This window comes from Anguilla anguilla, chromosome 16, assembly GCF_013347855.1.
Source record: "Anguilla anguilla isolate fAngAng1 chromosome 16, fAngAng1.pri, whole genome shotgun sequence".
NCBI lineage: Eukaryota > Metazoa > Chordata > Actinopteri > Anguilliformes > Anguillidae > Anguilla > Anguilla anguilla.
Genome location: NC_049216.1, coordinates 31233121 through 31377299, shown reverse-complemented (window position 1 = coordinate 31377299; position 144179 = coordinate 31233121). Strand labels below are relative to the sequence as shown.

The 144179-nt window shown below is 47.6% G+C and overlaps 3 protein-coding genes across 16 annotated transcripts in view; all 3 read right to left on the bottom strand.

The window, feature by feature from the left end:
* Window positions 1–34282, bottom strand: part of LOC118215852 (chromodomain-helicase-DNA-binding protein 9-like) — an 83596-nt gene extending 49314 nt beyond the window's left edge. For 3 of the 14 annotated variants that reach the window (XM_035396875.1, XM_035396881.1, XM_035396882.1), the window contains exons 1-3: window positions 33092–33574; window positions 26477–28220; window positions 4771–5153 (exon numbers count right to left, since the gene is read on the bottom strand). In XM_035396875.1, coding sequence (XP_035252766.1) covers window positions 4771–5153; window positions 26477–28054 — 1961 coding nt within the window. In that variant the 5' untranslated portion in view covers window positions 28055–28220; window positions 33092–33574. Of the gene's footprint in view, window positions 1–4770; window positions 5154–8375; window positions 8527–21469; window positions 21608–26476; window positions 28221–32398; window positions 32673–33091; window positions 33575–33858; window positions 34110–34129 lie in introns of those variants that run through there. The other 11 variants (XM_035396874.1, XM_035396876.1, XM_035396877.1 and 8 more) reach the window with 9 other exon arrangements.
* An 826-nt stretch (window positions 34283–35108) lies between these two features.
* Window positions 35109–42740, bottom strand: LOC118215762 (AKT-interacting protein-like). Its single transcript, XM_035396745.1, has 10 exons — window positions 42550–42740; window positions 41199–41330; window positions 40506–40711; window positions 39828–39892; window positions 39637–39737; window positions 39133–39221; window positions 38299–38397; window positions 37688–37795; window positions 37082–37142; window positions 35109–36806 (listed from the first exon to the last, which is right to left on the bottom strand). Exons 2-10 carry the CDS (start codon window positions 41238–41240, stop codon window positions 36699–36701), a joined length of 879 nt encoding a protein of 292 aa, XP_035252636.1. The 5' UTR covers window positions 41241–41330; window positions 42550–42740; the 3' UTR covers window positions 35109–36698.
* Window positions 42741–60362: 17622 nt separating this feature from the next.
* On the bottom strand, window positions 60363–121020 carry rpgrip1l (RPGRIP1 like). Its single transcript, XM_035396390.1, has 26 exons — window positions 120937–121020; window positions 118753–118848; window positions 117848–117992; window positions 115774–116066; window positions 113994–114099; window positions 113470–113613; window positions 108028–108133; window positions 104907–105053; window positions 104313–104386; window positions 102398–102537; window positions 99664–99770; window positions 99161–99211; window positions 97918–98097; window positions 94084–94201; window positions 91570–92022; window positions 89392–89528; window positions 88640–89006; window positions 87218–87426; window positions 85940–86035; window positions 84869–84949; window positions 83033–83198; window positions 81735–81832; window positions 70362–70548; window positions 67140–67224; window positions 63771–63904; window positions 60363–62184 (listed from the first exon to the last, which is right to left on the bottom strand). Exons 2-26 carry the CDS (start codon window positions 118838–118840, stop codon window positions 62060–62062), a joined length of 3837 nt encoding a protein of 1278 aa, XP_035252281.1. The 5' UTR covers window positions 118841–118848; window positions 120937–121020; the 3' UTR covers window positions 60363–62059.
* Window positions 121021–144179: the final 23159 nt, after the last annotated feature.

Sequence of the window (144179 nt, the reverse complement as noted above, 5' to 3'; positions counted from 1 at the left end):
AAAAAGAAACTAAAACTAGCCGGTGCTGCCCAGGCTGCTACCCGCCATGAAGCCGCCACTGAGCGCCGCTTACTCAGGAGCTCCGCTGTGCAGGGAAACGCTGAGCTCTGCCTCGGTATTATACCGCCATCACACCACTCCCCCACCCACAGAGCCGCTCCACCCTCACAGACACACAGACAGCCCTGTATTACCCTCCTCTTTCTCTCTCTCTCATACACACACGCACACACACAGAGCCCTGTATTACCCTCTCCTTCCTCACACACACACACACACACACACACACAGAGCCCTGTATTACCCTCCCCTTTCTCTCTCTCACACACACACACACACAGCCCTGTATTACACTCCTCTTTCTCTCTCACACACACACACACACACACACACACACACACTCACACACAGCCCTGTATTACCCTCCTCTTTCTCTCTCTCTCACACACACACACACACAGCCCTGTATTACCCTCTCCTTTCTCTCTCTCTCTCTCACACACACACACACACACACACACACAGCCCTGTATTACCCTCTCCTTTCTCTCTCTCTCTCTCACACACACACACACACACAGAGCGCTGTATTACCCTCTCCTTCCTCACACACACACACACACACACACACACACACACACACACACACACACACACACACACACACACACACACACACACACACACACACACACACACACACACACACACACACACACACACACACTCACACACTCACACACTCACACACAGCCCTGTATTACCCTCCTCTTTCTCTCTCTCTCTCTCACACACACACACACACACACAGCCCTGTATTACCCTCTCCTTTCTCTCTCTCTCTCTCACACACACACACACACACACCCCTGTATTACCCTGTCCTTTCTCTCTCTCACACACACACACACACACACACACACACACACACACACACCCCCCTGTATTACCCTGTCCTTCCTCAGCGGGTTAGGAGGTGAGAAAGCGCTCTACCCCCAGCGGAGATCAGGCGCCCCGTCTCCTCTAATAGCCCCATTTCGGAGCGTTCGAACCCTGCGCTTCCGGACCGGAATGAGGAGCCTGGAAAAGGCCGATCTGGAATTACACAGCACCTGTACTTCCCCACGACTCTCCAGGGCAGGGGTGTCCAATCTCATCCAAAAAGGGCCAGTGTGGGTGCAGGCTTTTGTCACAGCCCAGCACTAACACACCTGATTCTAATTATCAAGGTCCTGATTGAAGACCATTATTAGTTAACTGATTGAATCAGGGGGTCATAGTGCTGGGCTAAAACAAAAACCTGCCCCCACACCTCTGCCCCAGGGGAACTGCCTCAGTCTCTTATTTTAGCCTTTCCAGGGACAGTGTGATAATCACAATCTTTCCAGCTTCTCACTGCACATTGTCACTGATGATCCAGTACAGTGTGATAAGAGCAGCTACACTCTTCAGAACGCTGTTACGACAGGGAATGCAAAAACAGCCAGCCCTGATATTTGTCCCGAAGAACGATGGAAAGTCGCCGCGTCACCGTGAGGTGAACCTTTGAACCTTTGAACCACTTCGCTGGGTCGGAATGTTACGGCTCGTTTGAGAGAGGCAGCCATCAACAACATATTTGCTGACCTGTTCTAAAACAGAAGACTTGCCTGGTTACCTGTTCACAGCCAAAATATATTTTAAGCGTTAGATGCACAAACCAAAATTTCAAGAGGTAACTGCTTAGAACCAGAGACACTACACGAGGGGGGGGGGAGGGTAGGACTCTTACTGACAGGGGCCCTCAAAACCTTGTGGTGCAATTGAGCAAGGATGGGGCCAGGGGCCCCATGTTACATCATTTCACGGGACCCAAAGTCCCTTGCAGTGCCCTTGCCTACAAGTAGGGCTGTGTAATAAATCAATATTAACAACTAAAAAAAAATCATAATACTAACCAAAAAACGTTTGGGCAGCGCTACCTTAAGACTAGAAATGAAAAGAACAGAAAGGGTCAGGGCAGAGCAGTGATACATCACATTACAATACAGGCATTTCCCAGACGCTCTTATCCAGGGCGACGTACAACAAAGTGTATAACCATAACCAGGAACAAGTATGACGAAACCCCTAGAGAGAAGTACCGGTCCAAGTGCAGGGAACAACCGCATAGTTCAACTTGGACCCTGTAGGTTAAACTGATTAACACCAACACAAACAAGAACAGCAACAATGCAGTCTATGGAAAAAATACAAGCAGTAGTTTAAGACACGAGTACATTAACTAAGTCAACTAAGAAAACAGCTACCTAGTTAAAACCCTAAGCTTACAGTCAATTAAGAGACTACAGGGAGGTAGGGAGGGATGGGCAGAGGTGCAGCCTGAAGAGGTGAGTCTTCAGTCGTCGCTTGGCTCACCCCCCCCCCCCCCCCAGGTCCCTACGTCCCTATGTGATAGGTCCCTGTGGGTCACACTGGGGACAGGGCAGAGCAGTGATAGGTCCCTGCGGGTCACACTGGGGACAGGGCAGAGCAGCGATAGGTCCCTGTGGGTCACACTGGGGACAGGGCAGAGCAGCGATAGGTCCCTGTGGGTCACACTGGGGACAGGGCAGAGCAGTGATAGGTCCCTGTGGGTCACACTGGGGACAGGGCAGAGCAGTGATAGGTCCCTGTGGGTCACACTGGGGACAGGGCAGAGCAGTGATAGGTCCCTGCGGGTCACACTGGGGACAGGGCAGAGCAGTGATAGGTCCCTGCGGGTCACACTGGGGACAGGGCAGTGCAGTGATAGGTCCCTGCGGGTCACACTGGGGACAGGGCAGTGCAGTGATAGGCCCCTGCGGGTCACACTGGAGACAGGGCAGGGCAGTGATAGGTCCCTGTGGGTCACACTGGGGTCACAGCAGTCCAGCGATCCTCTCGTACCCGGTCACAGCTGTCCGCAGGGACGCCGGCCTGATCCTCACCAGGGTGGTGACATCACACCCCGCTTACATTACCGCGAGGTGATGAACAGGGCTCACTCTGAGCTGGGCCAGGGGGTGGGGGGGGGAGGGGGGCTGAGGAAGGCCAGCAACCGAACAAGCCTTAAACAGCAAAGTCACCCGGCGCAGGAAGATGACCTGATAGTGCTGAGCTACACTGGCACGTAGCACTGATCCTGGAAGATGACCTGATAGTGCGGAGCTACACTAGCACGTAGCACTGATCCTGGAAGATGACCTGATAGTGCTGAGCTACACTGGCACGTAGCACTGATCCTGGAAGATGACCTGATAGTGCTGAGCTACACTGGCACGTAGCACTGATCCTGGAAGATGACCTGATAGTGCTGAGCTACACTGGCACGTAGCACTGATCCTGGAAGATGACCTGATAGTGCTGAGCTACACTAGCACGTAGCACTGATCCTGGAAGATGACCTGATAGTGCTGAGCTACACTAGCACGTAGCACTGATCCTGGAAGATGACCTGATAGTGCTGAGCTACACTAGCACGTAGCACTGATCCTGAACGGGGGGGCTCTGGTTGCACTCGTCCCTCATGAAAATAATCTTCGGCTACACGGTGAGCTATGAGGTCACGAGCTGAGGACAGCCAGCCGATTCACAGCCCCCCCAACACCCCCCCCCCCCCGGCCTGCAGCGGCAGATAGCTCATAAGCCCGGCTGGGTGTGCTTCTAGACACTCCCAACAGCCTGCAGGAGCAGCTCAGACGCTGCAGCAGATAAGAGAGGCCTCCTGCCCTCCTGCCCCCCTGCCCCCCTCCGCTCCGAGGCCTCGCACGCCACTCTCTCGCTGACAGGAATGGAGGACGACCAGCAGGAGGGGAGGGGCCAAACTCTGAGGGGGGGGGGGGGCGGGACCTCGATCTACCGCAGTCCGACGACGCCGAGCTTCCCTTTCCTGGCGTTCCACAGGAGGCCCCCGTCCTGTGGCCAACTTTCACCTCTCTCAGGCTGAAACCAGCCTCATTTACAGGAAGGGGCCGAATGTCCCAGACCTCACCCTAGCCTTGCACGCTGGGGGGTTTTTTTTGTTTTTCTGGTAAAGTGACTCAGACCTTTTACCGAAGCAGAAGCAGCGCGCACTGCCGCTGCCAGGCAGCACTCCCTCCACCCCTCGCTCGAGACGACGTTTCGACAGCGAACCGGAGGGTCAACGAGGTCGCCGCCGCGCCAGATGGGGCTGAGCGCTCGGCGGCTCTGACCCGGCGGCGCGCGGGGAAGCGTCCGCTATCTCCACGGAAGGGCGCCGGGTCCACAGCCTCAAACAGCCGCGCGCGTCGTCATCGGCGGCTAGGCTACTTAAGAGCAACGAGCCCCGGAGCGCAGCTACACGCTCAGCGCTACACGCTCAGCGCTACACGCTCAGCGCTACACGCGGGACGGAGGCTGGCTAGCCCGAGCGCCAGAACGCCAGGCTAACGGCCACAGATTCCAGGCTGATCTCTTTTCTTCCTGCGTATCCGTCTGAGAGCGCTGGAGGAGGACAGGACGCCCTATTCAGAGCTACAGCAGCGCACCTACAGGTGCGTTTAAACTGGTGGTTAAACCCAACGCACAAAGCAAGCAGGAGAGAAAGTCGGGCCTTGGCAGGACAAGCCCCACACACCCCGTCCAACACAGAGTGCGGCACACTGCAGCTTCACAATGACCAGCTAAAACAGGAAGTGCAATGACATCATCGCAAAACATTAACCGACAGCACGCAACTCTTCTGTTCACTGCAGCCGCGTGCGAACATCCGGGGAAGGGGGGGGAGGGGGCGAGAGCAGGGGCGCTTACCCGATCTTGGGCTTCTGTTTGGGCTGCTTGGAGGCCACGATCCTGGCCTTCTTGGAGGCCTTGCCCTTGCCTTGGCGGGCCTTGTTGCCGCGGCGGCCGCGGCGCTCGGAGGAGCTGGGGAAGCTCTCGGGGCTCATGACCCGCGGGATGTTCTGCTCCCCGCGCTGCCGCGCCTTGGCGATGGCCTCCGAGATGATGCGGTTGGCCTTCTCCTGCTTGTCCTCCAGCAGCGGCTCCATCAGCTGCTTCCTCTGCAGCCTCCTCTCTGAGGAGGAGGAGGAGGAGGACGAGGAGGAGGAGGACGAGGAGGAAGACGAGCTGCTCTTCATGGTAGGGCTGAGGACCCGTGGGTGGCTGCTGGAACCATTAGTGTTCTTACGGGGCTGAGAGAGAGAGAGAGAGAGAACACACAGTCAGTACGCACTACATCACTCAGGGTTTAATGTGAGTGTGTGTGTGCGTGTCTGTCTGTGTGTGTGTGTGTGAGAGAGTGGGTATATGAGTGTGGTGTGTGTGTGTGTGTGTGTGTATATGAGTGTGTGGTGTGTGTGTGAGTGGGTATATGAGTGTGGTGTGTGTGTGTGTGTATGAGTGTGTGTGGTGTGTGTGTGTGTGCGTATGTGTATATGAGCGTGTGTGTGTGTATGTGTATATGAGTGAGTGTGTGTGTGTGCGCGCGTGTGTGTGTGTGCGTGCGCGTGCGTGCGTGCGTGCGTGTCTGTCTGTGTGTGTGTGTGAGTGGGTATATGAGTGTGGTGTGTGTGTGTGAGTATATGAGTGTGTGTGGTGTGTGTGTGTGTGTATGCGTATGTGTATATGAGCGTGTGCGTGTGTGTGTGTGTGTGTATATGAGTGAGTGTGTGTGTGTGTGTGTGTGTGCGTGCGTGTCTGTGTGATTACACATTATGTATACAACTTGGTATCTCCCCAGATTTACTGAGCCTTTCCTTTTACAGCAACAGCCACATATTCATGCAATCTCAATACTTAAATTCTGCTTTCAGTTTTAGACCGTGTGCATTCTGCAAGTCACAGGTGTCCCTGGTATCTTCCAGGAAGAAGCAGAAAATGACCCTCCAACCTGGAGTTCAGGCCTTCAGCTTTCAGACAGAGACCGATCCACCCAACATACCACACACTGCACACGATTTCAGCCAAGAAAATTAGCTGAGTACACTCAATGTGGTTTCAGTTCTCATTTACGGAAAAGCATAATTAACCAAGCTAGCAGAGGAGCTGTAATGAATGAAATCACACGAGAAAATGATCTCCTCTGTCTTCTTCCGTATGACATGTATTACACAAACCGAGTCTGCACTCAGTCTGAAACCCAAGCCCAACCCATAAATCAAGCAGCTTAAAAATACACTTAAGCTGGGCAGCAGAGCCAAGATCCGAGCACAGCAAGGCAAGACCAGCCAATTACACCAGCATTCCTGTCTCAACGCATTTGTGCAATCTCGTGCAGTCAGAGCGGCTTGCAAGGGCTTCCTGATGCTCCAACGTTTCCACATTCATGTTCACTTAGAGGCGCGCTGTTCCGCCCAAACAGCTGGGGAATGCAGGACAGCTCTCTTTTCCCCCCTCCGTCTGATGTAACGGCCTACAAGTCTACAGCATTCATAATCTAGAAATCACATTAGAATTCCCATAAAATTACAAGAACCCTGTCCTTACATGCATACGATGCCTATGCACCGTTCCCTGAGTAGCTGCTTCTTTATATCTCTCACTATGTCTCTCTCTCTCTCTCTGCACATACACACACAGGCACGCACACACACGCACACACACCTCCTTTACTGTGGGTGGGTTGTATTAGCTGTAGTGAAGGTTAGGGAAAGACTGCACCGCACAGCACAGCAGGATGGGTGTGATACACACACGCTCACAGGATGAGTGTGATACCTCAGCAACACTAAAAATACAGAGCAGCCTCAAACCACCCATTGCTCTGGCTGACTGTTCATTTATTTACTTCCACAGCTTCAGAGAAGAAGTACTTTCTACACGCACACACATGCACACTCACACACACACACACACGAGCACACACAGGCACACACATGGAAACACAGGCACACACATGGGCACATGCACGTGCACACACTCACACACACACATGCCTCAACACAGACACACCCATCTAGACACAAGTCTGACTATGTACGCAATCACAGATACACAAAAGACACAAATGCAACCACACATGCACACACACCCACCCACACGTGCTTCGACACAGACACACCCACCCAGACACAAACCTGACCACGTACGCAATCACGGATGTACAAACGACACAAACGCACCCACACACGCACACAAACACACACGCACACACAGGAACTGAAAAGCGTACAGACACACACAATCGCTTCAGTCCCAGGACTCTAAGTCTGACCAACACGCTGCTCTCCTCTCAGTGTAGCACAGCAACAACACCAGAGTTCCCATCAATAACACAAGAGAACACAGTGCTAAAGAAAAAAACAAAATGGATGACAGAGGAGGGGGAAAAAGTCCCAAAAACCTTTTTAAACTGTTACATGAAAACAACCCCTCCTTAAGCTAGACTGTGCAGTGAACCTCTACACTCTCACAGACCTCCTGCAGCTAATGTTCCCCAGACGCAAAGCTTGGTGAATACACGACTACGGCGAGGCCAGTTGCTAGCCAGCCTGCTAAATAAAGAGAATTAACTATAACCACGAAAACAAAAGGGTATTGGGGGGGGGGGGGGCGGGGACGGAATAAATAACTCGTTAGGACGTTAGGGGAGGGGCCGCGTCGCACCTTTCACACGCCCGCCTCGGCTCGGCCATTAACGCGCACGCGACCGTCCAGCGCCAGAATGGCCTCATTAATCCAGCCCAGGCTCATTAACGAGAGAAACAAGCCGTAGCGCGGGAGAGAGAGACTGAGAGAGAGAGGGGGAGAGGGAGAGAGAGTGAGAGAGGGAGAGAGGGAGAGCGAGGGAGGGAGAGAGAGAGAGAGAGAAAAGACACTCAAACACACGGCGGCTTTGTGACAGGTCTATAAATAACTAAATATGACAAGCGCTGGGAGCACTGCAGCGATCTGCAGCCCGGTGACTGCAGCCGCTCGGTCCGCAGAGCCGAGGGCGCAGCGAGGTGCACTGAGCGCGCTCAGTGCGAGCCGCTCCTCCCCTCCGCCGCCGAGCCGCGAGGTGAGTAATGTTTCCAGCAGGAGAGACCCCGGAGAGAACACAACACACCCACTGCTGCAGCGCAAGGGCTGTGAAATGGAGGGAGGGAGTGAGAGAGAGAGAGAGGAGGGGAGAGAGTGAGAAGGAGAGAAGTGGGGGAAGAGAGTGGAGCGAGCGTCCGGGAGAAAGAGGGAGAGAAAGAAGAGGAGCGGGAGCGGAGGAGAGCAGAAACCCGCGGCGCGCTGAAGTCTGCCGGTGGAGGGGGAAAGCTAGCGGCAGCAAGATGGCGAAGCGGCCAGCGCGGCGTGCGCCGGGAGCAGAGGGCTTTCCGCTCCTGTCAGACCTCCAGCCCGGGCACCCCCCCCCCCCCCCCCCCCCCCCTGCCGCCCCCCCCCCCCCCCTCCCTGTCTCCGGGCGGTCCGCGCGTCTCACTTACCCTTCCTCTCGGCCTCTTCGCTGAAGACATGTTCTTCCCTTTCTCCTCCCCTCCCCCCGGCAGCCTAACAAAAGCCTTGCCCCCTTTTCTCCGGGATTTCCTTCTCTCCCTCAGTCCCTCCGTCTCTCCGTCTCTCCTTCCACCGCTTCTTCCCAACCCGCTGTGGCCCCCCTTCCTCCCCCTCTCCCTCCTCCCTCCCCCCCGCCCGCCCAGCCCCCAGCACAGTTACCGCCGGCGCCCCTTCCTCCTCCTCCTCCTCCTCGTGGGGCTCCGGGCGCTCAGCAAGCTGTGCTGGGGGGTGCGGGCTGACGGGGGCTGGGTGCGGGGCGCGGGTCTCTCATTCTGCTGCGGCTGGGCTCACACACACACCGCACGCTCTCTCTCTCTCTCTCTCGCTCTCTCTCTCTACCACGCTCTCTCTCTCTCTCTCTCTCTCGCTCTCTCTCTACCACGCTCTCTCTCTCTCTCCCTCTCTCTCTACCACGTTCTCTCACGCTCTCTCTCTACCACGCTCTCTCTCTCTCTCTCGCTCTCGCTCTCTCTCTCTCTCTCTCCCTCTCTCTCTACCACGCGCTCTCTCTCTCTCTCTCTCCCTCCCTCTCTCTCTCTCCGTCCCGCTCCACGCTCACATCCCAGGCTAAGGTAGGCTCCTTTCCACCGCACACAAAAGCCTTTTGTGCTCGCTCACTCGCTCGCTCGCTCGCCCGCCCGCCCGCTCACTCTGCTGCTTTTCTCTCCTCCACTTTTTTTCCCCTCCTCCTGCCTCTGTCTGCCCCCCCCCCCCTCTCCCGGGCCGGGGGGCGTGCTGAGAGAGAGAGAGGCGGAAGAAAATGAAAGCACAAAGCAGCCAAATGCATCAGCGTGAATATTAGAGATGTCGTTAAAATCCACACTCCTTTTCCCCCTCTCGCTCTCTCTCTCTCTCTCACTCTTTCTTTCACTCGCATGTTTTTGGGCAGGCGGTACACGCCAGCAGATGGTGCTAGCAGTTATTATTAAATTAGCTTTTACGATTTAGCTCCAAAAGCACTGGACTTACATCTACATGTGTGCATTTTCAAACTGCCACACATTCAACTTGTACTTGCACCCACATGCACACACACCCACACGTACGCACACACACACACCCACATGCACGCATGCACACACACCCATATGCACACACACCCACGCACGCATGCACACAGTTAAATTGCAAAGTTACTATTCCAGAGAAATACTTGTAAAGTTTCAGTGATAACTGATGTGCACATTTCCAATTAAAAACCCATCAGTACCATCACAGACATCAAGCGCATCCAGGTGCTGAAGCCGCAGCTCCAGAGCAAAGTGACTCTGATGGGCAGAGACTCTGGGCAGTGACTGGGCCAGTGGTCAGCCTTCCCCTGCACAGGCTGCCGAAAGCGCTGCCGGCAGCGGTGTGTTTCTGGGAGAAGGCCACGGGACACGTCCCTCTGCGAATGAACGGACGACCCAGCGGGCCTCCAGGACCCCCCCCCCACAGGGGTGTAAGGCTCCCCCGCGCTATCCACCTGCTGCTCCAGACCTGAACACACAGACGGGAGGGAGGGGAAGACCTCTGAGGCCACGGCCTGCAGCAGCAGCACAGCCCAGTTCAGGGTCATCATGCATTTTTAATCTGCGCTTTCAGCTTCTATTCCTTAGCTGCTCACCGGAGTGTGGGAGCAGAGTTTCAGCCACGGGCACGGGAGTGGGGGGGGCGGGGAGGGGGGGTCTGACAGGTGAGCCAGTGCAAACGGACACAGAGCCAATCAGAGCACAGCTCCCGCTGTGCGGCCCGTGGTTACCGCACGCGCTCAGACAGACGTGGCGGGACAGCTATTCGTACGGACGGGAGACCAACGCACGCAGGTGCGGTGGCGACTCACGCACAGATATGCCGGGGCGGCAGAGAGAGAGAGCGGGCGGGCGGGTGGGCGGAGCTTTGATTTGATTTGATTTACGCCCCCCCCCCCCCCCCCCCCACCCGCAGACATCAGGACAGCCCCCATCCCCACCCCGTCTACACCAAACCCAGCCCCCACCAGCCCCAGCCACACTCCCTACACCCTAACCCTAACCCTAACCACACTCCCCACACTCTCACCCTAACCCTACCCCACACGCACAGCACCTTTCCCATGGAAGCACATTCAGTTCGGCTGAAAAAAAAAAAAAGAAAAAGCATCGTAGGAATCAGGACTGGTGTGAACTGCTCCTACCTGAGGGGATGACATCACCCTCTCTCTGCTGAAGGGCCTGGCCCTCACTCAGGCACACAATGCCTCTAATGAGCGGCAGGCCCCTGACCACACGCTGGAGCCCAGGAGTCTCAACACTGCTGCACTTCCGCGGTTCAGGCGAACAGAAACCGAAACGCCACGCCAGACCGTTACGGTCAGCGCACAGTGCGGTTATTCCTGATACAAAACCACGCGTACGTCACACAGCCAATCAGAGCTGAGGATGAGTGGAACGTGCTAAGTGTAGGGGATTTCGCCTGATGCTTCAGGAAACCAGATACGGTGCTTATAGTCTTTTTTTTCCCATAATCCTCGGTTACTCGCTTCCTGACAGGACAGACCCGCGTGCTCCCCGGCTGTGGCAGATCCCCCCTCCCCAGCACCCCGTCCCCCACCAGGTTCGGGCTGTGCCTTTAAGGAAGGGGTGTACAACAAGGGTTGATCCATTTCAGGATTTTGTGCCAACTTCTCTTCTTAATTATTCAATTAGCTCAATCATATCTTTGATCTGAAAATTGCAAAAAAAGCACCAGCCACAGCTGCACACTGCAAGCGTATCCTAAAGAGTTCACTGTGCTCAGGTCCAGGAGTTGACCAGCCTAGTTTACAGAGCTGTCAAAAAACTAAAAGTACGGTAACTGGTTGGAACAAAAACCGGCCTGCACACCGGCCCCCCAGGACCGGAGTTGCGCACCCCTGCTTTAAGATGTCCCCCGAGCCGGGCCAGGCCAGGCCTTGGAGTTTGAACTGTTTGGAAAGCAGCTGGCCAGCACGAAGGACGTGGGCCTGAAAAATACCCAGGTGCCCCGGCGGCCAGCGCAAACAGGCAACTAATCACACTAATCTCTCTCTCTCTCTCTCTCTGCTCCGCTCTCCCGTGAAAAACAAAACACGGAAAAACAAAATGGACGGACCCACGAAGACGGCTCATTACAACAGGCCGGATATTTATTCAGTTATTGAGCAACACGGCGGTACATCACGCGCGGAACTGGAAGTGACTCTGACACGGGCAGAGTCCACTCCGCTACCTGCGCAGGGCACTTTGTCCTTTTTTATACGAGCGGCATTAAAGTGGATCTGTTTTGCAGGAGAGAGCCTCATTTCTTATTCACTGAGCCAGCTCTTTAAAAACAAAGCAGATATAGACCAATATAGGCACATGTACACACAGATACACACACACACACACTCAAGCAGGCACACAAACATACACACACACACACACACAGATACACACACACGCACAAGCAGGCACACGCACACAAACACACACACACACACACAGATACTCACAAACACACACACACACACACACACACACACACACACACAAACATACATACATACACACACACACACACACACACACACACACACACACACACACAAAATGAACACCTGCACTCACTAGCGCACAAATGCACACACAAACACACACACACACACACACACACACACACACACACACACACACACACACTCAAGCAGGCACACAAGCACACACACACACACAGACATACACAGATACACACAAACACACACACACACACACACACACACACACAGTTCTGCTTATATCATCTCTGAGGGTTGATACCTGAAAGTCAATATGTGGGTGTGGGTGGGGGTGCAGCAAACGCACGTTTGACTGGTCACATGGTGCAGGCATTTTCATACTGCAGCTCCTTGGCAACCCAGCGGTTAAAATGCAAATGCTGCCGCTGCCGCCGCCGCTGCTGCTGCTTCCCCTCAGCAGTGCGCGCAGAGACGCAGGTGGCTGGCTCTCCGCTATTCATTATTACAGCCCACCAAAGACGGATGGGCTCGCGCCCAGCAGTAATATATCCATTTCATTTCTGCCACAGCGCACAGCTGTGAGGTCTGACTCAAACGCAGAGAGAGCGGCGTGGAGACGGGGGGGGGGGGGGGGGGGCACTTCACACGCCGCCACAGAGCCCCAGGTCAGGGAGCGGGGGGCCCACACCCACTCACACCCTCCCCACCAAAACCTCAACCCCCCCTTCTCAAAAAAAAAAGAAAAGAAAAGAAACCAAACCCCAAAGCTGTGTAAAAGCTAACAGCACGCTAGCTTGAGCCACAGGTTGCACGGACGCCTCCACAGGCAGCACTGCGCCAAAAACAGCCGGGCGTTTCTCGAACTTTGACCCCTCAAAATCCGTGGCCGGCGCTCCAAGTCCGACCTCCGGCAAGTTAACCTGCCGATCAGCATTCCGTCCGTCTCCGGTCAGGTAAAGCAGGTATTATAGCGTTGGACCGGGCGACCAGGTGACCGGGTGACCAGGCGACCAGGCCACACCAGAGAGCAGGCCTGAGGTGCAGACTGGTGCCACTCAGACCCATGCAGCTCAGATAAAGGCCCAGCCGTCACTCAGACGACTGACCGTCCGCCCGTCTGTAATCACGCTCCGAGCAGCGTTTAGCTTCTCAGAAACACAGACGTTCAGCTGCCCTACGGCTGCACTCACATGCTTTTAGCGAACCTAAGTGGCTGGTATCACAGTAATACACAGTGATTACTGAGGGATACATTAAGGACTGAACTCTGAGGCGCAGTGAGAGTGAGCATCCTTCACAGATTCAACTTCTTTAGTCCTTCTGTCCTTCCATACCATCCATAAACTCAAGTTACAGGTAAAATCTCCATTAACACACACAACTATAAAACAAAGCTCAAAATTTAAATCAATATTCCCAAAAGCGCTGCATTTGTTCACTCCACTGCAACGTGTGCCTTTTGTATCAGAGAGATCTCACACTCACGCTCATTACCATTCTTCTCACTGTAAATGGAGCAGTTACAGCATAAAAACAGCCCGATTTTTAAATGAAGTCTGAATGACAGGCAGCAGCCCCGACCGGGTGACACAAGGGCTAAAAATCACGTGTGGAATGTAAATAACTCCCAGCTGAACGGGAACACCCAAACCGTGACCACTCCCAACCAAAAACAGAGTGCAGTTTACAACAGTAAAGTTTTTTTTTTTTCTTTTTTTCTGGCAATGGCACAGGCTATATTGGGATAGAACATTTTATTACCCGTTTAAGTCGTCCGTGATTTTGTTACATTAACATCGTGTTTATTGTGAGCGCTTATATAAAATGCGTTGTGAAAATGCCGTCCTCAAGAAGCAGCTCTCGCTCCCTGTAAGAGCCATTTTGAATTGTGCATTCTGTACATTATATTCCATTACAGTTCAGTTACAGGCCCAGCTGGCCCAGTGACAGCCACTTTTAATTTATTTATTTCCATACGAACGTGGAATTTTAATTACACTGTGCATCAGACGCGTGTGGAATTCCCATGTGATTAAATCTGCTTCAATGCCTCTGACGTATGCAGCCTTCCAGGAGATTAAGCAAATGCTTCATACAGCTGCTAAACCAAGAAGAGCATTCCGTCCTGGTACACAAAGACGCACGCACACAAACACACACACGCACGCACGCACGCACACAAACACACGAACACGCACGCACGCACACACACACACAAACACACACACGCACGAACACACCAGCGCACACACGCACGCACGCACACACACGCACGCGCACGCACGCACACACGAACACACACACGCACGCACACATGAAACACACCACCGCAGCGCACACATGAACACACACACACGCGCACGCACGCACACAAACACACACCCACGCACGCCCCGCACACACACGAAACACACGCACGCACGCACACACACACACACACGCACGCCCGCGCACACACGAACGCACACGCACGCACACGCACGCACACGCATGCACACGCATGCACACACACGAACACACACGCACGCACACACACACGCACAAACACGCACACACACACACAGAAAAAAAAAATCTTTTCTCCCCTTTCATTTCCTTACGCACATCGCTGTAAAATGCAACCTTGGCTGTTTCTCTCTTCAAATGAAGCTGAAGCTATGATTAGTAAAAACCTGTCCTCTTCCAATTCTGGGCGTGAATATTAAAATCATTATGCGATTAAATCTTATTTACGGTGAGAAAGTTAAAACTTCCATTTCCTCTCGAAATGTTTTACTTCACATCCTGAACCCAATCAGCGTTTTTCATTTCATTAATCATTACGCTTCTTAGCGCACAAAAAAATATATCTGTTTGGGGAGTACATGCTATAAATGATGTCCTCCTATGATTTAAAAGAGTCTTTACTGGAACAGTCCTGTGCTATAAAACAGATATTGAGGACTCAGTGAAGAAGCTCACTGAGAGAGCTGGCTGGGCCCAGAAGCCTGAACACCAGCAGGCTAAAGCTCCAGCTGCATCATCAGCCATGAGTGGGCGTGACACAGCCAGAGTTCACAGGGATCCCCAGGCACTTAGAGGAGGCCGCTGTCTGCGAGTGACGTGCCTCCCAGCCAATGGGAGCGAGCTATCCCTGCAGTACGCCTCACAGCGGGGGGAGGGAAACGGCTCCTGATTGGTGGGTGTGTGGGGGTGTGTGTACTCTGCTGTAGTGCTCAGGAGCTGGGTGCTGTGGGGGTAGCAGTCAGCAGTTATCACAGCACAATTGCCAAGTGCCAAAAAAAAAAAGGGGGGGGGGGGGATAAAAAGAGGGAGTATGAGGATTAAAATCAGACACCCTGACGTTTAACAGAGTGCAGGCCTTCAGCCCCCAGCCTCCCCAGCGTTAGAGCTAATGAAACGCTGACTGCACCTCCCAGCCAGGGGGCAGGGGGCGGGGGAGGGGGGGCGGGGGAGGGGGAGATTAAATCCACTAATTAGGCCCGGACATCTCGGCCAATTAGCGGCCACGATGGCGCCAGAGAGACGCGCGGCTGATAAACTGCGCGATGCGGTCCGATCCACAGCGATGCGAACCGCGCTGATTAAACAGAGCAACAGGCCGGAGCGAGCCTCCAATGGCAGGACAGAGGTGAGCCAGCCTAACGGTCAGCGGGCACGGGCCCGGTACGAGGACCCGTCTACGTTCAGCAGCCCTGCCAGGACGGTCAACTGGCACGGTATGAGGAACCATATCTGTACCTTGGTCAGCTGGCACGGTACAAGGAACCATATCTGTACCTTGGTCAGCTGGCACGGTAAAAAGAACCATATCTGTACGTCAGCCCTGCCAGTACGGTCAACTGGCACGGTACAAGGAACCATATCTGTACCTTGGTCAGCTGGCACGGTACAAGGAACCATATCTGTACGTCAGCCCTGCGCCAGTATGGTCAACTGGCACGGTATGAGGAACCATATCTGTACACCAGCCCTGCCAGTACGGTCTAATGGCACGGTACGAGGCACTGTATATCTCTAAACCAGCTATGCAGGCGTGGCCAACTGGCACGGTACGAAGAACCATCTCTGTGTACCAGCTCGGTGGGTGCGGTCGACTGGCACGATACGAGGAACCATCTCTGTATGCCACCCCTGCTGGCTGGGTGAACTGGCGCGGTACGATGAACCATCCACATTAAGCAGTCCTTCCGGAACGGTCGACAGGGACAGTACGAGGAACCATCTCTGTATGCCAGCCCAGAACCACACATCATCACTCTGTGCTGCAGGTCCATTTAAAGAGCATGGTGCACAGGGCTCTGAGCTGCTCCCATTTAAAGAGCATGGTGCACAGGGCTCTGAGCTGCTCATTTAAAGAGCATGGTGCACAGGGCTCTGAGCTGCTCATTTAAAGAGCATGATGCACAGAGCTCTGTGCTGCTCTCATTTAAAGAGCATGGTGCACAGGGGCTCTGAGCTGCTCTCATTTAAAGAGCATGGTGCACAGCGGCTCTGAGCTGCTCTCATTTAAAGAGCATGGTGCACAGGGCTCTGAGCTGCTCCCATTTAAAGAGCATGGTGCACAGGGCTCTGAGCTGCTCCCATTTAAAGAGCATGGTGCACAGGGCTCTGAGCTGCTCTCCATTTAAGAGCATGATGCACAGGGCTCTGAGCTGCTCCCATTTAAAGAGCATGGTGCACAGGGCTCTGAGCTGCTCATTTAAAGAGCATGATGCACAGAGCTCTGTGCTGCTCATTTAAAGAGCATGATGCACAGAGCTCTGCGTTTACTCCAGAAAATAGATGTATGCAAACGGGAAAAATAACGTAAGAGCACATCTACACATTGGGATGCAGCAGTGTGCTCCTCAACTTGTTAGTATTCGAGCCCCACTGCACCTCATTTTCTAATTGAAAAGGGCAAAGAGTTGAGCTTTAGAACAGATCTACTCAGGATCCATATAGGTCTCCTGGGTCTCATAAACACAACATTTATGTACCGTTTGTGGCAGTACCCCTGAAAGGGGTTTGGGAAAGGGTAAAGGTGGCACCAGCCCTGCATTAAACCCACTGCAACCATTCAGCTTCAGCACTTCAACAGTATAAGGGGTAAAGTAGTAAAGTTTTTGGTGTGCAGTAAACCCTCCATAGGCACACAGCACGTAGGCATGTGGGCAAGGACGCCCATTCTAAATTCAACCGCAAATGCAAGTTCCCTGAATGCACACACACACACAGTGTCACAGGAAACAGGAAATGTTCACGGTTTCATTTATTTACAGGACCCAACAGAGAACGAGGCAGAACTGTGTTCAGAGCACCCTTCCACACCTCCAAAACGCTTGTCCCCAAGACAGCAATTACAAGCTCATTAACTACTGTTAAATACTATTCTGAATGTTATTTCCATTTACTTGCATAATTTTGCATTCATTAGGCTGCGGAAGTTCAGCCTCCATAGGTTTCATGGATAAAAACTTCTGCTCATGTTAGCAAAGGACAAAATGGTTTCAAAACCGTATATAGCCTACTGTATACCCTGTAAACATTGAGATTCATACATTATAGATACACTATATACACACATAAATATATACACACCCACACATATACACAGACACCCTTATACACACACAAACTGAAGACAAAAAAAATGAAAATAAAATAAAATTCAAAAATGATGCCAAAGCAGCTAATGAATGTTGACAGCAACCGGGTTTCTAGTCCAGAAGAGCCTGGCGTGTTAATTCTTTTTCTTTTTGAATGCAGCGGTTAGCATTTCACATCATTAGCCATCATTAGCCATCATCAGACGGCTGGCCCTGAACCCACCTTTAAATAGCTCCCAGTGACTGAGGATTAAAATAGAGAGCATATCATGCTTCCTTTTGTAATCCAATTAATTCACTTATTCCTTTAATTAAATCAGGCGTCCTGCGCTATCTGGGTTTCTGACGGGGTTACAGTGACACGGAAGCGGAGTGAGAGAGCTGGAGGCCCGCTAGGCCTCACATCGGCCTGCGCTCAGCGACAGACTGGGGTCAGACTGCGGCCAGCACAAACACTGCCACCCGCAATCAACTTCAGAGAGAGAGGGGGGGGGGGGGAGAGAGAGAGAGAGAGAGAGAGAGAGAATGAGAGAGAGAGAGGAGAGAGAGAGGAGAGAGGAGGGGGGGAGAGAGAGAGAGAGAGAAAGGAGAGAGAGAGAGAGAGAGAGAGAGAGAAAGGATGAGGAGAGAGAGAGAGAGAGAGAGGGAGGGGGAGGGGGGGGAGGGAGAGAGAGAGAGGGGGGAAGAGGAGGGAGGAGGGGAGAGAGGGAGAGGGAAAGAGAGAAGAGAGGAGGGAGGAGGGGAGAGAGAGGGAGAGAAAGAGGAAAGAGAAAGCGAGAGGAGGGAGGAGGGGAGAGAGAGGGAGAGGGAAAGGGAGGGGGAGGAGGGGAGTGAGATGATGACTGACACACTGACTCAAATCCCGCAATCAAAAGGTCTCCACCGGAGCACCTGGGCCAAGTCAGCCCAAAAAGGGGTTGGCTCTTTGAAAAAAAGCATCCTTTGAAAAGCTCCACTCCCACACCAAGCTCACACCACACACAGACACACACGCACGCACACACACACTGCACTTTCAGAGGCAATCATCAGAAAACTGAAAATAGGCGAATCAGCCCAACCCACGTTAACTCATTTCAAATGAACAGCATCTCAGAAAAAGTCCAGATTCAGCTGAATCATACAATCGGCCGGTGGAAAAACGGCCAGCAACGGAGCAAACTCACTTTGTCAAAGCACAGCAGGCTAAATTTAGCAGGAAAAGTCAGATATGTCTCATAAAACCACACTGGATTAATAGTGCAATGATTACTATAAATAATACCATTAATATGATGCAGTACCCCCACCACTGACCAGACGCATATGTGTAATGGAGCATGCCCCAGCACTGCAGAGCTGTGTCAGAGGGGACAGCTGAGCATTAGCTGTCCTTGTTGTACCTGTCAGTACCCTTAGGAGAGGAGAAAGTCACCATCTGCCCTAATGACTGCATGGCACATGCCCGTATCCAGGGTGACTAGCACAGCTTACAGACGACACGTTTACACTGGATACTGACTGCAAACACTGTGCTTCTCTGAAGGGGGTAACAGCGACCCTCCTCCTTGGGACTGGAGCCCCCCCAGTGTGGCTCTGTGAGTGTGATGGCGCACCGCGGGCAGGTGGCGGGGGAGTACCCGGGGTTTCGGGTGGAGCTGACCCGGGACAGGGTGGCCTTACTGCACTGTGCTCTTGAGCACGTTATGGAACTGTGGAGGGGATTAGCCCAGTCCCACCCCTGGAGGAGGGGGTGGGGGGAGGGGGGGACCTCTGATGTCACAGATCCCAGGTCTGTACTATCGGGACAGGGAGCAGTGGGGGGGAGGGGAGAAGGGGGGCGAAAGCTTGAGAAGAGGCTTTCCTCTGTCCCATTTCTCCCTCCTGGCGGCGGGCCTGAATCAGAGCGTAAAGACGTCTCTGGGAGTAGCGGGGCGGAGCCTCCTCCCCGCCACCGTAAATCAGGCAGATTTAGGAGCTGGCACAGCGGAGCCAGAGCGTGCCTCTATTTAAAGGACAGCCCCTGCTATCAGTCACGATCGCTGTCCCAGTCCATCTGCCTGTCAGCGTGACGAGCGGGTTGGATTCAGACCAACAGGATGGGGGGGGGGGGGGGGGGGGGGTGTGTGCAGGCTGGTGACAGCACAGGAACAGGAGGCGGGACAGAACCTGTTTACTGCTGGCCCCGACGTGCAGGACAACCATGCAGGAGGGGCAGCATCCTGTTTGTCCTGCCAAAGGGTGGCGGGGGGAGGAGGAGGTGGAGGAGGAGCAAGAGGAGGAGCACGGGCCAGCCCAGGAGGACCACTGCTGCCATCGGCCCCGGGTTCCAGCGAGGTGCCCTCTCCCACTCACTCACTCCTCCTGTATTATTAAAGCTCCTCTTTGGGGGGGGGGGGGGGGCACACAGCGAGGTGTCAGGGCCCCTTAACCACATCCATTTTTTATCCCTAATTTCCACCCCACCCCACCAAGAGACAGTACCTGTGTGGGGGGACTCTGGAGTAGAGGGAGCACAGCTGAGCATTGTGGGACTGTGGAGACGGGTCGCAGGGGAGCGCTCGGGCTGGCCGTGATTCATACTGAGCTTCTATAAAACGACAGCGAGCGCATCGCTCGTCTGTTCAAAGGATGCAAACACTTCACAACCTCTTTATCACCCCAGATACGGAAAGAGACAGAGCACCCCTTCACACGCTCGCAATTAGGCCTTGTAAGATACACGTCAACAGCCCAGGCATTACCGAGGGGTAACAGCGCCTCAAACCGAAACTGCGCTTTCACTTCCAGACTGTTTCGATGAGGCCGGAGGTAGAATTCCTCATAGGAATTTCCCATACTTTAAACCTGACGGCTCGCACTGCAGAGAAGAACTACAATCCCCATCTCCCACAGGACGGCGTCCGTGCCGAAAAGCACAGACACACCTGGGCTCAGGTCTGCTACGGGCTGCGCGGGTTTACCCTCCAAATACGCACGGCATTAGGCCGACTGACAGCCACCAATCGCTGCAGACTGCAAGCTAGCCCATCTGGGTACTGCAGCCAAAGTAAAGCATTTACTCATCCAATACCTCAGAGCAAGCGCCCGCTGACCTAGCCAGGCAGGCCCTACGGACTAACAGAACGTCATTCGGGGGATGTAGCGACGCAACCGACTTTCTCAGCTTAAGGTTACATTTTTCCGTGAGACTAGCGGTGACGCAGACCGACAGATTGACGGGTTACTAGAAGTTTAGCCCAATAATCTGTTTGTTGACAATTCTGGTACAACAAACAATTAATCTGATCATGACACTGCAGTTGCTCGCACGCCGTGGTTACTTGGCAACGGCGTTGACAGGGAGACAACAGCGAAATGACCAACCGCCGCGCTGTTTTTCAGGACTGAGATACTTCACCGGTGCGGCACTCTTTCGAAACAATGAGGCATTTGATTTCTTATCTTCTTAAGTCAAATGCACACTGAGAACTGCAGAAACGCTACAATGTTAAGGTACAGACCACAATGCATTCAGCAATGCTATAGCTGGCAACCTCCAGATTTATTATTTTAATATAAAAAACAATAATTCTACAACTTTGTGATGTATAACAAACCACAAATCTGAAGTTTAAGAAGTAGCGGACTCAAAATATTTTCCATACAACAGACACCTAAAGCTTGTGTTAACCCATTATGCGTAGCTCTGCACGCAATGCTCACATAAAAACGTGAAAAAGGAGAATAATAAAAGGGTAGCGCTGAGCGCTAGGCTAGCTTCTACTGCATGCCTGGAGAAAAGCAGTGAAAACACTCTTCTGGAGACAGAGCTCACGTGATCAGCCTCGTCAGAGACGCGGAGTTTAATTCCTGACGTGCTGAGGCGAACGGGAGGCTGCACTTTACCCCCTCCGCATTCTTTACCGCAGTTACACCGCGGGACCTCGTCCCGGCTAACGCCTGAAAACGCGGCGATGCGGAGTTTTTAAAAACGTACCTGCGACCGTGAGCGACGCGGCGGCCACTGCGCAGTCTGCGCGCTACCTGCGAAACCTGTTCCTGCTCTAAACGCTCGCCTCCCCATCGACCAATGACTGACGAGCTCAGCCGCCGTCGCCATGCGGCGAGCGCAGACGCTACCAAAACAGCGCACTTCGGCTTTAAGTACGATAAAGCAGAACCTTCCGCTCCTCAAGCGCGGAGGAAGCGATTAATATGCTCTTTTAAGGGTATGAAAGAGAGGAAGCACACAGCGCAGACAGCGCAGACAGAGCAGACAGAGCAGACGGCGCAGACGGCGCAGACGGCGCAGACAGCTCCTCCCGCGTCTCCCCGGAGACGAGCCCCAGCGCTAAGCCAGCTGGCTGCGGCCCCCCGTCCGGCCGGCGAGGGGTTAAAAGGCGGCGTTTCTGGGACTCGGGGGGGGGGGGGGGGGGGGAGCTCGCGTTCCGTCCCCGCCCACGAGCCCAGCATTCCATAGGTACGGCCGCGGCCGGACGGCCCGGAGCGCCCAGCGGCGACGGCAGGGCGCAGTGATCCACCCGTACGCTACGGCAGAAACGCGAGAGGGGAAAGGGAAAAGGGGAAAGGGGTATTTAACAGACCTACTGTGCAGTTCGGACTGGCCGGGATCCCACATGCTCTTCGGTCTGAATCCAAGAACAACTTCCCACTTCCTCTATTCCACACGCCCCCCCGCCCGCCTTCCCTCCCAATGCCATTACTGCCTGCCAGTTTTACACAAAGTCTGCTTCCTGTTCACCTCTGACCCCCCACCCTCCGCCCCCCCGCTCCGCCCGTCAGCGCACAGAGCAGCTGGGAGAGGGAGCCGCAGGCAGCCTATCAGAGCCGGGCGGAGGGAAGGTTCCCAGCAGCGGGAGGCCCCGCCCCCCTCCTGTGAGTGACGCGGTGTCGGGTTTCAGTCCGGCCGGCTGCTCCACCCTGGCTCACAGTTACATAAACCCTTTTCTTTCTTTTTTTTCTTTTTCTTTCCTCCAGCCGAGTCAGGAAGTGACAAAGGCAGCGAAGCGGCCGGGGCTCCCAGCCATGTTCTCACACCAGCCCACACTCCCGCTCCACACCCGGGGGGGAACGGGGATCCACCGAATATTAATAACCCCACACAGGGAGGGGGGGTTCCAGCACAGGAACACAAAGCCTTTCCGCCCCCCCCCCCTACAGGAACTTTCCCATCCTCTGAAGCGTGGAGCACTTTCCTAATAAATCAAACGCACAAGCTTTTTTATTTATTTTCTAATGTGGTCCCTTTTTTAAAAAACTTTTTGGATAAGCTTCCGATGGCCGCGGCTAAGGCTGCGGCCTTTCTTAGGAGCGCCGGACTATTATTAGGCTGGCCGTCAGCTCATTACATCACCCTGTCTACACGCAGAAGACTCCGTCCCACTTCTCTCCGGGCCACAGTTGCCAAACCAGAGGCTTCCGGCTGTCACTCAAGCTCTCGGCCTCTGAAGCAACGCTGAGAGACTCAGCCCGTTACGAGGCACAGCTGACGGCTGGGCCCCTCACTTTCATACCGTCATTCAACTGAACACATAAATAAATACCGCTATGCCCCGGTTCACTGATTAAAATAAAACTTTTTCCTAATTTGATCTGTACTTTTATTCCGTTGTTAGGAACGCCGAACACCGCCCTGCTGCTGCAGCGTTCCTCGGTTTGTGCGAGAGGTCACGGCCCAGCCTGTAGGCCCCTCTGTGAGGCCCGCCGCCCACCGCCATTTCACAGCGCTGCAAATGGCAGGCAGGCAGGCAGACCGCACGCACCCGACTGACCAGGAGAAAGCGCTGCGCGTGTAGGCCGGGAACACCCTACCGAACGAAGCTCTCCCTCCCTGGCGGCTGTCAATCATCCCTGATCAAGCCGCACACGGTCAGGTGGGCCCTCTGACCCACAGCTCAGTAAAGAGAACAAGCTACGAGCTCTGATAATCAAACGAGTGCGGCCCGTGTGATTGGTGTACGTTTCAACTACCCCACAGGGCCTGAGCGCGTTTCTGACCGTCTTCTTTGAGCGCTAACGCCCCTAGCGCAGGCTACACTGTCCCGCTCGACCCAACACACACAAAAAGGGAAACAGAATATATGAGGATGTGGAAACGCTCAATACCAAGTGCACACCACGTCAGGTGGACAGTGCCCATGTAATAACCACACTTAACAGTGCTGTCTTTCACGACGGAACCATTTTTGTAAAACACATCAGGCTAGATGCACACAGCGGACATTAAAATAAGCTCTGGTTGAGTCAAATTAAAAGGAGAGGGCTCACATGAAGCTCGGGGTATAGGTGTTTTAAATGGAAAGGGGTCTCAAAAATTACTACAGCACATCACATTGAGCAGTTCTGAAATAACAGATTTTGGCATTCAAGGTTTCAACATTTCATGCACTATTAATCATTACACTAATAAGCTGCTAAGCATTTGCACGCGCGCGCACACACACACACACACTCAATATATATATTCCCTCGCTAAGTTGCTAAAAAGCTAACTGCAAACAACTCCAAAACATATAGGAGCTGACAGTCTGAACTTTTTCTAGGGTGTAGGGTACACCTGGGGACAAAGCCAGGTGTAGCCTACCTTTGGTGTGTGCCTATAGGCTAATACAGAATTCTGCACCCTACTGCCGCACTGGGTAGTTTACCAGCACGCCAGCCAAATATGTGCAAGGATGGGAAAAATACAGAACAGGAGTTAGGTAACTTTCCAGAAAGAACATTCAGTTCCAACAAACTACTGGCCAAAAGGAAACTACATTTGTCAATATCTTGTCAATGTTTTGGTTGCAATGCCTGTCCCACCCAATCTGAGATAGGCATCGCTCCAAGTACAACAACACTCACTTTCCATTTCTCAATTCCCTTAACTAAAAATGAGTCTTTTACACTTTCCCATTGACGTTTTTCATGCAATTTAGTGCATCTGTGAATTTATGCATCTGTACGAGTCCAACACGGCTGTCCACAGGCTGTTGCTGCACAATCCATCTCCTCATCTACCAATATCACAGGGTCACAAGGGGCCACAGCATGTTCTACCATTTAAAAGGCTATTCGCCAGAACAAGCACAGCTTTCGGCAATGACAGTGGGCGAGTGAGTGAGTGAGTGAGTGAGTGAGTGGTGGCGTGAACAGTGGAGTGAGCGGTAGAGTGAACAGTGTAGTGAGCAGTGAGGAGTAAACAGTAGAGTGAGCAGTGTAGTGAGCAGTGAGGAGTAAACAGTAGAGTGAGCAGTGTAGTGAGCGGTGAGGAGTAAACAGTAGAGTGAACAGTGTAGTGAGCGGTGAGGAGTAAACAGTAGAGTGAGCAGTGTAGTGAGCGGTGAGGAGTAAACAGTAGAGTGAGCAGTGTAGTGAGCAGTGGAGTGAGCGGTAGAGTGAGCAGTGTAGTGAGCGGTGAGGAGTAAACAGTAGAGTGAGCAGTGTAGTGAGCAGTGAGGAGTAAACAGTAGAGTGAGCAGTGTAGTGAGCAGTGAGGAGTAAACAGCAGAGCGAGCAGTGTAGTGAGCAGTGCAGCAGGCCTAAGCACTCAGGCCCTGGTCCAGTACAGTTGGCCCAGGAGCAGCACACTGGCCGGCTCTGACAATGGAGCAGATGTCTGATGCGAGCAGGGAAGATGAATGACCTGCTCTTTCCAACAGCTCACTTTGATAAGCACAAACTGGCCCTCAGCTTTGCGCCTGCTACAGGCAGCTCTGACCAAATGTCCTCAAGAGTTTCTGCCTTTCTGAGATCTGAGGGGCTAGCTGCAGCCCCGGAAGCCCCCCCTTCCACTCCCCCTCCAGCAGGGATCAGTGCTCTTCATTCCTGGCCCTGGGGGGCCGCAGGGTCCGCTGGTTTTCGCTTTCGGCTCAATACCAGCGACGGATTCAGACCCAAGAGACCAGGTGAGGTGAGTTAACTGCGACTGCTTTAATTGACCAATCAAGTGCTGAGTAACTACAGAAACCAGCAGACCCTGCAGCCCGCCAGGACCAGGAACGAAGATCTCTGTAGTGGATGTTGACTCGCCGTCTCCAGGCAACATAACCGCTGTGTGACTGGCCCAAACCGGCATGAAACTGCCTCTCTGCTGTAGGCCCTGCACAGACCCAGCGTCACCTCTGAGCTCAGTGCACCCTGTGAGGCTCAGAGAGAAGACACAGCAGCAGCACTGCACACACACACGCGCACACACACACACACACACACACACACACGCACGCACGCACTCACACAAACACACTGCACACACACACACGCACGCACACACACACACATGCACACACGCACACTTGTGCATGCACAAATACACACACACACACTCACAAGCACACGCACACACACTTGTGCATGCACACACACAATTGTGCATGCACACACACACACGCATGCACACACACACATGCATGCACGCGCGCACGCACACACACACACACACCAACTCCGCGGTCTAACAGCAGAAGTGGATGGAGACGTGGTCTGCAGCCGTACAGTGGCTCCAGCCTGCAGTGACCCACATCTCATTATAGCGTTAAGCGTGCTTACGATAAGTCCTGAAGACACCGCTGCCACTCGTAATTAGCCCGTGTGTGCTGCCTGGAGCCGGGGCAGCTGGACCAAATCATTATCATTTAGCAGAGAGCCGCGCGGCGCAGCGATCGCAGCTACGCAGCGACACGTCTGCAAGGCCCTATCGCTGCCGGTTAAACATTACACAGGTGGCCGGCCTCTGCTCCGAGATACAGCACAAGGTTCTGCGTCACCACAAGGCCCTGCGTCACCACACGACTCTCTCCACTCGGCCGAGTCTGACTCCCATTAAGCACCGACACGCCGCCCAGGAGCCCAACTCTCACCGGCCTTTCACTCAGCGAAAGAAAATTAAAAATCTTTAACGGTGTTAGCAAATCTTTCTTCTCCGGCACAAATACCGCGTACAGGACTGCGTGAAACTGAGCGGCGTTTCTGCTCACGCGGACACGTTCGCCCCAAAACGTACCTGCTGTGCCTCGTAGGTCACAGAGAAGGAGCTGTCCTCGTCCTGGTCGCCGTTGGCCCAGGAGCAGTTGGAGTCGTCCCGGTGATCCAGGGGGGTCCCCTGGCTCAGGGCGGCCTCCAGCTGAGGCAGCAGGTCGTCCCCCAGGAGGTCGGGGGCCTCCAGCTCCCCGAACGCCCCGCCGTGACCTCCCACTTGCTGCAGGAGGTTCTCGTCCAGGGCCGGGTAGCCGTTGCCGGCGGTTACCGGCGGAGCGGCGGCCGTCTGGCAGACGCCCTGCTGGGCAGAGGGGTGCTGGCTCACAGCTCCGGAGTAGCAGCCCATGTCCGGGGAGAAGATGGCGGGGCTGCTGTAGGTTCCCTGAGCTGGCCTGGGGTGGTGCAGGGCCTGGAACGGGCACTTCCCCGCCTGGCCCCCGGGCCCCTGCTGCTCCTGCGGCTGGCCCAACGCGGGGAGCAGCGAGAAGGCGTCGCCCGCCCCCGAGAAGTCCGGGATGGTGGGTGCGTGCAGGGCGGAGGCCTTGGCGGGACCGGGGGGCGCCGGGGCCGGAGTTCGGGGGTCGCCGGTGCCCATCGCCGGCTGTCCCGGGAAGGAGTACTGGGGCGGAGGGTAGGCGGCGCCGGAGGTGACGGAGCAGGAGGACAGCGCCGGGGAGCGGGAAAACGGCAAAACGGTCACGTCCTCCGCGGGACCGGGGAACTTCTGAGCCCCCTGACAGCTCAGCATCCGGCCCTGCTGCTGCTGCTGCTGCTGCTGGGAGCCACCCGGAAAGGAGGCGGTGTGGCTGTGGGCGTCCAGATAGGCCTTGGGGGGCTGGGCCATGGTGTTAGCGGCTCCACCTTGGTGGAAAGGGCTGCCATTGAGGCTCCCTCCAGCGGTCAGCGGCAGGGAACGGGGCAGGCCGTGGGGGCTGGGCTGCCGCTGCTGCTGCTGGAGCTGCTGCTTGGGCGCCAGGTTCCCCTGGTAAAAGTCAAACTCGTGGTGCTCCGGAAAGGCCTTGCTGTGCGGGTGCAGGGCCTGGGGCTGGGGGCCCACGTGCGGCGGGGGCTGCTGCTGCTGCAGGTGGTGGGGCCGGTGGTGGTGCTGGTTAAGGTGCTGATGGTGCTGGCCGGGCTGCTGCGGCGGCGGCGGCGGCAGCTGGTGAAAGGAATTGCCGTTCTGGTCCTGGTTGCCCCACATGGGGCTGCTGTCGGGGAAGAGCCCGTTGGACTGGGGCGCCTGCTGGGCAGGGGAGCTGTGGAACTGGGCATGCTGGGACAGCACGCCTCCGCCGCCGCCGCCGCCGATGGCCCCGCCCTCGGAGGCGGGGAAAGGCTGTCCGATTGGATGAGGGGTCTTCATGGCCTCGAAATGGCTGATCTGCTGCTCGAAGGTCAGGCCCTGCTGGGAGGTGGCGGGGCCCAGGCCGGGGTGTTTCGCCATGCCCAGGGGCTCCACCTGCAGGGGCTCGAACTCCGCGCTCAGGTTCAGCTCGTCCACCAGGGACACAGGGCCCGAGGCGAAGCTCTCGTCCGAGAGCGCCTCGAGCCCGCCCCCAAACAAGTTGGGGTCGTCGAAGAAGTCCATCATGGGGTCAGTCATTGCGCAAGCTCACGCAAAAAAAAAGACCTTCCCAGATCCCCCCCCCACGCCGGACTCCTGCTGGCTTCTCGCTGCTCTCGGCTGAAAGGTTCACAGGACACGGAACCACAAGTCATCCATTAAGGGAAGCTGAGAAGACAGCTCTCCAGTTCGTTACAAACAGTTCCTGTATGGTAGGAGAGGGAGAGGGAGACGGAGAGAGAGAGAGAGAGAGATGGAGAGAATTCGAAGTCAGTAAGATTGTGAAAAACCTCAAGGCTGGATGTTGACTCAATTTTTGATATATCAAACAAAAAAAATGGATAAAACTCAAGAGGATAGGAGGAATACATCAGTTTCTGTAATTATGCTGAATGTTTATTCCCCTTGTTCGAGTTTCCTACACACAAATAAAAGTTACTTTTCTGGGACAGAACAACTTCTTAAACAAAACTCATAATAATTTATTTTCACTTTTTATTTTCCAAAGAAAGCTCATGAAAACCCACAACAGAACTTCTCAAACATTTCCTACATGTAATCTGTAAATTCACCGAAAAAAACTACTTTATGGTAATGTTTACACAATTTAAAAGCGGGCCTTAGCATACAAAACGAAATGTCCCTCCACCATTTTTTCCAGCAGACACTTCCACATGATGCGATTCACACAACACAAATTCATCTCCATCGCGTCTTCGCTCCTTATACACGCAGCTCAGCCAAAGACAACGGGGGGGGGGGACGGGGACGGAATGCACCTGGCATCAGCAATTACCCCCCCGAGTAACCGCGATCCCGGAGGAATGGCAGGTGAGGTCTGGTGAACGGCAGGGAACACTGCGGCGAGACTCCTCTTCCTAAAGGAATTAGGTGTGCAGTGTCAACGGCACCTTAACGCCCCCCCCCCCCCCCCCCCCCCCCCCCCCCCGGCTCCCGCGTGGGAGACTGGATGACAGCACTCCCCCTACACACACACACACAGCGTGGCGCTGAACACACCTGACGAGGACAGACGGGCGCTGTCTGGTCACAGCCGGGCTCCTGCCACATTAATTACCCGCCTATTCCCGCCCGCTGCACCTCAGCCGTACCCTGCCTTACCCGCGGCGTCCGCGGGTTCGACACGCCAAAACCTGCCGTCAACACCACCGGCAGACGCTACATTCCTCCATTATAGGACGCACGATGCCGCGTACATATTTATACAGGCATGGCCACGACACACTCCTCCACACACAGGAGCCAAATGCCAAACATTGAAGATTTTTATTAGACCAATCACTCTTTAGCTGCACACCCGCCCCCCTCCCCCCCTCCCCCCCCCCCCCCCCCCCCCCACCCCCACCCCCACCCCCGAATCTCTTTCTATTGTGTTTTACTTTATTTTTTTTTGGCTTCAGACACCGTGCAATGTCTCCAAAAATTCTGGCAGCCGATGGGGGACACTCTACCGCGGCCTGCAGCCGGACGCATGTTCAGAGGATTAAAGTGCAGTGACTTAGCAGGCTTCCCCTGGGTGCTATCCAAAATGTCTGAGTCAACGCCACCTCCTCCCAGCACTACAGTCCAGCCAACAGTGCAGAACTCTGTGTGACACACACAAACTTAACACTTCATCAGCCCTGCTTCTGGAACATACCTGCATTAGACTACGTAAACAAGACAGGAAAGAATACACTTATTTAGATTTATTCACACATTTTTGAAGAACACGTTTATAAACGTGAAAGTCAGATTAAAGATTGACAATTCTTAAAAAGAATGGCAGTCTTTCCCACTTGAAATATGTATGCAGTATTTTACGGTACCAAAATGAAAAAGAACCCTGTTGCAACCGACGTTATCTCAACAGGTAAAATTTTCACTTCTCAGCACTCATCCACAGCTTCACCTGTGCAAATAGTTCTGCTGGATTTAAACAAAAGCAGCGCAAATTAATGCATCTCGGGGCGACATAGCTCAGGAGGTAAGACCGATTGTCTGGCAGTCGGAGGGTTGCCGGTTCAAACCCCGCCCTGGGCATGTCGAAGTGTCCTTGAGCAAGACACCTAACCCCTAACTGCTCTGGCGAATGAGAGGCATCAATTGTAAAGCGCTTTGGATAAAAGTGCTATATAAATGCAGTCCATTTACCATCTCTGTATTCCTTATTTTCAGTGTTTAAGCCCACGACATCAAATAGCAATGGCCAAAAAAAAAACAACTTCTAAATAAGAAATTTTAAAAAGTTGTGAGTGCCTATTTCAAAGCATTGCTCGACATGAGAGGATTTCTGAAGCAAGTGAACTGAAATAAACCAAACCACACCCGTGCAAACCTAACCGTGGCGTAGAAAAATCAAACGCTTTGGGTATTTTGTTCACCTGAACGGTCGCGTCCCCACTCAAAAGCCAACCGCAGTGTACATGAAGGTGAACAAACCAGACATATCACTTCCACTAAGACGTGTTTTGCATCAGTACGAAAACTTGCCACAAAATGTGCTTTGTATTTGTGTAGATGATATTGTGGAGAGGAGAACCTTTAGCTGATAATACAAAGTATTATATTTAAGTAGTTAACATGGAAAAATGCTTGATTTACTCATAATCATAATCATGATCATAATCTTGCTTACAATCATTCAGGTACCCATGCTGTAGGAACTTCAAATCTACCATCTTGGCAGTTCTCAGTGAAACTCAAAACTCCTGAAATGCAAGAAAGGATATCCTGATTTTGCATTTCATGGCTAATTTTCATATTTCCTGCATACACGCACTGCTTAATTTCACCCCAAAGAGAGGCGTGGGACAGGTTTTCATTTTCAAAAGTGGCCTGGATAACCGATTGGGATTGTCGCTTTCTAATTCGGTTTTAAAAGTTGGCGTCACTAGGGTAGCCGGGCATTTCAGTGAGCGATTAAACCCGCTGGAAGTGGACGAGACTCAAAAACGATGCAACCGCACTCTCGACGAGGCTTCAGAGTCTCTGGACGGCGCGGCAATTCAACAGTACGCTGAACCGCCACAGGTGTCGCTCAATCCCGTCAACTTCAAAACAGACCTGCCCCCGGGATTAATGGGCGCCGACCTCACGACGGATTACCACAGGCACAGGAAGCGAACTGGAGCCCGCACAGGATAAGCAGATCACCACGAAACGTTGTGAAACGCAGGGTCCCAACTGCCCCGACTGTAACATTTAATTGCCGAGTAAAACCTTTGCCAAATGCGATCCTCCCTTGTCGTAAATTGAGACTTAAGACACAGCTACTTCTGCACAGCACTGGGTTCCTTAACCCCCCCCCCCCCCCCCCCCCACACACACACACACACACACACACACACACACACACAAAAAGCAATGTCATTTCTAAATTAATGAGCAAATTTATCAGATAATTGTGTTTTTTAACCAAATGCCTTGTATGAACATGTTAGAAAATACTAAAAGCATACTGAGCATTTTGAATAGCTATGCTTAAAATGCAGGCATGTGTGAAATTAAACATTGTCAATTCAGATTGTAAGCGGAAACAAGAAATTGCAGAAACACATCGAAGCACATCAAAAATTGTCAGCTAATTTTAAGCTGTGAACATATGAAGAGGACAGGCACTAACAATTTGAAACCATGTATTCAACAATAAAATATGTTAAATGCTGGTGTCACATGAACACGTGAGGAAATTTAAAATTTTAGAATTAAAAATTGTTAATAAAGTGCTCTATGTTCCCGTGGCTCTCACAATATTAGTTACAACGACTCTGTAAACCAAAATAAATGTAACCAGGGAATCACTTGTCGCATGTAACTTCATAACGCCATTATAAGAAGTGACCTGGGCCTTTTCAACGTGCAGCAGTATGTCAACAGTCAAAACGCTTTTCACGAAGAAGCATAGGTCAGAAATGTCTAAAACTATTGTATTTAACAATCACATGTTTATGGCATCTAAAAAAAAACAAAAAAACAGAAAGAACGCATCCGGTATTCGGTGGTAAGGGGCAGTAATTGTAGCAACTACCAATTCCCTATGTGTGGGGTCTAAAATCCATCAGGCTAGTGAGCTGTCAACAACACAAATGACAGAGAGAAAGGGTTACAGAGTAGCCATACTGATCACCTAACCTTAGCAGCGGACACGTTTTGGTTTTATGTGATCTTGTTTGTTCCAGCACGTCATAGTAGTTACTGGTAACATTTCCTGTTCTGAAGAAAAATGTAGCTACAATTCGATGGTAAAAAGAATCCACGCAACAAGCAACAGGTCGATACAAATTAACAATTGAAATAGATCAACTTTCTTTTTCGGTGCTAGTCTTGTATTCTTTCATATGTTGGTAGTTACGCATTTACTTACTACTTTAGCTATTTTACCTTAACATTCGGTTGTTTCTTTGTTTATCCTGGGTCTGCACTATCCAGACCGAGTGTCATATCTCCGTATTACACTTGTTATTTCCCCCTCGTCTGACAAATTAAATAGGCGTCAACAATTTTAACGTCACTCGTTCTTATCTCTCATAACTGTAACGGAAAAAACGAAGGAATTTTTCTTGTGCCAATATAACAGATCCCCAGAAATGGGATTAGCGACATGTAGCTAGCTAGCTAGCTAGTTAGCTAGCCAACAATCAGGACCAATCATCTGCCAGCTGGTCGGATAGATATGCAGGTTCGCAAGCTAGCTCGGAAGCTGGGTCACACCGGCCTTAGCTGCCCCAGGGAATTTGATACACCATTTCTAAACGCAGACTGCCAGCGGTCCATTAGGATGCGAAGTACTATGACCGAGGTCTTGCACCCTAGGGCTTCAGAACACATCGATAGGACATGTCATTATGCTAGCATGCTAACTAGCGTGCCTCTTGGTGATACCTCCACCCCGGTATTATTTGCTAGCCACGGAGCTAGTTGGCTAGCCAGCTAGCTTTCTCTATAGCTAGATTATGACGCAATGAGCAACTAGCTGACCAAGAAGAGTACGTTAGTGAGGCCGTGAGGTTATCTTTGCTCTATACGTTCCTGGGATAGGGTTAGAAGTCAGGCAGACAGAGACCGTTAACTAACCTTATATTGCCACCAACCTTAGCATCCTGTGTACGAGCAAGTGTCGTGTCGTCTTCAGAGAGGTCTTCGTCCCTTGTCTAAGCTAGCAAGGAAACCAACCAGCTTGGGTAGCTATCAGACGAAACCGGTATCCCTTTCCAAGTAGGCAGCCTAGTTTAAAGTATGCAATAGATTTAGCGCTCCGAATATCTGGAAAGTTACACTCACAGAAACGGGCCAAACTTGCTCTCGGCGGTGAGCTCAGACAGCTGGGCTAGCCAGACCTTCCATTTGTTAAGGGAGCGAATCGCACACGTGTTTCCACATCGCCACTTCTCTTCCCCAGCCTATGGTCTGGTGTCGTGACGCCAACGTAGTGGGAAACGGAGGAGGAGGAGGTAATCGTCATTCACACAGACACGAGCCCCAGCCTGTGGCACAACCTTGTTTCGTACACGGGAATCTCCTAATTCCTAGACCACCCTCCCCCAACCCACCAAGAAAAATAAAAGGCATATTCTAGCCTTGTTGCCTACGTGCGGTAGCAGCCATTGCGGAAGCGGGTGTCAGTATCCCAGTTGACATATTTCATGTCTGAGGGAGGTGTTGCCGGTGTGATGGTGGAGAAATAAGTTAGGTTTTCGAGAGGGGTTCCCTGTACTCGCTGGCCAACACAAAAGATCTTTTTAGGCTTTGCTAAATGACAGCCGGTTCGCTACAACGGTGCCGAAACTACATGTTAGATAATATGGACACACAATTAGCTAAGTATTGATCACAAAACTTACCAGCTGAGGCGTATCTCCCTGACACAACACGAAAAATGTCGACGAGTAATAATGGCGGGCTAGGTTGCTAGCTAGCTAATTACAATTTCGAAGTTTTACTTGCACCTCCGCTGTAGATTTCAGTGGTTCCACCGCCGCCAGTGTGATGATACATATAATTTGCATGTCAGTTATTTGCCCTCTGATTGGACAGTTGGGAGTTTGTCCAATTCGGACCACCAGCGGCCGAGTTTCGGACTTGGCTTCTGCTCATACAGGATTTCGGTCTCACCTGGGTCCCAAAAGCACCTGTCAAAGCCCGAATTCAGACGGGGAATCCGGGAACCAAAAGGTTATGATGGGAGGACACACAAGATGGCCGCGCTGAAGGCTGAAGCCAATCGTCAGAGGTTTTACTTTGATTTCGTAGCTCTCTCGAAAAGAAATGTTGCTACTGTCGGGAAAGAGATAGTGGAAGTAGGCTACTGTGCTGGCAACGCGCCGTGACCACGGCGTCCTCAGGTGGCTAGTCAGCGTACCGCACCTTACTTAAACAAGGTGGGACCTTACTGTGAAGATGCAAAAATCATTTATGATAAAAGTGCACATCAGATACAAGCAGTTTGTATTTTGGCATTATAAATTATTTCATTAAAATTGTTTTAATCACATTTAAGATAATTTAATCTGCAAGTTCATATCACATTACCATACGTTTAACGTGTTATTTCAAGCTTTAACTGCTTTATTACTTTCTATATATATTCAATTCACTATTATTTTGCTTTTGTTCTTTATTTGGAAAATGGGTTGAATATAAATAGGTGAAACGATGTGTAAACTATCGTTGGTTTTGAAAACCACGTGACTTATAAACTAAGACAACATTTTGAGTGCTTGATGAAATCAGGTAATGGACTATTTAAATATAAATAAAAATGCATTGGCTATTTTTGTAAAATAAGTCTGGGCATACACCTTTCTGGCAAATTTTTTTTTTTTTTTTACTTTTTTCATGCAAGTAATTATGTGTATAGTAGTGCTCAGGCAATGAAATAAAAGGAGTCTTCACAGCTTCAGGTCAAGGCAAGTGAATCGCTATAAAGGTGAAGTTGCACTAGGGTTGCAAACTTTCTCACTACAAAATAAGGGACAAAAGGTGGCTTGCCACAGCTGCGTGGGTATGGTGTTGTGTGAATATACAGTGTATTGGTTTGAGTCATTTATAATGATAGCTAATCTCTTACAAAGTAAAGACCAATACTCAACTGTCAGGCCTTGGCAATATAGGTTTTAATAATAGTTTGTGTTACTTTACAGCAGGTATCTTAAACACAGTCCTTCATTTGGAACCATTGGCCTATTACATCTTTTCATCTTCAACCCCTTCTCTGTCAAAACACTTGTGACTCTTGTACTTCAGCTCAGAAAAAGTCATCCCCTTCTTGTTAATCCTACAGGTGACGAACTTGGATTCAAATACTTTTCTGTGCTCTGTTGATCTTGCCTGGTCTAATGGAGCCTGTCTATATGACCAGAAGGCAGGGTTTGCACTTTTTTTTTTCATTGGTTCCAATACACTAGACAAGTTCAGTAAATCATAGAAAAGTATTTTAATCCAAAACAAACACGCATTTTGACCCAGGTCTGGACTCCACCATGTGTCAGATCTTCTAACTGTACGTGCCAACTCCAGGGAAACTGGCTGTTTTTACCCTGTGAGGTAGTTCTTCCTGGTTGTAATCCCTGTACTGATGCTCACTCCACAGGTTAATGTAATTTCCATTAACTGCATTTTGTGCTGAGAGAAAGAGAAAAAAAAACGCTGGTAATGATTCATGTAGGTGTATGTTTTTATTGAGATTCAGGAAATATAAATATTAATATTTCCTGAATCTCAATATTAATGTCACGTGTCCATTTCACACATACACACATAAAATTTCCAGAATATACCATTTTGTCAACCTGATATGTTTATTATCATCTAAAGTATAGCTTTCTTGTTAAAAACACACCACCTGTACACAACAGCATCTCAGATATGTCCGAGGTCTTTTCATCAAGGGGAAAAAGTAAAGTGAACTAAATTTGCAGTAATAATTTGGTTGAATAATGTTCTGGATACTGTGAAACTGGAAACTTCAAAATTAATACTTATCAAACATTCCCAGCTACAGATAACCAGAGCCCAATACGCAGTTTACAGCAAAATGATATCCTGTCAGATAGGGCTGGTAGGCCAACCATTCTCACAAATCCATTACAGTTATACATCTGAAACCTCAGTTTCACAAAGGATAAATCACACACACACACACACACACAAAATTAATTTTAAAAGACACACAAATGCCTATATAACCATCAACTTATGCATATTCAAGCCATATGTTCCATGTCCATATCTACTGAAATAATTTAAGACATTTAACATACAGTATCTGTATGTATTTAACAAACATACCGATTAAGAAAAATTCTAATTTAAAAGAACGTTTTAATATTTTTAAATCACAAACTACATAATTAAATTTAAAAAATGTTGAAATGTCTGTAGCAATTTTCATAGGTTCAAGTTATGCAACAAAAATCTCAAAAACTGACGTTCCTAAATCCTGAGGCCACAAGCAAATATTCACCACAATCCATTTCCATTTCACAGAAAAGGGGAACCTGGTTCTATCTCTTATTTCCATACAGGAAGCAATTAATTTCAAGGCCAGAAAAAGTGAAGTGAACTAAAATGAAGTTCATAGAACCTATTCACACGGAAGTTCTGTAAAGATGCATCGGTTATCAAGTGGAGTACGTCTCGTGTTGGCGGTGCCCTCTAGTGGTAAATATATAAAAGTGCAGGCTTATGCCTGGAGAGGGTTGTCCTCTTTGCTGAATGGCTGTGCGGAACCCGGCTTCACCCACGACAGTCCTGGCACCTGCAGCCCCTTGTGTTGATCCTCAGGCCGTCTCTAGGCAACAGTGACATGTTACACAACACACAGCATAGAAATTCCTCTCAGCCATTCAAAGATCGACTGGTTCTCTTCCAGTACAACAAACCCCTTTGAGAACTTGATCTCAATGGGAACTTGACTCCTAGACATGGGTTAAACTCGTCTTTTGCTTCATTCATTTTCCTTAACCATATTTCATGGTTTAACTGAACAGATGCACACATCCAAAATAATGCACACATTTCAAGTTCACAGAGGTAGTTTTACAGTATTAAGGTTTGAGAACTCACTTTGTGTGTGAACATCTTCTGCTTTGCTTCATCATGAACAGCTGGGTTCCACGGAGAGAAGCTGGAAGATCAACGCACATTTACAATACAAAACCTAAAGGTGACTGAGGAATATCAGATCGATGCTTGCCGGCACAAAAGAGTATGCATGATCAAGAAATTATTTTGAACTTAATTTATTGGGTAAATTTGTCAGCCTTTGATGTAACGTTCCAATTCTTCTTTGGCGTTTATCTTGTGATAAAACTGTTCACTTGTGCAAAAATACAACTTGATACAACCACCCTTTAGCCCTAATTAAAATCAGAGGTTTCCCAAAAAAAAAAGGCAGGAAAAAAGGTGCAAAAGCTAAACATATAAAACTATTGTCAGCTACTTTAGAACAAGAACAGCAAAACAGAATACAGGATTGTGAAGCACTTTGGCTGCCCTTTTCCTTGCCTGAAAGGTGCTCTATAAATAGTTTACTGTTAGTTCCTATTAGTCTTTTCATGGCTACAGTTACACCAGTTGAAAGAAAGAAAAATAAATAGAAAACCACGCGTGTGCATCTGCTGAAGCCTCACAGACATTTACACAGCTTGTGGAACCTTATGGATTGCATACCTTATTGCATACGGATCATCCATCTTAGGCTGGTCAAAGAGATGGCTGTTGCATAGTTTCACACTGTCTACCACCTTGCTTTTGAACAGGTGAACATCTTTTTCGTACCTGACCGAAAAGCACACAAGACACGAAACTAGCCTCAGCAATCAATCAAGCACTTCAGGTTAGGTTAGGTTAGGTTCTGTAGACATTGTTCAACTGTACCCTGGATGTGGCTCAACGGCTGTAGGGCCGACTGTGGTGACACAGTCCTGGCACCACTTGCCCCCTGTGCTCCCGGTAGCCAAATATTTGCACAAAGACAGGTACCCTTTGCCCCCACTGTACTGCTCGTGTGCGTCTTGTGGCCTAGACCAAAAGGTCACGTCAATCCCAGAGTGCCACAGCAAAACTGGCTCCGCTTACAAACTTCAGACAGAAGACATCTGGAGCTCGACTTCAGCAACGACCTCTCCAAATCTGTAAATATCAGTATTTGGCAGAGTAGCACCAACTGCCCCATGGGTTGTGTGCTGATACGGTCAGTCCCGATGCCCCAGACGCCCCAGACCCAGCGCGACTGCGAGCAGCCCAGTCTGCAAAGGGCAGGGGCGCCGGCAGACACTCACAGGACGGCCGCCTCGGGGTTGAGCGGCTCCACGGTGTGGATCTTGTAGAAGACGGCGCGCGCGTACATCAGCACCTGCCAGATGTGGTTGTGGTTCCGTCTGTGGGCACAATTGGGGGGGGGGGGAAAGAGGTGAGGGCTAAAACACTGATCCAGTGGGGCTGAGCTGGAACACCCACGCTCACAGAGAAGGTCCACTTTAGAAAACAAACGAAGGGGGGGGGGGGGGGGGGGGGGCGCTAAAAACAACAGACTAGAATCCGGGGGTGTTCTCCAGCTCGTGCTTCAGGACAAAATGTCCCAGGCCGACTCAGCCGACGTCGCGTCCCTGCGGCTACGCTGTTTGGTAACGGAAGCGCTGCACTCTTAATCAGCGCGTGGAGGGCGTGGCTAGCAAAGCCGGCTGACTTTAATCCTGCCGATTGAGAAGAACAGAGCGCAGGCAGGCTCCGCCCTCTCTCTGAGGACACCAGACACAAGCCTTGACTTCAGGGCTGACCACTGAAAGCCATCAGCAGTAACCACGCTGCAGAAGCAGAGTCACAGCTTCACTTTTGGACAGCCTCGCCCCACAGTCAGCATGAGTGTCCTGAACTTCCCATGGTAATCGTTTTCCTTTTGTGCCGACGCTTAACATTTCAGTTACCTGCAGTGACATTGTAGGTATCCCAATATCAACCATACATCTACAATTTTGCATGAACCACAGATCAATCACAATATTTTATATAGGTTTAATTAATGCTTAAAACTTTTTTTCAAAAAGGCAAATGGAGGAGAGATTCAGAAAATGAGGTGAAGAGACGCATCACAGCAGGTTTCAGACATGGCTGACCTCCACTTCGTGAACGCTCTCTTGACATCCAGCTCTCCTGACACTGGATCCACTAAGGGATGAAAGATCGGAATATCAAACACCACCCTCTGAAAAGGACAGACAAAAGCAAGCAACAGAACACGCGTTACCGTTCAGAAGAGGCAAATTCTTCCACGCAGCACATTAACTCAAAGCTGCTCTGTAAACATCACCTCCCCCTCCCAGAGGGTCACTGCGACCACTACTGCCGCACCAGGTCAGCACAGCATAACACAACAAAGCCCGTTAAGATAACGGTTATCAAATGTGCAAAGGAGATTTAAGAAACTTCTTATCCTCCACTCCCCTAGATGCTAGATGTGAAAAGAAGAAAACTACAACCTAACTGCATTAAAAAAATATATATAATAGCACAAATTCAATTTCCTACTTAGAAATTTTTTGCCTTGTCAGATAGATAGAATGGATGTGTGTAAATAAAAAGCCATCACTCGAATGATCACAAGTTTTTGTGGGACTTACTGGGCAATCTCCATCGGGATAGTTATCTGGGATGTGGACGGTGAACCTGAAGACCCCGTCCTGATACAAACCATGTCTTATAAATATAACCCCAAACCACGCTGAGAAAGAGAGAAGACTGAATTACAACCCATCTGTCGTACATGTTAATTATACGGACTTGTTACAAATAAGAGAGGAAATGGTCTTACTCAATGCTGATCGGTAGGAAGGCTGTATATAAATTCCAGGTAGTTTCTGCTTGACCACCAACGTGCTGCAGAAGGCAAAACAGCACTGAATCATATCCTCAACACTCACCAAACACTGAAAATAACTTTAATAAGTACGGTCTATGCACTTAAGAAATAAATCAGATTATGTCTTTACTGTGTCAAATCAACTAGCGTTTAAAATCTTCTCTACCCAGCATTTATAACTACAGTTAGACTGGTCAGCCTGACACGGAGTATCCATCCAATTTATCAACATCACTGCATGAAAGGACATTGCCACTGTGCCCAAAGCATAGTGTGATCAGGCTAAAGGTATCTGTATTATTATTATTATTATTAATTACATTTATATAGCACTTTTCCATATGCTCAAAGTGCTTTACAGTGAAGGGGAACTCACCTCACCCACCACCAATGTGTAGCACCCACCTGGGTGATGCACGGCAGCCAATTTGCGCCAGAACGCTCACCACACATTAGCGAAGGTGGAGAGGGAGAGAACGTTTATTTAGCCAATTAAGTCTGGGGATGATTTTTAGTGGCAAGTTTTTTGCGAGAGTCAGATCTGGGATTTGGCCAGGACCCCGGGGGAACCCCCTACATTACAGGAGACACGGTACTGAGCCACAGACCGTGACCCGGACGTGTACTCACAACTCCGCCAGCAGCGAGTACTCCAGGTAGAACGGCCCGTACGCCGCGTGGGTCCCGTTGGCGGGCGGCGCGGACACAGCGGGCGAGAGGGGCTTCGTGACGGGGACTGCGTTTTTCGGGATGCAGGGAAGCTGCTTCCTGCCGTAGGCCCGAGGGGAGCCCAGCCTGGGCGAACCCTGTCCCCCTCTATCCTCAGCGTCTGGCCTCTGGAACAGGAACCAGAAAACACTCCGCTACGATTTCTGTGTGCTTTACCGCACAGCATTTGTTACCAGTAAGACCATAAAAAGGATTGGCATTAAAAAAAAATGGCAGCAGCCTCCAGAAGATGGTTTGTCCAAAAAGGGCAAGTGAACCGGGCCACAGACAGGATGTCATACTTAAGTACAACCCTATAGTGCTAGGCTATATGGCAGCCAGAGTGTAATGTTAAAACTGCCAAAACCTTAAGGGAAATGTTAAACATCCTCTGAAAAAAAACTAGTAAAATAACCAATCCCATGCCCCATACAAGAGATAGGAGGTGGAAAGTCCACGGTCACTGCAGTTCTGTAACCATCATTTAAGTGCGCACACTATGCTAGATACCTGAGTGTTGGGCCTCCCTGTCCTTTTCAAAGCACACTAACGACACATCAGCTCGTACACAATATCATCCAGAAAAGCCACAATATCATCCACCGTTCGACTTACCTTACGGCTGGTGTTTGCGGACATGCTCCAGAAAGGGTTCATCACTCACGAGGGGAGCAAACGGTAGTCTTAACCTGCCCGTCTCCAGGCACGGAGCTGCACGTGGCATCCGCCGTAACTTCTCACGGGAAACTGGGGGAATCGGTAAACAGTAAGCTACCAACACGGCGTCCTCCACACACCAATACTATAGGCAATCACATGTGCAGTGACAGCTGTTGGAAACCTGATCTGTCCACAGCACTTGTAGTTACCGTTGGTGACTAAGTGTGTCTGTCAGCTTGAGTGTCACTTATTGCGTCTCTCAACTGCTGTGCTCCGCAAATGGTAATTACGCATTAATTGGTGAAAATGCGTCCATCTTACAGTCAGGATAACTAAAGCAATTAGCACATTAGCGCCCTAAATTAAGTGACACCTTTTGGTTTTCAATGCAGCCTGTGAGAATCGTATGGCTAATTGTTTTATGATCTATTACAACCTTCACACTTCAAGACTTCAGTGCTTTAAGAAATGATTCAGCGCAAATCAAACCAAAATATTCAACTAGCGAATGTAATATAAAAGCCAGCAAGAAAATAAGATGTTACATTTACTTTATTCTTAAATTAACTCCGTAGTCAACGTTAGTTCCATGCAAGCTGCAGAGCGTCATCTCATCTCCAGTTTATCGAAAAAGTTTATAAATTCAACATGGAAAATTAGAAACGTGAGATGCGAAACCCAGGCAATGGCCTATTGACAGTTCACGTTACTAATAGCTTTAGTACTCCGTTCTTAGCTACTTGTCTTGGCATTTACCAATACAAAACACAAGTAAATGTAACAAGCAATCAACATTGGCAAGCCAACTCGTGATGTAACCAAAAGTGTGTGACGTCTAATCGTAATCCTAACCATGGGCGTTTCTTATTCCAGATCTATAGCGAATGTTAAACAGTCTACGTATGAACATTTTCAGCAACTGAGAAGTCTAGCTTTACTTCTGAAACTTGCCAAAATTACAGAAAATTTTCAGGAAAAGTCGTGTAGCCTATTCTAGCTAGGGTTTACGAAGCTACAGTATGCATCAACACCGGGATATTTAACGTCTGACATTAGCAGTTTTCTAAACACTTTGCCAAGAAAGCCCGCTGCAATCGACACCACTTTACACAATGTGTTTGCAAAGATGAGAAAAATGCCAATGTGACATGTATCACAAACTATAGGTAGCTAGCTAACGCCAGCATTGGTGAGCCTGGTCAGGCAGAGGGCAGGGACAATTTAGGTAAATAGCTAGCACAGCTAGCATCGTTAGACTAGCTAATGTCAACTATCAAGCTACCAATACAGAATTCCATGTTCTCACCTCCTCGTCCTTTTCCTACTGCATAGTATCCCACTCTGAATAATTGATGCACTTCACATCAGTTTCTACGACTGTGACGCTTCGCTTGTCAGTGTGTGGAATTAGAAAATAAACATTCCCCTGGACTGTCCATCAGACAGACATCTTTAAAGGAAAATACCAGGACACAGTGGCACGGCACCAGCCCCTTTAAAATATGCTACTCACAATGAGATATACGTTGTCATTGGTTTGCAGGCGAGTAAGTAACCAATATACGAAATTTGATTGTGTTATTTTACTGTCAATCATTATTTGACCCATACATGCAAGTTTTTATTGGCTAGTAGATTTGTTGACGGAGAGGTCGAATGTTCTTGGCTTTCTCATTGGTGTATCGCAAGTCAATCAAAATAGTTTTGGAAGGTGTGGAATGTTCGGATGTAAACGTCGCTTTACGCTGAACACGTGTGTTATAGAACGGGGACAATTTGGTGTAATATGAACGTATATAACACAGGAAGGAAATGTATCTATCTATGTACTTATTTACGACTGAATTGACTAGAAGGGTTTCCCTTTTAACTATACTGAATTTGTTACCGGACTGTAAATATTAGGCAAAGTAGAGTGTGGAGAATACACGGTAGCATGATGCAGTGACTGCCAGGTATAAATTTTAAATCCTCTTGGCAACTTGAACGAGCTATGCATTCATTGTGTACTATTCATATTTCCCCCAGTTCAGTTGAATTCATTCCTGTTGCAGAAAATATGACACTACCGGTTTAAATAAAACCCCACTTTTACACCTTCAAAGACAAAATGTAGGCTATTTAATTTCTACTGTGTAAAAACACTTGTTAGCAATAAAATAAATGGTATTTCTACAAACATCTAAAGGCTTAAAATATTCGGTAAAAGACGACGCCTAACAGACAATTCCCAAACTTTTCCTATATCTTCACACTAAACATAACATTATTTTGGTGGACTGACTGTGTTATAATAAAGGAGCAAAATTCAGGAATGATGCATGAGATGACTATTATAAAAAATTAATGGATGACATTCAGAAAAGTGAGGGAAAGTTCAGGTGTATTGGGGGTCCCATAGTAACATCATCGATCAAGATGGAAGAGAGGAGACTAGCGTGTATGTTCCTCAAATCACGTACAACCATCTTCGGAATTTTTTAAACTGTGTATCCACGAGCCGCGCTGCATACCCATTGCACCAGAAGACCGCAAATTCTATCTCGTAGAGCAGGTGGACTGCAGATTAGAGGGAATACTCTTTTAGCATAACGGTGCCCTCCCTGGACAACGCTACACCCACAGGCGCTGCCCAGAATTGACCACAGTCAGAACTGCAGTCAGGGTTAATTTCCAGACTTCTGAAACAAACTTTGATCCATAAGTGCTTTATATTTTGGCATATTTAAAGCTTAAAGGGTTTCACATTTTTCCTTCTTTAACAATTTATTGTGAGGATTGGGGGGTCGAATTTCCATCAGAGGAAGAACTATAACTTTGTCAGTAGATTTTTTTTCAGTGTCTGCTATTTTGAGCACCTGAGTGGAACTGCAGCACGATATAGGAAATGACTGATTTCCAAACAATTAGTATCAGTAATTATTTAAAATAAATCTTATTTAATGCTTCACTGCTGAGATTAATTTATGAAATTGTCATTGTCCAGTCTGGAAGGTAAAAGCTAATTATAAAGTTCAATTATTGCTAGATTGTCTGGCTTTGTTTTGTTTCCTCTACACTTCATTGACAAAGGCAATTTGCAATAATTTTCTTTATCAGGATCTCTAACAGTTTATCCACTGTCAAATCAGGACCCGTCTAAACATCAGAAGAGATTCAGATTTGCTGAGTGATTTATCCGTCACATAAATAAGAGAGTACAGCTTAAAACTGTATTTGGATTACATAGTTAATATCGCATTTAATTTTCAGGAATTAAAAATGGCTCAAAGACAATAAATTATGTTAATACTGTAATATTTGTTATGTGTGCCTTTATCTATTTTTCTCTAGGAAATACTTAATCCCAACAATCCCAAACACATTTATGAGACACACAAAGTAAATCCCTAAGAAGAACAAAAATATTACCTTTTTAGCACTATATGGCATTTAAATTGAAACATATTATTGCAATATAATAGTAATTTAGATTTTTTTATTTTATTCCCTCTAATGGAAGTGTTTAATATTTATTGTTAAACTGGTTGTGCCAGCCCCAATTCCCAGCACTATCACTAAGCAAACTGTGGCATACGGGTAATGGCTATCACAAATACTGGTGTAATGCCTTTGGGATATTACACCAGTATATTTGGTCAGCAAATCCAGTTTGACATTCAGGATCAAAGGCAGCTAAGGACACGTTAAAGACAATGTGGATATCCCAACTAGTTATATCGAGAAATGACCCCACAGAATTGTCCTTGTCATTGCTTCAGCGATGTCTAATTTAACCCTTCAATGTGAATGTCATTTGACTAGTTCTTAAGTTAATTACACAAATTCTTCAGTGCATTGAGACACCCATGACCCTTATTTTTTCCAATTCTGTTGGTACGGTACTGAGATTTTTGACATTTAACCTAGAGCTCACCTTTACCTTTTAACAGACGGGCAGACCACAATGTCACAGTGGTTGTGACCTGCTACAGAAAGCTTCATGGAATGCATTGAAAGTTGTACGTTGCTGGCAAGAATTAATCCATGCTATTCAAAGGAGTCTGACAAAAAACAGAAAGACAACAGCCAAAATTTCTAAATGTTTTGTGTGAAAGTTGTCTGTTATCTTCAGTAAATCTGAGATAATGGACAATTTTACAGGAAGATATTGTACATTTGATATGTTGTGTGACCTGACTAGTTCTGTGTCAAGAGCATGCATTCCCTAATCAATCTTTTAAAAAATGGTGCTTATACATGCATGCTTACACACACTCACGTGTGCATGCTCACACATGCATGTACACATTCTACCACCGAGAAGCAGGCTCTTAAAACTTAAACTTTGGGAGAAATATGGCCCCTTGTTATACTTAATGTCAGCCCCATCATTTCTTTGGAAACCCCAAGCTGCCTAATTCAAATCCTGAATCTGGTTTAAATGACTGTTAAAAATTGCACATGGCAGCTCACAATGAAATTTGCCTTGACAGCAAAGACATGAAAAAAAGTAAGAACGAATGGCTCGGTGTCCTGATAATAAGTAATAACAATGTTAAGCTGCATAAGAAGAGCAGGAGCCAGATTCAAATGCAATATTCATTTCGGGAATATGAGCAACTAGGGAGAGAGGAGAAGGCGAAAAAAAAAAAAAAAAAAAATCCTTCATATAGCAATAGACTTCTCTTATCCCCAGGCTACTGCTCGCCTAACACCTCAATGCAGCAATTATGCGCTATAATGACTGCGGTGAAAATAAGCTCGGAGATTTTATTAAACCAAATGAGAGAATCATCTGTGTATTATTGCCGTGTGATTGACAGTGACAAGTGCTGGGCAGGCGCAGATGTGAATATGATGAAGAGGCTTTCGTCAAAGCTCTTGATAATGTTACCACTGATAAAGTTGCCCAGGAAAAAAAAAAAAAGAAAAAAAACTCCCAGAGTAAATAGAGGTAGAAGGGAATATAACGCATATTAATTTCCATTGTCGGGGAGGCTTCAATACGGAGGGAAAACTCTGAGAATAGGGGGGGGGGGTGCGTGGAGCCGAGGGAGTGGGTGATGGGCTGGCAGGGGGGGGCGCTGGTCCCTTCCATTCGCCGCCTGCCATTTTATGGGACTAATAAAAAATACATTGGGGCCGATCATAAGCATGGAATTCATAATATATTTATAATGACATATATACGTATTCATATTTTGAGGGGAAAGGCCATTTCTGGAGACGGCTAAGCCTCTTATGCGGCAACCTTTGCATGATCAGTTGTCTGGCACTGCAGATAAAGCGGGGTGGGGGGGGGGGGGGGGGGGGTGGGGAGTGGGGACACCTTAATGTTCTGGCTCTTTGGAGGCCGGGTAGGGCAACACAATCACACCGGCTATTTCTCCCCCTTCTGTGACACGCGGGAGATGGGGCCAGGAGTCTGACTCATTGGTTTCTATTACAAACGCTCCTGACGGATTTCAAGTGCCTTCCACTGCTGTGGGAGATGTGCAGCAGCAGGGGCGGCAATCTTTGGAAATAAGACTTAAGGTTGGCAATGCATCTGAGCTCACGGCCATTATGTCACAGGGTAAAGAGGTCAGGGACTGTGCGTGGGGCATAGCCGAGTGTCTGACTGCTGGACAGAGACCAACGACAGCAATGACTGTGCACATCTGGGCAATGCATTATCGTGAGTAACAGGGCATGTGGTGCTGATAGGATTTAGAGCCCCAGCTGGCTCTGAGGGGTACCCTGAGAATGTAGGGAGGTGAAACATCAAGCTTGCCAAAATCAGAATTTTACCATGAATCTGACTCAACACTGACAGGAGGCGGCATGACTGAACAGACAGATTATTTGACTCCTCTTTAGCCATGGATTTTTGCTCAGAGATATCAGAGATAGATCTACTGTGTAAGACTAGATTGTAGTCATCATACTGAGCTAGGGGTTGTAATTTCCTAGGTGGTCTGTATCAGTGATAGCAGGACAGTGGTCATTGGCTCTGTAGTCAGAATCAGATTTTTGTTAATGGTATTATTACCCACAGGTATTAACCATTGGTGTAGTTTTTCCTTTGTCATCAACAATATTAATGCTAGGGCCAGTCTATTTTTGTCTATGTTCAGTTTCACAAGTCCAGCCTGCTCTTTCGTAGAATGCCCTCTCTGTTTTTCAGTAAAACCTGGATGACAGTCATGGCAAACTGCTGAAGCTAAGCAGGGCCGGGCTTGGTTAGCAGCTGGTTTGGAGGCCACCTGGGGAAAACTGCGTTTGGTGCCGGTGAGCCAGTATGGGGCACTCCTCTGTCTGGCACAAACCGATAATCCAAACCCCCTCCACAGCGATGGGGGCTTCTGTGCTGTAAGTGCAATGCTTCGGATGAGATGTTAAACCACGGTCCAGACTGCTTTCCTTAAAGGTCTCCGGGTGCATTACAGAAGAGCAGAGGTGTTAAGCTCCAGCTTCCTGGTTAAATTCCCCACTTTTGAATCCCTAGGTAGTTACACAAAAGAAAATTCAGCTCTCATTTGACCTGTCCGGGTTAAATAAAGCTAAAAATAAATAAATAAATGTTCTGGGGTCAAAGTTTGTGGTTGGGCAACACTGAGAGATAGAGAAAGAGAGAGATAGAGAGAGAGAGGCCTGTACTTACCCCAGGAGGACATCAGGCGCGTTGTAGCCTGCTATGATAGATTTGCGAGGGCCATCTGCAAATGTATCGCACACTGGCATTTATTAGTGCTGCACGCGAAATACAAGGCATGTTATTGGATTTGAATAACAGCTTGCAGCCACATTCCCCAGTCCCAGAAATATATTAGCGCGAAGCATTCTCATTTAATAACACCCAAACTAATAAAAGGACTGGAAATTGAATTTGCGAATATTGCCCCGTTGGAGGAATGATCCAAAAAGTTAAGCTTGGCTCTCTCCTTCAGTCAGACGCTTCTTGTGCACAACTGATTCCAACGGCTGGGTAAAGAGACAGGGCACAGCTTTTACAGCCAAGTATACTTTCACTCATTGGAAGTAACCCAGGAAAAAAAAGTCAAAAGTCAAAGTCATTGATACGCATCATAAATCACTTATGCGGCATATATATCTTTAATAACGGGTGTTTACTTTCGCTGATTTTAAAAGTATGATTAAGAACCCATTACATGGAGAAAAGGTCACTGTGGCAGGGAACTCACAGAGTGGTTGAGCCTCTGTATTGTAGTCATTATCAGCCGGTTATCTCAGCTGAAATAAAAGAGTCTAAACTCTCTCCGAGATACTCACAGCAGTTTAATTAAAGTTAAAAGACTGTGGCACTGGGGTGATGCCTTTATGCTTCTCAGTGTACTGCAAATTCCCTTCTCGAAATGGTACATTCCAATAAATGTTCAGTAAATTTTTATGTGCCTAATTCATAAGGTCCCCAGACATAAACTATCTCTGTTTCTCTAAATGTAAAAAATATTTGTATATAAAGTATACTACAACAACCTTAGTTTAATACATAAGTATTTAATAGATATAATGCACCCTGTGGTTTTTAATAAAGCAATTACTATACATACATTATGAGATAAATCTTATTTAGTCATATACTTGTTCTTGTTCTGGTGTTCTGCCAATGGAACATAAATAATGTCAGCTGTGACATTCTGACTTCACAAACCCATTTAAAAACAGCCAGCTAAGCACAAAACCACCATAAGCAGCACACATTTAAGTCCAATGAATTTTCTCACAGACCACCAGGGCCTTTGGAATTCTCAGAATACTCCAGCGTGCTGAAGACATGGTCTCTGATTGCTGTTGTATGGTCAGCATTCAGAGTTCCGTGTGGCATTAATTAGACTCACGTGTGCGTTTATCCTATTGAGAGCGTAAGACTAGCATTGTCCTCTAAACCTGGCGACTATGACAAAATCCTGAGGCAGATTTAAATTTCATTCCAACTAACAGTACCAGGGATTAAATTAATTAACAGTGGGCAGGGTCAAAGGTTAGATTTACAGCAAGTTGTGGAAGCATGCCTGTTGATCTGTCCTCCCTTACTCTATTCAAACTGTGGCACTGGATGGCAACTGCCTTGGGCCAGGCATACTTTTGAAGTGTTTGCATGATCTGGTGAACTGTACGTATATGTTTGCACCCTGCGTGTGATATTTACGTTAGTGCGACTGTGTGTAGACTACGGTACATATACACTATATGCCCGTATATGTACGCGTGTTCACATCGCATGATATATTTGCTGAGGGATATGACTGGGTCTCAGTGGGCAGTCTGTCTGCTGCTGGAGTCCCGATGGAGCACTGACTGCCACTCAGCACACAGCCAGCCCCGCTGCCACGCATTGATCCGCAGGTATATCTCCGCACTTTCCCAACATTTCATCAACAGATGCACTTGCGCAATTGATTAGTCGGCAAGCCGGGAACCTGTTTTTTTTTTTCTCTTTCGAACGCGGTCGTATGTATATGCAGATAAGTTTAAAGTCCATTAGTTTAATTACCACTGAGGGCTGGCTTTAACAACAGATGTCCAAGGGTGGCTCATTCAACAATTCTTAGTTTAGCCACCGACTGTCACAGAAATAGTGGAGGAGGGGGACAGTCATGTAGCCTATTTCTTGCACATTTTAATGTGAAACACAATCGACTAGCTTCCTCCGGAGGACAGTGCACAAATAAGTAAGCAAATAAATAAATAAATACATAAATAAAAATCCATGTGCAGCGTAGCGGTCGAGAAGCTGAATGAGGATTATACATGACGCCAGAGGGCAGTCGAATGCAACGAGCTTCAAGAAAAGAGTTGGCAACTTGGTTGTGATTTTCCCAAAGACTACTTTTATAATCTACTCTGATCACAGTTGATAATGTAGGCTAGCAGCAGATATTTATTTCATATTTCAGTAGATACTACCGGTTTTCTGCCCCCCACACCAACAACAACAACGATCGAAAATAACTGTGATTACAATGTATGAACTGTACAACCAAAGAACAAAAGGCATGTCATCTGAACCGGTAGGCCTATTGGACGAGGAATAACATCAAGGCAACAAGTTGCACTGACCGGTAACAGATGAGAAGTGTTACATCAATTAGCAAGATCGCTGGTAATAGCTGTTAAAAGGTCGTTCGAGATAGCAAAGCTGTTCAGAAGCGTATCAAAGCCACCTACTCTGAGATTCGGCCAAATATGAACCTGGCATAGATGATGCATAAACTCGTGCCAGTTACAGGGTCACTGGTGCTAGGCTACCAAGCGAATTAGAGGCAGCCCATATGCTTTAATGGGTCCATCGTACAGAACGTTAACATTTGTGTAGGCCTAAACGAGCGTTATGATAACGAAGTAAGACGAAAGTCGACTAAAATAATCTGCATACTCAGTGTGATTTAATTTCCGTTTACTATATGGAGTTTCTGATGCACTTGTTATTTTTAGGCTATCTGTATTAATGCAATACATAATGAATAGAATTTAAAAAAATTACACAATAACACATGAATAATAAACACATGGAATCATACATTGATAGGCTAAAGCTTCCGAAACAGGCTACTGTTCTCTCTTAGCTTTGGGAAATACCCCAATGATTTAATTTTGGTTCTGAACTTTCTGACTTTGTATTGCAGATCTAAACTACAGTAAACAGCAAGGAAAGTGTAGGCCAATTAACGTATTTCTGCATAAGACCGAGACACGAAATTAACTGGAAAAAGATAGAAAGAAAAAAAAAAGACATAGGCTATATTAAAACAACTGTGCACAAATGCTAGGCTATGTAACAGAAGACCACTGCCAGATCGCATATATTCTCAATAATAATGTGGAAAATCTTTATCATGTGCTAATATTTAAACTTCATTCTATCATACCCTCTTGTTGCAATAAAAATAACCAAGGGCTTCGGTAGCTAAAGCTGCATGTACACCAGCCTACACACACCGTGCACAAGCCACTGGAGATGCTTCGTTGGGTTATGAATATAGCGTTAAACTCTAACCGGGAACATATGATTCCAATAGGGACCACATGTAGGCCTACTCTGCAAGAGTTGATTTAACTCTGAACGTTTTATTGTATAGGTGTCTATCACACACATTGAGAAATAAGTCCCAGATCAATAGCTGTGGTGTGATATTGAAGCTTCAAATGTAGTCCTTACAGTTTTTTGTCGCGTTCCTTAGCCAAAGTTAGGCACCGTGTCGCTATGATCATGGTGCAGAGTGAAAGTTATGTTTTAAACCATGTCATTACGTCGCTTCTCTACCAAAAGAGAACCAAAGAGCTAGGCGACCAGGTTATTAAATGTGCATTTAAAAAATGCGTTGAAATTAAAAGCTGGGACAGAAGATGTAAGTGCAGATGAGAAAGTCAGTGAATGGTTGCAAGAAATGACTTCTGGCTATTAAAAAACTCAAAACAAACGGATGCTATCACATGAAACCCAATATCACAATTGCATTAATTGAACTCCCGAACCACGGAGTCTATTAGGGTCTTCTCTCATAATATGTCCATTATGTAGGTTTCAACCCTGAGAATTGGCTACAGGAATAATAGGCAACATAATTTAATCATTTAAAAAAAATTATTCTTTTTACTTTTATTTGAAAACAAAAGACAAAGGGAGAAATATCTTGCAGATACAAAACTATTTCCCCTTTTAAATACATTTTTCAGCTTATTATTTAAATAATGTTCTGTTTAAAGTCATATATGTGTACAGACAGAAATTCCTGCTATACTGAAACATGTTTAAAAATACTGAATAGAAATGAAAGGAAATGCTTTCAACTAATTAATTCACACATTGATTCCTACTATTTTTTTCCCTTATTGTTTTCCGCATGGCTGCTTTCATTCATTAAAGTGAAATTATAAATATAAAGAATATCTCAGTATTAATATTTCTCCATTTTTGTTAAAGCTCAATCAACCATAATGTCCTAATTTTTTTCACAGAGAACCTCATTCCACATTATCTCTCTTACCAAGAAAATGAGCGTCCCAAAAGGGATTTATTTCATTTATCCGGATTATTGAATTAAATTAAACTCGACAAGTAGCGCAGACTGGATGCTGCCACCACATCCACTAAACCCACTCCTCTTACCAGAAAACATGTCGAGAATGTGTGACAAGCCCCAAAAACGCATGCCATTCATTTCCTGAAATGTAAATGCGTTTATGCAACATCAATGGACACTGTTGTTGAACCGCCAGGATAATATATGAGGAAAGTTCTGGTTAAATAAACATTTTCTGTTACCACGGTCACATTTATGTACGAGACGACAGTGTTTGTACCCAAAAAAAAAAAATTAATTATAATTGGAAAAAAGAAAAATAACTCATATGATTCTAAAAATGAGAAGCATTTGAAAAAAAAAAAAAAGCTAATACTTAATACAAGCAACCAAATAATCACTATAAGTCCAAAAAGGCGAGCTCACCTTCCTCATTTATGTGTCTCACTATCTCAGTCAACTGAAATTATCATCTGGACCACAGTATCACCATCTCAGTCAACTGAAGTTATCATCTAGATCAATACCAAAAATTTCTTGATTTTAAGCGTGTTCCCATGTCCACATCTTACAACCATAATGAACAATCAGACAAATAAATACTACCCCCACTAGCACAAGAAAAATAAAAATTCTGAGCAAAAGAGATAAAAGAATATGTGTACGCTCTAACAAACTTCATTGTCCAAATAAAATTTTCCAAGAAAAAACAAAAACAAAACTGTAATGATACAGAAGGGGGCAGGCTTTCTCCACTGTTTGTACTTGGACTGAACTTCCCCTCATCTCTGTTATATGATGCTAGTTACCAAAGTCTCGCTGCCCATGGCCTGTAAAGTGCATTCTTGTGAAAGAAATAAATTTTTTTTTTTTTAAAACCCCCAAAAAAAACCAGCGACACCAAACGCTGTAACAATTAGGTACCCAAAGCCAGGACCCCATGCCTGTGCATACTGGCTGTGCCACACAGGCAGGCCCGCGGTGGCTGGCTGTCACAGACAGAAAGCGCGCCGCTCCTTCCGCACAGAATCCGCACAGTTACCAGGCCGCATCTGCGAAAGCCAATTACACCCGCAGCCCGGTGTGAGGTCCTAACGATCCCAATTACTGCTCGCATGATCAAAGCGCCGTGCTCTCCAGCTCCGGCACGCAGACACACCCCTCTCTCTCTCTCATACGGGGCCTTGCTCTTATTGCGATCGTTATTTAGGAAACTGCCATCCGTTGTGCCGTCAGTTTCAAGTCACTCCGGATCACCGAGACTGACGCGAGCGGCACCTCTCAGAGAATAAAGATGAAATGCTGTTAACAGCGTACTCTCTGTTTGCAGAACAGGCTTCTCAATATAATGTCGTGTCAGTCGCTACCATTAAAACGCGCCACCATTGTGTTTCCTGCGTGCAGTGCTCTCAGAAGAAAATGTGTATATGCAATCCTGTGAACTTTCAGTACGTTAAGATATCGGCTCCCCGGAGAATATGGACTTATTAAATATGTAAACATCTCCTGTTTCTAATGAAGCCCATGTGTGTTTTCGAGTTAACAGACATCAGATAGTGAGCTGCAGGCTCAAGGATCGTTGACACTAATCCAGGCTCACCGTGGCCTGGGTTGCCGTTCCGCGCGTTTGCTGTGAGTGGCCTGTTTCTGAGGCCAGCAGAGGGAGTTTTACGGTGTGCAGGGACGGCCTCTCTGTGACCGGGCCGGGCGGGGTCCAGCCACAGCTGTGTGACTGAGTGCTAACCATATGGCATCGTGGTACAGGGGGGCCACAGGACAACAACAGCGTGGCGATGCAGTCTACGGCCAGGGCTGTCCCGTTTAGCCATTCGGTGTCAAAATTACTGCGGAGATGATCCAGGATAGCGAACAGCTAATACATGATAATCGAAAAAAGAGAGAAAGTGGAGGTTCGGGATTGAACTGCATCTCCATATGTTTTGCACTGTTTGAAAAAGCGCATGGTTAAATACAGACATGGTTGTTGTTTCTTACAAGCAAAGGGGATTGATCATGGAATAGAAACTTTCAATAAACAGAACCCTAAAGGTGGGCTAGCGGTTGCTAATGGTTCTCAATACGAGCGCAGTAGAGCGCTTTACCTGTCAGCTCTAGGTTGCCAAGAGGTGGTAAATCTTAGAGTGAATGTTTTTTTTCTGAAGTAGCCTCTGGAATACCCTTAGCACCCCGCTGCAATAACACAAAGAAATGCTACACTTTTGAAATTAGATTTCTACCTTCACTATGCTAGATAATGCATTTCTCCTTGCTGACTAGCATTTCCTTGAGCAGCTTTCAGGGATAACGGTATTTCCAACAGTTGGAGAGTCGCTCCTGTTCAACCCCCGTGCAGTCTTTATATTATGTGTACACCTTGTGTTTGTCCACAAGGTCAAAAATGCCCTGTGGACAACTGCCCTCACCACCGCCCTATGATAAAGCCTCTTTGAGAGAGAAATGAGGAAAGAATAAGATGAAGAGAGAGAGAGAGAGAATGAGAAAGAGGTTCTCTACATTACATTTTTTTCACTACTATGCTTTATAGTTATTATAAATCATTTATTAATATCTCAATTAGTCAGTGATTGATTTCATAACTGCAGAGTCAAAAAGGCAATCTTTGTAACCTGATGGTTCAAAAATGTGAAAAAGGGGCAATGTTTAACTTGTTATAATGGTAGGGTCACTTCACATTTCATCGAATTTCATGCTGAAAAAATGACATTTAAGGGGTTTTCACTGCTGTTAACATCAGAAAAAGGTCTTTTTTTGCAGAACTGGTAGAAATTCATAATTTGTGTGCATATTGTCTGTATATGTAGTATAATGTAAAAATGATCAAATCAAATAAAATGTTTCCAGCCTCTGTAACTGAAATATATAAATGTAACATTTTAACCCAAACGTGAAACGTATAATATAACAATTATATTTCATGAACTTCATATTTGTGAACAGCAATGCTATAATTTACTTGATTAAATGTTTTTAAATAGTAACACAACAGGAAAATAAGGACATAGAAGAAAACCAGAATAGTGTCAATAATCTATTTAAGCTATACATCTATAGTCACTCAGACCCTAATTGTACAGCTGAAACTTGGCTCAGGCCAAATAGGCCTTTCTTGTGACTGGATGCAGAGTAGATCTGCCATTTCCCCTGTCCTTCCCTCACAGACTGAAACAGAGAGGAGCAAACGCTCTACTGACAGAGAGGCTGGATTTAGGGGACAGTACTTCCGCGCCCCTCGAAGATGCTGTCTGCGTCCACGTGCTTGTCACTCACACGTGAGGACACCCTCGTCTCTCTCGTTCCGGCTTCAGCTAGTTTTGTTTGTTTTGTTTCCAGACCCGCCGGATATCACCGGCGTCGACTTCGACACAACTGCAGAACGGCTGCGGAGACGTTTGGCCCTGAGCAAGAACACACAGCAAGTCCATGCGACATCAGAGATGACTCAGCCTTGTGCCCAATTTTACAATTTTACAATGCAGGCTTCTCAGAAATAAGATCACAGGCGTATGACCCTTCACTCAAAATATATTACTCTGACAGCCCCTTAAATAATTTGTACACTTGTGAGAGGTCAATGAATACAAAAGCCCATGTTTTTAATAATTAATCTGAAGTCACAACACGAGCATCAGTCCCCCCCTCATTTCCCTTTGGTTTTAATAGATTTTGAATATGGCCACCTTCATACCCTATTCATACGTCTGATGCCTAATTCATTTGGATGGAAATAAACAGCCTGAATCCAAGCCACTACCAAAAAGGCCCACTAACTCAGGCTGCAGATGTACTTTGCCACGGAATGCACTCATACAGTGCATACAGTTTCGCTGCTGATCAACAATTATGGGACTCAGAATTCTGTACTGTGCATTCAGTGATGCAGCCAAAACCAAAATGTGCAAGACAGCATAAAGCCTTGTTTAAAGAAATGCACCGATTCGCATGTATTTAAAGATGAAACCTGTCTCGATATGTCCGTTTCAGATATGGAATTTGCAAATATGTAAGAAATAGACCCTGGTGTTACAACACCTTTCGAGGGATGTGAATACTGCTTCCCTCTTTGTTTAAGAGCGAACACACAATGGAAGCAATAGGGCAAATAAGCATCCATGCGTTAAGCAGGCTTTGCTTTATCGTCATGGCAGCCCAGAGATAAGGTTCAGATTCCCATTTCCTGTTCTTTTATTGCCAGCCTATTATCAAACGGGCCACTCAAATTTTAATGTCCAATGCATTCAGAAATCCTTCTGCATTTAATAGTGGTGCCATTTAAACTAATAATGCCATTTAACGAATGCGCTAAAAGTTTAAGTGCAGCACTTCATGAACAGACGTGAGGACCTGGTTTTCTCCTGGCATGGCTGAGGGTGTCCTGGCGGAGTCTTCTGCGGCTTCAGCAGAGCCTTACTGGGGCAGAGCAAAGCACACTGCACACTGTGGTCTCGTCATGTTACAGGGACATACAGTATGTAATGCGTTTATCCTTTTCTTTTAGTGTGTGTGTGTGTGTATATGAGTGTGTGTGAGTATGAGTGAGTGTGTGTGTGTATATGCATGTGTATGAGTGTGTGTATGTGTGCGTGAGTATGTGTATGTGTGTGTGTGTGTGTGTGTGTGTGAGTGTGTGCGCGCGTGTATGAGTGTGTGTGTGTGTGTGTGACAACTAAACACATACCTAATAAAATGGTGATCTACTGTAGTTTGCATTACTCGTGTGAGTATGTGTGTGTGTGTATATGTGTGTGTGCGTGTGTGTATGAGTGTATGTGAGTGTGTGTACGTGTGTGCGTGTTTACGCGTATGTGTGTGCGTGTTTACGCGTGTGTGTGACAACTAAACACATACCTAATAAAATGGTGATCTACTGTAGTTTGCATTACTCGTGTGAGTATGTGTGAGCATGTGTATGAGTATGTGTGTGTGTGTATATGTGTGTGTGCATATATGAGTGTGAGTGTGTGTATGTGTGTGTACGTGTGTGCGTGTTTGCGCGTGTGTGTATGTGTATGCGTGTGTGTGACAACTAAAGACATACCCAATAAAATGGTGATCTAGTTAGCATTACTCGTTTGTCTCTTTTCCTCCTTCCTGGCAGGAGGGACTGCTTGTTTTCATTTGAATGCGATTCCAGCGCAGAGCTCCGTAACAAATGATGGAGCGTATTAAGTGTGACACCGTGTGAACAGCGGCGCGTCCCACGCGGTGCCTGCTGATTGGCCGACGCGGCGCGCGGCTCTGCCAGCTGTTTGGAGTGACAGCCGCCGGTTCCTCACCTCGGGAGGGAAGGGGGAGCTCCGGGTCCAGATGTCTCCGTTCAGCCGCTAACGAGCAGAGGACAGCGCGCTCTCACTGGAGGGGACCGCATCTGCATCCCACAATCCTCTGCTTCTCACAGTCCTCCGCTTCCCACAATCCTCCACAGCCCTCTCCATTCAGCCTCTAACGAGCAGAGGACAGCGCGCTCTCACTGGAGGGGACCGCATCTGCATCCCACAATCCTCTGCTTCTCACAGTCCTCCGCTTCCCACAATCCTCCACAGCCCTCTCCGTTCAGCCTCTAACGAGCAGAGGACAGCGCGCTCTCACTGGAGGGGAGCGCATCTGCATCCCACAATCCTCTGTTTCCTACAATCTTCTACTTCCCACAATCCTCCACAGCCCTCTCCGTTCAGCCGCTAACGAACAGAGGACAGCGCGCTCTCACTGGAGGGGACCGCGTCTGCATCCCACAATCCTCTGTTTCCTACAATCCTCTACTTCCCACAATCCTCCACAGCCCTCTCCGTTCAGCCGCTAACGAACAGAGGACAGCGTGCTCTCACTGGAGGGGACCGCATCTGCATCCCACAATCCTCTGCTTCTCACAGTCCTCCGCTTCCCACAATCCTCTGCTTCTCACAGTCCTCCGCTTCCCACAATCCTCTGCTTCTCACAGTCCTCCGCTTCCCACAATCCTCTGCTTCTCACAGTCTTCCACAGCCCTCTCCGTTCAGCCGCTAACGAACAGAGGACAGCGTGCTCTCACTGGAGGGGACCGCGTCTGCATCCCACAATCCTCTGTTTCTCACAGTCCTCCGCTTCCCACAATCCTCCACAGCCCTCTCCATTCAGCTGCTAACGAACAGAGGACAGCGTGCTCTCACTGGAGGGGACCGCGTCTGCATCCCACAATCCTGCTTCCTACAATCCTCTGCTTCTCACAGTCTTCCACAGCCCTCTCCGTTCAGCTGCTAACGAGCAGAGGACAGCGCGCTCTCACTGGAGGGGAGCACATTCGCATCCCACAATCCTACATGTGCTAAGAACATGACTGGGCACCCAGTTTAACGGGTTTGTGCACTGCGATTGGACAGAAGATCAGGTCTGCTTCTCATAGGCTGGGAGGTTGAAGGCCACCTTGAGGCATTATCCAAATCTGAGAAAATGAAAAATAATAATAATAATAATAATAATAATAATAATAATAATAGTAAAAAAGAAACAAACAAAAAATCTGAACATGGATCCATGGCACTCTTGAGCATAGTTGGTTTTTCACAGCGGCACAGCCAAACCCAGCCCAGGGAGGCTGCCGTGAGCATCCCAGGGTCAGAGGTGTAAAAGCAGGACTCACCCGCTCGTGCTTCCTGGGGCTGGTGCGGTGGGCCTCGGCCCAAATCTGCGTGTTGCCATGACGTGACGTGGCGAGCGTTTGGCGGGAAGACCAGGGTGCCCTGGTCCTCGCCCGGGACGGCCCCCACAGAGTCCCCCGCTCGCTTGCCAGCCTTGCTCTCCGGTTCCCTCGCCGGCGAGAACGCCAAATCATTCCAACCGACTGGCACTTCACATCGCCAGATTAATATTGCATGGACGTCATCCGAGAGCCCTTTCCCAAGATGGCGGCCCATTACCGCGGCCATTAGAACACAGATGGTTCTGAGGGTATGCAGATAGTCCGTCCTTCCTGCCGCTGAACGGTAATGAATTGTCTCATAATCTATTCCATCTCTTGGCCATTAGCAGCCTTTGAATGGTCGCTAATACAAGCGCGGGCCTCATTTTCCAGGGCTTTAATCACACAAAGTAGTGGGCGCCTAATTTGCTAAATGAAATGGGCCATGATTACTGAAGCGGAGATTTAATACATCACAGAAAATTAGGTAGATTTTTAATGAATTACTCATCCCACTGAATGCTTTACATATGCTTATACGGAAGAGGAAATGTTTGCAAACAGAGAAAATCGACCGCATTACGACAGGGTTTTTCCTGGCGAAAAAACGAGAAAGAGGCGGTACTTTAATCACGATCACGTGTTCAGATTTACCTCTTATTAGCAATGTGAATTATGCTTTTTAATGGGCAGTGATATTTTTTTAATGACTGTACCATCTTTTCACGTGCTCCTTCCTGCAAACTCTCCTTCTAAAAAAACAGGTCATTCTACGGGCCCTATCTGCAAAGCTGAAAACTCATACAACCGATAGGATGTAATTTAGGAAACGTTTTTGAAAATATTGGACGTGCCTGGGAGCAAAAGAAAACAATATTTACCTGTCCGAACGGAGTGAACTCAGAGCGATGTCTGATCACGGACTCCCGCTGCTGCTTTGCGTTTTTCTTCAGTTGGGCCTGTCCTGGTGCACTGTACCGATTACAGTACCGATACCACGCCACGTTGGAGTAAAGCCGCCATCGCAGGTACAAATGATAGAAATCCACCCAGCGCAACCCTTGTATTTAAGTTTTGTGTGCCAACACCGGGGAGAATTTTGTGGAGGCTGCACAAAATCCAATCGAGCCGGCTCGAATCTCTACGCAGGAAAAATCCAATCGAATCTCTACGCAGGAAAAACCCGCGTATGATGAGCAGCACTCAGAGCGAACAGGATGCTAAATAATGGGACAGGTACTGTATATGAACAGGTTCATGAACTAAACCACTGTATGAGACAGTATTATTGCAGCACTGTATTTTTCTTTAGCACAGTGCATGAGTGGTATTGGAAATAGCACTCATGCACTGCCCCGCTAGAAAGCAAATAAGGAGGAATGGAACATACCCATCAGTAAATCAGATAAATAAATAGAAATTAGTCCACAACAATCATAGTCTGTACAATAGACATGGTTTTATTTAAATCATTTAAAATGTCTCTCAAACAATGTGCCTCAGGGTGGAAAATGTGGAAGCAGCTCATGGTCAGCCACAAGGTACCTGAGGTACTTGACCATAAGATCAACGATGTCACTTCCTGTCTTGTAAATGGGGCATGAGCCTGACGCCAGCATACAATTAACGATTCACGAGGATGTGAAATTAAACACCAAACACGAGGCATGCTCTCTGTCCAAAGTTAAGGTGTGTTATGTCCTGAGCCTTGAACCAAACGAGGAGGCTCAGCAACCTGTGAATGATGTACCGTCATGGACACACACACACACACACACACACACACACACGCTTTACTGACACAACCCTTACAGAAGTTACAACACTGAAAATGTCTCTTCGCTAAAGAGGCTAAATATAATAGCTGACTGAAATGTACATACTGACTGTCGTTAAAAAAGGTAAAATAAATAGTATCTTTTCAAATGCCAAATATGATCTCACTGAACATATAAGCCTTACATTTCATTTAATAAATAAATATATAAAATACATTGAAAATCATTTCACAAATACTCAGCATGGTGGTCTTTATAGAGCATAATGATAAGAAAAAAAGACTTATGAATACAGACATTATTGGTTTACAATAAAGCATTGTAAATGACATCACATCACAGCTCTCTGAAAATACAGTGTTGATTTACAATTTCTCTCTCTAACAATCAAGAATATCATTTACGTATAATACAGTTATATGCAACTTACTAGGCAGCTATTTGTATTCAAAATATTACCAAAATATCTACCTCTATACACTTAAGTGTCTCTGCTGAACAGAATCACCTGTTAAATGTTTACTTGGACCATTTCCCAAAGACTCGAAAAGAGAAAAACAAATATGAAAAATGTAACATCAAATTCTACATTTCACAATCTCACAAAGTGTCACCCTTAAATCTTCATTTCGCCGTTTCGATCAATAGACTAATTCACTCGTTAAGAAAACCACACATTTATTGAAGTTTTAGTCTTGCAGCCTTTTTTTGATAATTCACATTTCGTAGAACAGTTTCGCGCGTTTTCTTTCCCCCTCTCTCCCCGTTCGAGGCAAATCTGAACCCGAAAGAATCCGCACTGGAAGCAGCAGAATTAATCTGTTTCGCTGCTCTATATTTAATTGATAGAAATTGCACGCATCAAAGAAAAAAGCATGCTGAGATTTAATGGGCATAAAATGGACATTAGCATTTTAAAGAGGCGGATTAACACATTAATCCAGGCAATTTTCGTCTCCCACTTCCAATAAAATCGTCATAGCCAAGAACTCCTAATGAGGCTTAACTGGCTTTTCAGTCGCTGCCGTGATTAAGGATAACAGCAAACTTTATTTTCCGAACTGTACGCGGGGGGTTTAAATCCTGAGCTGGCTCGCCGGAAGGAGTTATTTTATTAAAAAACGAACGCGCGTCCACGCCACACGTTACACAAATAAGGTGTATCCAATCCCAGCTGCGCTACTGCGCTAGGCTAATCGAGCGCACGGTCGACGCAGAGGAGACGCAGATGCGGCGACCGCGTCTCTCTTGCGCGAGATTAAGAAGGCGCACATAAAAATGTACAACTTTATAAATGAGACAAAAATACCTATGCAGACGCCAGCTTGTGAAAAGCGGGTTGTGTGTTTTGGGGTGTTAAGGCGGAGAAAGAGGTGGGGGCGTGAGCGGGGACTTTCCCATGATGCACTGCAGGGCCTGCAGAGCCTCCACGGTGACTTTCAGGCTGCCGACCACCGCCCTGCTGTCCTGCACGTCCACAACTGCAGGGGAACAGAGCCAGAGTCAGTCCTGCCAAAACTACACTGCAGAGCACACGCACACTCCTGCACACACCTACACACACACACGCGCGCACGCGCACACACACGCACACACACACGTGCACGCACACACATGCACACACATCACGCACACACACGTGCACGCACACACACGCACGCACACACACACATGCAAACGCGTACACATGCACACATATCACGCACACACACACGCACACACACAGCTCCTCGCAGGTGAGAAGCTTACACTGGAGCCCAGCTCATTTACACTGACACGGGCATAAATGCTTCCAGAGTGCACCAAACACAGGGAATAAAGGGGGCAAATGACAGCTGTGATCTCCCTGAGGAGGGAGGCGCAGGGAGGCGCGTGCGTCTGATTCGGGAAGGGAGGAGAACACAGGTATGCAAACACACAGGCGTGGCGCACGGGCACAGTCATTACGCATGGTTACTGAGACCGCGCTGAGCGGTGGCGGTGTAATGACTGCGCTGTTCGCCACGCTGTTCACTCACTGCTTCTCTTTGCGCTCGTGATTATTCTCTCCTTTCAATTTGCAGCACGCTGAACGCACAAGCGTGTGTGCACCGCGCGCCTGCACACACGCAAATGGAACCTAACGCGTGTTTTTAAACAAACGGGACGGGCGGTGGGGTGGGGCGGGACGGATCCCTCCAGAGGGGAGAGCATTAAAGCAGAAATGCGTTCCGTCCCCAGTGAGAAATCCAGCATCCATCAGGTTTGTCTGATGTTTCGTATTTTTGTCGAGTCCTGACAAGAGAACAAACAAGTGCTCCCTCCGAAAAAGTGCTAAAACACAGCCGCCCCCCCCCCGAGTGCGGGGGTACATACATTCACACTCCCCCCCCCCCATTCCCGGTCAATGCTTTATGCACACCCGCCCATTCTTTCAAGCCAACGGCAATCCAACATCAAACTGCACTTGGAATTTTTTAAAAACAACTATCTTGTTATGCCACCAACACAGCTTTGAATTAATAAACATGAAAGTATGGGGCTTTCAAACGTGAATATCCCTTACTTTTTAATGGTGTGTATTATTGCGGTTATTATTATTTTATTGTGAAGCACTCCTGTAGACACTTCTCCTCACTCACACGCAATACCTGCCATTCTCCCTCCATTCAATAAATGATATCCCGGTTTGAGGCTCCTCTACACAGGCTGAGCTGTCAGCCAGGCAGGGGTGGGGGAGCGATGATCGTGTTCACAACAAAGTGAGCACTGCAAGTGTAATATGACACATCTGAACACATCAGACGCATCACAAGGGCTGCCTTCTACCATTGTTCATTTCTCCCCCAAGTACTAAATCAATTTGTCTGAAAAGTATGACAACTCTTCACGTGCAATATTTGAGTGCACTGGGACTAGCTTTCCTTCAACCTTCAAATTTCCCCACTGGACTACAAGGATGTTGCTAGGAAAATTTTTTTTTAATCCTTTTAGTCTAATGTTTTCGTTACTTCTGATTTACTTCTGTATAGTGATACATAGCAATGCGGTAATGTGCTAATGACCGTGTGTTTGCACAGATACCCACTGTCCAAGCTGGTGTCTATCAGGTCCTGCTGCAGCTCCAGGATTTGGGGGACCCTCAGGAAGGCCACGCCCACGTCCTCACACTCCAGGTCCTGCTCCTCCTCTGGGGGGTCGCTCACCACCGTGAACTTTATGCTGCGGAAACAGAAACACGGCGAAAAAACGTCACTCTGACAGTTCTGCATTTACCCAGCTCCACGAGCCCTTCAGAGGCAAGCAGGGCTTCTGGATCACATTGTACCGGCCAGATTTAATGTGGAGTTCATTATCCCATGAGTAGGACCCGGCTAATGTTCTTTGGGTAACGTTCGTAAAAGTGATGGTGGGGCGACCGGTTCTGTTCCGCACCCAATCTGCTTTCACTATCACTCCATGACCCAAAAATGGCACAAACATTTTATAAACACAACAGTACATGTTATTACACTCTTAAATGGTTTATGCAACAGAAAACTACATTAATAGGAATGACTTGCGACCCCATCTTTTTCCCCCAAAGGCCTACAAATGAGGCTCCATTCTGCGTGTTGGGAGCCACAGCCTCAGTGTCTTCCCTGCCCAAGCTTTCATCAGAGAGATGATCGTGATGGATAACGGCTGTCTTCAGCTGGCCCGGGAGCCTGACTGCACTGAGGCTGCAGTTAAACTGGTCAGGCATGCGTTTTTCATGCTTTTATGAAGTGCGGTAGGGGAGTACTGCCCCTGAGCTGCACGGTAATCCGTCTGCCGATATACCTGTCCATTTACACACTAGCATATACCTGTCCATTTACACACTAGCATATACCTGTCCATTTACACGCTAGCATATACCTGTCCATTTACACGCTAGCGTATACCTGTCCATTTACACACTAGCATATACCTGCTCCTTTACACACTAGCTTATACCTGTCCATTTACGCACTAGCATATACCTGTCCATTTACACGCTAGCATATACCTGTCCATTTACACACTAGCATATACCTGTCCATTTACACACTAGCATATACCTGTCCATTTACGCACTAGCATATACCTGCTCATTTACACACTAACAAATACCTGCACCTTTACGCACTAGCAGAGGGTACTATCTGCTCCTTTACGCACTAGCATATACCTGCTCATTTACACACTAGCATATACCTGCACCTTTATGCACTAGCAGAGGGTACTACCTGCTCATTTACACACTGGCATATACCTGCTCATTTACGCACTAGCAGAGGGTACTATCTGCTCATTTACACACTAGCATATACCTGCACCTTTATGCACTAGCAGAGGGTACTACCTGCTCATTTACACACTGGCATATACCTGCTCATTTACGCACTAGCAGAGGGTGCCGCAAACACAAACACACAGGGCTGGAACAGAAAGGCCAAAAGGAGCTGCCAATCGGGGTGAGTCGATCGCATTCCGATGGCAATCGCTCAGTCACGCACTCAGTCGGCACTTTTGTCGCTCGCCAGAAACGCTTTCGTTCTGATCCAAACGTCAACAATGACACCGCCGCTCCCGCCATTCCACTGCGACAAATAAATCACCCAGGGCTCGCTCCAGGCCAACATCTTCCCCCTCTCTCTCTCTTTCTCTCCCTCTCTCTCTCCATCTCTCTCTCTCTCTCTCTCTGCCTATAATACTTCTCAGAAAAAAGTCTGGTCTAAATTATTATTATTATTATTTTTTTATTTTTAAATCCAACTGATAAAGGAAATTTTTCACCCAGGGGGGTAAACACTACCTCATATTTTTCAAACAATATCCGAGCCCCCGCTTCCCCTGCTCCCTCTCTGCGTATAATTACAGCGATCTGCAGGGGCTGATCCACGTTAGCGGCTTGAGCGATGGCCAGGACGCTCGGGCCAAAGGGCTGGAATTCACCGCAGCGCGCTCTTATTTTGATATGCCTCGGGAGTATCTCCCGAAACCCCGAGCGTCTGTGAGACGCGCCACTTTGAAGCCCCCCGATAAGGATCAGGTCGAGTCAAATGAGCGCGAAGCCGAACGCGATCCGATTCCGGCAAAACGCCGTTCCCCAAAACTCAAAGGCTAATAATTGAATATTACAAAAAACGCTGATAAAACGGTCAAAGCCCTATCACTCATGGTACAGCAAAAAACAAACGAACGACAAAAAAACGGAAATCATCGCTGCTGGAATTTAAAAAAAAAAAAAAGAAGCTAAATATAAAGTTCTCCCCCCGCTTCCTTCCAGTGACGGTAAACCCCTGAAACGCTTCACAGCCGAATCGGATTAGAATCGGCCTGGCATCCCGAATCGGAAACGGTGTCTGCATAAAACATCCGTCTGTAGAGCAACTGACATCAGCTGTCAATTTCTTGCCAACGGTACGTCCTGGCAGCCAGATTACTCTTGGGTGGCACTTCAGCGGTCGTCAACAGCGAATTTAACGTCCAATTACTGTCAGATAATATATATGTGAAATGAAGAGGGGGCCATTACGGAAGAGCGGGGGGGACGGTGGCGGTAAGGACTGCTGTGCCGCGTAGAGATGAAAACAGGCTCGGTCAAAGCCTCCCGAGATATCTGTGCTTCCTGTACTGATCTGGCACCCCGCACATCACAGAGCTTCTTTAAGCACGCACACACACACACACACGCACACACACACGCGCGCGTGAAAAACCAGAGCGTATAGACACCACGTGCACTTCCAGTTGCACTGAGAGATAATAAATCAAATGGAAACATACGTGTCTTAATTTGGCGTGTGTGTTATTTTCCCCGTGAAGTGCAGGCAGCGGTTAAGATGGGGGGAGCATTACGTAGCCATGGAGACGAGCGAAACGCGCAAGGTGCTTGAAGTACCGGCGGGATGAGAGAGTAACTTTTCAATTTCAGCGCCTCTGATACTCCAGCGATGCTCCGAACCAGGCCTTTCAGAAAAGCCTCCTCAGCAGAAGAGAATACGCTGAGATATGGAGGGAGAAGAACCCCAGTGCCATGGCTCTGACACTAAAGCCTGTATGCAGATGAAGTGATGTGAAGACCCTGTAATCTAAAGTGTATTTACTCTTCATCCTCTTTAAGGCCGTGTTCTTTATTATTATTATTATTATTATTATTATTATTATTAGGAGGGGGTGTTAACCCTTTCCTGGCTCCAGCACTGGGGCCGGCCGCAGAGCTCTCTGGGCTGTCTCGCGGATCTGACGGACAGCCGGACAGTGTGTTCAGGGGGGCGGGGTCAGCGATGGAAGCCCAGCTCACGCTCGCGCTGGCCAGACTTGTCTGTCTGGGCTGAACTGCAGCTTCCTCATTACAGCTCAGACAGGCGGTGGTGAGGGGGGGAGAGAGAGAGAAATACAGAGAAGAAAAATCAACATTTCTCTCTTTTTTTTTGTCACTGATATTTACCTTTCCAGTTGTCTGGCATCTCCCAGGAGCACGGACCTCAAGAGCTCGCGCCTGGCCCGGTTATCCTCCACGTCCACGTAGATCACTGTCAGGACAAGAGGGCGCCCGTTACCCGACACAATCTGACATTACAAAGTTCACGTATTCCGTTTAGGAAGTTGGACAGGAAGCCGAGGCAGCGGGGATTCACCCCCCCCCCTCCCCACCCCCCCCAGTTCCCCCCACCTGTCCGTTTGCTCAGACGGAGGCCGGAGGAGGGGGAGAGGGGGAGGGCGAGGGGGGGGGGGGGTTTAAATCCAGCCATCATGTGGGCCGGCGTCAGTGAGCAGGCAGGTTTAGGTGTGCCCTGTCAGGACGGGGGACGGCCGGGGGGGGCAGCGCCCTGCCTAACTGTCATCCCCTGTTAACGACACGGGGGCCCTCTCAATAGGGAGAGCCCGTGGCCTGCAGGCCGGGGGCGGAGCAGGGCAGGGGGGGGGTTTAATACCCCTTTCCTGGCCCGAGGAGCCGGTGATAATGTGGCTGTACGGCAGGCAGGGGGCTTGTCCTCTCTGACAACAGCGGTGATTTAACCACCCCCCCCCCCCCCAGTTCCAGCCCGGGCGCCCCAACGCGAGGAGAGATGTTAGCCTAGCGGAGCTAGCGGAGCTAGCGGAGCCGCCGGAACAGCAGCAACAGAGATATTTTACACTCGATGAGCGCCTGGGGAGCACAGAGTCCTGCAGAAGCTCTTCTGGAGTCATTAGCTCCAGCAGGAGAAAGGCACTGCAGGCATTACTGACCCGGCCATGAGGAACAGGAGCCATCTCCGCTCGCGAACGTGGCTCTTCTGCATAATCGTTGTCTTACCGTTCAACGTTTCAGAACATTCCGGCAACGCTCAAGACTATGATATGGCCGCTAAGATATGGGTATGGATATGCTAACTGACACGGTTGTACAAATGAACTTTAGCTACAGTCACCAGAGACAGGCGATCGCTACAAAACGTGTAAGAACACAACTTGCCCCGGATGAGCGTATTTGCATAGCAAACGATCACAGACCGCATCCTCCTTGACTTCCTGAGGTAAAACAGCATCACAGCATCCTTTTCATGCTGACAGACAAACCCAAACACATGTATTTATAGCGCATATTGGGAATGTTATCCTTTGGGTGAGGATCATGAATAATGAAATAGTAGTGGTGTGTATCATTAAAAAAAATAAGTTAAAGGATAAATATGTTTTCATCCACACACCGTAATTTATAAAGATATCTTCACTACTCTAGCAAGTGAAATAAATTGCCCTGGACTAGACAAGCTAAGCTAAGCTTCCGCTCGAAGCAGGAGGTTCAAAAACAAGTCCACTAACTGACAACACAAGGTTTTTCCTTCACAACCGCAGTGCTTGTTTTTTTTTTCTCTCCATATATACACGCTGCCTAATTGGCTAAAGAATGAGAGACAGCGCTTGTGTTTGTATGTGACATGAAACAGACGCGCGTGTGAAGAGAGGCAGCGCGGGAGCCTGGTATCTACAGCGGGGCCCAGGAATGCCCCGAGGTGGGGCTGCTTATTCATGCCCAACCAGGGGGAAGCAGTTTAATGCTGCACTAACACACTCACTTTCATCCCCTTAAAGGGAAATAATTCATGAGGGCCTTGGCGAGGAAGTGCGAAACACACAATGTCCCCTGGACTTGTAGTCCATTGATTTAGCTTTTTCTGTTGCACACGCTGTGCCTGGTGTGGCCCCACACCATTATTTTCCCTTCACTTTGCAGACAATCTACTGTTCCCAGTTTCCTCCTGAAATTCAGAGAGCTGGGAATAAAACACACACAGCACTGGATAAACCTGCTTTTATTTATAAGTCAAAAGCAAAAAAAACTGTCTCTACCCATCACTGTCAGCATATCTGAACAGACAGTAAACAGTATATTTTCCTTTTGCTGCAAAACTGATCTTTTTTCTATAAGAGTATTTCAAAAGAAAAGGACGCTGTCAGAGTTTTAATGTTTTAATATACCACTGGGCTATGTGTAAAGCAGGGGGGGGCAGTGTAGTGAAAGATTATTTAGTTCAACTAAATATGACGTGTGCTACTGATTTTAGAATAGTACTCATATCTGCTATTTGAAATAATAGAATGATAAAAGTTAAAATGATCACATCACTTATTCTAAACATAATTGCTTGCTGTGGTAGTAGTGAGCAATGCACCAGTGTTTTATGCATAGTTTTCCCTAAAACGGTGGGGTGGGAGTTGGAGGGCTATGTAGCCTATAAAAAAGGGCTGTAATTCCTACAAAGATCACCTGATATGGATATAAATACCCTCAAATTAAACCTGACAGTCTGCACTTCATCCTCATATTTATAGTTTTATTTCACATTCAATATGTACAGAGCCAAAACAACAAAAATTGTGTCACAGTCCCAATACTTTTTCATTTAACTGTATATACAAATAAAGCATTAGTCCTGTAAGTACAGGTTCTGTGAGATGGATTGACTTAAATATTTCATTATGTCTTCCATAAACGTAGAAACAAAAACATTTATATTGTGTTGCAAAACATCTGAATGAAATATTACAGTGAAAACATACCAAATAATGGAAGGATTAAATTGGGAGAGTGAGCTTTAAATCTCTGTGTCTATATTAAGTCCCTTATTGCTCGCAGACACAGCTGAACCTGATGACTCTATTAATTTCAATGTACTCTGCCTTTCAGGTAAATCTCATTTTTATTAAAGATGATATTCTGCTCAACCTGATTCGCACCACATAGACATGCCTAATCAGTCCTCCTCCTGGCAGAGAGAGAGGAGAGAGGGGGGGGAGAGTGCTGGGGACAGGAAGGGAGGGACGGAGGGAGGGAGAGAGAGAGAGAGAGAGAGAGAGGGGGAAGAGAGCTGGGGAGAGAGAGAAAGAGAGAAAGAAAAAGAAAAAGACAGGGAGGATGGCGGTCCTGGGGGGCTTGATAAATACCTTCTTCAATGAATTCCAAATAAATAATCTGCATATTTTATGACACTACCATAGACCGAGGAGGTGAACACAATTCAAGCTAATATAAAAGTAAGATAAATAAGTAACGTAATAATAAGAAGTGGTTAAAAAAGAAATAAAATATGGATAGGTCAAACTCCATGTAAATGAACATACTAACAGTCGCTTACAGTCGGGACGCTGTACCGCGGAGTGAAGTGTGTCCTTCTGGGCGCCTCACCTTTGCTGTAGTTGTAGTGGATGCTCTGGCCGGCCTGCGGTTTGGGCAGGGACAGGGGCGTCTCCTCGGACGGCAGGTCCAGGAAGCGGTACTCCACAAACAGCCGGACGACGTCGGGGTCCCTGGCCACTCGCGAGTCCGGCCTCAGGCTCAGGGAGACGACCTCGATGCGGATTCGCTCCGAAGGCTGTGGGGGGGGGGGGGGGGGGGGGAGACACAGGAGGTCACACCTAAAAGATCCGCTCAGCTCCCCAAGGCTCTTTACAGTCAATAACACACACGGTCAGGTCTGATCACAGTGCCTCATTAGAAAAAAAAAACCAAGATGATTAACTCATATGCTTGTGCAGAAAGCTGGCCATGCCTGCTGGTGAAGTGGGCACACACCTGGGCAGGACTGGCAGATCGGCAGAAGCTGAGAGAAGCCAAGTGCAGGAAACCGGGCTGAAAAGCTGCTGTGTTTATTTTGTCTTCGCTGTTTTAGTTTGTTACGTTTTCCTGGATCTCGTGAGGGTGAAAGGAGAAGATCTGCACTTAATTGTTCATTCACTGAATGAGTTCTCTCTATCTCTGTCACACACTAAAATGCCAGTGAAAAAAGGAATTACCCCATCACCCTGTTCCCAGCTACTCTGTCCCTCTCTGAGGGTTCTGTCCCTAAATTTAATCATGCTTGTGATTAGATATCAATTTATTTCACGATCCGTACAAAAAGAACCAGTGCGCATCATGACATGAGACACATACAAACGATGGAGTAAATAAAGGTGAGTTAATGCGCTGTAAGGCGGTATAAGGAATATAAGGATATAAGGAATGCTGGCACATACAGGATGTCTGCTCTCATAACCGCGAGCACTGTGATTGGTGCGGATGTGAATGTCAGTGTCGGGGGCCGGCTGACTGCCCCCCCCCCCCCGCCCCCCCACCACGGCCCCAGCGCTGACAGGACCCCGTCGCCTCGTCCCAGGCACAGGTGTGCGGTCGGCGGTGCACAGCCTTCATTTAGATCTGATTACAGTGATGCGCGGCTTATGGGTGTCAGTTCTGCTCGTCTTCACAATTTGGGAGCCCGGCGGTAATTGGCGGCTCCGGAGCCGGGGCCCCGGCGGCGGGCCGAGCGAGCGAAGCGGGCGAGCGAGCGAAGCGGGCGAGCGGGACTCCGCCGCGCCGCGCCGCCTGCTGGAGGTTAATTTGTTTGCCGGGCGGTTGTCAGGCGTGAATATATCGCTGTGTGCAAATTACCAGCCGGCGGCTTCAAGGGCTGCGAGCCTGGCTGCCTGGCCCCGCAGAACCGACGCCTGTTGTGTCTAATTAAGTCCCAGGCAGCTCTGATTATCTGCCTTAACTAGCCGTGCACGCGTGCGATCTGTGAATGATCCCGCGTGTCGGCTCGGCTCCGTGCTACCGACACTCGCCCCCACCGCGCGGTCGCATGGCGGCTCGCTTCCTCGTCAGCGGCCGGGTTCGTTAGCCACGCGCTACCTCCCCCGTTAGCCCCGCGCTGCCTCCCCCGTTAGCCCCGCGCTGCCTCCCCCGTTAGCCCCGCGCTACTTCCCCCGTTAGCCCCGCGCTACCTCCCCGTTAGCCCCGAGCTGCCTCCCCCGTTAGCCCCGCGCTACCTACCCCGTTAGCCCCGCGCCGCCTCCCCCGTTAGCCCCGCGCCGCCTCCCCCGTTAGCCCCGTGCTACCTCCTCCGTTAGCCCCGCGCTACCTCCCCCGTTAGCCCCGCGCTACCTACCCCGTTAGCCCCGTGCTACCTCCTCCGTTAGCCCCGCGCTACCTCCCCCGTTAGCCCCGCGCTACCTACCCCGTTAGCCCCGTGCTACCTCCCCTGTTGGCCCCGCGCTACCTCCCCCGTTAGCCCCGCGCTACCTACCCCGTTAGCCCCACGCTACCTCCTCCGTTAGCCCCGCGCTACCTCCCCCGTTAGCCCCGCGCTACCTACCCCGTTAGCCCCGTGCTACCTCCCCTGTTGGCCCCGCGCTACCTCCCCTGTTAGCCCCGCGCTACCTACCCCGTTAGCCCCGTGCTACCTCCCCCGTTAGCCCCGCGCTACCTCCTCCGTTAGCCCCGCGCTACCTCCTCCGTTAGCCTTGCGCTACCTCCCCTGTTGGCCCCGCGCTACCTCCCCCGTTAGCCCCGCGCTACCCCCCCCGTTAGCCCCGCGCTACCTCCCCCGTTAGCCCCGCGCTACCCCCCCCCGTTAGCCCCGCGCTGCCTCCCCCGTTAGCCCCGCGCTACCTCCCCCGTTAGCCCCACACCGCCCCTCCGCTGACCGGGCCTTTCTTCCGAGCCCGATTAGCCAGTGTGCCTCTCCGGTAAGTCTGCGTCATCACACCACGGCCAACACTCTTCGGCATGGTAACACACCCAGGGAGGATACCGAGAGCAGCCATCTCCTGCTAGCCAGGCTAGCAGACTACCACCCCTCCAGTCTTCAGAGTTGTAAACAACAGCAGTCTACTAATAAACAAATATAACTAATTTGGGATATGCCTTTTACTGAGTTACTCTAGATAAACTGTGAAATGCTAGCATTGGGAAGTTTGATTCCTTAAAAAGCATCAGTAGGTTCGAGTCAGTACAACAAAACAAATCAAACTTTCAAGTCATTCAAGTTACTTTCTCAGATTAACTGTTAAGAAACAGTTTGCGGAATATACCATTTACTGTTAATTTCTGCCCGTCTGTCTCAAGCTCCTGTCACTAGCAGCTGTGACATTATTTTTCAAAAATCTGAACACTTCATTCACCAAACGTACCACTTCCTGTTTCTGTTTGTCTCGCTGCTGCTTGTAAGCAGGCATCAGTAGGCTACATACACTCAGGGAGTCGTTCCACTTGGCTACTTCTCAAGTTTTTGTACCAATTGAATCTTTCAGTACATTTCGTTCACTGAGTCATCAGTACATTCAGTACATTTAATTTGACTCCTTCAGTAATTTCTATACAATCAGTACATTTTGTACAAGTAGTACCTTTTGAATTGCCCAAAAAGATTTGCTTGTTCAATCTGGAGCAACACCAGGCAATACTGGGTCCCTCCAAACCGGCATTAAGCAGCAGCTGCTCAGTTGTGGAATAGAGAATATTAACCCAAGTCAACATAATGAAGTTCATTACAGTTTAAAATTCTGAATGATATAAACGGTCTATTCAGGTGATAATCTTTGCAATACTGAGAGGTCTGAATAAATGTGGTGTTCAGCATTGTTAACAACACAGTCACGGTGGTCCATAACAATCTCTTTAACCACACTGTTCAGCAATACATCAACGTCTACAGAGAGTGTCACCACGGGGTCAAACGTGGATAGAGGGGTTTGACTCTTGCCAAGGAAGTGAGGGGAAGAAACAATCCCTCACCAACGACGCCCAGCGAGCAAACACAGCCCTGCCACAGGCCCGCCAGCGCCGCAGACATCTGCACAAGCTCAAGAGGAACGGCTTGTTTGCGATTCGTCCGACCACATTAGAGCACATGACTCACATCAGAACTTAGCATAACCTTCAGACGCCGCACAAAGTACACGCACCCTCTTTCACTCAGTGAGTGAACTTCTAAGTGCTGAAGTGCTGTAAGTGCTGTGATAATGCATCAAAAACCACAAGTTTACTGGACCCATGATGCATTGCTTTATACCAAAAAGTTTAGATCTGAAAAGCGTTATGGGAAACAAAAACACAAGACGAATTTAAGGCAGTTTTGAAAAATAAATAACTGGAATTGGGAGGAAGAAAGAAGGCACAATGAAATGAGTGAAAGCTGGTGCTGCACTGTACATGAAGCCCTCCCAGCAACATGCACATGCACTCTGCATACAGACTCAATTGACCTCTTCAGTAAAAGCGCTGTGAGGGGAACGTACGCTGTGTATTTCACAGTAAGAGCGCACACAGTCCCCTCTGCACCGATCGGCGGGACGCTGCAGAGATGAAGAGCAGCTCAAAGGGGAAGGTCCCGCGAGCGGCCCGGGTCTCCCTCCCGCTCAGAGGCGCCTCCTCCATAATTAGCGGGAAATTCGGAAGCCCCGCGCGCTCGCATGGCGGCGGTATTGATCAGAGGCAGGAAGTGGCTCGATAGCCGCCGGGGCCTGCGAGCGCTTCAGACGGCGAGCTGAGACGGCCGCGATCAAAGCCATCGATCCTGGCGTGGGGGGGCGGGGCCGTGTAAACCGCGCGTACGGCAAGGACAGCGGTCCGCCGGGGACGGCGGGAACGACGTCGGCCTCCTGATTCTCCGCACGCGCCGCTTAATGATTGGTCCAACCTGCAGGGCGGGGCTGGCGTCCAGGGCTCTGAGCGCTGATTACAACACAAACGAGGAACAGTGCTGATCGAACAGCCACACCTCAGGGTGCATTCAGTGTGACCACTACACTAAACCACTGTGTGAACGCACTGTGGAAAAAACACCATTCTCTCTCTACGGCACAGCCTGGTATCACTACAGTAAACCGCAGTGTGAACGCACTGTGGGAAAACTGCCATTCTCTCTCTACAGCACAGCCTGGTATCACTACAGTAAACCACTGTGTGAACGTACTGAGGGAAAACCGCCATTCTCTCTCTACGGCACAGCCTGGTATCACTACAGTAAACCACTGTGTGAACGCACTGTGGGAAAACCACCATTCTCTCTCTACGGCACAGCCTGATATCACTACAGTAAACCACTGTGTGAACGCACTGTGGGAAAACTGCCATTCTCTCTCTACAGCACAGCCCGGTATTACTACAGTAAACCGCGGTGTGAACGCACTGTGGGAAAACTGCCATTCTCTCTCTACGGCACAGCCTGGTATCACTACAGTAAACCGCTGTGTGAACGCACTGTGGGAAAACCACCATTCTCTCTCTACGGCACAGCCTGATATCACTACAGTAAACCACTGTGTGAACGCACTGTGGGAAAACCGCCATTCTCTCTCTACGGCACAGCCTGGTATCACTACAGCAAACCACTGTGTGAACGTACTGAGGGAAAACCGCCATTCTCTCTCTACGGCACAGCCTGGTATCACTACAGTAAACCACTGTGTGAACGCACTGTGGAAAAACCACCATTCTCTCTAGGAAACAGCCTGGCATCACTACAGACTAGTCCTGCTCAGCGCTCTACTGAACGCAGTAGAACCACCGGCACTTTCAGACAAATCCACTTCATTACATTACATTACATTATAGGCATTTAGCTGACGCTCTTATCCAGAGCGACTTACAACAGTGTAACCAAACTCAGGATCAAGTCCACTTAAGTCCATTGAATAAAATGTAGATAAAAAGCCTTTACTATAGTAGCATACAGTAAGGAGAAGGGTAAGCAGACGTAAGCAGAGGGAAACCCGGCCGTTGGAAGTTGTCTGAAAGGCACGAGGCTCTTATTTTTTAAACAGCACCCTCGCTCCTTGTTTCCGCGGAGTTCCTTTCTCTTTTTAACGACGCGTTACTGTAAGTCGCACACCTCATGTTTTAAAGATTCTTTCTAATGAGAATCAAAGTCTAAATATTTCACTGAGGCTGTTTTATTATTCAGCGGCTTCGCGGGTGTTTTACCCGTCTGACAGAGGAACCCACGCGGCCCACTTCCCCGCCACGCAGGTACACGACTCCGGCTGCCAATATTACAGGGATTATCACGGCATATGAAATATTTAGTGGGGGTTTTCATACCCGCCCCCCCTTCTGAAACCTAATAAATCAAACGACTGCCAAATGTCATTAAAGTGACGGTCCTTTGACTGGGGGAAAGAGAAGAAAGGTTTTTCATATTCAAATTTGGGAGAGGAGGGAAATGAAAAGAACGGAAAGGTTACTTGGTTTAGCTAACAGCCCCCTGATGCCCTACACTCGCGTGGTGAGGAGGAAGGAGGAGGAGGAGGAGGATGAGGGGAGGAGGGGGGGGGGTGGGCGATGACATCGCCGGCATTGTCTGGGCTCTTCAGAGAGCGCCGCATCCTGTCCGGCTCTGTCGCCGTCAGGCGGTGCGGCCGCGGCGTGCCGGTTGTTTTCGGTAGCCGGGCGCTCCTCCGTGGCGCGGCGCGCCACACCACCGCTGATCTGACGCGGGCCGCCATGACGACCGGCCGTCTCGCTGACACCCGCCGTCAGACCCATTGTCTGTCCCGCTCTTCATCTCCGGGCGGCCTGACAGGCGCCTGAATGGCGTTTCCCCTGCGCGTCCGTCCAGTACGGGCCGCCTGTCGATGTCCCGTCAGCGGCCCCGAGCCCACCCCTCCACCCCGCCCTCCCCCCAATCCTCTGTTTCTAACCCTCTAGAGAACGCACCATATGCAGAAATGGGGTGATGCCAACTGACGGCAAATCAACAGTGACCCTTAAACCCTGATTGCGGTGGAGATTTACAGAAAATGTACACACCTGTAAAGTCAAAGTTGTACTCACAGTATTAAAATAAATCACTGTACAGTGGCAAGCACAAAAAGGCATTTCAGTCAAAAGTTCAATATGAACAATTCAGCCCTATCTCTTGACCATGAAATATAAGGTCGTTCCATATATATCGTAGTTCATATATAAATGTGACTAATAAATAATTCACTCATTTAGTCAGTTAATTAGTTTATTAACAGGCCTGCTCAAACATCTGGACCTTCAGACACAAGTGGAGGTTGGGAGGAAGTCACAGGCTAAACCTCAGCCTATCAGAAAGCAGCCCTCAATGCCACTGTCTCTACCCTGGAGCACATCCCATCATCCCCTGCACAGCCGTTAACAGATAGGGCCCTGGGAAGATGTATGGCGGGGAGGCGGTCTTATCCTTACGGGAGTCGCGTCTCCATTCATCTCTCCAAAGCCGTCCGCGGCGGCAGGCGCAGTTTAGCATGCACAGGGGCTCCCCGAAGGCACCCGGGGCTTCTTAAACTGTCAGCGCCACAATGAGATGAATAAATAAACAGATATGCCTAAAAAGGGGGGGGTGGGGGGAGATAACCGTGCGTATGTGACTGCGGGACGCGGTGATGTCAGCGGTGGCCTGTATCGTTACACACACACACACACACACACACACACACACACACGCACTTCAGTCCACTGAGACGCCACACCCGCGGCCTGGTCAAAAACACCAGGGCCATCACAGGCGATCTGCAATTTAGCACGAAGACACGAGAACAGTCATTAATGTCAGGGAGCGTCGCCGAGCGACAAGAGCTTTCCAAGCTCCCAAAGCTCTCATTCGTCATTCCAGATCCACTTACGGCACTAATACGCACTTATTACTGGAGCCAGCCTCTGAATATGAACAGCACTGACAAATATACCTTGGTGTAAAAAAAAAAAAAAGAGGATATTTAAAACGCAAAACTTAACTAAGTTAACACTGGTAAAATTATGATTAATGCTGCTTTGTGAGTGATGGATGACGCAGGGGCCCTTGCCACAGTTACTCGTGCCAAAACGGCTATATTTGGATTATTATGTATGCATTATATTTGCCTTCTTTTTTATTATTGCGAAGAATATCCAAAGCTCCAGGGACCATAAACATTAAAACATCCCTAAATGCAGGGTAGATTGACAACTTTTAGTCATGTACTGGCTAATACAGCCCTACAACTGCATTTATCCACCCGGCAAAGTGGTGACTCTGAAAATGTCCCTCCCAAAAATAAAATAAAATGACAAACCTTTTGATTATTTCTGCTGGGATTTTAAGTGGGATTTGTACACTTAGTACAGTAGAAAGTTAGGAGGAGATATAAAAGAAGTGTAGACGTGTCTCTGGTACAAGCACACACCTTCTGTACATCCCTTCTCTCCTGGGCTACAGTGAACAGACAGACTGGCACAGCTCACGCTGGGACTAATACAAGACGAGAACACGCGTGATGAATTGTATTCACAGTAGATGTTAAAGACCAAAAAAAAAAAAAAAAAAAAAACGAACACAAAAAACCTGAGGCGCTGAAACTGTATCAAGACACGTCTAACGCAAACGTCCATTGTGGATGTCTTTCTCTTTTTTTAAAAATCTTAAACGCAGGAATAAAGCTTTTAATCAACGTATTATACATCAAATTGATCATGTTAACCCCAGATTATTCAAATGCATGAAATATTCATGGGGAACCGTCCAAAGTTTTACATTCGCTTGACTTTCTTCTCCGTTAATTATCACGCCGAGGAGGTTTTTGGCGGAAGGAGCAGCCGTCGGGCTGACTGAAGCTGACAGGGTGGCATGGCCCAATAACAGCTCCGCTCTGCTGGGCTTTGAAGTAGCGGGAAGGCGGAGAGATAGGGGGCAAATTGTACAGCACATTATGTTAATGGCTTGATTTAATCCAGCCACTAAACTTTATGTAGCCCGTTAAAGAAGATGCTAACGCTAATTACGCCGCTTCGGAGAGAGTGGGAAGAGGAGGGGAGGGGACGGGGGGGGGGGGAGGGGGGGGGGGGCAAGCATTTCGCCCCGACGAAAAGCGCGGCTCATAAATGTTGTAAACGAGCGCGAAACAAAAAACTAACTTATCTCCCTTTAATTGCACATCGCATGTGAGCGGGCGAAAAAAAAAAGAAAAAGAAAAGAAGGGGGGGGGAAGAGAAAACGGGGAGGGGAGGGGAGGGGAAGGCTGGCCGCGAAGCCGCGGAGCCGCGAACCTGTTGGGTTCCGGTGTTTTTTAATCAACACATCTGAGGAGGAGCCGCCGCCGCCGCCGCCGCCGCGCGAGCAGCCCGACGCTATCAGCCTGTAATTAACATGTCACTTCAATTACGGCTCCCCAGATTGGAACTGTCTCGGGTTAGGGGCGCGCGGCCCTGTCTGCTCGGCTAATTAGTGCGGAATTACAGGGCCTGGTGAGTAGGCAGCGCAGCGCTAGGCAGTCCCGCGCAGAGCGCCGTCACACACACACACACACGCGCACAGTCCTCGCGAGCGAGCGCTCCGGTTTACCGCGCAGGAGCGCTGGGAGGAGCCGGCCGTGAAGAGGGCAACGCCCGCCCGCCAACCCGCCAACCCGCCCGCCCGCCCGCCTGCCCGCCCGCCAAGAGAGCCGCGCCCGTTTCACATCGCTAAAAGGACCAGATCAGCCCCCTCTCACACCGCATCCCAAACAGCACATCCAATGCCTACTTCAGGCCAAGCGCAACAGGAGATTCACACTACGCAGAAAATCTAACTGCATGTAAATACATACACATTAAGTCATCCTATGTATTTAAACAATAAACAAAAAAGTACAAAAAACTACAGATGTACAAGAGTCAAACTTGGCTAAAAATGACCACATATGTTTCTATCCATTTTGGCTGTCACTGTGAATGCTTTGTGTCTCCTGAAGAACATTCATGGCAGAAACTCTGCCTTAAATAAAAGGCATTGCGGGCTAACACACTCACAGCGTTACTGCTGTTCTGACAGGACCATTTCTGAGCTGGGGGCTGCTGTTTGGTCGGGAAAAAAAAAGTGTTGGCCTTCTTTATCACGGCATAAATAAAAACGTGAAATATCCTTTTTATTGAATTTACCCTCCACCGGCTCTCCATCTTATTGTGCTGGTGGCGTTTTTCCAGGACTCGCCGGATCTTTAATCAACGGCTCCGGGCCCAAAACGCCATAAAGCTGGAGCAGGAAATTTATATCCGAAAGAGCAGCTGCAAGCAGCGGTTGAGCAGTCAGACACACGCGGAAACACACCAAAGGCCCGGAATAATACTTTCAGATTCACTCTTTGAGCTACAGCCTGTCAGACAACACAAACACAAACAATAGAGCCACAGTGGGATAAGGGGATATAAATAAATAAGAGAGAGAGAGAGAGAGAGGGAGAGAGATGAAAAAAAAAATCCCCCTGTCACTACTTGAGCAATGTCTCCAGACATAAAAACAATAGGCATTGTATGTAAAGTGGAGCTCGGGAGAACTTGACACCCTGCCTGGTTTCGGCTGGGTTTTTTTTTAAAATGCAGGTCATCAGCGGGGGATGACCCGCAGAACATCAATGCCACGGCTGACACCGCACTTACTCACTTCCCGCATCTGCAATCTGAAATCACCACGTCCTATAGCCTTTCTTTTAATTGGCCTGAAGAGTAGCGCGCTACACGGCTAAGAGGTAATGTTTTTACACTGTTTATTTTGGTCATTATAGTGCAACTGAGATCCAGCAAAATCCCAATAGGATTTGCACAGCCTGACACTACCTTAAAAAACGACGAATAAATAAAAGAGAGTAGAAATGTCATATGGCTAGTGGGCACATTCATGGTTGTTGTAGGGGCAGACAGCCAGGCGTTGGGGCACTGCCACTCCTCAGATCTGGGCTAATGGGCACAAAGGGGGAAGGAGCCCACAGGCCTGCTACAGTGAGGGGAAAAGCCACGGAGCTGAGCCGGCAGCCCCCCTTACGGTATGAATGCGCCTCTCAGAAGCACCGTCGTGCTGCACGCGCTCAGTGATCTCTCTCCCCGCCTCCTCCAATCACCTCCGGGCTCTGAGAGGAGCACCTGGGGCCGCTGCAGAGCCAGCGCAGATTAAACGCTCTGGGTTTTAGAATGAGGGACTCTCTGTTTCGCCCTCCTTTAGCTTCTCTTAAAAGAGAAAGAGAAAAGCCTGCTTCCCCACTTTAATCAATTCATCCCCTCTCCTTCAGTTAAAATACTACTACTGTGCAAAAGTACAAATGTCATATCGAAAATGTAGGACAGTGGGGATCTCTCTCTCTCTCTCCCTTTCGCTCACTTACTCATTCAAGTCACTCATTCACTCACTCAGTCGGCACATGGTGCTGTACCACTCTCACACATGCCCACGCACTCACTCACTCACACTCTCTCTCACTCGCACACACACTCACACTCACACTCACAGAACTGACACCTGACAAACCTGACACTTCATAAAACGTGTGTGAGAAATAAAATGCAGGCAGTGGCAGTGCATTTATATATAGAGTAAAAAAATGCTGACGAGGGTAAAAAAAAAGCAGCTTATGAGACTGGATGACAGAGTGGATGTGAGAGCTGAAATATCTGTGACTGCAGCAGAAAAAAACAAACATTTTTTGCCAAGTCAAGAAGTGTTTTTGTGATCTGCACTTTAAATGGTTTAAAAAGCTCAGTGGAGGTTCAGATCCAAGGACATTTGGTATGCTATGAAACCATCTGCTAAGAAACGGTAACAAAAGCAGAGATACAAACAGAAGACATTAAAAAAAAACTGAAAATAACAACTTGTGCTTGTCTCCTTGGTGTGACTGTTCAGTGTTCCCATTATGGTGAAGTTTAACTGTTAAAACCGGCCTTGGCGTGACAAAAACACGCGAGATGACCTTGTGGGTTCTGACGGCTGTTTAAAACGCTCAGTCCCACACGCTGGAGACCGTGACGCCTTCCTGTCTGACCGACCTGCTTCCTGCCGCCGGTCGTCTGGCCCGGGACGATGCAGTCGTCGCTGTCCGACGGTATCGACTCGTTGAGATCGGAGGCCAGCGCGTCCTCCCCATCTGGGGGAAAAAGCGGGAGATTGACAGCGTTAAAAACAATTATAATTACAGGCCTCCGGGGGGGGGGGGGCGGAGGGAAATCGGATCGCTGCTCGTTACAAATTGTCAAGATCAAGAAGTATGGAGTCAGACATCCCTCCCCCCCCCCCCACCCCCCCCCCCCCCCCCCCCCCGATCCTTAAGCACTTACTCTGAGCAGATCGCGAGGAGCGCCAAGTCGATGAATATTGACAAGGCCGCGACTGACCGTGCGCCTGCTGGAGTCCGGGTCTTAAGTTTTATTGCTTTATCCATGGGCTGCTATCTGAGAACCGCACTCCTATAGGCACGCAGTAAGATGTATTGTGGCCGGACTTGAAAGCCGGACTCTTGTACGAGGTCAGCTTGTATCAGCTTCTATAATACCGCTGTCTGGAGTCGAAGATCGCGCTATTGATGGCGGTATTCATTATTTATCACTTCTCCGGGGGGAGAGGCGGCCTGTTTGAAACAGCAGCCATTTGCACATGAAGACGGCGGTGAGGGACTCATTGTGTCTGTAGGATGAGAGAGGCGTGCACTTCCTCTGCCGCTAACCTTTACCTTCCTGCCTGCCTCTCACACCGCAGAGCGCTGGAGACACTACACACGACTCAAACAGCAGAGCCACAGGGATAATTACACACACCAGAACATCTCATTTCCAAACGTTTCAGCACCCTAACTCTGCTCACCCTCATAGAGTTCCATTAAACTGCCTGGCAAAAATATGTGTATAAAATCATGCTATATCTAACCAGATTTGCCCCAGTGGGTTTATACTTTTTCGGGACAAATGTACGTTTTGTATCGTTTAAAAGAAAGGAAAATAGTTTAGAAAATAGATGCGTGCATCACAACTACATATACAATTGAAAAATTAAGAAAAACGAGAGCAGAAATATAAGGAAGAGGATAATAACTTTATGCATACACTCTTTTGACCGACTGGAATTACCTTCCACTAGACTATCATAGCCCATGAAAGCACTACATCATTGGTGAGTTGTTTTTCCTAAATGTCCCATCTTGTACTGTAGTTAAGACTATGAATTGGGGTTAAAAGGGTCTCTTTGGTTAGAAGCAGACAGTGGCAAGGCAGTGGGAGGGGCTTAGCTGTAATCCTCATATTAGAGGGAGGCGGCTAGAGCAGGCAGAGGGGTTTGAGTGACAGGGGCCCACCTTGGTCCAGAGCTGGCAGGTGCTCTGAGATATCCGAATCCTGGGAGGAGGACGAGGAGCTGGCGGTGGCCACCTGGCCCTCGGAGAAGTGCGACACTTCCTCCTCCTCCCCTTCCTCCTCATTGGGCGCCTGCGCCGCCGGCACCGCCTCCTCCTCTCTGTCAGCCTATGGAGAACGAGAACGGAGATGCCTTTCATTTGTTAAACCCCACTGCCGATTCGGGAGAGTGCGGACAGCCCCTATTCTCCTCTGAAACAGGGTGTTCCCAGCAGACTCTTTTCAGACCACAGAGTACAGCTAAGCTCACACAGAGCTGAGTCAGAGGAAGACCTTTCATATGCAGCCTTAAAATGCAGTCCATGGGCACCCAATCGACCAGTGGGGGTCGCTGGAGAGCGATCGAACGTGGACTCATAACTAACGGAACCCCCCAATTCCCTGGGCAAAGCCATCCCCATCTCAGCTATGGAGCTACAGGCCACAGCCAGCACCGACACTGTCCAGATTCAATCTGAGACTGTGAAATTCATCCTTATTTGGAAGAAACAACATTTCACATTGTCAGTCAAGCAAAGAGCGAGCCAACAAACTGGGTATTTTAAACTTACCATATGACAAAACAAATCACAGGAACAACACAAAGTTAGAGTAACTATTATAATAAACAAATATGGTATTATGAAACAAAACCAGCGCTGTTCTTTTGTGGATTCGCATTGTCTGTTTCGATGAAAAGGCCCACTTCTCACGACATAAAACAGACTGCAGGAGCGGTTGGGTCACGTCTCGGGGGCAGAAGTGTGGGAGACGCTGCGGGAAAGCTGTTTGTTTTAAACAGAAGAGAGAGAGAGAGAGAGAGAGGGAGAGAGGGGGGAGAGAGAGAGAGAGAGAGAGAGAGAGAGAGAGAGAGGGGGAGAGAGAGAGAGAGAGAGAGAGAAAGAGAGAGAGAGTGAGAGAGAGAGAGAGAGAGAGAGAGAGAGGGAGAGAGAGAGAGGGAGAGAGAGAGAGAGAGAGAGAGAGAGAGACAGGGAGAGGGAGGGGGGGAGAGAGAGAGAGAGAGAGAGAGAGAGAGAGCTGTGCCCCTAAGCTGGAGTCTGCTCGTATGGAGGCCCTGGAAGTCTGAGGTTAGGGATTTTAACTCTCAGATTCGGTCTGAAGCCCCCTGGGAGGCGGGGTTAGCCCTGAGCTCCGGGGCACCGTGGTTACGGCGGAACATCGGCGCATCAGAGGAGAGAGGGTTCCGCTGCTCATTCCCATTACCCAGAAGCATCTGTTTGCGGCCTAGAAGCCCGCGGAAACCAACAGGCTATGCAAATGCTGCCAGTCGTGGCGGCGGGCTGAGCAAACAGGCCTGCAGTGACTGGAAGAATGTGTTCCATGAGTCAACCATCAGTCTACAGCCATTTTACCCCGAGAAGAAACTGAAACAAGAGTTCAAGAACTTGTGAACTGCTATAAGAAAATTCATAATAGACGTATTTTAAATTAAAGCCATGTTAAACATATACGTACAAGCAACAAGTATTTATAGACGTTATTTGGATAATTTACAATAACGGTACGTACAAAAGCACATTACGGCAATGAGCAATTACAACTAAAGAGGGGTTTTACCGCAAAAATAAACAACAGATTTACAAGAGCAATATTTGCTTTGAATTCAGGGAGAAGCATAAACCTTCGTAAAAGGAAGACTCATATAGCTAAGAGTGATCGTTCCACTGTCTGACAGAGGGGCGGTTCTGATGAGCACCAGATGGGCCATACCATTGCAGTAAGAGCATTAATGACCGAACGGGCAAGGCCGCGCCCGTCTGTGCCGCGGCATACATTACCTCCGGCCGGGGCTTCGGATCCGAGGCCTCCCCCCGCGGCGTTTCGCGCGCGCCATCGCGGGGAACACCGCTCTCCTCCACCTTTCCAGAGGAAAAAAAAAAAAAACGTCAGAACGCGTTTCTCCCCCCCCCCCCACCCTAACGATCGGGCCAGGCCCCCGGCAACACCATCAATATGCAGCTCATCCTGCTCAGCACCGCAATATCCACCCCTCTCCGCTTGCCAAGCTGTAAAGCCCTTACAAATAATTATTTGCTAACAATCGTCCTAATTGCTCATAGTTGTCAGAGTGCGTAATTAACATTGACGAGGTGGTTTTTTTTTTTGGGGGGGGGGGGGGGGGCGCCTGCAGCATTGCCCAGGGGACACGCGCTTATAATAAATCATCCAGAAAGTTGGGCAGCCCGTGATCTGCAGGAGCTTTGGGCCTCCAGACCCAGTAATAACGTCTGACAACTGCCCAGCGAAAGTGCCGCAGAGACAAACAGAAAACAAACCGGCAGGGCCAGAGGAAAAGGACTCCGGGTTTTATCGCTGGATTAAAACATGATGGGAACACGGCCAACTCGCTCTGATGTCACTGCAGGAAAATTTAGCAACTCTTCTTGTATACTCCTTATTTTATGTGTGTGTGTGCTTGTGTGTGTGTCTGTGGGCGTGTGTGTGTGTGTGTGGCTGTGTGCGTTTGTGTCTGTGTGCGCGTGTGCTTGTGTGTGTGTGTGCGTGCTTGCGTGTTATGTGTTCGCATGTGTGTGCGTGTGAGTGTGTGTGTGCGTGCATGTGTTTTCGTGAGTTGGGGGGGGGGGGGGGGGAGAGCTTCATAAATACTTTTTCCAAATCAATCCAAGGACATAATGTCCATATTTCAGGACATTTCAATCTTAATGCTACAGCAACAAGCTGGAAACTGTAATCAACATAGTGAGTGATCACGCTGGGCAAAAAGACGATATGCAGGTGATCTAAGGAAGCTACAGCTTCACACTGAGGTCACACTTCAGTGCCATTATGTGTAGAAACACGTTCCTGTCACAGAGAGTGAGGAGGAGTGAGATGACGGTGTGCCTTACCGTGCTCTCTGACGCTGAGGTGTCTATGAAGGAGACCTTTTTGCTGAGCACCTTCTCCTTCACCGTGATACGCTGTCTGGGCTTCGGCATCGGCTGCTGCGGTGAAACAAAAAGAACAATTCATTTAGGCCAGCACAAACGAGGAAAGAGTAATGACTGTATGACAAAGACCTCCACCAGTAATGGTACACTGACAGGCACATGAACGCAAAAACTCCCACAAAAGAAGACCCACAAAACTCCAATCATGCAAAGCTTGAGTGAAGCAGAGTCTGGGACATGGTTAATAATGGAGAGGTTGTACAACAGACAGATTCAGGACTTTCATCTGATCAGCTTCACAGTATAAACATTGTGCCTATGCAAAGAAACAGCACAGATAACAAGCATCAGACACGGCAAAGCAGGAGAAAAATCCAACGGAAAACTGAACAGTCGGGTCAAAGCAATGTAAAAGCACGGCACCTACTTCCGTCGTCTTGTGGGAACTTTTGAATATTTCATATTTAATCTTTTAATAATTCTGTGTCCCAACAACTACGGATATGAAATAAACGGGCTATGAAGCAGTCCCAATACACAAAATGAATCAAGAGCATTTCTATCGGAGTGACAACACAAATGCCAGTGATGTGATGTTTGTTAATAAAAACAACGACTGTCAAAAAGCACAGACGCAGCATCCTGGTTCCAGGGAGACGTAAACAATCCCACACTCAAAAGCCAGCACAGAAAACACGCTGATGCCATAAATCACACTTAACGCAAGATAAAGTTGCTGACACTGTAATGTTAGCGAGATCTGCTGGAGCAATACTTCTCATTAACTTTCTATCTGACTGCTAGTGCTGTTAGGGCACTTGTCAGTACACTAACAGCGTACTTCTGCAAAACTCGGCACGGGGAAAATCACAGAATGAGCACGCCCTAAAGATGTAAACCACGCAGATATTCACTTCTACACAAGTCAGCCAGAGACTAAAAGGAAGGCAGCGCAAGCTTCAACCAAAGTGCCTTCCCTGAGAAGTCTACAGGTTGTGGCTACAGCAACGATAAAAGGGCGAGATGTGTTTATGAAGGTTTTCTGCTCTCGTGCTACAGTCAAACCTGATTGGCTCACAATGGTCAATCCAGGCAGCGGACAGTGAATGATTATGCTGCAGTACATATTAATCCACCCTGGATGCAAACCAATCAACCTCTGGAAGAGCAGACTCTGTGCCTAACGCAGGCTGTGCCACTGCTGTGTGACGCAGGGGTTCTGCCTGCGGTCCCTACCTGCGCGGCCGACGCAGGTGGTACGGGCGGACGCCCTCTGACCTTCTGCTCGGTCGCCGCTAATTTCTCTGGTGTCTCCTTGGCGACAAACTTGGCCTGCTCCACGGTCATGGAGGCGCCGGGGGGAGGGAGGTAGGTGAACCGCCACTTCAGGGTCACGTCCACGGTTCCGCTGGGCTGGCCGCTGGGATCTGTCAGCTCGAATGTGCCTGAGGACGGGGCGGGGGGCGGGGGGCGGGGGGGTGGGGACAGGCGGGAAGGTTAGCGGCTGCAGGTGGGAGTGGGGGGGGCGAGGGGCGGGGGGCCCGGCCAGCTGCAATGTCACCTTACAGAGCCAACGCCCAGCAGTGCACACTCAGCAACAATTAGAGCAGACCACTCAAGACACCATGCTAAAGCAGTAACGAGGAAAACGCCATTCGACACAAACCACACGTCTCACGCACACGGTCTTGTGCAGGCCACTCATACCATAACCTTACCCGTTACCTACAGTCCTCTGACTAATTGCGACCATCATTCTGCTACAATAAGAACCATTTTCCATCTCATGTTAAAAGCCGTCCTGGAATATACGATGACACAGGTCAGGCCTGCACACAACGCTCAAAGCTCGCTCCTCTGATCATACGACATGCTATCAAATGCAGTTTAATAGAGGGGTCCTGCCAGTGCTGCCAGCGAGCTGTGTAACCAGAGACCCCAGGAAATGGCTGCAGTGCAACAACAATTTCAGCTTCAGCAGAAACCCTGAGAACCGAGCTGGACGCACAAAAGAGAGAGAGGTTCTCAGCGTAATGGGAGGACTGTGGAATTTCTATAATGGCTAATCTCTTAATTAGCCCGTAAGAACTAATAAAACGCAGAACAAAGCCAGGCCCGCCAAATATTACTCACGCAGACTTCCAAAAATATGTTACTCATTAACTATCGGGCTAATTGGCTAATTTCTAATTTTGCAAATGAGCATTACTGGGCTAAATGGAAAGTAAGTCATTATTAAAAATAGGTGTGTCCGGACAGAAACGAGTGCACAAATGACTTTTCTTTTCTCGACACATGCAAGCTGTGGCACTGTTTCAAAGCAGCACATTAAAAATAACTCGCAGGGATCTTGTAGAAATACTTCACATACAGTCATAACTGGGGCTCAAGGGAGGTACAGTGTATGCAGCTGAAATGGCTGGGTCTCATTGGAGCAGAGTGACCCACAGTCCAGACTGGGTAATGACTGTGTCAGTGCTGACTGTAGGGGGTCCCCTCAGGGTGTCACGCTATTGACCATTGTGATGTCACAGTGGAAGGGCTCCAGAAACACACTATTGGCCATTGTGATGTCATAGTGGAAGGGTTCCAGAAACACACACTATTGGCCATTGTGATGTCATAGTGGGAGGGTTCCGGAATGCAGGCAGTTCTAACCTGTGATGCACTTGTCGTGAGCCAGGGAAATGAGGGGCACTTTGGCTTTGCCCAGGTACAGGTGGCTGTCGGTCTCCTTGTCGTCGAACACGTAGAGCAGCAGGGCGTCGGCCTTCAGGTAGCGGTCCAGGTCGGCGCTCATGGGCACGGGGAAGGCCACGTGGTCGTCGAACTGCGGGCTGTTGCTGTCGGGCAGGATGCAGGTGTCGTGGTCGGGGAAGTCGAAGAGCTTGTAGACCACGTAGGGGCTGGGCTGGGCGTCGCCCTGCCGAGCCGTCAGGCCGCTGCAGCAGTGCACCGTCACGTGGAGCTCGTTCATCCGCTCGTCGGCTGAGGCCTCCAGAGAGACCGGAGGAACTGCTGAAGGCTGGGGGACGGAAGAGAGGGAAAAAAAGCATTCCTCACTTCTTTTCTTATCATGCAATCTCTCACCATCTCTGGTATCTGTGGTATCACTGCTTTCATCTCAAACATTGCTTCTCATTACCTCATGCGTTCAATTTAAATACACAGGTGTGTAAAAATAAGCAATGACACCCCTGTGTTTCATTCTTCTAAACCCTACAAAGCTCTTCAGTGGTATTCTGAACTGCAGTGTGACTCATACAGCAACACCACAGGGCAGCTGCAGTTGGGAGATGCTCTACCCGCTCTTCCTTTACCTGCTCTTGGTTTACCTGCTCTTGCTCTACCTGTTCTAGCTTTACCTACTCTTGCTTTACCTGCTCCTTCTCCATCTGCTCTCCCTTTACCTGGTCCCTGTGACTGAAGCTCAGGTAGCCCAGAGCCTTCATGCGCTCCTTGTACAAGCGGATGGCCTGGTCCATGGGCAGCCGGAGCCTCAGCCAGTAATCCAGCGTCCCGAAAGCCTGGACCTCCCCCACCATGCCTGAGGAACAGGGGGATGAAACAGAGAGATATATAACCGACAGGGACTGTCCAAGAAGGCCACACTTCTTCAATCCCGAACAACTCCACTGAATTTACCCCAAGCACGTCTTCCAAGACAAAATCTATTTCTCAGTTTCTAAACTAATGTGGAAAAAATTCCGCACTTTTTTTTGCCAAGTCATCATTCCTTCACACCCCCCCCCCCCCCACAGTTCAATCGCAGTGATTTTGAGGCCGTTGGGGTTATTTGTGCGTTCGTTCGCCTTCCTCGCTTAATTGCGGAGGAGCCGCGGAATGCCAGGGCACAACAGCCCCGCCGTCCCGCGAAGCCAAGCCGCAGCGCGGAGGCTTCACTGCCGCGGAGTGCGCGCTTGTAAAACACGGCTTGGCTGGCGAAAGGAGCTCTTTTCGCAGAACGCGAACGCGGCGAACTGAGTGTTCTCGGCTCCGCGCTCCGAGCTCTGCGCTCACGCCTCGGCCCGCTGTTGGCAGGAGCGCGCTCCGTGGGGGGGGGGGGGGGGGGGGGGGGGGGGAGGGGGGGGGCTGCACCCCCATTTAGCGCTGACTCAAAACAGGGCCTCCATTTCTGCCGCAGAAAAAGAACGTCCAAAACCAATGACTATAAAAAACGCTTTGGGGGCAAATAACATACCCCCCCCACCAAAAAAAACAAACAAAAAAACAACAGTCTACAAATAAAAATGCACCCAGAGAGAGAAATGACCTACGGTATGCACTGTATGTGCATTACTTGTAGAATCGAATGGTAATTTGCAGAGAAGGACGTGCGAGTCAGGATGAAGATCTGTGGAGCTCCAATCGAAGCCACTCCCACTCGCGCGCACTCTATTTAAATGTTATTGACTTACGCTTGCATACTCAATTGAATTAAGCCCTTTTTTTTCGGCCCGGGCCGATTTGGTAAATGTCACCGGGGGCTGAGTTAATGCATTAAGCTCATTCTCTCCGAGGGGAAATCTGTCTCGTTTCTATTGAAGCCCCCCGCAAAAAAAAAAAAGGAACGGGGGGGCTTCTGTTCGCCACTTTAATTTTTCTTTAATGAAACACTAAAAATAGAGAAAGTAATTTAAAAAAAAAGAATGAAGGGATGGTCTTGAGACCCAGGTACTTTGCCACGAGCTAATGAAATTTTCTATGGACCATGGCGATATAATTCCGTTCCTATCCAACTATGTCTATGTGCTATCGAGTGAGGCGGTGCATTGAAAGTAACTCACAGTGGAAAAAGGGCAGTAAAACTCCAAACAAAGACATTTTAAATTCTATTTCCAACGTGGATTACAAGATGATTTAGAGTTGTGGTCAATAGTAATGGTAATATTTATCAGGAAATGTGCGCACTTACGTAATGTAGTCACATACTCTGCAGTATTCTTTGGTATTGTTTTCAATAGTTAACTAACCTAATTCAATCACAAAAAAAATGTAAAATGATAAACCGAGTACAATGACGATAAAAAAAGAAATATCCACCAGGGAAAAAATGCTATATTTCACACAGCAGCTGTTAATTAGAAACAAGCCACTACGTACAAGAGCTCTGCGAGGGCGTAGAGATTTAATCACAAACTGTGGCCGCCAGACGCAACTCGTTTTTACCATTTTAACAGTCAGCATTACATCAGGGTAACAGGACGAATGTACAGCAGCGTGTGAACTCACGGTAGTGTGCGAGGACTCGAGCGTTAATAATGCACAGTCCCTTTACGTAATACTGCAACTGGACGCTGGACCCACAGTGGCTACTTAATTATTAAACAGCATTTCATTTTTTAACAAAAATGCTGCTTCCAAATGAAGAAACACTAAAAACCTGTCAGGGATATGAAGGGGACAGACATTTTTAGCACTGCTTGTGTAACTTCAAACTGCTAATCACCTACTGCTCCTGGTATAACTTAAGGGGAAATGCCTGGAGAGCACTATGACCACAGAAAAAGAACAACGTAACCCCAGCATCTGTATTTAACATGTCCAAAACGAAGAGGAAGGCCGCGGCGTTCTGGAGCCTCGCTCACCGACCAGCTGCGCCGTGCCGTACACCTTGCCGCCGTGGTCCAGGAGCTGGTGCAGGCGGAGCCGGGCGGCGGCCACCGTCCGGTAGTCCAGCCCGCGGGCCAGCTGCATCTCCAGGGCGACGGCGCCGCGCTGCAGGTGGTGCAGGAAGCAGTCGTCCACGCGCACGGCGTACTGCGCGGTGAAGCCGTAGGCTGGGCCGGCGCCCCGCGCCACCGGCGTGGCCTGCAGCTGGAAGTCGTAGAAGCCGAAGGTGCAGAAGGTGGAGGGCTCCGGGTCCCCCAGGGCCTCCAGCGCCGCCGCCGACAGGCCGGCCCGCGCCACGTGGATCTCCAGCAGGTTCTCGCCGCGCTCCAGGCGCACCGTCTCGTCGAACTCGTCCGCCGCGTCCTCGTCCGTCACCTCCGCCCGGAACACGTGCGTCTTGGTGCCGTAGGCGACGTCTTTCAATTGGGCTGTTGGGAAGGTCGGATCGGTGACAAGAACGTACTTCGTTAGGCATTCCCAAAAAATTAAAAAAAAAAAAAAACGGGCAAGACAACACAGAGCCACAGGACATTTTACGAGGGACTATTGCTTCATACAGACTGAGTGTTAGCGTTTAGCATAGTGAGGCACAGTAAAACATTTTACAAGGCCCATTCTGCGGTAAATATGAAGATCAATAAAGCTGCTAGAAGCATTTATACAAGCGGAGCCATTTATAGGCCCAGGCAGATGCTATGAAACTTGTTGACAAGAAGAATCTAAAAACTGCCACTCCATGTAGATGAGAAAATATTGCAGTTACAGAACTCTCTCTCCTACATAATCCATACTGAGCCTGTCTCCGTAGGGTCAACTCAGCCTTCCACACATTTCAAGCAGCTGCAACGGGCGATTGCTGTCATTCTGCCAGGAAGCACTGGAACACTTTGGCACGCTCGTGAAACGCAGTTATTTAACAATACGCCACGCTGAACCACAGCACTGGCGTTTTGCGTAAATGTGAAAATGAGCAGTTACCCTATCTCAACCACAGTGGGATCTGAGAAGACCTTTAAGTCTCCTTTACAATTCCACAGGGCCTGGGTTGCTGTGCAGAGGGGTGCAGAGGAACCAAATGAAGTGCAAAAGGTTCCCCGCACAGCGAGCTTCTGATTATCCTACGCTCAGGGTACGGTGCGGGCTGGAAGTGAGGGCCTGAGGCCTGACGTGCTCGTGTTGGCACGCGTGCGCCCGGCAACGCGGGCACCAGATGTCTTTAAAGGGCCGATGACAAAAAGAGTTCTGACTGGACGGAGGGCCCACGTTCCAGAACTGCGGCAGCCAGCGCGCAAACCGGCGCGAGTTAGCGAGCCACGAAGTCCCTTAAAAGCAAAAATTACACCCATTTAAACCTGTCTTTACACGTCACCCGGAACAAAAAAAAAAACCCCCCCGCCTCATACCTCCAATTTACAGCGGAGGGGAAAACCAAAAGCACGGCATGTGCTTGTCATTACGAAGATTCTCTTCTTCCATTGATGAGAGCAGCATGTAAATCGGAGGGGAGCAGACCCTCTGTTTAGTGTGCATTTACACGATGCTGGATGTGTGCCAGGGGGGGGTTTCTCTTCATCCAAACAATGTGTGTTATCGGGAAAACAGCCACGAGGAACCAGCCAGCCTTCCCACACGCCGGTTTGGCATGCAGTACATTCGGTGCGGTACATGCGTTTATAAGAATACCAGAAAATCACGCTACGTTAAATTCATGGGTTAAAACAGAACGTTGATTCTGATTCAGCCCTTGATTCAGATTCAAATATGAATTACGCAAGATTATTTCGCACGAGGCAGATGAATCCAGCGAACGCGGCGTCGAGTTGTCAGCCGAGCACAATGCAGCGGTTAGCTGAGCTCAAATCTGCAGACATACGGCTCAGATTATGAGCCATTTAAACCTATTACATGTGACGCGCTCTGAGGACCGAAGGCCACCGTGAGCGCGAACCAGGGTGCATTGTGGGACGCAGCTGTCTGCGGGAGCGGGTGGCGATGGGCCTCCACGACGAAGCCACTCTGGAATGCTTCCTGTCAAACGCCGCTTTAATTTTTTAACCCTAACTGAACAAACCAAACCAAAAACAACGCTTGTTAGAGCTGCAACAAATACCCCAAAAGCTCATGTTCACGGTCCCAGGCTTTGTAACTAGTGTCAGAAGACATTTTGCTCTTGCACATACACCGTGCTCCCCCTTGGCTATTAAAGTCTTCCTACAACAGCGTTCCCATGTAAATTCGGCAGCCAACCGCAGGGACGTTAAACAAAGGGACACAAAATGAACATCTCAGGGGTAGTGAAATGCACCAGTTAGAAGTAACACACGACACAACAAATCACAAGCGTGCCCTTGCACTGATAAAACATCAACGTCGAGGTAAACAAGAGTTCTTTTTTTTTTAACGTTCTCTCAGGACAATTTCAGCTCTGAAGCGTTCTCTCCCTTTGAGGGAAATGGCCTTGTAAGTGGGCAGCCGGGCTTCTGACATACCTTCCAGTTTGCCGATGCGGGCCGCCCGCATGTCGAGCAGCTGGGCCAGGCTCTCCAGTTTCAGCTCGTACTCCAGCTTAATGTCTTCCATCTTTCGGGTCACGGCCTCCACCTCCGTCTGAAGAGCAGGGGGGGGGGGGGGGGGGGGGGGGGAATGAAGGGATTAGGGGAGGAACACCTGCGTCCTCCGAGCGCCCCGACCGCTCGACGGGCCGCGCCGGACGCCGCCGAAACACGCCGGAGCGAACGCGCCGCGGCGGAAAAGCCCCCGCGTAGCCGTCCGCTCCTCGCAGGACAGAAAGGCCGCTCTGAGCGACCTGGCGACCTCTCCGTGGGCCAGCAGTGTCACGCCAGCAACGTCGCTGCGGCTCAGATGCGGGGGGGGGGGGGTTTGGGGGGGCGGGGGTGACGCCAGGTGATACGTCAAAGCGAATCGGACTTGGGTACAGAATATCAGGAGCACATGTGGGAACCCAAACTGCACCCCCCCATCCCCTCTCCTTTTTTTCCCCCGACCGTCCTCTTAAACAATCAGCCGTCGGACACGTACTACTGCCAACACGTGTGGGGGGAAACACAAAGGACATGTTCTGCGATGTTTGATCCCGGCGTTCAGACCGTAAGATGGCCTGACCCCTCCTTCAGACGGACCTCGTTGTGCAACTTCACAGAGCTCTCTCTCTCTCCCTCCCACTGAGTTTAAAGAGAAAAACCTACAGGACCTGTTCTGTTTTCCACATCTGGTGCTGAAGTCGAGCTGGGAGCATGCAGTTATTGTAAAAGGCTACGGTTTCTCCTCTGAATTTCTTTTATTCTTTACCATAAATTGCATTTAGCTGTGTCCCTGAATACAGCCATCCTGTTGAGGCTCACGTAATAATGCAGTAGCCCGGCCAAATTGCTAACAGGCTCTAATCATAAATTAAGATTTCTTTTTTTGTATGGTCTTCGCTTTTCAAAAGGTTTTCCACGTATTTTTTTGTACACGCAACTTCAAGGCATCTTGGAAGATTATTACCCTCCATCTTTTTCGTCAATTAGTATCCAGGCAACAAGGCAAATAGTTTATATATCAGAAGGACTGTAGGAATAAAATCTGCACGGTATACATGGTACAGCAGCTTTGGAAGAACATAGACTGCATGTGTTCTCTCTGAAAGGTTCACTTCAAATCAGGGAATGTGTTACTCTGATGTGTCAGGGAACTGGCGTTAAGTGTAAAAAGGAACAGTCTACCTGGGAGGGTCGTATTTTACTTGCTATTTTCCACATTTGTGAAGGGTCTTAAACCCCTCCCAGAGCTACGAGGCATGAGATGTAGAACAGAAGGGGGAAATGCTTAATCATTTAACCAATATCTCACATCGTTCATCAATATCAAAATCAAAACCGTTTTAAAAAATCTGCCAAATATGTAAAAACAAAGCAAAAAAGACATGAAAAATGTTCTTTCTGTAAAGCTCCAGCTTTAAAGGCACAGTGTTGTCAAGTCACCAAGACCAATTCTGCGCAATACTGCGAAGAGGAAGTGGCCCATTTCAGCTCTTTTCCGGAGACAAACGCGGGCTCTGTGTACTAAACAGCTGACCGGGCTCTGCAGAACAGAACAACTGATTCTGGATGGATTAAAACATGTACAGCATTCCCGCGTGGATACTGCTGTTCTACATGCATTGATTTTGATTCAGTCTCAGGCTCTCGAGAACCAGGCAGGACTATTAGACACCACATCCCCTCAAAAGCATTTACTTTCTCATCATCGCTGGAAACGCACCAAACCTCAGGGACGCTGCGGACAGAAAGAGTCCCTGTCCTCCCCCGGTTTATAAACCCGCTCACACGGTAATAATAAGTGGCAAATGAAACCGGAGAGGACAGGACGAGCCATTCCAGAGCACTGGGCCTGACACCTGCTTCCAATCACCCCGGCAACCTCCGAGAGGTCGGTGACTAGGCCTCGATGTGCCGCGACGTGCGCCACGATGTGTGGGGGAGAAACGCCGCACACGCGTGCGCTGGGCTCTAACGCGCAGGGGAAGCGCCATTTTAAGCCCCGCCCACTCTGTCACCGCGGCGACACGCCACGCTCACTCGATCGATCGGACGCGTGGCACGGCGTGGCAGCTGCGGCAGCGGGCAGGCGCGTGCCCTGCCCGCGGTTAGAGCCGCTTCGCCGCGTGACGGGCGTGGCACCGGCGGCTTCCCGGGGCCTACGCCACTCTTGGCAGACCCCGCCCCGCCCCGACGACTCGCTGCCAATGCAAGCTGGAGCTGTTTATCCCGCGATCCAATCAGAAAAGAGTGCATTTGGTTCACAGGAACATAAACACAACCCAAATTAACTCAACGTCTGAAAAGCTCTGGGCATGAGGCGGCCGCAAAATAAAACAACAAATTTAATTCTTTTTTTTTTCTTTCTTTTTTTACGCCCCCCCCCCCCCCCCCCCCCCCCGCCCCCCGACCCCCCCACCCCGGCTGCTCAGGGAAACGCGTTTGCGACTCAACGACTGACAGCCTGAGCAAACGAAGCAGAACACAGGAGAATAAATTAAAAGATTCCCAGGCCAGACCCCCGTGTCCCTGATTCACAGCACTGCCTTATCCTCCCTGGCTGTACACCAGAGTGGGCTGGTAATAAAGAGGAATATGCCAAACTGACAATGTTTTCTCCCCAGAAAACACGCATTTATTACAATTTCCCTCAAATCATGGCCCGAAAAGCACGGCGGTGTGAGCCACATAAAAGAGAGAAGAAAGGAGGGAAAAAAACCAAAGGAATATGAAATGGGCCCTTTATGAATCCCTGTATGTAACGCTGCCATCGTCCCTCAGGAGTCCCTCATAATAGAGGTATCTATATATGGATGTGCTACATTATGGACAAAGTCCCTTTAATGTTCTTGTCAGCGAGAGAACAGCTGGAAAGAAGATAAAATGCTTAACCACTACGCTGGAGTTTAAGCATTAACACAAAACCGGCCGTATGTCGGATAATTACTTTCTGCTTAACGCACGGGCGAAATCCTTAATTTCTTTCTTCTTTCAAACAATTTCAAATCGACGGGGATACAAAGAGCGCTGTCGAGTTTCAGAGTCTATTTGGGAAGACGCCGCCTCGCGCCCGCGGCTGAGCGTCCCAGCTCAGAAAGCGAAAGCGGCAGCTGAGTGGCAGACGCACGCGCGGCGGTGATGGGTAAATGGCAGTCAGGAGACTGCCGGGCTCTTCGGTGGCAAACGTCTGTTTTTACTCAGGTGTGTTTAATTTGTATCAGCTGCTGCCACCTCTCATCACAGGTCCACGCTGACGGGAGACGCACGAGAGATGGGGGGGGGGGAAATGGTGGGGGAAAAAAAGGGACCTGTACTCGCTGACAGTTTTCCCAAAAGAAACATCCAACAGAGCGAAGACTCCATAAGCCCATCTCGTGTGCCGTTCAATATCCAGAAAATTTAATTACACACCATAAAATATTAATCTGACCCAGATGAAGGGGGCGAAAAAATCTTTTCCATTTTTTTTTTTTTAATAGATAATTTGAGGTTATTTACACATGATAAATGGGCCTTTAATAAGTCCCAGGCTCACTGTACGAGAATACCGTTCCTCTTCTTCGCAGGCTCACCAGTACAGACACCAGGGTTTACATCATTTGATGGATGAGGAAGCCCTAACAAACAGAAAAAGAAAACGCTAAATGGACGCGTTTGAGATTCCCTCTCTCTCTCTCTCTCTGTGGCTGCAGCTGATGAGGTTGAAGGGTGCGGGTGGGGCGACGCGGGGGGTAGCGGACGGACGGCGGCGTCGCTGCGCTGCGCTGCGCGGTGCGGCGCTACCTGGTAGTCCTTGTTGATCCTGTGCTGCATGATCAGCATGTTCCGGGTCTTCTCCAGCTCCTGGACCGTCTCCGCCTGCGTGGCCTGCAGGTCCCGCACGGAGCGCTCCAGGTCCCGCTGCACCTCCTCCTCCGCCTTCTCCAGGAAGCTCAGGTCCTTGTTCTTCTGCGTGTTTCGAACCTGTGAAGAGAGAGGAAAGTGAGGACCCTGCTCCTTACCCCAAGTCCTGCACCGAGCCAAGAAAGACCTGTCACGTCAGTACGTTGTTTTTGATAAACAAACACAAACACAAATTGCAAAATGTACATTGAAAATCTGCTTCTGAGCACTTTGAGCTTCACACTCAAAAAGTAGGAGACAATGCACAAACTCTGCTGTTTAAGTGTCATGCCATGCTCAGAACTCAGAGCACAGACATGTTCTATAGTCGTCCATTAGATGGCTGACTTGCACAACAAAAACTGCCTGCCAGAAAAAAAAAATGGTTTGGACCGCAGTTCAGAAAGAGGCAATAGCACATCTCATCATAAAACACAAGAGTAAGGGAGTATCTGACATCTCAGAGGTCAGGGAGAGGTTTCCTGCTACCACAGAATAAGCGCTCCTAAAATGAGGACACCCTCAACGTCTAAGACATCCATCTTAAAGAAGAAAAGGCACAGATTCGCTGTGTCCTACATGCCCAACCCGCACACAGCCCTTTAAACTGGGCCCTGCTAAAACAGTAACCGGTTCAGAGTGTAGCTGTTTACACCACCACTCAGCACGCAGAGTCTCATTTCTGTCTCTGAGACGTTTGCGCCTCACATCTCCTTGTTTCCCAGCGTCAGGAGGGAGGCCAGACCAGGCAAAGGACAGCTCATTATTATTGCAAAGACAAAAGAACCGGAAAAAAAAGGCAGAGCGGCGAACACAGGGGTCTGGAGTAATTCACTTTGGTGGCAGTAATGAAATATGTACAGAGCCAAAATAAATCTCATCCCTCCCAACCCTCTCCCCTCTTCCCCGGTGCTCTCACCATATTAATAAGCTGACATTTGCACATGTATGAGCAGTGAGCGTCAGCCACTTAAGGGCACACAAATGAGCGGGCCGGGCTGAAATGGCAGCCGGTGTACCGGGGGCAGCGGCAGGGTCACCCCGATATTAAAATGACAGCGCGGGCTCCGATCGGCGAGGGAGGGGGGTGGGGGTGGGGGTTGGGTGGGGGTGGTCTGGGGGTTTTTCGGCGTTTCGGAATTACCTTTATAAGCATGAGTGCCTCGCTCAGTTCAGCCATGTCCATATCGCTCTCCTGAAATTAAAAACAATCGGGGGGGGGGACAGAGGGGACGCCCGCGCGCAAAATGAATCCTGGAAGACGCGCCGAAAATAACAGGGATTCGCTCTGAACACGGAGGCTCTTCCTGGAACGCCATGAATAAGTAAATGTCGGCCGTACTCTCTGCATTTTCCTCCCTTTCCTGCTGCTTTTGCTTTTAAGATGCATACTGTATCATGCATAAAACATCGGCAAATACACTTATCGACACAGAAAAAGACCAATGAATGATTAAAGAAAAACTGACACACACAAGACACACACACACATGCACACACAAAAAACCCCTACAGAAGATAAGAGAAATAAACATACACATAAATCTCGAGGCGTCCTCAGTGGGATAGCAAAACTTGAGATGAATGTGTGTGTTTAGCACTGCGGTGCACCGCCACACGAATCTCTGTTGCCGTGCCGCGATTTACCTTGGTGAAGAACTTCATGCGATCTTTTATTTCATCCAGCTGCTGCTTCTGCTCCAGGAAGCGCAGCTGTAGATCTTGATTCTGCTGCGACAGCCTTTCATTCAGATCTGAAACGGTAACGCGGATCACGTTAGGGGTGCGTTCAGCGCCTGTGCGCACGGGGGCCCGTGTGTAATTAGCTCATTGCTCTCGCGCGATTTTAATGCGACGGAGAGGACAGGCGGCTCGGCCGGGGGAACTCAGGGTCCCGGTTTCGGCCCGACAGCGTGGCCGCGTCCGGGGAGAGGAGGACAGGGGCAGGGGCCGGGCCCAGAGGGGGTCGTTCCAGTGAGCGGAGACGGTCCGTCAGGCCGCGGGACCGGTGTCACCTGGGCGTCTGGTCTTCGGAGGGAAGACCACCCGGACGGGAGAGCCCGCGGCGTTATGGGCTGTCTCCAGACCTCATTATCCCCGGGAGCCCTTTTGACATGCACGGATAATTAACCCCGGCCCCGCCCTGTTTCCCATGGCACCCGATACCTGCCCGCAGCGCAAGCCTGGCGGGGACACAATGACGACAAAGTCACCGAGCCGGCCCGGTTCCCCTTTCAGCCTGGCGCCCCTCGCCTACGGGCCACCCAGACTCACAGCAGTGTCATATTAAAGCGGGACGTCCCTTCTATGAAGAGGAAAAAAAATAAAATCCCAAAAGAGTTTCGGATAGTGTGAATGTGACTGTGACTGGTGATCTGGTGCTAATCTCTGAAGTCATTTATCTGCCTAATGACTCCGTCTTGTTGCCCCCATTTAAGACACACGCAGCTGCACTGTCACCACCGCATCCAGAGACAAGAGCTGCAGCCAACAGCTGACTGCGTTGCTGACACGCGCGCACACACACGCGCGCACCCACAAAGAGCGTCCCCTCAGAAACGAGGGGCAAAATTAGGCATGACTGTGTGAGCGTGTACCACATGTCAATTGAAAGCACACTACATTATAATTACTTCATGGTGGTAAATCCACGGAGAGAACACTCCCCCCCCCTCGTTAAATTTAGCCTCCCTCTGGTTGTCAGATATAAAGATGACATTTTTAGATCCTTTGATTAAAATGACAGTATGATGACAGTTTGACTTCAGTCGATTCTTAAGTTCCAACTGCTGCCCACCTTCTTCAGAGAGAGAGAGAGAGAGAGAGAGAGACTTCAAAAAATACCCAATGAGCTCATATGAAACAGACCAATCTTGCGGAGCGGATAATTGTGTTTATGGAAGGGGTGGGAATGTCACATATGGACCGGGCCTAGAAATCTCCAGTTCCAGCACCAGGACTGTCTGTGAACTTGGGAATCAAAAACGGAATATTTCTGTACACAATGGAGAACATTTTCTGGCTGAGTACTTACAATTACGGTCACATTTACACACCAAGAAACAACAAACAGAAAACCCCCGACATGAAAAGACTCCGAAATCCTTAAGATACTGAGACAGACGTGAGTAACACACAGAAGGCTGCTAACCGGCCGTTGGTCTGACAGATTTGTTTTGGATTTGTTCGTGCCACGCGACATGCTGGAGGACTGGAGGAATGGGATTTCGGCTGCGAGAGTGAACAAACACACTGATAGGCTGTGGGATATTAGTCAGCCTCGCACAGCTGACGTGAATCAGTTCAAATGCGATGCCAAGAGAAACACAGCTCTGCCGAGGGTACTGGAGGGAACATCACAATGGCGTCTCTGTAAAAAACAGGCCTCCGGGAGTATTACCCATGGACCTGAGGCCAGGAGAGGCCGAACCGGGCAGTGAGACAGGCCGGAAGCCACTGCGATCTGCAGAGAATGGGAATCCGGCCGTCCGGACGACACGGAGACCAGGGAAAACAGGCCGAACGCACGTCTGCCCAGCTCCCAAAGCATTCTGGGAGCAGGAGTGGAGACGTCCGAGCAGCCTAAGGCCATGTCGCAAGGTGCCACAGCCACTGGAAAGACCGGCCATTTCTGCCTTCCCTAAAGACACAGACTGGGCAAGAAGGCTCCGCCCCTTTTCCGTGTCACTCGGTACGGGGGCGTGTGTGGGTAACATGCGATTTATGTCACGTTCGTCTTAACCAATCGCCCGGTTCAGTTCTGCTCTGGTACGGCTCTTTTTTCTGACCACAGGCCTCGGACTGTTGATCCAAGCAGAACGAACAAGTTCTGTAATTGACGGGCAAGCGTCGGAGTCAAACGCTGGATTTTTTTTCCCCCGTGACCACACCACAGCGAGGAACATTTCGAGCTGCTGCGAACACAAAGCCCACCTCAGCATGTGGGAACAGCGGCGTTCCGTATCGCAATCTTATTTTCAAATCAAACTTCCTTGATCAACGTCATGTCACCATATCAAACGCGCAAAAAAGGCTCTCTGCTCTGCGGCTTTGGTGCCTGCCAGTGCGGTTACTCCATTCAGGACGACTGTTGCTGCGGTTGTTGGCTGAGGAGGTAGGAGAGCAAGGGGTTAAGAATGAAAAATGGCCAACGATAGCAGCAGAATGTACCAGTTTCACTTTTCAGGAATGTCCAACCTTAGCCAAACATTAAGGCTTGGAGAACTATGGGCAGCGTTGGGACATAGTATGTGGTTGAAGTCATATCACCGTTCTGCCAATAAATGGGATTAGGTCGTCTCTGAATGTACATCGCGGAGGTGTAATCCACGGGTCTGCTGTAAAGCGTCAGTGACAGGGGAAGGGTGGCACCGGCGTCTACCTCTCTCCGTCTTGATCTTGTCCAGGATCTCGTTTTTGTCTGTGAGGTCGGACTTGAGCGCCACCTCCAGCTGGGCGACCTGCAGCCTGAGCTGCTGCTCCCTGGTCTTCCACTTCTGCTCCTGGGACACGTCGAAAGCGCTGCGGGACAGGGCAAGGGGGTTGGGGGGGTGGGTGGAGGGCAACAACAACAAAAAAACACCCGCGATGAGATAACGTGTGGCACGGACTATAAAAAGTCCTCAACAGCAGAAAATAACAATTACAGAAGGGAAAAAAAGGGGGGGGGTGGGGGTGGAGAAAAGAAAAGAAAACGGCAAGCGTTTGGTGTGTGAGAGAGCGCTGTCATCATGTGTGAGGAATTAGCCAAACACACGCGGCCCTGCTCCCTCTGCAGCCCAGGCGCCGCGCTTGGGGTGCGGTTTGGGAACATGAAAGCCTCTGTGGGACGAGCAGGAGGGCTGGCCCTGATTTGGAGCTCCGTGGCCAGGGAACCTGGCAGCGTGCGGCTGAGTGTGGGATGGGACGGGTGGGGGGCGGGGGTGAGGGGAGGGGGGAGGAATGCGGTTGCATATTCCAGCGGGGAGAGAGAGCGGTCCTAAACAAACCCAAGCAACAGGCTGCTGACAAAACCATTCTTTCCGCATACAGACGCAGAGAGCAGGGCAGACCCCATACCCCCCCCGCCCCCCCCCCCCGAGCCCTGGGGGGGCTGTGGGATTGGGCTGGGAAGCTTGGCCAAGCCGTGGGACAGGGCCCAAAGTCACAGCAACTGTCAGGCTGGCAGTGCTATCCCACATTTGGCTCAGGCACAATCAAAGCAGCCTTTGTATTTCTATTGCAACCGATTAAAAGTATAAATATACAACATGTACAGCTGAGATGTTACACTGGGTCAGCTCGCTCTCCAGGGCTGGGATGAAAAGCAGAAAAGGGCCAAAAGTTCCTTTTGCAAGGACTTCATGAGACTTGAGCAGCAATGCTTTTTATAATTTGTCCAATTATTTATACTTCTATATTTTCCTCAATAACTGGACACCTATTGACGAAAGCAAGATTAATTTTTCAGATGAGCCTTTCACAACTTTCTAGAACTCCTAGGACCAATTTCCCCCCAGAGAATATAAACCCACTTTACTTCACAAGGTTTTCCACATACATTTCTTCACTTGTACTTTATTTATGATGTGATGGAATATGGTATCATCCATCGCTCATGCACATATTCTTTTTGTACCTTACAGCCCCAGCACATCTCCACAAGGATACATTCTAAAAAACTACAGTAATAAGGCGACATTCTAAAAGACTACATTCTAAAGACTACAGTACTAAAAAACTACAGTACTAAAAGACTACATTCTAAAGACTACATTCTAAAAGACTACAGTACTAAAAGACTACATTCTAAAAGACTACATTCTAAAGACTACAGTACTAAAAGACTACATTCTAAAAACTACAGTACTAAAAAACTACATTCTAAAAGACTACAGTACTAAAAGACGACATTCTAAAAAAATTACATTCTAATGCACAAAGGGTCTCTTCATTAGAAGTTTACAGTTTAATGTCAGACATACTGAGCAGCAGCCTTCATATGATAAATAATGATAAATATGCGCATGTTGCTGAACGCATGTCAGCCCTTAGAGGTTTTTGTGTGTGCATGTGTGTGTTTGAGCTAAATCACAGACAATCTGGATTGAACCTTACCGCTTATTTTCTTTTGACATGAAGTCATTACAATACATATGTGCTAACAAGCCATTAGCCATTATATCTGTTTCACCGGGCAAGGTTAAAACACCCACATCTTTGCCTGGGCTGCACTGCCTTACTGAAGACGAGACGAAGACGAAACCTGATGTAATCGTGTGAGTAAAGGTAGGGCAGTTAGGGTCCTTATCCAGTACCTGTTGAACAGCTTGTCACAATTCTCCTTCAGCAGCTCCCTCTCCTTCTCCAGGTCCTGGATGCGCTCCTGCAACTGAGAAGATCACAACATGGCAACCGCACCAGGTCACGCCCACACATCAGGGATCTCAGCACAATGCCCTCTAGACACAAATCCCCACACCACCATCTGTTGCACTGCAACCACCTCCAAACTGTCAACACAAGAGCTGTTCTGCTCCTGAGGAGACTCGGTCTTCTGGCCATCATTCTGCTGCTTGCATTCTGAACTGAATCAGGCTCAAAACAGACTCATAATTTTATTAATAATAATAATAATAATAATAATAATAAATTGATTTTATATAGCGCTTTTCATGAACTCAAAGACGCACATTTTAACAGACCCTGTTATTTTCTGCTCTTTAGCAGATAAGAGCAGGCCAGAGAGGAGCTCTGGGAGGTAAACCAGGTCTAGGATGGAGAGAGAAAGGAAGAGAGAGATGCAGGGGGTAAAACATGAGGCTGGAATGTATCCCAGCTCTCATCCCTGCTCCGTGCCCTGGGGGTGGTGGGGGGGTGTTTGGGGGTGTTTTGGGGGGGGTAGCCCTTACCTCTTCCACGCGCCGCTGCGCCACAGAGCTGCTCTGAAGCTGCTTCTCCAGGCCCAGGCTCCTCAGGCGCTCCTCTTTCAGCTGGCCGCTCAGCTCGTCCACTTTGGCCAGCAGGGCGTCGTGGCTGGCCTTCAGGGTCTTCTGGCTCTGCAGAGAACAGCACGGACAGCTTCAGACATCGCCACATTGAATCCCACAGTGTCACCGTAAGATTCAGTCCCACACAGGACACCACCAACAGCTTCAGACATCGCTACATTGAATCCCACAGTGCCAGCTTCAGACACCGTAAGATTCAGTCCCGCACAGGACACCACCAACAGCTTCAGACACTGTCAGATTCAGTCCCACACCGACAGCTTCAGACACCGGCAGATTCAGTCCCACACCAACAGCTTCAGACACTGTCAGATTCAGTCCCACACCAACAGCTTCAGACGCCGCTAGAGTCAGTCCCACAAATTCAGTCCCACAGCCCCCCCCAGCCCCCCGCCCCCCACACACACACACACTTTGAAATATTTAAACACTTAAACACTATAAAGATGCATGAACATAATTGCTATTTTTAAGATTAACAGGGGTTCATTTAGTGCCTAAGAATCGGTACACACATGAAAACGAAAAAAGGACAGGTCATAAACTGAAGACATGAAAAGGGCTTCCATGGACTGCCGTAGCTATGCTGAGGACAGCCAGCAGGAGGCAGTATTGGTCATGCGATCGACACGACAGAGTGCACACGCACACAAAGGCGGCGGGCCAGGCACCGGAGCAGCTGTGGGCGGGGCTGGCGCATGCAGCCGCACTACTGAGGAGCGGCCTAAACGCGCATCTGGGGCCCAGACGCAGCACACGGACGACAGGAGAGGGGCGGGCGCCGGCCGGGGACTGGAGCGGAGCGGGGACGCGTGGCGGGAAGAGCGGGGACGCGTGGCGGGAAGAAGGCATCGCCTGGCCGCAGATGTACAGGCAACGAGCCGCGTGTCACGGAGACGGTCGTCCACGGCCGTGGAACGTTTCGCACGTTTAGGTACGGCGAACGGCTCTCACTGGCCTGTGCTCTCGCCCCCCTAATCGCTGTTAAACGCAGCACAAGGGCAGGCCCGGCTGCAGCAACACTGCCCTTACCGCTGACGTCACACAGAGCTTACCCACAATGCAGCTGACGCATAGGCTATATATACACACTACTTAACCGAGTGACCAAGAAACACAAATGAGTCCTACCAATTAGCAGTCACAAGGACGAACACCAATATGTATATTTATGCAGATGAAAGAACAGAACTACCACCAAAACAGGAATACGTACAGCTAGTTCACTTGCATCATATATTAGGAACCTGAATGATAAAAAGCAAACCAAACAGAAGCAGCTTTTACGTTTACTTTAAATGTGGATGTAACAGAATTTTGCCACAGGGCTTTTGTGGGTTGTTTTTGATGGCCAGAATTGAACTCTCCTGACTCCAGAAATACAGAAACAAGAAAAGTACAAATACTGGGGGTGGAAAGTGCGTCACGAATATAAATCCGGATGACTTTAGTTCAATTTTAATGAGCTAATCTCTTGATAGTTACAAGGGAATTAAAGACTCTTTTTTCATCGAGGACCGCAATGCTTCTGATGGCAGGAGTGCCCGTTCTGAAAATTAGAATGAAAATATGAATAATTCCCAAAGAGACAACAACACCACAAAGAAGAGCACTGTGCAGTGATCACCTTGCCTGGTTCACAGCTCACAAGCACGTTACGTGAGAACACAAGCAGGGCTGCATCTGTGAGCCTGTCTCCATTTAAATATGTGCACACACAGCGATTTCGCTCTGTAATTTCACATCGGCAATTAAAGTATCCCAGGCCGGCTCTGAAAGCACGTAATTTACTGCGGCACGCACTTTAAATCAAGCGCTGCCGTTCGCCGACAGACTCGCGTCTCCAATCGGAATGCGCGAATCGGGGCCAATCGGCTATCTCTGCTATCGGCGGGTCGTTTTTTCTGCACAGTCACAGGCCCCAGCGCCCACCGCCGACTAAAATACCCCCGTGAAGGGGTTTCCGCGGGAAACAAACAACAACCGAAAAAAGAAACTAAATGAGGGTTTTGATTGTAATTTATCGGTTTGCGGGAGCTCCTCCTGCGCTTTTGAGGTCTCAGGATTTATGATCCTCTGGGGGTTGGGGATCAGATGCAGAGGTCAGGGAGGAGCATCCCGCCGCACTGTAAAACTTCCACGATCAGACTCATCAACACTTCGCATGAGGACGCTGTTAAATATAGGCTATCTGCTCTGAAGGTCTTTTGTAGAGGCAGAAAAAAAAAAATCCAAATCTGGTCAGGAAATATGTCTTTAACAATTTAACTTTTTATTTTTAACCACCAATTATAATAATCTAGTTAGGACTTTGATTAAACTGCAAGAGTCTTCTGTAATTACTTGTTCTTCAGAAAGCTCAAGAAATACCACTAGAAAGCAGAAAGGGATGCGTTTAAATGGTCTTTAATTGCCCTGTTATATAAGTGATACTAACGTTAAGCACTGTCGTAAGGGCTATTTTCTCTTCAGACAGATTTGCATTTAAATTAGTAAGCAATTTGTTATGCCACGGTACCTTAAGTACATTGCCTCCCATAAGCTTAATCACCTGGCAAAGAGGACCCTGAAGAGGCACTTTTCAACGGCCTTATTATATCAATTAGCTATGGATAGCGGCAATTGTAGCCTCCCACTATGAAGATACACGATGCAGCGTCCAAGAATATTCCAGAAATACTGAAGTGTGAAACAAAATGAATAAGGGAAACTGACTGAGCAACGTGGGCAGCTAATATGACATCTCAATGGTCAATACGTAAATGAGTAAATAAATGAATGATCACACTGCTTCTTTCAACTCCTTTAAAGACACCCTTTGCAGCACTGGTGGACATCTTGGTGTATTAAGAGCACAGCTACTGTAGCTATCCAGGTGTCACATGAATCCCTGGAAAGTCAATGCAAGACTGTGTGAAAATGGCCGCCGTATTGAGAGGATAAGGTCAGGTGTGGGCCGGAGCAGGATAAACCCAGAGACGTGTGTGACTGGGGACGGTACGCGGACGTCGAGCCTGGTCACCTCTTGCAGCTGGACGCATCTTCCTTCCAGGACGGTGCACGTGTTGGCCTTCTCAGCCAGCTGTTTCTGCAGCTTGATCATCTCCACGTTGTCCTTGATGGTTATCCTAAGACAGACCAACACAAGAGAGTTTTTTTAGTTTCTGAAGAAAACACAAACAAAAAAAATAAATAAATAAAACAGAACAGTAGCATAGGGCACAGATGGCACACAGCCATTCTGTACCGTCACCCCTTAGTTATTAAAAGTCCAAACATTTTAACTGGAAATAATGCTTGAAAAAGATCATACAGTTGTTTGCAATTTCAAACAAAAAACAACAGAAGTAATTGTTTAAAACTCCATGCATGTGCTCCACGCATACCAATCTAACAACTACCCAAAAATGATGGGGACAATTACGTCACAATTAAGTCACTATTAGAATTTCACACACACACAGCGATAGTAGAAAATCTTCTTGTATGTGTAAGTGCATCATAATGTATGTATTAAGAAGAAACGCCATAAGGGGGGAAAGTCATCTGCATTCAGTTCAGACAGAGGACTTCCAAAAGCTCCCCACACATCTGTGCTGCAGCTGAGTGTGGAGCGGCTCCATTTTTATGCCTTCAGATATCAAAGAGCCAGGGCTGCTTTGGCACTGCCCGAGCAGTTGTCCGTTTAGGGAAGACAAATAAGCATCGAACCTGGGGCGCTGTCCAAAAAAGCAGTCTTTGACACAAATTCTGAAACGGGAACTTGGCTCCCCAACGTGCTATCATACATAAAAGCACCGTGGCGAGCTTACACAAGCATTGTCAGGATGCTTGTATTTAGAGCACTAACGCAGGCACCCTTTTTAAATTTATTTTTTTTATTAATCTCAGCACTCCAACGTGGAACACCACTCGATGGCTTGGAACGTTTTCGGTGAGCGTTTTTCTATGAAGAGGGGCACGGGAAGATACTCAAGGTACGCGGTATTTTTGTGAAACAAGCACACTGAGTCGAGCCCGAGCGCTCCGCTTGCCGACAAGCTTGTAACGCCATAAATATTTCAGTTCACACACTGATCGAACAAACAAACAAGTAACTCACCGGTCACGTTTTAATCATCCTCCGTTATTCTGCCCAATTCTACGGCTAAATTAACCTCCCCGTGAGCGTTACAGCTAAAGCACAAACAGATACTTACACTCTGACCTGCACAATTTATGAAGCATTTTATAAGATGCTGTCAGCCATAATTTATGGCATAAGAGGAGATAAAACACAGCCATTTTGCCACTGACTAGAAGCACGAACGGCGAAGATCTGAACTTCCTTTGATGCGTTTCGAGGGCACGTGTCCCATAAAGAACATTTTTTGAGGTCTCAAGATTGTGTCAGAGCTGGGAAACAGCTGCGAAATCAAAAGGACAATGTAAAAGCAAAGCAATGTCATCCTTTACAAATGACTATTTGTAGTGAGAAGGAAACCAATTTGTACCACGGACATTTTTAAAGATATTGTGGTCTTCAGAGACGCACTGAAACTGATGGGACTCGATTGAAGGCATAAAGGCCAGAGAATTTCTTAAAGTGGACTCCCCAACCTCAAGCCTTTCTCTGTCACAGAGCGTCGCTTCCATTACGGGAAAAGATTGATCGATACCGATGTTAATTTCCTTTCTTATTTTCTCTCTCGTGTACACACACACCCACCCACACAGCAGGGCAGAAGGAGAAACAAATGCTTTTTTCTCTTCCTCTGGTGTTGGGTGCAATGGCTGGGCTTTTCAAAACTGTCGCAACGTGAAAAGTGTTAAGAGTTTTCTTAAATCCGGCTACACGATATTCAATGGAGCCGTTCCAGCGTATCGGATTCAGTTTGGTGAAAGGAGCCTAACTGGGCGACAATAAAAAAACAGTTATAAAATACAAAATCATGCAACGCAATTGTGGGCAAACATCTCGAAAATATGATTTAAGATTTTGAAAAAATGTAACAAAGCTTGGCTGTGGTTTCCCTGTAATTACCCTCTGACTGGAAAGAGAAACAAGAGAAGCGCCCAAGTGAACACGAGACGTGGCTCCGATGCGACGCTGAAAACAAAACGAGATCGTCTAGCGAGACCACAAGGTGCGCGTGTGATGTCATAACTGAACTGTGGCTACGAGAGGTAACCCACAGCACACACACACCACCACTTCAAAAGCACAGAAAGTCAGGGTTCTGAGATCATCTGAAAAACTAGAAGATGACAGAAAGGGTCCAAATTTCACATTTTTAAACCATTATTGTCTTCCTCTGGGCGCTGGTGAACAATTTTTTTTTTGCTTAAGAAAAAATACTTTAATTGCTTGAATCATGAGCACTAGATATATAAGGTGATAAACATTTCAACTTTGCAGTATGAATCATGAGGGTTTTCTGTATAGATTTATAACTGTCTTTACGTGAAAGGCCATGCAATAAGTTAATGCTCTTGAAAGGAGAAAAAACAAAAAGCTGATATGTATTCAACAAGAACAAATGCGGCCTCTTCTAAAATTGTCGTAATCGTTTCTGGTTGCAATTTCATGACATCAGGTTTACGTACAATAAATATTCTCAGAGAAATTACCCGAATCAATTTCATCTTAAAAACAGACCTTCTGAGGAGCGGTGTTGAGCGTTCTCCCATGGCACGAGCACTTGACCGCGGGACGGCGGGGCGCGAGGGGCAATTATCTGAGCCAATAAACTGACAGCCTTGTCTCCAGTTCACTTACAAACATCCCCCGTCGTCATCGTCGCCCTCGGGGTGCCACTGGTGCGTTCAGACAAAAAACGCGGGCCAACTCACAACACGTTTCAGATTACAGACGTGTCCTTACTCCATTTCAATTGGAGACAGCACTGAAAGCTGTTCTTTGTTCAACTTGTGTCCCACATTTGCTACTTCTTCTGTCACACGCACACACACACTTCAGGCCCTATAACTCTTGTCTGTTTCATCTTACGATTTAAGCCTTTAGAGTAAACATGACATTCGTCTCTTTATCTGATCCCACAACATGTAGATCGAAATGTGGAACATGGCACTTGCTTCCTAGAATTCTTCAGTACATTTACATATGCACGCACATATGCACACATGCGCACACAAACAGACACACACACACACACAGACACACACGCACAAACACTTGCACCCACAGTGTTTACCATTTAACAATGCATTTCGCAGCAAAAAAGACAAAGATGTGTCTGTTCAAGCCAATTCAGACTTCTGGAAGTGCACAAATCTTTAACTGATTAAATATTGTTCAGAACACATGGACAAATAACAGCCAAGCATCTTGGTCACAGTAACAATAAAAGACCATGACTAATAAAAGCAAGCAGGTCTGGGGTTCCACATCAAAGATATTAAGGGGGTTTGAGTAGCCAAAGTTTGGGGTTATCTTGATCCCAAAGCAAGGTGATGGACCGGTTAGGCACATGCCGTGAGGGGTTTGTAATCATTGGTCATGACTGACTGTTACCACATAATGCTGGTTTGAACCCGTACTCAACCTCCAAACAGAAGGAGTGGAACAATATGCATATGGTATGTCCTCCAAAGACCAGACAGAGGCTGACAGGCACATCTAAGCCAGCATCGTAAACCTCCTGGGGACAATTCTCAAATGATCGTGCAAACGGTTGAGGTTTCTCCCACACTTATGCTTTGCATAACGCCTCATGACTTCATTCAATAAAACTACACACAGCAACTGCATAACTGAGTACAGCAGTTCCTCAGCAGCAAGTATTTAGCATGCTGAATATCCATTATCGGCGAGCGTGCTTCAAAACTCATTCAGGAGCACATAAATCTTGGGAAAGTATGTCAGTGATTGAGGGGTTTGTCTGACTTTATTTTGCTTGAGAAGAAACGGACCATCGACAAAACTCGATGGGCTGGGGCCCCCTCTCAAACTCATCTGGGAGCTGAGTGGTGTCGGGCCCGCGTAGGTTAACGAATCTGTGAACCTACACCTTTCACAAAAGTAATCATGTCTAAAGTTATAATATTCCCCTATAATCTTAACAACTGCTTTGCGTGCCCCAGCTCCAGGAGTGATTTCGTAACCGTCCAGGGAAGGGACTTCAAACGGGTGGGTAGGACAGTGCCACTCAAACGTGTGCCTTGGCGGGGGCAAAGGGGGGGCTACAGTGCCACTCAACGTGCGCCCTGCCCGGAGGGGGTATGGGGGTGGGTAGAGCCCCGCGCTCCAAGACATTTGAAAGCGCAGCTCTAAGCTCTACGCAGCATGATGGGCTCAGAGCCCAGGCTGCAGGGGGCCCTCAGAAAGGCCCAGGTTTTGTATCACTAAGACACTATTCTCCGCTGCGCACTTCCTCTGCCCGGTCCCCGCGCGCCGGCGCATTACATCACAGGTCAAGTTCCCGCGTCCATCCCGGTCTTCCTCTGTCCCCCAGCCAGCTGCCAGAGAGAAGCCCCTCCCACCCCTGTGTGAGGCTCACCGTCCGCTCCTGCTGCACAAGGCGGGGCCCAAGAGGTGCAGTCTTCGGGCAAATGGACGAGTTTGTGGACGAAACTGTAATCAACTCGCCCTGCTGTTTAAAAGTGAACCTGAGCTCACTTGCCATGTGCTATTCATCTGGGTATTCTCTCCACACCATTTGATTTCTGACCGAACATGAAGGAACAAAAGCCAAAGACTGAAAACCTGCTTACATGAACTCAGGGGGAAGGCATGCACAAATTATCATTAAAGACCACAAACTCTTCTATGCAAACAGCTAATGTAAAACAGCCAACTTCAAAAGCTTTACACTTTATATTTACACCACAAACAGCTCCTATGCTGTCTCTAACTATCAACTATTAATGTCTTAGCTCAGGAATGATGAAAGTAAGTTCAGCGTGGAAATAAGTGGACTCTGTATACTGTGAAAGTGTAGAGACAGAGGGGACTTCAGTGAGGGTGTAGGGTACAGAGTGATCTTCAGTGAGGGTGTAGGGTACAGGGTGATCTTCAGTGAGGGTGTAGGGTACAGGGTGATCTTCAGTGAGGGTGTAGGGTACAGGGTGATCTTCAGTGAGGGAGTAGGGTACAGAGTGGACTTCAGTGAGGGAGTAGGGTACAGGGTGATCTTCAGTGAGGGAGTAGGGTACAGAGTGATCTTCAGTGAGGGTATAGGGTACAGGGTGATCTTCAGTGAGGGTATAGGGTAGAGACAGAGTGGACTTCAGTGAGGGAGTAGGGTACAAAGTGATCTTCAGTGAGGGTATAGGGTAGAGACAGAGTGGACTTCAGTGAGGGAGTAGGGTACAGAGTGATCTTCATTGAGGGTATAGGGTAGAGGCAGTGTTCTTCAGTGACAGTAAAGGGTAGTATATGGTAGACACAGTGACTTGTATGAAGACTGCAGTGAACCATGGACCATGTCCTGTAATAAAGTGTGGGGTGGAGACAGACACTCACCTCTGTCCACTGCTCTGCTGCTCTCTCAGATGTAACAGTAACTCCTCAGACTCCTTCTCCTTCTTCTTTAACTCTTCCTGCAGCATGGCCACTGCTCTGTCCATATCATCCATCTGTCCCCTCTGTGACTCAATCACATTCTCCCTGCACACACATGCACACACACGCGCACACACACATTAGACACATTACAAAACATTACTTTAAGTCACTAAGAGCCAACTGCTGGGCTATTCAGACAACTTTAGACTAAACGTTACATGACTTGTGATATTGCCCGAAAGATCCAAATATTAATTCGTTAACAGATATCGGGAGGGCATACAACTCTTCTGAACGTAAATTCTAATTTAATTTCATAATAATAAACCCACTGAAGTACTAAAACAATACCACTGCTTACTGTGTTCAGTCACCAAGTATTTAAAGCTCAGACTGAGCACCTATGACCATTTCTGCATCAGTCTGAACACACACAGCCGTAACCCTGGGTGTAAGACCAGGAAGGTGTTTGGGGTGCGTACAGGTTCCTTATCTCCGCCCTGGCCTCATCCAGCAGGCTGTGTCCGTATCGGGGTAGCAGGGCCTGGGGAGGCCGGGAGCTCGCGTCCAGCTCCACGCTCCGGGATCCTGGGGGATGGGGGGGGGGGGGGGGGCGTTAAACATTCCTCAGGGCTGGGGACGCGCGGGACAGTAACGGCTCCCGCTGCCGGCTCACATTACAGCTCAATGAAGACAAACTGCCAGGACCCGGCCGCCATTACGGCTCAAAAGAGGAGAACGCGTGACACACGAGAAAATATAAACCTGCTATAAAAACAGGGCCAACCACAGGGCGGTTCAGCACCGGTGATGCGGCGAGAGAGGCTCCTCCCCCTGACCGTTCACTCAGACAGATACACGCACACGGCAGAGAATATACCGCGCGCCTCTGCGTTCGTTTAAAGGCCTTTCTGCCCAACGCCATGTGCGTGTGACGTTCTAACAGAGGGCCTTCTGTGTTTCCAGCCGCCGATGTAACGGGCCTCCCGTAAAACCATTCGGCGATCGCGGTATTTAAACGGCGGGAACAGCGCGACGCCTCCTCTTTACGGGGTTTGGAAACCGGCCCGGCTGCGGAGGTAGGCCACGTCTGAAAGGAGAGACGCACACTCGCCCTGTCTGCGCACCACGCCTGTTTTTCCTTGTGGTGGCGTGCGATCATTTCAAGAAGCGTAATTGTCATGTATTAAATGGTGTATTCAGTACATACAGATGAGGTTGAAATAAAGATACATTTCATATTTTACTGCCCATTTTACCATGGTTTAAGGGTTAAATGTTTTTATTTTTTAAACACCAGCAGAGTATTAAGATTTGTTTTACATAACTGATGAGTATAAGCTTCAATATCTGTTCACTGTCAAAGCTGTCCAGGTTTCTGAGAAATGCCTTCCTATTATGCATGAATACATTATATGTATAATTTCCTAGCAGGAATTTTGGTCATATGTATATGCTATATTTAAGATTATTTGTGTTGTTAATGTTTCTTTTCTTCTCCTGTGCAAACTGATTTACACAGCCCACAGGGACTGGGTACCTTCTGGTGTATGACAGGAGAAATAAACTAAAACTAAAAAAGTACATTTTTCTAAACCATCATATGCATGTTCCTTAACCTTTATGCAATAAGTCACGCTGGCATTAAGGGACTCAAGCTACTGACCTTTACCTCTCCTTCCACAAACATTAGAAGTTATTGCCAAGCAAATAATCCTTATATTACTCATTTTTCAGTTCAGTGACTACAGAATCACAGTAAGTGCGAAAAAATGTCGAATTCAGCAGAAGGTTTTAGAACTACGCAGGCAAATTTGGCTTCTGAGGAGAATGCTGGATCTTAAATGGGACTTTTCTGGTAACAATTAACACTGACATGGGTTAGAAAGGCACCTAAGTTGGTTTTAGGAGACCACAGACTGGAGAAACGGCCCTGTGAGACATGCAGAGCATTCATAAATGTGCTTTGTGTGTGCCATTGACTTGGCGTGGGCTGGGTACATTCAAAGGAGCAAATTCCCTGAGGGTTCATTTCCAGGGGGCAATTACTGCATTTCCCAGACTGCTAAATTTCTTTCAGGCTGCGGTTATGGTCTACGTGCTAAATGATAACAGTACAGTGATAGCAGTGATCATTCTGTCAGAGAACAGCCCAGGGTGGTCTTTAATCGGAGCTTAATGACGCTGTGGATGTGTGTGTAACAGACAGGTGAGGTGTGTGTGTGAGTGGGCGGTGTGCGGGGGGGGGAGGGTTGGGTGCACCTTTGCCGTGGGCGCTGTGGGGCGGGGCGGGGGTGCCCTCCCGAACCCGGCGCAGGCCCGTGTTGATGCGGGACGGGACGTGGCCGTAGGGCGTGGCCCGGCGCCCCTGCACCAGCAGCTGCTGCTTGGCGGCGAGCAGGCGCTGCCTCAGCCCCTCGTTCAGCTTCTCCAGCTCCCGCACGCGCTCCTGCAGCTCCTCCACCAGCTCCTCCATCCCCACGTCCCGCGCCCCCGCGCCGCCCTGCTCCTCCCGCTTCCGGTCCTTCAGCAGCCGGATCAGCTTGGTGGCCATCCTGCCCCAGAGCCGGACGAGAGGAGGAGGAGGAGGAGGAGGAGGAGTCACGGAACAGAGGAGGAATGTGAACACTCAGCAAGAAAGAAGTAAAAAAAAAAAAAAGAAAAGAATAAAATCTCATCTGAAAGGAGACATAATCACTGTAAGGCTCCAGTATGGAACCTGAATAATACATTTCAGGTTTTGATATAACTATTACTGCCTGTGAAGAGGCCTTTGATGATAATTGAAACCACTGGGCAGCAATCTGCTTTATAGCACTGACAAATAAGGGTTTCCTAAGGCTTATCGTTGAAGGTTAGATCACGGGGGGAGCACATATTTGCTCCATATGCTCATCGACTACCAAAACGAAAAAAAAATAAATCAAAAGCACTTTTGAATCTGAACAGCAGGCGTACTGCTCAGAACAGTTGCAGGCAGAGGATGTGGTGAGAGAAACGTACGGTTTGCAGTTCTATCAGTAATGGTAGAAAGAAAGGTTCACAATGGAGAGAGAGACTATTGTTTGCAGTTTTTTTCTTTCCCCCCTCAGCGGCTTTCTCTGCCCTTCCTGTGGAAAACCGCACTACAATTTGATAATGCAATATAATGTGTAGGTGGCCCAATATAAATTGTGCAATGGGAAACACATCGTCGTTCATGAAGGAACCTATCTTCAAACTTATGATTTAAAAGGCTTCGGGAGAAACAGAGAGCAGGGGCTAAGGCTGGGTCTCTGTGCTTAATGCAGACCATGCACAACAGGCTCTGTCTTCCTTTAATGCGCCCTATTGTACTTCTGGCACGGAGTCGCGTCTACCTTTGATTTCTGCCAGGCTTCTCTCATTCGCTCATTATATCATAAAAAAAGGGGGAGTCTCGTCAAAAGGGTCGTCCGGAGCTCAGGCGATGTGGAGTAACGCAAAACATGTCCAGCAGTCGCTGGAACCAGAGCGTTCAGGGGATGCGAGCACCGTACAGGCGGTTCGACCAGCTGCGGCAGGGCGGAGATTCCATTTGTGCGCTTCGTCCAAAAATCACGTAAATGCCCCGAAACCCCCCGCTCCCCGCTTGTAAAAAAAAAAAAAAAACTCCCAGGTTGGAAGCGAAGAAAAAGTGCAGGCAGTTCAGAAGGTGAGCGATTTGGAGTAAGTGAAGAAAGAGTACTGCTGGCAAAGTCAAAGAGGACTAATAATTTCCCTCTTTACCAGTTCATAAAACAATTGCCCCACCTGATGTAAGACTTGGACGACTAACAATACCTTTTCCAAGTCTCGAATGCTACTCATTTGAAAATAAAATTACTGCTAAGTTTCTTTTTTGACCACACAAACCACAGCGTCACTTTAATTGTAACATTACTTTAATTGGCCCAGTCAGACCTCACTGAACTGCATTCTACTATCCCACAACAGTAATCACACTAAAGCACTCCTCAACATCACTGTGACCAAGGCACTGTGGAGGTCAGCAGTACTAGCTGTAGTAGTGGTAGCAGCAATGGGAATAGCAGGAATTATAAGATGTGTACTTTGATTAATTAAATAATGGAGTTCACTATGAAGAGATTGAGTTGTATATATTTATCTTACTGCTGTCTTAATGTTTTGAATTAATTTACGTGAATGTTCAACTCTAAAGACTACTTTTTTTTTTTTTTTTTTTGGAAAGAAAACTGGTCCATAAAACTCAACAGGTTCTATTGACACTGAATACTTCCTGAAGGGGGAGGAGCCTCAGAATGCTCCCCACTGCGGCACAGACAGGAGGTGCAAGGGCAGGGACCGCAGCACAGACCTCTTGATCTTGTCCTCCTGCTTGTGGGAGTGCTGTTTGAGCAGGAGGTTCTCCTCGTGGAGGCGCAGGAAGCGGTCCTCCAGGTCCTCCCGGCTGATCCGGGACACGGCCTGCCGTTCCCGGGCATTCTGCGCTGACGACGGCTCTGCCAATACAATTCCAGCACAGCTTTAAAGGCCCCGCCCCCCACGCCCAAGCTGGGCCAATAGGAGCGTCTTTCAGCTGCCAAATCCTCCACTACTTGGCTTCACCTTTCTATTCAGAGATTCCCTTTTAATTGTCAGCTCAACACACAATAACACTTGTTATGAAATATATTTTAACAAAAATGAACTAAATAACCACATGACATATATTTAAACATGTTTTTAGTAAGATAAGAATCCACGACAACTAACTGATAACAGTGTAAAACATGGCAAGAGATTATGACAAATGTTAAAATAAAAAGCTGAAAATGTAGTATAGAGGGAGCGAGTCAATGACAGATATAATATCGTCCTCAATATCATTTCCAGAAATATTAGCAATAATCTAACAATTTCCTTTTGCTCATCTGATAATACCGTCAAATCCATATGCTTCTGTTTTTATACAGTGGATGCATATGGATCTACTTTCTCAGTCTTTTTTAACAGAAAAGGGAAGACGGGGAATGTCTGTTATAAATAGAAATCAAAGAAGACCTTCTGTTTATGGCAACAGGATGTCAGAGACAAAGAAATCTTTGAAAACCAGAGAAATTCGGAGCTTTTACAAGACAGGTGAAAGGCACACGTGTCTTCAATCACAGCGAGAGGCTCGCGCAGGTCAGCCTCGCCGTAAAGGGAAGGAGATTACAAAGGGAAACTAACGAAGACACTGATCAAAGTGTGTAACGGTAATAAACAGCAGGCGCTTGAAACCTTGCGGCCCCCCGAATCCAGCCAGGTTCAGGCTGACGTCTCTCACGGGCACGTCCCCCGCCGTTTCATCAGCTGCGGCCGTCGACATGGCTCAGTCTGGAAAAAACAGAACGGCAACGCGCCGCACCGCTGATCTCCCTGGCCGAACAGGCACAATGTGACGCATTCCGATAAGCCCTAATGAGATGCTGTTTCACGAATAAGTGTAACACGAGGGCTCCTAAACCTCCATATGCGGTATGCAATTTGAGAATTCAGAAATAAAATTTTAAACAAAAACAAACCTTACATTTCAAAAGCAAAAATCTTACATTTTACCAAAATGTCCCTGGGTCTTAAATTTGGCACCTTACATGGCAGAGTTTACAGAATTTTGCATTGTTGACATTTGAGTATGTAAAGCAGCTGATTGCACTTTTAAACACTTGAGAGGTGAGGTGCTCCGTATGACAGTTTCTCTGGACTTTGAGAAGGCTGCTCTCGCATACCTCATACGTGATTATTGCTGAACTGAAATTACACACCATTGAACAAAAACCTTTGTTTCAGTAAGTAAAAAGGAGAATTTCAATGCAACAACACCAACACGTAAGTATACATTTGCAATGCTACTATAAAAAGTAGGCTATATAATAAGAATGAACAATATTCTGATGTAACTTTGTCAGCAGCATAATATTGTCTTATGTGGTTTAGTTTACGGGTGTTAATCATTTATTGGGTAATCATTTAGAACATCCTCTAAATGGTTAAGTGTTTATTTGACACGTTATTATTATTTTTTTTATTGGATTGATTTAAACTTAATCCACAAGTGCCATCCTTTCACTTTCTCCACTTTCCACTGAAGCTCCAGACTCCACCTTATATAAGCTTAGAGGGTTTAATGAATGCACCTTGGTCAGTCTCAGCGGTGACTGTAATGTTTTTCATAATTTCATTAATGCATTTTATTAACTTTAGGTTTCTGTTTCAGGTGACACGTTTTCAAATTCACGACAGTGCGGTGGAATGATGTTAGCAGTTGAATTCTAAATAGTTTCTGATCCTGCATGACTTGGAGACTGAATATGGGAGGCAAGACTGCTAAACCAGCTGACTCACATGTAATGTGTGATGTAAGATACATTTCCCCAAACTGTTTTAATTTCAGATGCCTTATATCTGATCGTTCCATTTACCAGAACATATTATTTATGCTTTCATCCCAGTGGAGAGAACAGCCTTCCCATTGACATTTTTGTATCATATGACATCTTTGTTTAGATTGTGAGTAGTAAATGCTTTGGCTTCACTCAAAAATGCTCTGTAAAGATGTATTCTCATTTTGACGGAAATTAATGCAGATACCATTAATGACACAAATGGGCTTTATATCACTGGTTTGTGTATATTAATGAGCCAGTTTGTTAAATAGGTGTTTTGATTATAAACCTTCTAAGTTGCAAAAGCATATAGCTATGGCTGGACGAGTCATAAATATCAGTCATTTTTTGATCAGTCAAAAATAATTTGAGGATTATTATTATTATTATAAAGCTTAATTTGACATGGGTACTATTATTATTCACATTTGATAAACGAAAAGTAATATGGATGACGGATGGTATAGCATAATTTCCAATATAAGATATAACGTTGGCTAAAAGTAATATTAATTTAGGCAAGCCGTGTGCAACTGTTCATAATGGCACTCATAAATTAAAAAGCACGGTTGGCCTGGCTTAGTTGAGTTTCCTAGCGTGCATGTCTGGCTACAACCACTACTAAGTTAACTACTCAGTTGACTAACTTTCTCAAATGAAATTACAACAGAGATGACAAACCCAACTACCTAGCAAGACACAGATACGTCAGAATGCAAGCCAAAATTATGTAGCTATCTGCACTGAGGCTACATTAGCTAACGTTCCAATTAGCTAGCTAACTAGCTAGTTTGCTTAAGCCAACAGTTTACAGCAACGGTAGCAGGCTAAATAAGACCCATAACAACGTTAGCTAACCAGCTAACGTTATTCGCCCGCCTGCTTGATAGATGGTTACGCAGCTGCAATGTACTACACATCAACAAAAACAGAAATGATCATATATAAATTAAAGTAAGCATTAGCTAACGCTACATGTACTGTGTTGTGTTTTGGTCAGACACGCAAGCCAGTAGCTAGCTAGCAATCTTAGCCTTACCTTTATGGAATCACAGAAAACCATTCCACAGCGACCGTTGCTAACAAACAACTCATTTTCCGTTATGCGAAGCCACTTCCTATAGGAAAACTTGTGGGATATGTAGTTTTCCCATCCGTTACACTCTGTTTGTGAATTTATGAAGCTTACCCACACTTTAAATCATGGCAGGGACGTATAATACAGAGATTATTTAAGCAGTTGATATCATAGTTTGAGATACATTAATTATTAGTAACCAAATGTTGCTAAATCGGTATCGGTACCTAGATAGCGGTAACTTCCAATTACAAACTACATTTCCCAAGATACCTTTAGCAGGGCTCCTGGAAAACGATGCATCCAGCTCTAGAAAGCGAGAGAACAGTCTCTGGAGAAGACCGAATGCAGTGGGTTTTTTATGTGATAAATGGTCTTTGTTTAAACTTACACAAATGGATACATTATACAGGTAGCTACTCTTGAGGGATTGGAAAATAGTTATGCCGTAGTTTTCCCCTTCACGGTCTTGGCCACAGCTTCAAATGGCACATGGGCTTTTGGATCATGTAAGACAGCAAAGAAACTATGTAGGACGTGGTTCCTCCTGTTTATTGAGGCAGCTGTGGTGACAATATGAACTGCAGACAGAACTTTTTCCAGCTGGCCATCAGAAGCTGAACTAACTGTTGTTCCTTTCTTAAGAGGGAAGGGGAGACCAAGGACAAAAGGGCAACGTTGGAACCGTTTCTGTTTCCAGAATCTCTGAAGAATGACATTGTTGAATCGAGTCAATCGTTCATCCGCATAGCTGCTCATTTTCATGTAATCCATCTTTGTAGTAATAATATGATATGGCAATTTGGTTTACTGCTGTGCTTTACAGACAATAAGATGAACTACATGCTTTTCATTGTCAATGTAATGACAGTGCAGCTCTGACATATTTTTTCCATGTATTGTTCATATATTGGTTTTACCACCTATTATCACCTTAATTTTTTACCCAATATACATGTATTTATGATGGCAACAATAAATGCAAATCTATTGTAGCCTATGATTTATCTTTCAGCAAGCACCATTGCTGTTCAGAATTGTGTTACACTGCAGTTGTTTTTAAGTAGCCTACATAAACACTTGAAGTTTTAATTTATTTAATTTTGGATTTGTTCTAATCTGAATAATTTTTTGGTTGGCACAGAGATCTTCTCTGGCATTTCTTTCTTTTCAGTGGCAGCTCTGCCTGAGTGAAATGTTATTTCCTGATATGTCTGTTCCATATAACATAAAAGCTGTTGTCCAGTTCTGATGCCTAATGTCTAAAATGGAGCAGCAATAAAAATGAATATATGGCAGTCCAAATAATGATCACATAAGGTCGCCAGATGCTGCAAGGTCTTTTGGATATCCCAAATATCACTCAGTTGGGGATAATTTGTTTTCTGTGGTTGTGAAAGCACAAGCTGTTTGGAATGTAATTACTTAATACTCATTAAAATGGTTTGTGCTTCCCTGGGTAATTCTGTTAAATTAACAACTAGGAAGGCAAGAGCTGGTTATGTTGCCACACCTCCAGACAGGGTTAATCAATTTCCCTCACAAAATGCCGCCGTGTGAATTAGTGTAAACCCAACAATTTATGATGACTAATACAATCATCCTGTCATGTCAGGCGCGGTGTTAAACCAGAGAGGATGTCTGCTTCAGCCGAATCAGCACCTTATTTGCCACCAGCCATTTTGTTTTAGTTACGGTATGGGCCGCTAGCGCTATTGATGGGCCAATAATTGAGAAATAGAGTGGGCTGCTCACATAAAGCATTCCTAGCACTACAATGGCAGGCGACACAGAAGCCCATGAAGAGTGTATTTACTTTTGTGGGGCCGGGCCTTGTAATAAATGGCAGCACACCGCGCACCACTCCTGACTTCATCAAACCCCCGCTGGTTCAAAAAAAAAAAAAAAAGGGGGAGAAAAATACTGCTCGGGCTGATAATGATACCATTACACTAATGGGGCCCGCAAATGAAAGAGAGCCCCAGACACAGTGCTTTATTACCAGAGGGGGTCATTTCCTTGCTGCATTGGTAATGGCCAGAGTACCGAGTATTGATCAAGCCGTCATGCTACTAATCCTCTATAAAATTACTTATCACAGAGGACGTGTCGATCCGGCCGCAGCCCGTGCCCCGGACCCTTTATGGCCTGCTGGGGAGGAGGCCTGTTTGGCTGTTTACGTCGCTGTGATTTAGGGCGGTGTGGAATGGTGTCCTCAGCAGGGCCGATTACTCCCTCTTGTCTCTTTGTTTCGGGGGGGGAATGCAACAGCTTTCATTTAATTAAGGAATAGGGAATTATCTGATTCCACTTGCTTTACTGCCCCTATTGGATACTTAAAAAAAAAAAAAAAAACAGCTGTGGAAGGTTTTGTGTGTGTGTGTGTGTGTGTGTAATTGAGTTGTACTGAAAATTAAGCAAAGCCTTTCCCTCTTGTGTCATCAGCAGATTGTTACAGGTCTCAGAGCATAGTTGATGCCATTCTCCATTAGAGCACACTGCAGATTTAATGATGGATGCAATTTTGCTCAAGAATTTTAGTTGGGATTTTTTCTCGATGTCTCAGGGCTGGAGGCAAAAAGTATCACATGAGCAGACAATTTGGATTTTTATACAGCAGAATAATTTTTCTGGCTCAAAGTATTTTACTTAGCTGAGGTCTATATCCATTTTGGGTCTAACAACATTGCATTTTCTTTAACCATATGGTCTAATGCACAGATGAGCAGTGGGTAATGAAATGTTTTTTCAGCGAAGGCAGACATAAATAATTACCTCTGCAAGATCGCAAACTATGTGGTTAACCCTGCTATAAATGAAAAATCAATTCAAAGGAAGGGGTCTCCAGCCTTCCTATGAACAGGACTTTAGGTCTGCCATTTCTCTGGCCTTTTTTCCTGGCCTGCTCGGGCCATTTATTTAACGATGTGAAGTTTCCTCATCAGCATATCCTTCATCACTTCCACCCTCAGCTAATCAAATAGTTTACCTTAAGGGAAACATTTATCTCCGACTTTAATTATTACCATTTCTGCGGCCGTAAAGATATATATTTCTGTCTTCAGGAGGCCGTAACAGTGAAACTAGGTATTGATCTAGGTGTTTGGTCATTTCTTCCTGCCTAGCCATCAATATCGTGCCAGCGTCAGTCCATGCTGTGGTTGACCTCACAAATAGCCCCCTTTTTTGTTCCCATTGGAGTTCAATGATATACTATTCTGAAACCTAAATCAATGAGTGAATATGAAGTTTGTAGTAATATTCTACGACCCGAGGCCTGTGCTGCCGCATTGATTGGATGTGAGTTGATTAGTCGATTGTGAGGGACCAGCTCCCCCGCATTCAACACGAATTTGTGGTTGACCACATTGGATCTGCCGTAACAGAACATAATGGTGTATGGCATTGAGTCAACTTTCCCTTAATGAAGGTACAGGCTACTAGTTCATCATGTCTACTGATCCTTATTTGCTACTTATTTTGAAATAATGTGCTTCACTAAATACAATAGCATGAAAAACAGTGTCATATGGATGAGGTTCCTTCTACTGTACTTTGCTCTTAATGTATTTCTCCCCTTCTGCTTGATTTTACATTGCACTTTGTTTGTTTGCTTTTTGGGGAAGATTGTGAAATAGGATTGGCTTTCTAAAGTATATTAACATGTTGAGCAGTACGTACAGGCATTTTCTTGTCTACTAGGCACTATACACTTATGTTTTCTGGGCATTGCTCTGAATGAATTAGGCAACTGTTTGATGGAAGTGAAAATATGCGTCCGCCACAAATGTGCAGTGATGCTATCATCTGAATGTGTTTCACTGATGCCATAAAATACTCTTTTAACACCTGAATGAGAGAACATTCTGAAATACAATTTGGTTGAGTTTGGATTTTGGACTTAGTACCCCTTGCACCAAATTTTTTCCCTGTTAGTTTAAAATTGAATGTGATCTGACCCTCCGGAGAAAAGCGATGCAATGCTTGTTAACAACGCTTGGTAACCACGCTTGGTTACCGCCTCTTACCTGGCTGTGATGTAAGGTGGCTAGCTCAGGTCATTCAAGTGACTCTGAGTGACCTGGGTTTTGCAGAGTTCATCTGTCAGGCACAACGTCCTATCACAACCCGGCATGTAAGAAATGATCAATGTAATCAATAATCCATAGCGGTGGCTACAGTAGTAAAGAGTGCTCAGCACACGCCTTGAATAAACATGCGAATGACCTCGCAACCCCAGGACGAGGGGGGCAACTCTCCGGGGATTTCATTAACTATTCGAGTCTAAGGTCTGGGGAGGTCATTATTTTAATTTGAATTTGTTTGGTGCGCCGTATTTCACACAGCCGGGATGCAGACAGTGACGAGCTGGTTGGTGGTCCCCACCGTTGCCTGTCCAGGGTTTTGAGATGGCAAAGAGCCATCTGTCACAGGACTGGGGAACACACAAGAGAACAATGGATCTGGGGACATCGTTACCAGGGCCCTTGTCAAGTTCTCCGGATCATGAATAGGACTTAGCATGAATGAACAGGACATATGTAGGGCAAAATTTCCACAGATTTATATATCATATTATTTGCGCTATTGTGTTAAGAATTTTTAATGCATCTGAAGACTGAGGAAGTCAGATTCAACATTGTAAATAAATTGTGTAGCACTATGTCAGAGGTATTTGCACTGAACAGTGTCCTCACATATTGTGGAAAGGAGCACAGGCAATACAATCTGAAATTACACAAGCCATTGTGTTTACCACCTGCTCTTTTACTAGCTTGTGTAATTTCTCTTTGCGATTTTTTCAATTAATTGTTCACCTTTAAAAAGAAATGACCTAACAGGCACATTGCCTAAAATCTGTTTTTGATTAGAAGTTATTAACATCTCATTCATAAAATGCTTTTCACAAGCCCCTGTAAATATTTACAGTTAATTAATTAGTACATTTCACCATAAATTAAAGTAGCTGGCACTTACCACATTGCTGTGGGAGACCATAGGAGTGAAGATTGCCTCATTGCTCTTGCTAATTTTATTTAAGCCAGCCGAAGCCTGTAACGCTGTATCTTTCTTAATATCCCACAACTTCACTGACAGTATTTGGTACAATTTGATACAATTTTAAATCAAGATTTGAAATACAGAATGTTGTTTATTAATAAAATAACATTTCACAACATCTCAGTAATGATTGGATTGCTTTGAATTTTTTTTCCAGCTTTGAGTCCTGTTGGTTTTCTTTTGTGCAAGCCTTTTTTTTTTTCTTTCTATTTCTTTTAACCTAGTTCTGTATAAAGGACGCCTGAGCAGTAGTTGATAAGCCTAAACTTTGCATATATTTGTGATATTTGTGATTTGAGACGGGGGAGGGAGGCCTGAGTTCCGGCCGCCAGTTTGACTGGCACACTGTCAGCCCCTTCTCTTTTCATGAATTGGCAATGGTCTCATTTAAGGCCCGGAGATGTGTGCCTGGCCGGACGGAATGAGTGCGCTTTGCATGTTCTCCCTGAGACAACCGCTCCGCGCTGCCACGCTGCGGGCACTGGCGCGTGACAGTTGCCTTTCATCGCTGTCTTCTTAGCGCTTAACCTTTGACCCCCTTCCCCCACCCCCCCCCCACCCCCACCCCCCCACTTAGTCGCTGTGCAGCGGTTGGAGCGGGCTGGAGCGGCCCTGAATGACGGGCGTCGGCCGGGCGGCTTGCTTGTCATTATTTGACTGTCAGGAGTCGGCCGCCACTGGGTTTCAGCGCGATTCCCAACCTTTTGTTCAGCAGTCCGTACCTCCAGCTTCCAGCGCTGTCAACCACATGATCAAAAGTGCATAAAATGGCCCTGACTGAACACCCCCCCCCCCCCCACCCCGCCCCCCCGTCCTCTCTACCTCTTCCTCCTATCATAATATAGGCAGATTTCCGCCTTCCTACTTGTCTCCCGTTCAATTTATTCACATGAGTCTTACTGGGGCCAGCAGGTCAGATCTTGTTGCCATGGTTAAAAAAACTGAACTGTTGTCTCCGGTGAGGGAGGGAGGGAGGGAGGGAGGGAGGGAGGGAGAGAGTGAGTGAGCGAGAGAAAAGTGGCAGAGAATGAAGCACGCCGTTTGGGCCTTGTCTGGCGGTCCCGGCCTTGTCTGGGCCGCCCCCTGGGTTGCGAGGTGAGGGACCCTGCCAGACTTGGGTCAGCTGTCAGCCGCAGAGTCGATTGCGGGCGGGTCCCGTGATGTTGGGCCAGCCAGGGGTCAGCCACTGTCATTTGTTGCAGAACTGTTGAAATAGTGCAGCTCTCAAGCATGTACTGTAGGCTCGGCTGTAAGCATAAGGGAGAGCTGCAGTATTACAGTAACACCCTAAGATGTCCCTGGCTGGTGGACACTACAAATAGCGCCGGTGCTTGGTTTGAACTGATTTATTAAAGGTGTTTGAACTCAGTACGAGGTGAGATGGGATGGACATATCAGTCTATGTACACCCGGGAAGTGCATCTCTCATGTTTCTAAACAATGCTGTTGATGTCCCTTCTGATCCAAGCTGTGTGCCCCACTACAAAAACCAGGACAGTAGAGGTTCTGTCTTTCTCTGTCTCTCTCTCTTTCATTTCTCTCTCTCTCACTCACACACACACACACACAATTAATCTGTACGTTTGAATGTGCAAAACACATATTCTTTAAATTAAACAAATATTAACTCCCCTGAACAGCAGTGTTACCAACAGAATGACACATAAACCGCACACAAATGTCCAACAGCAGGATGGAAATCTTGCACGTGGCCTGCAGGAATATATACAGTTTAAATATATGCCAACCATTTGCAATGAAGCAGTGTATATTTACACAGTAGTTCAATAGTGTGCACATGCATGTGGTGTAGATGTGAAAATGTAGAATTGTGTCATGTTTGAAATTACAGCCTTCATGGATCGTATTAATCTGAATAAGTGATTCCACATATGCAGCAGCCTCGCTGTCCCTGACTCTTCAGGAACAGACAGCTTCCTCTGCGTTACATATATTTCTGAGTCTCCGCTGTACTGGGACAACAATAGGGATTAACGTGACGGCTCTTGAAACATTTTTTGGAGGGAGAAGCTGAGTTAATGCTCTCTCTTATCAGCGGCGACAGGATGCTGCCGCTACAATTTTCCCGGACTGTCAATTAAAAAGGGGATCATTAACTTCAAGAGTATAGATGTTCTAACACCAGTATTATCGTGTGAAGCTAAGTCGATGACAGATGTTCGGAGTTTAATTCTCTGTTTGGTTCCTTCTTTTTTGTTTAATAATTAATTTACGTATTCATCTTTTTATTTTATTTTATTTCTTTTTAATTATCACCGTTGCCTTTGCAGTGACAAAGAAGACTCTTCATTGTCACTCATTTCCTCTTATGTGGCTAAACCGGCAAATACAAGCATACGTCAAAGAAGTGAAAGGTATCTAGTACTTCATAACGCGTTCATATTCGGCCTATAGAATTCTGCACGCGCACTGTGCACGGAAAGTGAGAGAGCAGCGGTAGCTGCAGGTAACCAGCGCTTTTAGTGTAGTGAGAGAGACAGCAGTGCTTTAAACCGCGTGCAAAAGAAGAGTGACGCTCGTAGTTTTTGTTTTGTAAAGTGAACTGTAGGCGTCTTTCATTGAGGCTTTTTTTTTTTTTTTTTGATCCCGTCGCTGATCAGGTGTTTCCAGGGGATTTCCGCTTACTCTAGTAAAATTACCGAACGTCAAATAACGGATGCGTTGAGTAGTCTGTCAGAGTAGTCGCGCTGCATATGGGCAGTGGGAGACGGGAGCGGGGAGAGAGAGAGAGAGACACTGCTAATGGGCCTGCTCGCGCAATCCCCCCTCGTCCTCTGACAGCTTTTCCCTTTTGTTCTCTCCCTCGACCCACTTTTTCCTCGGGATTTGTGACACGTTTCGCGCGGTGATCAAACGAGCCGGTGACACCTGATTAGGATGTACCGCTTGTTTACAGTTGCCTGCGCGTAGGACCCCCAGACAAGGGAGACTTCACCTCGACTAATTAAATGTGCACCTGGTATACCAGTTATGACAATAAACTGGTAGGAGTGTATTTATTTGTTGTTCTCTTGCCTACTCACTCTTGCATTTATGAATGTACACATGAGTGCATCTTTTGGTATGGAAGTATAAATCATCTATTCTATAAATACGTATTCACATTGGCTCCTTTTTGTGTAACCACGAGGGTCAGGGAAACAGGAACTGTGTGGTGGACAATTATTGTTTTTAATAGAACTGTATAAACAGTTCAATTTGAACTTGGCTCTTGGAACAGAGCTGTTAGATAATACATATCAGAGGATGGAGTGTCATTTGCTCTTGCCTGCATATATTGCTTTACTTAGATATGCTGTATATATACAGTATCTTGCGTGAGTCTGTGGCTAGGTTAAAGCGTCCATCTATGCGTATATTCTTTGTGTTAAAATTTGAGCTGGCACAAAGATCAAATTGCAATATGTATATAAGCTTGCCTACATGTTGGAATTGATATCTAAATCAGGTCCTGATGATATCTATATACGTTTACTGTATAGAGGATATCTTAAAATGATAATATAGTACATAGATTTTTTAAAAAATAAGTTAATACCAAAATTATAGACCAGAAAAAAAAATGTAGTATAGTACGTAGTATAGAAAAACTAAGTATTTGATCAGCAATATTAATCATGTGTATTTGGTGGCATATTAAAATTAATTATTGGTTATTTTGGAGCTACTAATGTGTTGGACTCTATAGCCTTGACCTAAGTATTTGTATCGGAGAATGAAATACAAAATTGGTTGGCAATTTAGCAACACACACACACACCCACACACTCACACACGCACACTAAGGGTTTTTACAATCTTGTCTTTGTGCGTGTGTGTGTGCATGTGAGTGTGTCAGACACATGTACGTATATGCTAAACATGTGTGTCTGGGCACAATGTGTACTGTATGTAGACTGTCCATTTGCACATGCACAAGTTTGAGTGTGTGTGTCCTCGTGTGTGTGTGTGTGTGTGTGTGTGTGTGGGGAGTGCCACGTACTGTTATAGGCCAGAGAAGGGGACGTCACTCACGTAGCCAAAGGAGGTTGGGCCTGTGATTTGTAGCTTTCCCACCCAAGCTCAAAATTGACCTGTCCCAACCGCTGGTCATGCTGTATTACATAGGTTAGATGAAGTAATTATTTCTAGGCCACTGACTACAAGTAAGATTAATAGTTTTTGAAACGGCTATAATGGAGGGCTGACCCGACTTGGCTTAAGAATTATTTCTTATTTCACCCCAGCTCTCATCTTTCTCACCTCTGGGCTATGGTCGACTGTGATTTATATTTGTTCTGCTCTGTTTGCGGAAGGGGGGGGGGGGGTTGGGGGGTTTTGGGGGGGGGGGGGGGGGGGGGGGGTTTGGTGGGGTGGAGGTACTTTTAATGTGGGGAGGGGGACGGGGAGGACTTGGGCTCTGCCAGGGGTATTTCCCACCTAATTTGAAAAAGGAACACTCAAGGTAGTCAAAGTATTGAATATTTTGAGACGTCGCAGACGGCACATGACTTATTAAATCTGTGATTCCTTTCTGTGGCATTTCTGCCTGTATTTCCTCACTGCTGCAGTTCAAAGTGGATAACTTAGGGTGTGGTTACCTGACCGTTTCTTTCAGTGTGTGCAAGGGCTACAGGGTTTAGCATCCCTGTAGTCATACTTTCCTTTCCTGAAAATAAGGTTGGCCCATTAATATGCTTTCCTTGCAAGATTTTGAAAAATAAAATTTTCATATCCTCGGCATAAATAATTGTACGTGCATTTCAAATGATCGGTTTGAACATTTGAAACGTCCGTTCCAGAGGACAGACCACAGCTGCAATGAAAGTTGTGCCGACAAATATTTAAAATACATTAAAAATGCTTATTTTAATAGAGAAAGAGAAAAATCATGTTGTTTGATTATGTTAATACATGTAAGTCACCCATTTCTTATGATATAGGCTGTGGCTATCATTGTGTCCTTCATGTACAGAAACAGGAAATGAAAGACACTGTCTATTGTCCAAGTTCTCTCTCTTTTTGGCCTTTCATCAGATGAGATAAGATGTCAACAGGCACGCAATGTGGCTCCAATTCAACTTTCTTCTTTTGTTCAAGCACATATTTTATTTTGACTGACTCATGACTGCAAAAGTTTGTGTGTAGGTTCCTTCATGTGTGAGAGGGTGTGTGTGTGTGTGTGAGCATGTGCAGGTACTGGTGTGTGTGTGTGTGTGTGTGTGTGTGTGTGTGTGTGTGTATGTGCATGTGAAGGTACTGGTGAATGTGTGTGTGTGTGTGTCTGTGGGTGTGTGTGTGTGTAGGGGTGTGTGCGTGTGTGTGTCTGTGTGTGTGTGTGTGTGTGTGTGTGGGTAGGTACATGTGTGCATGTATCTGTGTGTGTGTGTGTGTGTGTATGTGCATGTGCAGGTACTGGTGTGTGAGTGTGCGTGTGTGATGTGTGTGTGTATGTAGGTGTGTGTGTAGACATGTGTGTGTGTGTGTGTAGGTGTGTGTGCTTGCGAAACTAGACTCTCTGGATACTGTCAGCTCTGATTATTTCCCTCCAGGGAAGCTCTCAGTGTGCCATTGTCATTAGGTTCTTACACAGAGACTCAGTGGAGAGCAGTAGGCAGGTTAAACGCACTGTTTATCCTGACAGAGGACATTCAAAGCCCGGCGCTGACAGTTTGAGGGGTTCATACGAAAGTGACAAAAATTGTTGAAGCTGCAGCTAACTGATATTCTTGTTCTGAAAAGTAATCAAAACGATTCTTTTTCTTCTAGTGTGTATCCCAATTTTTCATTTTCTCACGGGATTGTATTCTTATGTCAGTCTTATTGCTGTAAATTCTCTCAAAAATATAAAGAATACATTGCACTACTTTTTCCAGGCTCTGAGTTTTTACCTGACTGAAATGTTTTGCTTTTTTTTTTGTTACTGTATATTCCTCTTTATTCATGAATGGTGTCAGCGGTCACCCTCAGGATTACCTCAGGGCAGAAACACAGGATCAGTTTTCCAAATGTTGACAAACTGTTTCTCGCCGAGGCGCACAAATGCGCCCTGCCCTCTCCATTTGCGGACGGTTTGTCGCTAGGACGTTAGATTTCAAGCGTCTGCACTTGCTCTTCCGCCGATAGGTTTTGAAAGGAAGGGGAAACCGCAGAACTGTCACTAGGTGGCACTTGGATATCACCGTATGCAAGACGAGCTCACTCGCTCCCTCGCCTCCCTTCTCAGCCGAGTAACTTCAGACATGTCGGTATTTATTTTATTGTTAAAGGGCATTGTGTAATATATTCACCTCCGTTCCAACCAGCCATTAAATGCCCCCAGAACATGCCCTTTTCTGGCTCTGCCCTGTTAACTGTTCTGATTTGGTGTAATAATTACTGGAATTGAACGCTAACAGGGGGTGTTTAGCGGTGCCTGCCATTTGCTTTCGGTGGCATCACCGTACGTGACAGAATCAGGATTCTGCGCGGCCTATCAGAACCGCCGTTGTTTTGAGTGGCTTCATATTAACCCCCTCGCTGTAGCGTGGGTGCTCATCGTAGCACAAACAATTACGTTCTCAAAATCAGCCTTCTATGGCGCCTTTGTTAAAAAAAAAAAACCTTCCCACTGTTAATCTTTCACGATTTGTGCTACTGGGAAAAGCCGAAAAGGAGATTACGGCTTTGAAATTCCTGGTAGATATTTTTCCTTTTGTTCCAAAGAGCTGAGGGAGAAATAAAATAAATTGAGTATATCTGAAACAAATTCCTTCTGCTGTGTTTGGGTTTTGCTAATGCAAATAATGCATTATATATTTCTTCATGCCAGATTCCAGGGAACATAGTCATCATGTTTAAAAACCATGCAAAATTGATGTGAGTATCTTACCACAAATTTGCAGTCGCAGAGAAGCAATCTGCTGTGCTACAGATTGCTAACAGGAGCAAACGGACTGTACTGTACCAAATGGGTGCGTGCATGCATGCGTGTGTGTGTGTGTGTGTGTGTGTGTGTGTGCTCCGAACAACACATGGAAATATTGTTTAACAGGGGCAATCCACTGTACAAAATATCCACTATAAAACGGAATGTGTGCAACAAAAATATAATATTTTGTTAAAATACACACTAATTCATTCATTCATTCATTCATTCATGCAATTATGTGCAAAAAACTTACATTGGAAATAAAACTTTAGAATCAACTTCCAATATGTATTACCATCTAATCAATGGAATAAGGATATGCCAGCACACACACGCATATTTCTTTTTTTGGTTTACTCAGTGCCTAATGAAATTAATTATACAATTCAGTTGTAAATATTTTGATTGTTTGCAATGTAGGTCAACTAAAAATACTCTATCAAAATAAAGCCTACCAATTTGATAGGCTGATAAAACATTTTTCCTTTTAAACTAAAATAGAAAATAATTCAACAATTCAATGCAAACGTCACGAATATCCTTTTTAAACATTGATCATTGGTCGTTTATTAGCTATATCTTGTTGGTGTTGATTCATTCTTTGTGGGAATACACTGGGAAAAGAGACACAATGGATTTGTACATGAAAGCATTATCGAATTGTCGACTAAAAAAAAAAAAGAAAAAAAAAAAGAAAATACTTGAAATCCTTCACCTTATGAAGAAAATGTCAACTTGCAACCATTATGAAGGTTGTCTCCACATGGCTAAAGAGCGTGACAGCTACTGTAGTTGAAATTTAATGCTCTGGCTGCTTATTGATCCAGTGTGCAGCTGGTAAGGAGAGCAGAAGCGGGGAGCGGGGGTGCGGGGGAGCGGGGAGCGGGGGAGAGAGGCCCGGGTTCGGGGGTCTGTCCTTGACACCGCCTGTGGGACCGGCTTCGGAGGACGGCTCACTTCCTCCCCTCTCCCGCCCGCACGGCCCTGCACTTTGCACGCGGGTATTGATTTTAGAACAGCCGAACGGCGGGCCTCCTTCTCTCTCCCCCTCTCTCCCTCTCTCCCTCTCCCCCTCTCTCTCTCTCCGAAGAAAGCTCTTTCTAAAGCTCCTGTCCTGACGTCTCCTTGACTGCACCTCGGGACGCCGCCGGGCTGCGGGACAGCAGATCGCCTGCGTCGCTAAAACTGCTGATCGCCGTCCCTTAATCGATGCTCCTCTCGCACGGGCAGAGCGGCGTGTAGGTGCTGGGGAGACAGCGCCCGCCGAGTGTTTTGCGACACCATGATCGAATTTGACACATGGGGCAGGTCATTGAGTTGTATGTTTATTTATTTATTTAGTTTTTTATTAAGTGTGGATTTTTTTTTTTTTAAACTTTTTTATTAAGTGTGGATTAGAGTGAAACGGAAGCCATACACTGTACGCATTATAAAATGACTGCATGCTTGCATGCTGAGCATTACATTGACTGTTTTTGTGGGCTTTATTCTACTTCACTGACATTAGCTGGCTGAGTTGCACTTGCTGTAAAGCCTGGGTATGCGTGGGTGAGTGACAAAGTCCTGGAGAGTGCAGGAGCCTCTGGTGTCTGTATGGCATTGTGGGAAAGGAACTGTGTAGTAATTAATTATTCATCAATAGAACTCTGCCTTCCGGATCATGTGATTTAAAAAAAACAAAACACACACACACACTAAACAGGGCATGGCAGGTCTGTTTCTTCAAGACCACCTGTAAAATATAGGCCACGTGCACAGAAGGATGGATTGACAGATCTTCATATTAATGATCTTATACCTTCTACCAACTGACCTACTGTGGCGCAAAATGAACAATGTTCCCTTCCAGACTGAAACAACAATTAGGGCCCCTTTAACTTCCCATTGTTTGCCCGCGAGAGGGAGCGCTGTCCACCGAGCCATTATTCATACAGACCCAACCTGCCTTGTTTTTTAACAGAAATGAGCTCTTTAGCAGCTGGTGAATGCTGGGCCCGGTGCGTGTGTGTGTGTGTGGTGTGTGTGTGTGTGTGTGTGTGTGTGTGTGTGGTGTGTGCGTGCGTGCGTGTGTGTGTGTGTGTGTGTGTGTGAGCGTGTGCGTGTGCGTGTGCGTGCATGTAAGGTGTTTGGTGTGTGTGTGTGTGTGTTTGTGCAAGCACGCGTGTGTGTGTGTGTGTGTGGTGTGCGTGTGTGTGTGTGTGTGTGTGTGTGTGTGCGTGTGAGGTGAGTGTGAGTGTGTGTTTGTGCGAGCATGTGTGTGTGTGTGTGTTTGTGCGAGCGTGTGTAAGTGTGTGTGTGTTTGTGCGAGCACGTGTGTAAGTGTGTGTGTGTTTGTGCGAGCGTGTGTGTAAGTGTGTGTTTGTGTGAGCGTGTGTGTAAGTGTGTGTGTGTTTGTGTGAGCGTGTGTGTGTGTGCGTGTGAGGTGTGTGTGGCGTGTGTGCGTGTGAGGTGTGTGTGTGTGTTTGTGCGAGCGTGTGTGTAAGTGTGTGTGTGTTTGTGCGAGCGTGTGTGTATGTGCGTGTAAGGTGCGTGTGAGGTGTGTGTGAGAGTGTGTGTGGTGTGTGTGCGTGTGAGGTGTGTGTGTGTGTGTATGTGCGAGCGTGTGTGTAAGTGTGTGTGTGTTTGTGCGAGCGTGTGTGTGTGTGTGTGTGAGGTGTGTGTGAGAGTGTGTGTGGTGTGTGTGGGAAGGCCAGAGGGAAGCCTGTGATTTATGACTGGGGCTAAGCGAGGTTTCAGATCCGGCACAAAAGCGAGCTGCAGCCGAGGCGCTGTGGAATAGAGAGCAGGTGTAAGATTAATGTCGGCTTTGTCAACAGCGAGTTAATTGTTACTCGCACGTAACACAACTCGGCCAAACAGGAATCCTGTTGTTATTGTTACGCGTTCAAGGGGCTTTTCATTCCCGTCCCTCGAAGACGTTTTTTAATTATTGACACGGCTGGTGTGGGCAACCGCTGTTTATGTAACAACAATGACCAATCTACTGGAGGTGGCCAACGGCTACGCACGCCGAAGCGCCAAGACGTTCACACAGGGGGATGAATATGCATGTCCACACTCTGAGAGCTTCTTAAAATAACCCCCGCCACCCTGAGAATATCACTGTCACGCCGCGCGAACTTAAGGTGTTTTAATCAGTGATTCATTTATGAGAAGGTGTTGATTGCAAGAAGTTACTTATCACCAGCCTACCGCCCCAGGTCATTACAACCATTGGTGCTATTATGTTGAGTTCCATAAAAAAAAAATTTAAAAAAAGAAAAAAGTTATGAATTTCTTTTTCTTTATTTTTAAATTATTGTTACATTTTTCTATTACCTCTATTATTATTGGCACAATTTTAAATTTTGTTCTGAAGGTATTTATTTTCAAAGCAAAAATACGTGTTTTTGCAGCTGCAGAAGATTTCATGTTTCACAAAACGCTTCTGTAAGCTTAACTTTTTCAATGCATTGCCTATTTTCAGATAAATCGTCATGAAATCAGAAACAGTACTTGTATTTAAGCTCAAATGACTTGAACAAAACGAAACAGAACTTAATCAAGCTCTGTGGGATATTTTAGTGTTTTGCATTACACCATTTAGTGGACAGGAACCTAGTATATTCCAAAAAATAATCTTCCTTGGTCTACTGATATGTATTCAAAGTAACCTGGTAGACCGTTATGCTGTGAGTAAGTACTGCAAAGTTTCGGTCACACCTTTTTGATTTGGGGTGTGGCGTGCGCTTGCTGGCTTTTTGAAGAAGGTCTAACGGTGCGTGCGGTGGCTTCTACGTGCTGTTCTCTCTGACTGTGGCCGCGGCGAAGAGGCGACATAGCTTCAGCACGAGCCACCCAGAGAACATCAGACTCAGATTCAGAACGCCAGGGCCTTGTCTGGGCCCAGGGCTCTGCTAAAGTGAGGCTGTTTGCTCAGGTGTTGAAGGTCATCCGTTTTTTTTTTTTCTTCTTCTCCCGCATCCTCGAGAAATGAGGGAACCAATCACGTCACTCGCGTCTCGCGGGACGTCCTCAGAGCCCCCCCCCCGGTGACACCCGCAGCCCAGATTTGGCGACTAAGAGACAAACGGGGCGGCGCGGAAACGGTTGTGATGCCCCTTGCTGGTAACACCACGGCCGTCTGATGTTTTACAGGCCGCTTGTCAAAATATTTAATTTACCTGTCAGTTTTTTTTTTTTTTCTTTTTTTTTGCGTGAGTGGGCCGTTTGTAAGATCGGTGTCACGCAAATACGGACAGTTTGCTGTACACACAAGGAGCTCTATTACCAGTCCACCGGGAGGGCGGGGCGGAGGGCGCGTGACTCAGCCCGAGCGATGCAGCTGGTGCCGGCGCTGCTTGCCTCGGCAGGACAGATGTTCTCACCCTGGACAGAGATCTGTCCGTTCCTCTGGCACCCAGCGCTGCATTTGGTCGACCGATGGACCAGATTAGTGGTGTCCCAGCGTCCGGTCAGCGTCACGTCTTTCGCAACATGCCCGAAAAGCACAGGGCCTTTCTCTGGCGGTACAACAGCGAGCGCTAGGCAAAGAAACGCTTACACCGAAAGTGTTTTCCCAAACCAAACCTGCGGTACGAAAACAGAACGCAGCTTCAGTTATTTTTGAGCGCGGAGTATCTTGGGGCTACACATCAATCTCCACAGGAATGCTTTGAAGAAAAAGAGTAACTGTTCTGTGACTTTCCTGATTGTAATCCAGTTTGTCACAATAATGTGTCACAGTAAAAGGGAAAAGATGAAAAGTGATCGTTGTTTAAGGTGGTATGATAAACAAATGAGCAAAACAGGACAAATAGCTTCAATCCGGTCACTGTGCGCAGTATAGCCCTCGATAGAAATGTGGAAGTATGTGACATACTGTCTGCAGGAAGGTGTAATTCAAATTTAAAACCAGATTAAAGACTTTACAGCACAGAAGGGTGCCATCTATACAATAAAGCATTCATTATTATTATTATTATTATTATTATTATTATTATTATTATTATTATTATTATTACAAATGATAATAATCCCATTATTTCCTAGCCATGAAAGAAGGCCTCTTTATACATTGTTGTTTTGCTTTCAAAGGCCGGCTGTTCTGATATTGCCACAGAGCCCATCTGTTACGGGTGCGCGTTTGAGGTTTTCCGTGGAATTTGCGAGCCGCTTGATGCATTTGACACGTGCGTGACGGCTTGGTTGTGTGTGTGCGCGAGTGCGCTGCCCGGCCCAGCTGTGTGTATTTGTCTGCGCGTCAGACTGAGTGGCCGCAGTTAGCCGGGGCTGACAACCCCCCCCCCCCCCCCACTCCCGCCACCCTCCTCTCACCCTCCTACCCGCCCCCCCCCCCCCCCCCACTCTGCCCCTGCTTCCTCCTCCTGAGCCCGGCTTAATGTACTGAGTTTTTTTTTCTTGCCACAATCTGACATTTGACACCGACAATGAATAAGTGTCAGGTTGTCTGTTTCGTTTTCTTCCTCTCGGCCTCCGAGCAGCAACCAGCCGAGAATATTGCATATTGTGGATTTTGGCCGCGCACGTCAACAGTCCTCCTTTCTAGCCTTGGTTCAACGTTGTGTGTGTGTCTTTTTCAGTGTCTTTCGACTTTTCTAAAAGAATTTTAATGGATAAAATAATAAAAAAAATAAAATAAATAATAATAATCATAATAATCATAATACAACAACTACTACAACTACACTACTACTACTACTACTACTAATAATAATAATAATAAATATTATTACTGTTATTATTCATAATAACAATAATAATTATACTTATTATTATTACTTTGAATATACAATTATTATTATCATTGTTATTATTTTTATTATTGTTTTATTTTTATTATATTTTCTTCTTTTTCATTTACATCTTCTTCTTCTTATTTTTAAAAATCCTCTAAAAGAAAATCCCCCAAAATGTTCAGGGCTTAAAAAACTTTACGACTTTGATCCCCAAAACCCCAGTTCCTGAAGTAAAATAGCAGGTGACAACATGGGCTCCTTTCCTCTTTCCTTCTCAGAAACAGTTGCCCTTTCATGTTTTTGAATTGGGATATAACCTTTGCATGTTTGCAGTTTTATGTCATTAAGAGGGCGTTTTATCCCCCCTTTTAAAGGGTGCCCATATTTCTGGCAGGGCGCGCTCACATTCCTAAGGCATCCCACATGCATTATCTGGCATTATTGGGCTCGCAGAAACGCGAGATGTGTGCTGTAAATGTCCGCGGTTATATACGAGGCGGGCTTTCTTCAGACATCAGAGCGCCTTTCGCGCTGATATAAAAATAGTAAGCGGTCCTCAGCATTGTACGAATGTGGAGAAAAAAAAAAAAAAAAGACGGAAAAGGTCTCATGGTAAAGAATGGGCCTTTGACGTCGGCGAATCGAATGGGATCTCGTCCTTTACGCACCTGCGTGAATAGAACGTGGACTAAGGGAAGAGTTACACGTGTAAAATTTATTTGAGTATCACCGTTTTACTTGTCTTTTTTTATTAGATTTACAGGTCCGAATGGAATGCGCTCTAGTATAAGTGCTTTGATCCCTCTGCCAGGGCCTGTTTTATTAGAAGGACAAAGTACAGCGTAGGACATATTTTATAAGGTTGCGAGAAACCCTACTGTAAGTCTGGGGGGAACAAAAATAGTTGAAAAAAATCAGACAATAAAGAGGAATTGTGGTATTTAAAATTCTGAATTGCATTATTCTTGTGTCACGTAAATGTGTTTTATTTTTTTCATCCACCAAACATAATATATTAAGGAAACAATAATTCACACAGTCTCCAAGAGTGTGGAAGGGACTGGTGAATGAAAACAAATGTGAATGATGGCCAGCTTCTGTAATGGAATTCAGCACCTTATTCTGCAAACATACATTCATCGCTTTCCTGAAAATGGCTTCCACACTAAAATAGCATTATCTACTGCTAACATACTGTCACTAATAAAATAACAAGTTTTCACATATTAAACTTTAAATTTAATACTTCTGAAGTAAATCAATACTTTATGAACAAAACAATGCACATTTGACCTTTACTGTATTTCACATGGTGTTTGACAACCAAAGACAAAGCAAGATGGGTAAGGCGAAATAATAAATGTGACACGATGTGTCTGTATATGTCGCATTCATGTCCTATTTCTGTTGAGAGCCAATGATCTGCAAGCATTTCTCCTCTTCTCCAACAAAAGCTTCCAGCAGCAGGCTGGGTGGCAGTGTAGTATAGTGGGTAAGGAGCTGGTCTTGTAACCTAAAAGGTCACCAGTTCGATTCCTGGGTAGGACACTGGCCGTCGTACCCTTGAGCAAGGTGCTTAACCTGCGTTTCTTCAGTATATATCCAGCTGTATAAATCGATGCAATGTAATGCCATGTGAAAAGTCGCTCTGGATAAGAGCGTCTGCTAAATGCCTGTAATGTAATGGATTTTGGTCCTGAGCCTTCCCCTGCTGCAGTACCAGGGGCTGTAGAAGCAAGCCTCTGCATTCACACTCTATTAGCCCTCTCTGTAAGGCCACACTGTCTCATGCAACAACCCTTTAAATTACGGTGTGCAAGACCCACAGATTCACAGAAGCAAAACACAAATCATTTTAGATCAAGGTTTGAAAAAGTTAAAATGTATGCAATAGGGGGTGTATCCAAGTCTGAATGCCCTATTTGGAAATGGACACTTAATGCGTTTTATACAGATATTTGTTCTGCCCAAAATTGACCAGTGACATTTGGAAGATATTTGGAGGATGACATTTGTGGGAAAAAAAAGGACACTAAACATTTGTTCCGCACAATAAAACATGCATTTCAATGTATTTCCCTACACATTCTCAGATGCATTTATTAAATAGCGTGCAGGATGAAAATACGCTCCTTCCCCCGCTCCCCCGCTCCCCCACTCCCCATATTAACTCTATATTAACATTTCCTTAGCACCTCTCTCTTCTGGATACAGATTGAAAATACAGATAATGTTTTAGGTTGAACAGATACTGATACAGATAGAGACACAACACTCGGCACACTACTGATATTTAGATATTTAGTGTATGGACCGTTATTTATACAATTTTTTTCAGGTTTTGAGAGCATTAATGCGGCCGCTCGCCATCTGCGCAGCCCGTCTGGGGCGCAGTACACAAGGAAGGGGGGGGGGGGGGGGGGGGGGGGCTGTGTGTCTAGGCTCCTTGTGTGGCAGGAATCCGGTAGCTCCGGTTTGGCGGTAACCGTGGCAATGGCCTGGCGAGATGGCCATCACAGGGACGTCCTCATCGGCGAGTCCCCGTGTGCGTTTCCATCATCGTCGGGGTCACCTGCTACCTGTCTCACGCTCAGCCCTGCCCAGGCTGTCCCCCTGGTGCTTTCTGAAGCGCTGTGCTGTCTGCACCATAAACTCCGAGCCTCTTCCGTGAGACGGACTCAAGCTCACTCTTAGCTTTGAAGGTACACAGTGCAGTATATCGGATGCCAAGGACCATCTCCATCACGCCTACGGTAGTTCCTCCATCTCAAAACACGTGTTTCTTCGGTTTGATTTTGTATCAGATCTCTGGGTTTGATACGTTTGGAGTGGAATAAAATGCCATCACAAACCGATGTCAGTCAGACTTTCTTATCGCAGACAGGGTGAGAAATCAAAAGCTGTTATGGTGTGGGTTTACAGTGGAGCTCTGAGGTATGGGGAAGGTGCAGTCCTGTATCCAAACATCCATTTTCTTTGTGATCTGCAATGAAACAGCTTTTATAGAAGAAAAAATATTTTTTGAACGTGGCTTAGTATCTTAATGTATCTGCATACAAGTAAATTTGGTTGATTTGGTCATCAGAGGCAACATCATTTTGTAGTGTGTATGTGTACATGTGTGTGTGGGAATGTGTGTGTATGTGTTTGTGTACGTGAGTGCATTTTTAAGGATTGAAAATCTTTAAAAAAAATATATAATATATATATAAAAGTTTTTAAGGCCTTTTGTCCTCTGTGGACACTGATTGGATGTCCTCCTTTTACTGTGTGGCCTATGGCAGTGGTGATTGGTACAGAGTGAACACACTTTAAAAGGGCTTCAGAGCCTGGCTGTGGCACAGGAAATGCCAGTTTAATTCTGCGCACGGAAAATATAATCATCAGAACTGTCTTCTCAAGGACTCATGCCAAGGATTAAGCAGATGGGTGGAACAGGGACCAATCAGAAACCTCACTGGATACGGCTTCATTTACAGTACGTATTGGTGCTATACTGTATTTTAAACTTGTGCCCTCTCAGACGCTTTGTTTTTGAGAGAGAGCAGTTTTGCATCGCTGGCATCTGTTTTTTGGAGAAGAAAAACTTTCTTCAGGTCTAGTAGTGTAGGCTGTCTGCCAACTGGAAGATATTTCAATGCCCCATATTATTGCACATTCAGTTTCATTAAGTTGCCAATATCTCATCAGAAATAGGGAAACAGAGCCATTGATCAAAGCCTTGCAACCTACACAGTCCTCTCCTCTCATCTCTCCGTCGCTGTTATAGAAACACCAGACCACATTGAGATGTGATAAAGGGAAACACCTGCTTTAAAGGCCTGTCGAGACTTCTGCCTCAGTTGACCTCTGACCCCTACAACACTTACTTCAAATGTCCCGTGACCGTGACGTGTACTGTATGTATTCCACAGCTGTGCTTTTTTTTAAAAAGCAAAAAAAACATCATTTACCTCATGACCACAGTTTCTTTGAAGAATAAATGATCAGACTTAATGGAATTAGCCACAGCCCATTTCTCTCAGAACGCGACGCTCACTTTGGTTGGGTGTCTCTTTGAAGTCCTCACCGCACCGAAGGACTCACTAACTAGACTGTGAACAATCCTTCTCCCTTTATAGGCCTTTATATTACGCATCTGTTCTGACAAATGTCCTCTAAATCCCACTCTCAAATAGTCAGTTAGTCGGTAATAATATCTCTGTGTGCTCTGTTCGCTCTTTCCCATTTTTTTTTTAACCCTCCGCCTCTTTGGCTGTCTCGTCTTTTAGTCCGAATCGTCCTTTTTAAACACGGCACAAGCCCAATTGGACGGTGCTCTCCCTCTGTTGGAATGGAGGCTTTGCCTTGAATTTTCATCTTCCGCCATTGCACCCCGGGAGCAATGTCATTTAAACAGCTTTCAGAGAGAATTTGCGGGAAATTAAGTTACAATTTATCGCGGCGGCGTAAAGAAAAGAGAAGGCGGAGGGGATTGGAGCCGTAGAAAGACTTTAGTATTGATCCCTGCTGAAGGGTGTCGGGCAGACCTTGTTTTCTCATTTGTGTGGCGTATGATAGGGAAGGGCCAGAGAAGAGGCCAGGGGCGTAACACACCCGGGGGTTACAGAGGAGGTGAAGATCAGACTTTTCATTACTCTTCCCCCTCTCTCCCCTCGTCCTCCTTCGTTCACACGCCTCCGTCGTTCCACACGTCTTCGGGACCTCTTAGATCTTACGTGCGCTTCGTGTGCGATCACGTGACTTGGATCAGACTACTTCATGCAACCACACGGCACATTACTACACATCCTTGACAGAATAACAGCAATACTTCACATCCATACATACAGATATAGTAGCTGTATATTGCAAATGTAGATTAAACGAATGAACTGACAGAATTTTTTGTTTATTTATTACTTTAAATAAAACTTCATTGTCCACTTTTGAGGAAGTTTGCGTCCACAATATAGTCTAATCAAATATAATGTCATAACAATCTTCTGACATAGTGATGTAGTCATAGACATAGCAAGCACAATGCATTTACTATGCATTATACTATGCATTCTGCTGTGTTTTGCTGTGTTTTGTGATCCTGATTTAAGGGACTAAAGTCTGCATTATGATGCTGACTGTATGGGCATACAGAGGCCTGGCCAGTGGGCAGGATGTTTTGAGCCTGAGTCCACCACCACTAAACCTGTGAGGTACAGACCACTGCCAGCCTTCAAACACAGAGGGAGAGCTTGAGCTGCAGCACAGGGAGCACAGACATGCTCAGATACAGACTCCATCTAAACCAGAGCCTGTCGCTCACACACACACACACTCACATGCACGCTCACACACACTCACAAGCATGCACACATACTCACACACACACTCACGCATGCAGGGACACACATGCATGCATATACACACACACACACTCACGCATGCACGCACACACATGCATGCATATACACACACACTCACTCACATGCACACTCACACACACTCACATGCACGCT

Bases quoted from the DNA above. Each gene is read 5' to 3' on its own strand.
- LOC118215762 (XM_035396745.1), bottom strand. From the start codon at position 41,240: ATGAACCCTTTCTGGAGCATGTCCGCAAACACCAGCCGTAAG. The intron at 40,712-41,198 runs GTAAGTCGAACG...TTCCTGTTCCAG, and splicing joins CCGCAAACACCAGCCGTAAG to AGGCCAGACGCTGAGGATAG. The intron at 38,398-39,132 runs GTCAGCCATGTC...TTGTGCCCACAG, and splicing joins AGAGCGTTCACGAAGTGGAG to ACGGAACCACAACCACATCT.
- rpgrip1l (XM_035396390.1), bottom strand. From the start codon at position 118,840: ATGTCGACGGCCGCAGCTGATGAAACGGCGGGGGACGTGCCCGTGAGA. The intron at 114,100-115,773 runs GTGCACCCAACC...CCCATCCCCCAG, and splicing joins CCACAGCGCCCACGGCAAAG to GATCCCGGAGCGTGGAGCTG. The intron at 92,023-94,083 runs GTATGTCAGAAG...CCTTCCCAACAG, and splicing joins CCGCATCGGCAAACTGGAAG to CCCAATTGAAAGACGTCGCC.